This window comes from Thunnus thynnus, chromosome 2 (assembly GCF_963924715.1).
Source record: "Thunnus thynnus chromosome 2, fThuThy2.1, whole genome shotgun sequence".
NCBI lineage: Eukaryota > Metazoa > Chordata > Actinopteri > Scombriformes > Scombridae > Thunnus > Thunnus thynnus.
Genome location: NC_089518.1, coordinates 9147926 through 9292104, shown reverse-complemented (window position 1 = coordinate 9292104; position 144179 = coordinate 9147926). Strand labels below are relative to the sequence as shown.

At 39.7% G+C, this 144179-nt stretch overlaps 3 protein-coding genes across 5 annotated transcripts; 2 read left to right on the top strand and 1 right to left on the bottom strand.

Annotated features, from left to right (window-relative positions):
- The first annotated feature begins 39234 nt into the window (after positions 1-39234).
- Positions 39235-109727, top strand: npr3 (natriuretic peptide receptor 3). The gene is made up of 8 exons (XM_067602067.1): positions 39235-40028; positions 74883-75005; positions 76546-76721; positions 82440-82575; positions 90547-90641; positions 103542-103659; positions 103775-103859; positions 109082-109727. Exons 1-8 carry the CDS (start codon positions 39368-39370, stop codon positions 109191-109193), a joined length of 1506 nt encoding a protein of 501 aa, XP_067458168.1. The 5' UTR covers positions 39235-39367; the 3' UTR covers positions 109194-109727.
- LOC137191731 (bromodomain adjacent to zinc finger domain protein 2B-like) lies at positions 92942-97764 on the bottom strand. The gene is made up of 4 exons (XM_067602079.1): positions 97583-97764; positions 96253-96480; positions 94960-95020; positions 92942-93552 (listed from the first exon to the last, which is right to left on the bottom strand). Exons 1-3 carry the CDS (start codon positions 97610-97612, stop codon positions 95006-95008), a joined length of 273 nt encoding a protein of 90 aa, XP_067458180.1. The 5' UTR covers positions 97613-97764; the 3' UTR covers positions 92942-93552; positions 94960-95005.
- Positions 109728-128872: 19145 nt separating the features above from the next.
- LOC137191712 (activated RNA polymerase II transcriptional coactivator p15-like) lies at positions 128873-135934 on the top strand. Of its 3 annotated transcripts, none has more exons than XM_067602043.1 (5): positions 128873-128988; positions 130594-130663; positions 134340-134459; positions 134911-135019; positions 135423-135934. In XM_067602043.1, exons 2-5 carry the CDS (start codon positions 130595-130597, stop codon positions 135500-135502), a joined length of 378 nt encoding a protein of 125 aa, XP_067458144.1. In that variant the 5' UTR covers positions 128873-128988; position 130594; the 3' UTR covers positions 135503-135934. The 3 variants fall into 3 exon arrangements, with proteins under 3 accessions (XP_067458144.1, XP_067458154.1, XP_067458135.1); XM_067602053.1 differs by having other exon boundaries at positions 128927-128988; positions 130591-130663; XM_067602034.1 differs by lacking the exon at positions 128873-128988 and adding an exon at positions 130316-130480.
- Positions 135935-144179: the final 8245 nt, after the last annotated feature.

Below are 144179 nucleotides of genomic sequence, written 5' to 3'. Positions count from 1 at the left end.
TGTGCGTGCCAAATTTGGTGAGTTTTTGAGCATGTTTAGGGGGTCACATTTAGAGTTAAAGTGGCGTAATAATAAAGAAAGAAACAAACACACGAAAAACAATAGGGTCTTCGCCCTTTGGGCTCAGGCCCTAATTAAAGCTGCAAGCAGCGTTGGACGGGCCTTCGCGCCCTTGCGCACGTCGGGCAGCGGCGCAGTCAGTTGAGCTTGTGGGAACCAAGAAAACGTTTGGAGATGATCAGTGTGAGAGTCTTTTTACACACAATACTAACCAGTGTCTCTCTGTGAGCCCACCCCTCTGTTCACAGACAATTATGAATTATGAAATCAAAATATTGTTATCCTTAATCAATAATTCAGGTACCAACTGTAGGATCTGCGAAGAACACAGTTAATTATTTGCTATAATTATCAATGATCAATAATAATTAATTATAACAATTAACAGAATTATTAATATGAACTAACAGATACGAAGCACCACCCCGAAACCGGGACCAATAACCGAGCAAGGTAGTCTCATAAATGGGAGTTCACCTGAATGTTAATATCTGAGAGATAATCATTCAAGGGTGAACAAAGAAGGGTTGAATTCGAGCTCTGACTCCTTCAATCAGCCACTTTTCACAATATGTTACCAATAATGACTAAAGAACTTCTCTTTAAAGATATAACAGTGTTTATGAAACTTAGCAAAATTAACAAAGTTAACAAATGCTTCACTCAATAAATAGCTATTCTAAAATCTAATTCTACCAAACAAAACACAAACAGCTTTGCACAGGGTTGGACACTTGCAGGTTGGACACTTTTGTCCCACGTTATCTGACCATCAGATGTGCAAAACGATGTCGGTGCGTGTATCTGTGCGCGTGTGAGTATGGTGTTAGTCACAAGAGAGGGAGGAGGGAAAGCGATGGTGAGAGAGAGAGAAGCGGTTCTTTTTCCACAGAGAGCGCACGTATGGACGGCAGTCTGTAACGCACGTTGTCTGGTTTCAGATCGACAAATCAGTTTACTTTCTCACTCACGGCAGCACAAACACAGTAGTCCCGAGCGGGACAAACACAAAATAGTCTAGCGTGGTGAACACAACTAACAGGCAGCAAACAGGCAGCAGCGGAGCGTTAACTGCAGCATGACCGAAAGAAGCACAACCAGTTAGCCTCTGCTAGCCTCTCAGCTAACCCCGGCTCTCTGTTTAGATCCAAACGGAGCACCGAGTCCTGATTTGTTATTTAGGTTAAAGCGGAGAACAGGCAGCAAACAGGCAGCAGCGGAGCGTTAATTGCAGCATGACCGAAAGAAGCACAACCAGTTAGCCTCTGCTAGCCTCTCAGCTAACCCCGGGTCTCTGTTTAGATCCAAACGGAGCACGGAGTCCCGAATTGCTATTTAGGTTAAAGCGGAGAGAATCAGCGGGTCTGTCGGCCAGCTCAGTGAAGTGAAACCTGCGGAAAAAACACCGTGACCATCAAGGTAAAACAGGTCGGCGAAAACACGGCAGCTGGCTCTGAGTGGAGTGGCGGAGAGAACAGCAGAGACGACTCGGCGAAGACGCGCAGGGCAGAGCCGGTCCACGTTATCCCGAAGTAACTTCATTTCCTCTTTCTCGGGGGAATTTGAGGACGCTGGTTGCAGCAGCGGTCTCTCTCGGGTCCAGGAATGTGTTCGGGTGAACACGGGCAAAGTCTCGTCTCGTCCGACGAGGGGAGTCTTCCATGAGGGGAAAACATGTTCGTAGGGTAGTCAAGCTAACTCACAGGGGAACAGGAGTTACCCCTAGCTCAGTGACATAGGAAAGACGTGTAGTTTGGGCGTGCTCGCTTATAAAGGGGTGGTGATGTCATGGCTGCGTCCTCAGGACGCTCCGCTGTGCAGGAGCGTCTCCGCCAATGAGGGACCGATGTTGACTGGTCCCTGCTGAGGTGTGAAAATCGCAAAGCATCCTTGGAAATGGAGTTTGCTCCACCCTCATGACAGGTCCATTACAGTTTTAATACGGAGCTCCGGAACTCCAGCCTTCCTGAGTTTTTCCCTCATATAGGCTATAGTTTTTCTTAATCATTACTACAATATTTGATCACATGTGTAATAGTCTCCTCAGCCAAGTTAGAAAAAATATGTGCATGTATGAACAACAGCAATTGGAGAAGATGACAGTCAAAAAGTAATCATGTTAAATAATCATGATCTCAATATTGAACAAAAATGATTGTGATTATAATTTTTGCCATAATCAAGCACCCCTAAAAACAGCAAATTGTGATTTACATACACACACACACACACACACAGTTTAAATATGTATGTGATAAATTGTAAATATGTATGTAATGAATTGTTTTCTTTAAGAAACTCTTACTTGAACATTTTTCAGTGTGCTCCTAAAGTTATATGTATGCTCCTAATTTCTGTCATTTAGGAGCACATGTACTCCTTGAAAAAAAGTAAGGATTGAACACTGCTGTCAGATATGTAGAAGCATTAAGTAACTGGAGTGTGGTGCAGTCCAAGGGCTTCTGTCACAGGCAGTAGATGTTTACTTTACCCATCCCCCCCCTCCCATTCTCTCTCTCTCCCTCACAGTTGGAAGGAAAGATTTCAAAGTGATCTTCTTGTGAAAAATTCTCATAAATCCCATAACTTTGGCCAAATCCTACATAAAAATATCATTTTTTTGTAGGAATTTTCGTCGCGAATCCATTGATACAGGTTTGAAAGTGGTGGGACTTATAGTTTAGACGCCAGATGCCCCAGTTTGGCACAAAGTCCATGCCCAGAATTTGCCTCCCCATTGGTTTACATTGTAAGGTGTAATGTCGCACTCCAACTTTCAGGGCTTACTAAATCAAAACCGTTCGAGTTATTACAAAGTTTTTAATAACTTTTGCTCAACACAGTGTGATAAGTCATGTATTAAAGTTTGAAGCTGATACCATTAACGCCCTAGGAGGAGATAGCGTTTATTCAAGGTCCAAAATTGGCAAAAAATCGTATATTGAAATTGACATTGCGGATTTCCTGTTGGATTTAGGTCAGGGGTGTCAGCGTATGATTTGAAGGTCTTGATGAGAAGAATAATTAAGTTTTGGTTCGATCTGTCTACGACATTCCTACGGGCCGTGATGGCCATTTTAGATACATAGGTGGCGCTAGAGAGCACATTTTGGCACTTTGGGGTTTAATTTTTACATTTTATCAAATTTTTCACCATTCCTGATGTGCGTGCCAAATTTGGTGAGTTTTTGAGCATGTTTAGGGGGTCAAATTTAGAGTTAAAGTGGCGTAACAAGAAAGAATAATAAAGAAACAAACGCACGAAAAACAATAGGGTCTTCGCCCTTTGGGCTCAGGCCCTAATAATAAAGAAACAAACGCACGAAAAACAATAGGGTCTTCGCCCTTTGGGCTCAGGCCCTAATTAAAGCTGCAAGCAGCGTTGAACGGGCCTTCGCGCCCTTGCGCACGTCGGGCCGCGGCGCAGTCAGTTGAGCTTGTGGGAACCAAGAAAGCGTTTGGAGATGATCAGTGTGAGAGTCTTTTTACACACAATACTAACCAGTGTCTCTCTGTGAGCCCACCCCTCTGTTCACAGACAATTATGGATTATGAAATCAAAATATTGTTAACCTTAATCAATAATTCAGGTACCAACTGTAGGATCTGCGAAGAACACAGTTAATTATTTGCTATAATTATCAATTATCAATAATAATTAATTATAACAATTAACAGAATTATTAATATGAACTAACAGATACGAAGCACCACCCCGAAACCGGGACCAATAACCGAGCAAGGTAGTCTCATAAATGGGAGTTCACCTAGAATGTTCATATCTGAGAGATAATCATTCAAGGGTGAACAAAGAAGGGTTGAATTCGAGCTCTGACTCCTTCAATCAGCCACTTTTCACAATATGTTACACACAATAATGACTAAAGAACTTCTCTTTAAAGATATAACAGTGTTTATTAAACTTAGCAAAATTAACAAAGTTAACAAATGCTTCATTCAATAAATAGGCCTAGTTATTCTAAAATCTAATTCTGCCAAACAAAACACAAACAGCTTTGCACAGGGTTGGACACTTGCAGGGGAATGCGTGTATGTATGTATGTATGTATATATGTATGTGTGTGTATGTGTGTGTGTGTGTGTGTGTTAGTAGCAAGAGAGGAAGGAGGGAAAGCGATCGTGAGAGGGAGAGAAGCGGCTCTTTTTCCACAGAGAGCGCACGTATGGACGGCAGTCTGTAACGCACGTTGTCTGGTTTCAGATCGACAAATCAGTTTACTTTCTCACTCACGGCAGCACAAACACAGTAGTCCCGAGCGGGACAAACACAAAATAGTCTAGCGTGGTGAACACAACTAACAGGCAGCAAACAGGCAGCAGCGGAGCGTTAACTGCAGCATGACCGAAAGAAGCACAACCAGTTAGCCTCTGCTAGCCTCTCAGCTAACCCCGGCTCTCTGTTTAGATCCAAACGGAGCACCGAGTCCCGATTTGTTATTTAGGTTAAAGCGGAGAACAGGCAGCAAACAGGCAGCAGCGGAGCGTTAATTGCAGCATGACCGAAAGAAGCACAACCAGTTAGCCTCTGCTAGCCTCTCAGCTAACCCCGGGTCTCTGTTTAGATCCAAACGGAGCACGGAGTCCCGAATTGCTATTTAGGTTAAAGCGGAGAGAATCAGCGGGTCTGTCGGCCAGCTCAGTGAAGTGAAACCTGCGGAAAAAACACCGTGACCATCAAGGTAAAACAGGTCGGCGAAAACACGGCAGCTGGCTCTGAGTGGAGTGGCGGAGAGAACAGCAGAGACGACTCGGCGAAGACGCGCAGGGCAGAGCCGGTCCACGTTATCCCGAAGTAACTTCATTTCCTCTTTCTCGGGGGAATTTGAGGACGCTGGTTGCAGCAGCGGTCTCTCTCGGGTCCAGGAATGTGTTCGGGTGAACACGGGCAAAGTCTCGTCTCGTCCGACGAGGGGAGTCTTCCATGAGGGGAAAACATGTTCGTAGGGTAGTCAAGCTAACTCACAGGGGAACAGGAGTTACCCTTAGCTCAGTGACATAGGAAAGACGTGTAGTTTGGGCGTGCTCGCTTATAAAGGGGTGGTGATGTCATGGCTGCGTCCTCAGGACGCTCCGCTGTGCAGGAGCGTCTCCGCCAATGAGGGACCGATGTTGACTGGTCCCTGCTGAGGTGTGAAAATCGCAAAGCATCCTTGGAAATGGAGTTTGCTCCACCCTCATGACAGGTCCATTACAGTTTTAATACGGAGCTCCGGAACTCCAGCCTTCCTGAGTTTTTCCCTCATATAGGCTATAGTTTTTCTTAATCATTACTACAATATTTGATCACATGTGTAATAGTCTCCTCAGCCAAGTTAGAAAAAATATGTGCATGTATGAACAACAGCAATTGGAGAAGATGACAGTCAAAAAGTAATCATGTTAAATAATCATGATCTCAATATTGAACAAAAATGATTGTGATTATAATTTTTGCCATAATCAAGCACCCCTAAAAACAGCAAATTGTGATTTACATACACACACACACACACACACAGTTTAAATATGTATGTGATAAATTGTAAATATGTATGTAATGAATTGTTTTCTTTAAGAAACTCTTACTTGAACATTTTTCAGTGTGCTCCTAAAGTTATATGTATGCTCCTAATTTCTGTCATTTAGGAGCACATGTACTCCTTGAAAAAAAGTAAGGATTGAACACTGCTGTCAGATATGTAGAAGCATTAAGTAACTGGAGTGTGGTGCAGTCCAAGGGCTTCTGTCACAGGCAGTAGATGTTTACTTTACCCATCCCCCCCCTCCCATTCTCTCTCTCTCCCTCACAGTTGGAAGGAAAGATTTCAAAGTGATCTTCTTGTGAAAAATTCTCATAAATCCCATAACTTTGGCCAAATCCTACATAAAAATATCATTTTTTTGTAGGAATTTTCGTCGCGAATCCATTGATACAGGTTTGAAAATGGTGGGACTTATAGTTTAGACGCCAGATGCCCCAGTTTGGCACAAAGTCCATGCCCAGAATTTGCCTCCCCATTGGTTTACATTGTAAGGTGTAATGTCGCACTCCAACTTTCAGGGCTTACTAAATCAAAACCGTTCGAGTTATTACAAAGTTTTTAATAACTTTTGCTCAACACAGTGTGATAAGTCATGTATTAAAGTTTGAAGCTGATACCATTAACGCCCTAGGAGGAGATAGCGTTTATTCAAGGTCCAAAATTGGCAAAAAATCGTATATTGAAATTGACATTGCGGATTTCCTGTTGGATTTAGGTCAGGGGTGTCAGCGTATGATTTGAAGGTCTTGATGAGAAGAATAATTAAGTTTTGGTTCGATCTGTCTACGACATTCCTACGGGCCGTGATGGCCATTTTAGATACATAGGTGGCGCTAGAGAGCACATTTTGGCACTTTGGGGTTTAATTTTTACATTTTATCAAATTTTTCACCATTCCTGATGTGCGTGCCAAATTTGGTGAGTTTTTGAGCATGTTTAGGGGGTCAAATTTAGAGTTAAAGTGGCGTAACAAGAAAGAATAATAAAGAAACAAACGCACGAAAAACAATAGGGTCTTCGCCCTTTGGGCTCAGGCCCTAATAATAAAGAAACAAACGCACGAAAAACAATAGGGTCTTCGCCCTTTGGGCTCAGGCCCTAATTAAAGCTGCAAGCAGCGTTGAACGGGCCTTCGCGCCCTTGCGCACGTCGGGCCGCGGCGCAGTCAGTTGAGCTTGTGGGAACCAAGAAAGCGTTTGGAGATGATCAGTGTGAGAGTCTTTTTACACACAATACTAACCAGTGTCTCTCTGTGAGCCCACCCCTCTGTTCACAGACAATTATGGATTATGAAATCAAAATATTGTTAACCTTAATCAATAATTCAGGTACCAACTGTAGGATCTGCGAAGAACACAGTTAATTATTTGCTATAATTATCAATTATCAATAATAATTAATTATAACAATTAACAGAATTATTAATATGAACTAACAGATACGAAGCACCACCCCGAAACCGGGACCAATAACCGAGCAAGGTAGTCTCATAAATGGGAGTTCACCTAGAATGTTCATATCTGAGAGATAATCATTCAAGGGTGAACAAAGAAGGGTTGAATTCGAGCTCTGACTCCTTCAATCAGCCACTTTTCACAATATGTTACACACAATAATGACTAAAGAACTTCTCTTTAAAGATATAACAGTGTTTATTAAACTTAGCAAAATTAACAAAGTTAACAAATGCTTCATTCAATAAATAGGCCTAGTTATTCTAAAATCTAATTCTGCCAAACAAAACACAAACAGCTTTGCACAGGGTTGGACACTTGCAGGGGAATGCGTGTATGTATGTATGTATGTATATATGTATGTGTGTGTATGTGTGTGTGTGTGTGTGTGTTAGTAGCAAGAGAGGAAGGAGGGAAAGCGATCGTGAGAGGGAGAGAAGCGGCTCTTTTTCCACAGAGAGCGCACGTATGGACGGCAGTCTGTAACGCACGTTGTCTGGTTTCAGATCGACAAATCAGTTTACTTTCTCACTCACGGCAGCACAAACACAGTAGTCCCGAGCGGGACAAACACAAAATAGTCTAGCGTGGTGAACACAACTAACAGGCAGCAAACAGGCAGCAGCGGAGCGTTAACTGCAGCATGACCGAAAGAAGCACAACCAGTTAGCCTCTGCTAGCCTCTCAGCTAACCCCGGCTCTCTGTTTAGATCCAAACGGAGCACCGAGTCCCGATTTGTTATTTAGGTTAAAACGGAGAACAGGCAGCAAACAGGCAGCAGCGGAGCGTTAACTGCAGCATGACCGAAAGAAGCACAACCAGTTCGCCTCTGCTAGCCTCTCAGCTAACCCCGGCTCTCTGTTTAGATCCAAACGGAGCACCGAGTCCCGATTTGTTATTTAGGTTAAAGCGGAGAACAGGCAGCAAACAGGCAGCAGCGGAGCGTTAATTGCAGCATGACCGAAAGAAGCACAACCAGTTAGCCTCTGCTAGCCTCTCAGCTAACCCCGGCTCTCTGTTTAGATCCAAACGGAGCACGGAGTCCCGAATTGCTATTTAGGTTAAAGCGGAGAGAATCAGCGGGTCTGTCGGCCAGCTCAGTGAAGTGAAACCTGCGGAAAAAACACCGTGACCATCAAGGTAAAACAGGTCGGCGAAAACACGGCAGCTGGCTCTGAGTGGAGTGGCGGAGAGAACAGCAGAGATGACTCGGCGAAGACGCGCAGGGCAGAGCCGGTCCACATTATCCCGAAGTAACTTCATTTCCTCTTTCTCCGGGGGAATTTGAGGACGCTGGTTGCAGCAGCGGTCTCTCTCGGGTCCAGGAATGTGTTCGGGTGAACACGGGCAAAGTCTCGTCTCGTCCGACGAGGGGAGTCTTCGATGAGGGGAAAACATGTTCGTAGGGTAGTCAAGCTAACTCATAGGGGAACAGGAGTTACCCCTAGCTCAGTGACATGGGAAAGACGTGTATTTCGGGCGTGCTCGCTTATAAAGGGGTGGTGATGTCATGGCTGCGTCCTCAGGACGCTCCGCTGTGCAGGAGCGTCTCCGCCAATGAGGGACCGATGTTGACTGCTCCCTGCTGAGGTGTGAAAATCGCAAAGCATTCTTGGAAATGGAGTTTGCTCCACCCTCATGGCAGGTCCATTACAGTTTTAATACGGAGCTCCGGAGCTCCAGCCTTCCTGAGTTTTTCCCTCATATAGGCTATACTTTTTCTTAATCATTACTACAATATATGATTAGATGTGTAATAGTCTCCTCAGCCAAGTTAGAAAAAATATGTGCATGTATGAACAACAGCAATTGCAGAAGATGACAGGCAAAAAGTAATCATGTTAAATAATCATGATCTCAATATTGAACAAAAATGATTGTGATTATAATTTTTGCCATAAACAAGCACCCCTAAAAACAGCTAATTGTGATTTACATACACACACACACACACACACACACACACACAGAGTTTAAATATGTATGTGATAAATTGTTTTCTGTAAGAAACTCTTACTTGAACATTTTTCAGTGTGCTCCTAAAGTTATATGTATGCTCCTAATTTCTTTCATTTAGGAGCACATGCGCTCCTTGAAAAGAAGTAAGGATTGAACACTGCTGTCACATGTGTGAAAGCACTAAGTAAGTGGAGTGTGGTGCAGTCCAAGGGCTTCTGTCACAGGCAGTAGATGTTTACTTTACCCATCCCCCCCCTCCCATTCTCTCTCTCTCCCTCACAGTTGGAAGGAAAGATTTCAAAGTGATCTTCTTGTGAAAAATCCTCATAAATCCCATAACTTTGGCCAAATCCTACATAAAAATATCATTTTTTTGTAGGAATTTTCGTCGCGAATCCATTGATACAGGTTTGAAAGTGGTGGGACTTATAGTTTAGACGCCAGATGCCCCAGTTTGGCACAAAGTCCATGCCCAGAATTTGCCTCCCCATTGGTTTACATTGTAAGGTGTAATGTCGCACTCCAACTTTCAGGGCTTACTAAATCTAAACCGTTCGAGTTATTACAAAGTTTTTAATAACTTTTGCTCAACACAGTGTGATAAGTCATGTATTAAAGTTTGAAGCCGATACCATTAACGCCCTAGGAGGAGATAGCGTTTATTCAAGGTCCAAAATTGGCAAAAAATCATACTTTGAAATTGACATTGCAGATTTCCTGTTGGATTTAGGTCAGGGGTGTCAGCGTATGATTTGTAGGTCTTGATGAGACGAATAATTGGGTTTTGGTTCGATCTCTCTACGACATTCCTACGGGCCGTGGTGGCCGTTTTAGATACATAGGTGGCGCTAGAGAGCACATTTTGGCACTTTGGGGTTTAATTTTTACATTTTATCAAATTTTTCACCATTCCTGATGTGCGTGCCAAATTTGGTGAGTTTTTGAGCATGTTTAGGGGGTCAAATTTAGAGTTAAAGTGGCGTAACAAGAAAGAAAGAAACAAACACACGAAAAACAATAGGGTCTTCGCCCTTTGGGCTCAGGCCCTAATAATAATAATAAGAAAGAAACAAACACACGAAAAACAAGAGGGTCTTCGCCCTTTGGGCTCAGGCCCTAATAAAGAAACAAACGCACGAAAAACAATAGGGTCTTCGCCCTTTGGGCTCAGGCCCTAATAATTCCTTCAGTTCCAATAGGGCTTCGCACCAGTCGGTGCTCGGGCCCTAATAATTCCTTCAGTTTCAATAGGGCTTCGCACCGGTCGGTGCTCGGGCCCTAATAACTCCTTCAGTTTCAATAGGGCTTCGCACCGGTCGGTGCTCGGGCCCTAATAATAAAGAAACAAACACACGAAAAACAATAGGGTCTTCGCCCTTTGGGCTCAGGCCCTAATAAGAAAGAAACAAACACACGAAAAACAATAGGGTCTTCGCCCTTTGGGCTCAGGCCCTAATAATAAGAAGAAAGAAACAAACACACGAAAAACAATAGGGTCTTCGCCCTTTGGGCTCAGGCCCTAATAATAATAAGAAAGAAACAAACACACGATAAACAATAGGGTCTTCGCCCTTTGGGCTCAGGCCCTAATAAAGAAACAAACACACGAAAAACAATAGGGTCTTCGCCCTTTGGGCTCAATAAGAAAGAAACAAACACACGAAAAACAATAGGGTCTTCGCCCTTTGGGCTCAGGCCCTAATAATTCCTTTGGATACAAGAGGGCTTCGCGCTGGTCAGCGCTCGGGCCCTAATAAGTATAACCATCAATAGCCAGGGAAGGATGCCATCAGGACTGTGAAGGACCGTGAAGGCTCGACCCAGAACCCAGGGTTTCGTGTGAGATGAGAAAGCACAAAAAACTCCGGGGAAGAAGTAAAGTTTTTGACATGCATTGATGTTACATGAATGCATACAGATGGAGAGGAGGAGGAGGAGAGAGGAGTTCAGTGCATCATGGGAAGTCCCCCAGCAGTCTAGGCCTATAGCAGCATAACTAAGGGCTGATCCAAGGCGAGCCTGGTCGGCCCTAACTATAAGTTTTATCAAAAAGGAAAGTTTTAAGCCTACTCTTAAACATAGAGAAGGTGTCTGCACCCCGGACCGAATCTGGTAGATGGTTCCATAGAATAGGAGCCTGATAGCTGAAGGCTCTGCCTCCCATTTTACTTTTAAAGACTGTAGGAACCACCAGTAAGCCTGCATTCTGGGAGCGCAGTGTTCTAGTGGGATAATACAGTATTATGAGCTCTTCAAGATATGATGGTGCCTGACCATTAAGGGCTTTGTAAGATAGGAGAAGGATTTTAAATTCTATTCTAGATTTTACAGGAAGCCAATGTAGCAAAGCTAAAATGGGAGAAATGTGATCTCTTTTTCTAGTTTTAGTCAATACATGTGTAGCTGCATTCTGGACCAGCTGGAGAGTCTTTAGAGACTTATTAGGGCAGCCTGATAATAAGGAATTGCAATAATCCAGCCTAGAGGTAACAATGTGTGAACTAGTTTTTCTGCATCTTTTAGGGACAGGATGTGCCTGTTTTTTACAGTATTACGTAGGTGAAAAAAGGCAGTCCTTGAGGTTTGATTTATGTGGGAGTTAAAGGACATATCCTGATCAAAGATAACTCCCAGATTCCTTACGGTGGTGCTGGAGGCCAGGGTAATGCCATCCAGAGTAGATATATCATTAGATAATGTGTTTCTAAGGTGTTTAGGGCCAAGCACAATAACTTCAGTTTTATCTGAATTTAGTAGTAGAAAATTGCAGGTCATCCAGGTCTTTATGTCCTTAAGGCATGCTTGGAGTTTGTTTAACTGATTGGTTTCATCTGGCTTCATTGATAAATATAATTGGGTGTCATCTGCGTAACAATGAAAATTTATGGAGTGTTTCCTAATAATATTACTTAAAGGAAGCATATACAAGGTGAATAGAATTGGTCCAAGTACAGAACCTTGTGGAACTCCGTGTCTAACCCTTGCCTTCACGGAGGATTCATCATTAATATGTACAAACTGAAATCGGTCTGATAAATAGGACTTAAACCAGCTTAATGCAGTTCCTTTAATGCCAATTAAATGTTCCAGTCTCTGCAAATGGATTTGATGGTTGATTGTGTCGAATGTGGCACTAAGATCTAACAGGATAAGTATAGAGACAAATCCTTTGTCCGAGGCAGTTAGGAGGTCATTTGTGACTTTCACCAGTGCTGTCTCTGTCCTATGATGTGCTCTAAATCCTGACTGAAAATCCTCAAATAAACTATTGTTATGTAGAAAGTCACATAACTGATTAGAGACTGCTTTCTCAAGGATCTTAGATAGAAATGGAAGGTTAGATATAGGTCTATAATTGGCTAAAACACCTGAATCAAGAGTAGGCTTCTTCAGAAGAGGTTTAATTACAGCTACTTTAAAGGACTGTGGTACATAGCCTGTTACTAAAGACAGATTGATCATATCTAGTAAAGAAGTGCTAACTAAGGGTAAGGCTTCCTTAAGCAACCTAGTTGGGATGGGGTCTAAGAGACAGGTTGATGGTTTAGCTGAACAAATCATTGAAGTTAGTTCAGGAAAGTCGACTGGAGAAAAGCAGTCCAAATATATGTCAGGATTTACAGCTGTTTCTAAGGTGCCTGTGTTTGGGGAGAGAGCGGTGCCTGTTGAGGGCAGGAGATGGTTAATTTTGTCTCTAATAGTTAGAATTTTATCATTAAAGAAGCTCATAAAGTCATTACTACTGAGAGCTATAGGAATACATGGATCAATAGAGTTATGACTCTTTTTCAGCCTGGCCAAAGTGCTGAAAAGGAACCTAGGGCTGTTTTTATTCTCTTCTATTAATGCTGAGTAATAGGCGGCTCTGGCATTACAGAGGGCCTTCCTATATGTTTTAAGACTATCTTGCCAGACTAAGCGAGATTCTTCTACTTTGGTGGAACGCCAAATCCTTTCCAATTTTCGCGATGTTTGCTTTAATTTGCGTGTTTGGGAGTTATACCAAGGAGCTAACCTCTTATGTTTTATTATCTTCTTTTTTAAGGGGGCGATGGAGTCGAGTGTTTTTCTTAATGAGCCTGCAGCACTATCAACAAGATTATCAATTTGGGAGGGACTAAAGTTAACATAAGAGTCCTCTATAGTATTGAGACATGGCACTGAATTCAGTACTGATGGAATTGCTTCCTTAAATTTATCTACAACACTATCAGATAAACATCTAGTGAGGACATTTTTGTCTAATGGTGTGTAATCCAGTAATAGGAATTCAAAAGTTATTAAAAAATGATCTGATAGAATAGGATTTTGTGGAAAAATTATTAAATGTTCAATTTCAATCCCATAAGTCAGAACAAGGTCTAGGGTGTTGTTGGGCCTCCACATACAGTCAGACAAAGATGGGCCTACATGCAAACCCTGAAGCCTGGCCACGAGGCTGCCTTTGTTCTCCTGAAACAAAGGATCAGCACCAAAAGGCTGATCACTATCTCCATTCCCCAGCATGCACCATTTCGCACCTAAGTGTTGAGTGGGAAATGGTCCCAACACAGTCTCTGATTGGCAGAGACGCACCAACATTACGGGGAGTCATGGCAACGGAGCGGTGACGTCATTCCCCTTTAAAACACGGACCGAGAGAGAGTCTCGTCCGCTTTCAGGTACTCTTGCTTAGGAGAAGGTTCGCCTTTTCGATCAGCTGGATCACCAACGAAAGTGACTCGTACACGTGTGCTATTCCCCCCTTTTCTTTTGGAGTTTCTCCCCTCGCTGGACGAGACGAGACCTCGACCCGTGTTCATCCGAACACCAGTAACGTTACCGGATCTGCTGTTTGCAACCTAGCACTCTCACCCGATACCTGCAGAAGGGAGAAAGGATTTTCTCCACAGAGACGCAGATAACTTCTACACCCCGCTGTCTACCGACTGAGTCGACCACCCTGTATTCTTCGCTGCCCCGCCGAGGAACCAGCGCCGTCATTCCCGGGAAACAAGGACGGCTCCGCCAGCACCACGCACCGGAGGACCCGCTGCTGGATTTCACTGACGGACTTTTTCACACACATCGGTTCGCTCCGGAGAGCAACACAAGTAAGAGGTTGTCCGGGCAGAGGTAGTATTAGAGTTGTGTGCTTATGAGCTTAGTGCTTCTATTGTTTTTGTGTGTTTTAACGGACCGTCGAGTCCCGTTTGCTGCTGCACTCTGAGGAGTGCGTGTTTTAAGTTACTGCCTGTTTAGTTTGTGTTCACCACGCTAGACTGTTTGTGTTATCCCATTCGGGATTTCTGTGTTTGTGCCACCGCAAGTGGAAAGTAAGTTGCTTTGTCAGTCCACAACCAGACAACATGTGTACCGACTACCGTCAGTACTCCCACTCTCTGTAGACAAAGCAACCGCTACTCTCCCCTCACGGTCGTGGGACCAAGAGTCGATCTCCCTTCCTCTCTTTCCTTCTCTTACTAACACCCACACATACACACACATACGCACATACACTTACACATCCACCTAACCACGCACGTTTTCCACACATCTGATAGTCAGATAACAGAGGGCCATAGCGCCGCCTTGTCCCTTTGTTATCTGCCATCAGACACGTGAGTGCAGAAACGCCACTGACCACCGGTCGGCGCTATCTGCTATTGTTAACTGGAACTCTGCAGCGTCTTTTGCCGGTTGTTCTCACGTGACGCGACTTCCCCCGGAAGCCGCGCCATCTTGAGTCACTTGGATTGTCACGTGATCCACGTCGGCCATCTTGTGGCTCACACACACACACACACTTACGCATACTCTTACATCCTCTCTCTCACACACGCACGCTTCGGTACCTATTTACCTTTACACAGCTGCTGTTTTATATATGTTTTTCACTAGTATTAGTTGGTAGTATAGTATTTATTGATTGAAGCAATTGTTGACCATGTTAATTCTTGTGGAAGTTAATAAATACTATTTATAGCTTTAAAGAGAAGTTTCTTGTCATTATTGTGCATCTGTTATTGTGATAAGTGGGTGATTGAGGGAGTCAGTGCTCGGACTTTCACCTTCACCATTCACTTAGAGGTGCTGATACACCTGGTATTAGCTCCCCTTAAGTGAATAATTTGTTTATGAGACTACCTTTACAGTGTGGTTATTAGTCCCAGTCTCCGGGTGGTGCCCCGCATTATTAACTAAGTTAATAATTTTTAATTTCATAATTCATAATTATCACTGATAATTATAAATTATAGCTAATAACCAAACGCACTCCTTTCAAGCCCAACAGTGTGGTTAAGACAGTGAGTGGGATTATTTACACACTGAGAGAAGCCAATTGAGTCTAATAATGAGATAAATGCAGTACTGAGACTATCATTATCAACGTCCATATGAATATTAAAATCACCTACTATAATTACTTTATCTGTACTAAGGACTAAATACGACAAAAACTCTGCAAATTCAGATAGGAATTCAGAGTACGGGCCAGGAGGACGGTACACTATAACAAATAGAACTGGCTGTAAAGTTTTCCAGGTTGGCTGAGAGAGACCAAGAACAAGGCATTCAAATGAGTTATAATTAAGTTTAGGTCTAGGGTTGATGATTAGGCTTGAGTTGAAAATGGCTGCAACTCCTCCTCCTCGGCCAGTGTCTCGAGGAATATGAGTATTAATATGAGGTTTCAGTAAGACAAAATAAATCAATATGATGATCTGAAATGAAATCGTTTACTAATACAGCTTTAGATGATAGAGATCTAATGTTCAAGAGTCCACATTTAATTATCTTATTTTGTTGTACTATTGCAGTAGTGGTTTTAATTTTTACTAGATTTTTATGAATGACTCTGCTTTTGTTTACTTTGGATTTAATTGATTTAAGTAGTCGGGGGACAGACACAGTCTCTATGTTGGTGGTGAACCGTGGGCTTCTGCTTAGGGCTGTGCTTCCTTCGGACAGTCACCCAGCCACCCTGGCTTCCCGGCTGCTCGGAAACTACCGGGGGAGTGGGAGCTACGCTAGGTCGGCCCGCACCGGCTACTGGGGGCTGGCTACATTAGCTGCTGATTGTTTTTCCATGGTGCGGAGCCGCGCTTCCAATTCACTAAGCCTTGCCTCCAGTACAGCAAATAAACTACACTTATTACACGTACCACTATCACTAAAGGAGGCAGAGGAATAACTTAACATTTGACACACCGAGCAAGAGAGAGCAGGAGAACGAGATGGAGAGAGAGAAGCCATCGCTAACTGCTTAGTTTAAGTTAGCTGCTAATGCTAGCTGCAGAGCTAAAGTAACTAACAATTTGTGCGATTAGCGAGAAAAGTCACTAAGAGAAAAGCACTGAGAGTGCTTGTGTAAAACTAGCAAAAGTTTAAATATACAGCAGGTATTGATCCACAGTAATGTGATATATATAGGAAAATCAACTGAGTTGAGAGCAGCAACTACGCTATCAGTAGACACAGTCGGCAACCGGAAATGATACAATACGCTTACCATAGCAGGTCAGCATGTCAATAGAGGAGTGGAGTGTCATTAAGGTGCTTTATCTAAATTAAATAAATTTAAAATTATGATAAATTACAAAATGGACTAAATTGAGACAGAGTAAGACTGATTTTCCTAACATTTTATGAGAACAATTTTTGCAAAGATTGTGGACAGCTGACACACAAGAGTTGATGTCGGGGTAACTCTGCTGTGACCCAGAGGGAATAGCAACTCTCCTACTTAAGTTTTCTTATTTTAGGGGTGCCGGATGATTTTGCAATAGAGGTTGAAAATAAAACTATAGGTTAATCCTAGATTGGCAGTTTCTATAGTTCCCAGGAAAATCAGATGGGATCTAGGTAAGTGGGAAGATATTGTATATATATATATATATATATATATGGTAAATGGTAAATGGACTGTACTTGTATAGCGCCTTTCTAGTCTTCCGACCACTCAAAGCGCTTTTTACACTACGAATCACATTCACCCATTCACACACATTCATACACTGAATGGGTACAGGGGCTACCATGCAAGGTCCCAACCTGCCCATCAGAGGAAGCTAACCATTCACACACATTCATACACTGATGGCACAGGCATCAGGAGCAATTTGTGGTTAAGTGTCTTGCCCAAGGACACATCGGCATGTGAACTGGAGGAGCCGGGAATCGAACCGCCAATCTTCCGATTAGTGGACGACCCGCTCTACCTCCTGAGCCATATATATATATATATATATATATATATATATTTGTGTGTGTGTGTATGTGTATATATATCGAGACTTTAAAGGAGTTGCAGTTGGAGGTTGATTCATTAAGAAAGTATAAAGAAAGTATAAAGCTGCTATAACTGTTGGCAAACTAATTGCTTTAATTAAGACAGGAGTATAAAACGACACGTTGGAAATTAACAGATCAGCGTAAAGGAGTGTGGGCGAAATGAGAAAGAAAAATGCTGATGAAAAGCCAACCACACCAGTTAAATTGATAATCAAAAGACATCCAGACCCGAAAAGTCTAATCTTAAAATGTATTAAAAAGTGGAATTAAAGGACAGCCACAGGCCAACAGTGGCCAATAGAGGGTACCTTTGACATTTCCTGCTGTGATGAGATAGAAGCTAATATTAAACACCACAAAGCTGCTGATAATAGTGATGCAAGAGTGGGAAAGAGACAGAAAGAGAGAGAGGTATTGAGATGGTTTGTTCAGGAGGGAAACACATATAGGCAGTCGATAAAAGACATAAGGAAGATAGTCAAATCTGAGACAGTGGAAAAAGCAAAAGAGAGTGAGATGATGGGAGTTATGCAGGTAGTAGGGGGTAATGTATCAAAAATTGATCCTCCACTATATCCAGATGATATATACACTCTCAACTCAGATCAAGCAGGGAAGTATGTAGTGGGAGAGACAGCAGACAGTGGGAATGTTAGATATCCGAGGGGAGTTAACAGGACAGATAAAAATACAAGTGACCAACAGAGAGAGGAACATTCATCAAGTTAAGACCAGGCATCGCCAACATCACCACTGAATGAACCAACAGTCTCTAGACAACAAACATCACAGCCAATGTATGCAAATGCTGAGACTGCGTCAGGAGGGTCACAACGTATTTCAGTACCCTATGCAACACTGTTGGAAGAAGCCAGAAGAGTGGGAAGACTGACAGATGAAAAAAGGTGGTGTGACTTAAGGGAGCAGGTGGAAAGAGAAAAGGAAGAAGGAGCACATAGCAAAGGATTAATACGTGCACTTGACCCTGTGCACACACCTACACCTGGAGCAACAGGGATGAAAGAAAAAAAGAGAAATTAGGAAAGCAAAGATCTTATGGCGTTTGATAACACTGGAACGGGCAGCAGTGATGATACTGATGACATTGATGACGCAGATAGAGCAAGCACAGAAATTGATGAAAGATTGGTATCAGGTATGTTGAGGATAGAAACCAAGAAGAAAGCCAGAAAAAGACAACAAGAAAATAGAGAAAGAAATAGAAAGGAACTGGCTGATACACAAAAGATGTTGGATGAAACAGAGGCACGACTGAGAGAGTCTGAGAGGCAAGCTGAAAGAGCTCTGCAGGACTCAATGTTTGAAGAGGAGTTGGAGGAGTCAAGGAAAAAAATGACTGAAACAAAAGGGATAATGTTAAAAACAAAACAAAAGAAAGAATTACTCCAAAAAGAAGTTGACAAAGTGGAAAAAGAAAAGCAGGAAGCACACAAGCAACTGCAAGAGTTGCAAAGGTGCAAAGAAATGATGCCGGAGGGTCATGGCATTTATAAAGGGAGAACAAGAAGCTAGACTACAAGTGAGTGAATAAGATGTCTGAGTCTATGTGAAATGGAAGGAGATCAAGAAGTGGGGGAATTAATGAGACCACAAAGTCTACAAAATCTGCATGAGCACCAAGATGATAGGGTGACCAGAGCACCACAGATGCCCCTGATAACAAGACATGGTATAGATCAATATATGCCATGGACTTTCATTGACACGGTGGGATTAGCTAACAGGTTGCCAGAACTCATTGAAGGAGCTAATAAATGGATTTTAGCATTGGAAGAAAGCACAGCAGGGTACAAGCTAGCCCTTGGAGATATTAAAGTTCTGTTAATGCACGTGGTGGGAAAGCATGTTGCAGAGGACATTTTCAGAGCAGCAGGAATACAGGTAGTGTCTGATGGGAATGCAGCTGATCCTTTGAGTGCCAAGCCAAGTTCCTGCGCAGCTTCCAGCGCAAATGGAGAGAAGAAACAGGAAGTGCATGGGATGCCAATACAACAACAAAAAATTTCTTCAAAATCATGGTAAAGGAGGCCATGCCTCTGGAGGTGCAAAAGCGTCTGGACTCCGTGGTAGGATTGATGAAAATGGATTGGGTGCTAATCTCAGAGTTCATAGTACACTATGTAGAGCAGTACAGAAAAGAGAATAATCAGCAAGAAGAACAAAGCAAACAAGTGTCCCTGAAATTAGTGCAGCTGCAATTAGGAGAATTGACTGACAAGAAAAAGAATAAAAACAAAATCCAAACCCCTGTCATTGCAGCAGCAACAGTTCCACCAGTGGAAGAACCAACTTACAACCAAACGATGCCTTTGCAGGCAGCTGCACCACAAATAACAGCACCTAATTATGGTGGTCAACCACAAACTTACAGTCCAAAGCCTGCTAGCCCGGTAACACAAGTACCACCTATAAATGTGTATCTTAATCATCTGGGTGAAGCTAATCCTGCGCCCCAATGATGTTATTACAGACAACAACGGCAACCATAAGGGCGTAGAGGACTAGCACTAAGAGGAGGCCAAGGTCCCATGAGGGGAGGAAGAGGCAGAGCACAGAATGAGTGATACAGTGGACCACCTTGGGCACCACCTGAGCACCAGAGAAGCTTTGGATGTCATCAGTTGGGACACAGATGCAGGGATTGTCCAGTCAATCCCTGGATTGGACCTGCTGCTGATTTTCAACAATAGGGGTGCCCAGAGGAGCTGAGGGTGGGCGGGATGCTGCCAATCATCTCTCAGCATCCAAATGATGAACCTACCATACCAGTAGTCATCGACAACAAGAAACATGCATTTATGGTAGACACAAGTGCAACCTATTCATGTATAGGAAAGGAAGGCTCTAATCTCCCTCTTTCACAGTCTTCAGTTAAGACTGTTGGCTTCTCTAGGGAGAAACAAGTAATACCCCTAACAGAGCCTGTACCTATGCTAATTGGCGGTAAAAAAGTAATTGCACCATTATTGTTTTCAGCAGACACACCCATTAATCTAATGGGGAGGGATATAGTTTGTTCATTAGGAGCTAGTGTTATGTGTACGTCGAACAGGGTCTGTATTGGATTTTCTGGTCCGTCTGATGGACAGACGGGAGTGACATCAGAAGATTTTTTATATCTGCATGTTCAACAGATGTTGGATTATTGTTACCTTTTACCTACAGTCATTACTCTATATGTTAAACTGCCGTAGTAGCATTGTGACTTTTGAGAGATTTTGATCACACAAAGACATAACTTAAACTGGTAGTTCAGGCTCTTCGCTGTTCCATACTGTAGATAATCCAAATTTGAATGAATGAAGTGGATAAACCTGCAAACAGGTTGCTGTTCACGATTTTGAACAGCAACCCAACACTGAAAAATGTTTTGAAGGATCCAAAACAACACATAGTGGTTTGGGATTCATTATTGAAGCTGATTTATGTCTATTTCTCTTACTTGTTAATTGTTGGAGCTCATTTGTTTGGGTAACACTATGCTATGGCTTCACCTACCAGATGCGTTAACAGCACACAGTGCTGAGGGAGCTGTTTCATAGTAATATGGAAATTAAGTAGGTCCACCAGTTAGCAAACAATAGGCCTAGAAAAGACAAGTAGTGTGGATGTTAAAATTATGATGTTTAGAAGACGTTAGGTTGTGGTCACCATACCTCACGAGTAAATGTAGGTATTCTGCATCAATATGACGTTTGCATGGGGCATGTTGAAGTCGTTGGCTTTGGCTTACTTAACACCACGACTTAAAACCAAGAAAATATCAACATCTAAAGATGTTAGAATTTCACGTTGTGTTGATGGTAATATTTTGACATTTAGCAGACATTGGGTTTTGGTCACCATACCTCACAACTTTATGTCAGTATTCTACATCAAGATGACATTGGCATGAGATGTTTGGAAGACGTTATCAATGTCTAATGATGTTAGAATTTCACGTCATGTGGACGTTAATATTTTGATGTTTAGCAGACATTAAGGGACTGCAGATGAAAATTAGCTTGAAGCTAAATCTGGTACAGTGCATCATTTATGTTAAAAACTGTACACTGTCCCAATAAATAAATACAATACAATACATACATTGCTGTCTCTGTCTGTCTCTATAAATAGCTGCAGGTCTGAGGTTCCGGTGGAGCTGAGATTTTGCTGAGTGGGTTCTCTGCGCATCTTTAATAGAAACGTAGATACCATGTTTGTGATTTGACATGCATCTGCATGGTTGCCATATTGGAATGGTCAAGATCCGCTAGTAAACAAATACAATATGTATTGAAAGATGACTTCACCACAAAATCGACTGTAACACTTAATTCTGAACCAGTTTTCATGAAATTTGGTTTGTAGTAAACATGAGAAATTTAACATGATACTGGTTAGTTGCTGGAGTTAAATTCAGTTACTGGGGGCAGATCCAATCAGCTCTATCCCAGCTCGCCACCAACGTCTTTAGATGCTGGTGTTTGGTTGGGTGTAAGTTGTGACGTCGGGTGACCAAAATCTAATGTTGGGACAACGTCTCTTGCCAACGTCAATTTGACGTGGAATACTGACGACAGTTGATGTTGATATTTTGTTGGTTTTAAGTTGTGGTGTTAACCAAAATCCAACATCTTCCTAATGTCCCATGCCAACATCATATTGAAGTAGAATACTAACATTTACTCGAGCGGTATGATGACCACAACCCAACATCTGCTAAACATCAAAATATTAACATCCACATGATGTGAAATTCTAACATCATTAGACGTTGATATTTTGTTAGTTTTAAGTCATGGTGTGAAGTAACCAAAATCCAACATCTTCCGAACATCTCATGCCAACGTCATCCTGACGTAGAATATTGACATAAAGTTGTGAGATATGGTGACCAAAACCCAATGTCGGCTGAATATCAAAATATTAATGTCCGCATAACGTGAAATTCTAACATCATTTGATGTTGTTATTTTCTTAGTATTAAGTTGTGGTGTTAAGTAACCAAAATCCAACAACTTCCAAACGTCCAATGCCAACGTCGTATTGATGTAGAATTTAGTCGAGAGGTATGGTGACCAAAACCATTAAAACATATAACAGCACAATAACAAACAGTAAAAGCAAAAAACATACAGAACACATTACACATAATACAAAATACAAAGCTACACACAATAGCACATCACATATACCCACAATGTCAACTAGAAAGAATAATGTAAATTTGTCAAATTAAAAGAAAGATTATTTGCGTTAATGAGAAGACCATAGATGAAATTTAGATTCAGTGGTTACAGAGCTGAGTGGTTTTTAGATGTTTTCATTTGGTTTTGAATGTATTGATGGAACTGCAGCTCTTCATATCATCACTCATCATCACCACTGTAACCTTGCTACACTATGAGTCCCAACCATTATTTGACTTTTTTTTCTTCCCGAAAACAAATTATTTTTAAAGCTTAAGTGCAGGTCTCCCCCTTCTGGCAATGAGAGTAATTTAAATACACTGTTGACACATGCTTATGTCATAGGCTGTAGCCTTCTCCATCGCTACTGTTGCAGCTGTAAATCAGTGGATAAATTGTTTTGAGCTTCACACAACCCCCCCAAAATGTTTCACTATCAGAATTTGATTCATTCGGTCTGATAACATTTGGAAAGTTTAGAAGAGGCACATGATTAAATTTTTTTATCCCAATTCAAGTTAGCAGAGAGCTAACCGGAAGTTAGCTTCTTGGCTGGCAGAAGTCTTTAGTGTCAATGCTCTGCCCATAGAGCATGTGCAGTATGCATTCATCCAGCCAGCGCAGGTATATCAAACCCAGATTGAAAACTCCAGTATACTGCAAAATACAAAGATTTACCTGATGGTCATGGGCTTAATCAGCGTTGTGCAAACTCATTTGGCAAGGGCTTGACATTTGCAGGTTTGTCCTACAGCCACTGATGTTGAATGTACTGTGATACCAAACACCCCTCGCTTTATTGTCCAATAAATGTCAATAATTAATATATATCTCACATTGCCAGTCTTTGCACAATGGGTACATTGCAACCATACAGGGTACACCTTGTTTTTTTGCAGGGGACATAATGAAGCTTAGGTCATGGATGAATAAGGTATATCAGGCTTTGGATACACACACAGTACTTGTAAATAGGATGAGTTAATTGTTGGTTTGGCTCTGCACATGAGATTTGTTGACTATAAGAATAATATAGGAAATTGCCAGCCAAATCCTTTAACATGCATCATAAAACCACGTCAAACCAAATACATCACTACATTAGTGACCCCTGCTGGCTGGTCAAGGAGCCTGAACCAGTTAGTAATGACAATGGTTAATCTCTTCATCTGAGTAAATATCACTCTCAATTTACTGGTGTTGTGAGAAATGTAATGCTATTGCATGCGCTATGGAATAACAAGCAACAACTGCACATTAAACTAAAAGCTTTTCTCCTTGTCTTTTGTTTACAGGTCCTTCTTGGGCCCACAGACAGGCAAGCTCAAAGTTAAAGAGCTCCTCTGTCCATCTCTCCTTCAGATGGGGAACTTTAACCATCTTCGATTCCAGAAATGTTACCAGACTCCTCATCCTTGGTGTTGGAACAAAGTTTTTTAAAAATGGACTAAAAGGTTGTTTATGGACTCTTGTTTCAGATTCAGATTACTTTATTGTCTACATTGTATGCAATTTGGCTTTAGAGCAAATCATTCCACCGAAACTGCTACCTTGCACTTAATAGAGCAAATTAAATTGAGACTTGACAAAGGAGGAGTAGTTGGTGTTGTATTTTTAGATCTGCGTAAAGTATTCGATACAGTCAATCATGATGTTTTAATATCGAAACTTTCTAAATTTAACTTCTCATCCAGAGCACTGGCATGGATGTCTTTATATTTATCTAATATGATACAATGTGTTAAAGTTGGTGACACACTGTCCAGTAACATGAAGTGCACAATGGGTGTTCCACAAGAGTCAGTGTTAGGTCCCCTATTATTTAGCCTGTATATTAATGATCTCCCTCAACAGTGTCATGATGTACAACTACAAATGTATGCAGATGACACCATTGTGTACACACATGCAAAAATAGTTAGCTGCTGCTAAGCTAACAATTGCATTGGAAAGGGTCACACATGTAAACAAGACAAAAGGTATGTTTTTCTCTAAAATTATGGTACAACCTCCTAACGCTGACATTTTCATCAAAGGTGAAAAAATTGACTTAGTTACTGATTTTAAACATCTTAGTGTGACACTGGGTCCAAAATGGAACTTTAAGAAACATGTTTAAAAAATGGTTAAAACCACAAAGTACAACTCAAATTTTAGACATATTAGAAACTCTCTCTTTGGATGCAGCCAAGATATTTATGCATGCTATGATTCTTTCCCATATATCTTATTGCATCACATGTTGGGGGCAGGCTGGAGAAACAACCATAAAACCTCTTGAGTCCTTATACAAACAAACTCTAAAAACTCTGGACAAATCACTGTAGGGTACTGGAGAAATACAATACTGAGCTTTGAGAATTTTAGATTATTCTAGAATTTGTGCCTAGTTTATAAAATTTTACATGGTTCGGCCCCTTATGAGACTTTGTGAACACTCACTGAGTAAGTTCTATTAGATCCTCCAGAATATCCTCTATACAAGATTGTACCATACCATTTCGTCACACTGCATTTGGGCAGTCAGCTTTCTCTGTGAAAGCCACAACTCAGTGGAATGCCCTACCTGATAATATGAAGAACTGTAGTTCAATCAATACATTCAAGGCCAAATTAAAAAATCTACTTAAGACCAATCAGCTGTGTGACCACTGAGTCTAAACTCCATCTATGGTTGTCTCATTAGCGCAGGTAGTCTTGCTTTTAATTTGACAAGTTTACATTATTAATTTCTAATTGACATTTTGGGTGTATGTGATGTGCTGTTATATGTAGCTTTGTATTTTGTATGGTGTGTTCTGTGTGTGTTTTTTTTTTTGCTTTGTACTGTTTGTTGTTGTGCTGTTGTATGTTTTTATTGTGGGGGACTACAGATGCAAATTAGCTTCAAGGTAACTCCAGTGCAGTGCATCTTTAATGTTTAAAACTGCACACTGTCCCAATCAACAAATCAAATCTACAAATAATTTCATATAAAATGGAAATTCGTCTTTTGCACTTGTGAGACAATGCATGTTAGACATTGTAAAAATGTCAAGTAGCTAAGAGTACAACTTGCATGTGCTTACTTGTGTGGCAAACTGTCTGAAATATTATTCTAAGAAGCATTTATAATTTCTAAAAAGCCTTAAAATTTAACCTGCTAATGCCTGCAGACATTCTACTTTAATACATGGGGGATCCTAACTAAAATGTAGCTCACCGCTTGAAAAAAGCAAAACTACCCAAAACTGATATGATATTGAAATCACTTGTCTATGGTTATAATTGTCTGAAAAGTCAACAATGCAAGACAATGTATATTTTATTGACAAACAGTTTGGGGTGTTTCAATTTAGTTCTTGTGCACTTCAATCTGTTGATTTGACAGAAATTGTAAAGATGGTAATGCCATAATTTTATCATAAAAATACAAGGGAGGAAGTAGTCATGATATTCTGTCAGTATGCTGTAGTTGATGCTTATGGTGATGAGGAGGTAATGTATATTATACTAGTACTTATTCTTTGGAGGACGTTCTATGGACATTGCACTAGTGCAAGTCACTCTTTTTATGTTGTTTCTGTATCTAGATTTGTATGTTTATGTCTAATCTTCTGTAGTGTTATCATGCTTGCTGAAGCACATATTACCTACCTAGATATGTAACTTGAACCTGATCTCAATAGCATTTGGACTTGATGTGTGTACATTTTTTCACTGCTGCACTGAGTATCTACGAAAATAAAATTTGAGGTCATGCATTACAAAAGCTATGGCATTACATTGGTAGGATAAAATAGAAAAAGATAGTAATTTAAAACAAATTTCCTGCATTTCTACACCACCTAACCTCTTGGATTTAGTCAAGAAACAGCCACCTGCACTAGTCTAGATTATAAATTGATATATGAAATTATATTTATAAAAATATAATGTAATAATATCATGTAACCTAAAATTCTGTTATGTTATCTTTTCAGTTTTGCTCCTTAAATGCAATGTTTCACAATATTTACTGTAGTGACATTACTGCATACACAACAGTTTCCATTAGCTTAAAGGTCCAGTGTGTAGAATTTAGTGGCATCTAGCAGAACAGACTTGGCAGAAATGGAATATAACATTCATAAGTATGTTTTAATTAGTATATAATCACCTGAAAATAAGAATCATGTTTTCACTACCTTAGAATGAGCATATCTACATATGGTGTTGGTCTCCTTCCACGGAGCCGGCCATGTAACACAGCCACCGTTTCAAGTGTTCTTTGTTCCATAGGTACACCTGGACCTCTTTCCAACCAGTCTCTTTCCTGACCATTTAAAGGGCCAGTTCCCCAAAAAACAATTTTCTCTCGTAGGTGTACATCAAGTCGTATCTCTCCATGTAGGTAGTTTTGTTTGTCCAGGTTTGGAGATTGGGGATTACTGTCTCTGGGATTGTTGTTGCCTCTCAATATCTCACTAAAATCTCACTGAAAACTGTGGCTACTTAGCAAACTGTTAGACTGCCGCTCCATTCTCAGTGTATATGCAATGGATGCTTCAATTTTCTACATCACACTTATGTAAATTGCATACTGGACCGTGATCCATACTACTTGTGATGTCACAAATCATGCTTGTAGGTACATGTGTTAAACTCAGATTTAAGGTGAGCACAGAGAAACTTTCCTCCTTCAGCAGATGAATGTGATAACAGTATTCCAGTATCAAACTTTTCACATATATCATTCTGCACAGTGAAGCTCAAACATTCTACTGAAGGTAAAAGAAGACAAGCATATTTTTGAGTGGAGGGGAACTTTAAAGATTCAATAAGTGAGTGAATAAATTAGTGTAACACAGCTCCTGCAGACAAGATGTGCCTGCTAAATAGGAAAAAAAAAGTTATAACAGGGAGGCTGTACAAGTCTATGTGCATGTATGTAGATAAGGGCCTTTACCAAACTGCTAAGTTAGACTTTGGACCTAAGTGAAAGATAACAGCAAAAATCCTTTACTTTTACTCCTACTCACAAATCAAAGCTATGAATAAAAGCTATTTATCAGATCTCTTCTGACTAAAAACTACATTCAAATTCAAGTTATAGCTGTAAGAGCTCTGTGGTTTCACTTTGTTGTTCCATATCTGCTCATGACTTATCTGTGCCAATCATTTATAATCAATATACCTAAGTGACATGGAAATATAAAGAATGTATGGTATTTTATTACCACAGCAATCAAATTCTCCAAAGCCAGAACAGAGAGTGACATTGTTTTTGATTGCTGATTTGCAGCTCTCAGCACTTCTTGAGTACTCTTGAATCATTTGTGCCAAATGAGCAAAGAGAGAACAATATAGGTATGCTTGGGTCAACAGTGGCAAGGAGATGGAGGAGAAGTGCATGTTTTTCAGCTTGGCTTTGTTATGTGTCACTGCTTGTTGGAAATATATGTCCAAACAGCAGCAAGTGCCTGGGAAATGTCAACAAATACTCCCCTCCCCTATCCCTACTTGACAGGTCACCAGTAAACAGTAAATTCTGTTCAAACAGTTACCAGCATGCTTTTCTTCACAGCAGGCATCAAAATGATGTGAACTTTACTTAGGGAGGGGACATCCTAATGTTTCAGGGAAATGGTCTAGCAACTAAGGCAAAGTTTGCTGGCATCCTGCAACTGTTTGTCTGTGAGAGGGGTTGATCTGGTCTTTTTGCCATTCCCGTTCTCTCAAATGAGAGAACGGGACCTATCCATAACAGGATTTAGGGTTTACTTCTTGAATGACATAGACAATGCAACACCCATCTACACCCCTGGTATCTACCTCTGAATAATGTTTCCTTTTTCAAAGTATTATTATTATTATTATTATTATTATTATTATTATTGTTGTTGTTGTTGTTGTTGTTGTTATCATCATCATCATAATAACAAGCCTCCTCTTTAATATACACACTCACACAATCACTCACTCACTCACTCACTAACCCACCCAACACACACACACACACACACACACACACACACACACCACTGTTCTCATCTCTGTCTTTTGTCATTATTATTATTGTTGTTGTTGTTGTTGTTTTTAATAACATTATACTGGCATTTTATCTTTTATTTTTGTATTTTTTGTATTTTCTTCTTTATTATTATTATTATTGGTATTATTATTGTTTTTGTCATTATTGTTCCTGTCTTTATTGTACTACTGTTCACTGCTACCTTTGCTATCATTATTATAATTCTCATATACTACTACTATACTACTTACTTATTAGCAGTGTGACCATTGTCAATTTCACTATTCTAGCTATCATCAACATGTGTATTTGTGCGCTTATTTTTCTTTTCTTTTTCATTCTATATATTAATTTATTTATTTTTGGCTGTGAATTTTGTATTATTGTTGTTACTTGATTTTTTAAAAATTACTACTGTTAATGTCTCTTTATACTGTTTTATAAAAAACAGTAATTGCTGGAAATTTTATCAATTGAGAAGTGGGTCATATATATTAGGACCATACAATAAAAAAGTAACATGTAAAGTGCATTCATATTTGCATACTACTGTAATTTCCAAAGTGCACTGTCAACATCACTTGATGCCCTAGTAAGGACAGTAACTCACGCTTCATCATAGATGCAGTGAACATTGTATGCTGCAAGGCTTCTCTAATGCATTCCAACTTTGAATGTGTTTATATTGTGAGCTGGTTGAGAATCTGGAAAATCAATGGCTAAAAAGGAATGTAATAAATGCAAAATGAAATGCAGTTTGGAATTGTTAAGCAGTATTCAGCAGAGAGCGTCTGACAGAGTATTAAAGATAGATGGACTGCTACAGCAACCAACAGTGAGTCTGTCAGCAAAATACATTTTCTCTCACCACTGAACAGATGCTACTGAGATGGATGCAGAATCATTGTTTTTAAAGTATCAGTAGTGCCTGCATTCCCTAACAGTTTGATAATCATACACTTTTTTTCCCGAACACTTATAAGCAACAGCTATGGGGTTAATGCAGTATAATGAGAATGGGGATCCTGTAAACAGGCCGATCATGCAATCCTTCTTGACCTCTCTAGCAAGGAGTTTGTCTAGGACATCAGGTTCTTTTTGAGCAGAATGAAGATTATTGCATGCAAGGGTTTTTGAGGGAAGGTTGGATAAACTATGAAAAACATGAATTAAACCAGTAAATAAAAGACAAAAAGTCATCTGGCTCTGGATGCTTCTCCTGAGCCTTGGAGAGCTGCTGGACGTTGACAGGAGTAGTAGTAGTTTTGTTTTTTAGATTTGGATAACAAATCTTTAGATTTGTTAGATTTGGATGACAAAAGTGTGAGTTGTCCAAATATTTATTTATTAGTTTTGTTATTCAAATCTTTATTGTGTGATTGCTGAAAGCAATCACACTTTGTTCTCACTCTTTATTCTTATTACGTCTTCCATACATTTTTTGGCCCACATACTCTACTTTTATGTACTATAAAAACCATTCAACTGTCAATCTGTGCAGCTCATTCAGCAGATGTGCGCTTGTATTTTTCTGAAATGTAACATGTTTCAGTGATTTTATAAATTTTTTTAAAACATTAAAACAGTCTGCAGGATGTGTGTCTCCTCTCACTCCAGTTTCTTAAACTTACAGATTCTCTCTTCCTTCAAACACTTTTTACACATCATTGATTCTCATGTTAAACTAGTCTTACTTTCACTAATGAGGTACAAATCTCTGGGCTTCAAGCTGTTGGGATGGGCAGTAGTGCGTTTGGTTATTAGCAATAATTCATAATTATCATAGATAATTATCATAGGTAATTATGAATTATGAAAATAAGCAAACGCACTACTGCCTGTCCCAACATTAATGGTGCCCCGTGTGAGGCTCCTGAGATATCAGCCTTTTTGCAATATTTATGCACAATAATCCATAATTAATCATTTTTGAATTATTAATAATTTTTTCCAAAATTTCAATTTTTGAAATTTTGACTTCTCTTGTGCTCTGCCAAGCATATCCAGTGTGGTTGTGTATTGTATACAGTGTGCATTAGTGGTTGTGTTAGCAGAGAGTTGTTAGCATTTTACATGCTAATTGTTTACTCCCCTAACACAGTAACCAGCTTTCACTCACCAGAGGTGCTGAAGCCACCTCACTAACACCTTCATAGGATAGGTTGTAGAGTAATTAGCATAGACACTAACTGGTTGTTACTCACCTAGGTGCTAGAGTCACCATTAGGGTCCTGTCAGGACAAGATAGGTTGCAGTTTTGAGTAATCAACCGTGTAAGTCACAGGTCTGCCTCTCACCTGTGCATTTGTGCAGCATAAGCAGTTTTACCACAACAATTGTTAGAGCCACCATGTACTGTGCATTTACTACAAGTAAAATGAGTCACCAGGTACCCCATGTGGCCGGAGCCGTAGCTCCCCAGAGGCCAGATGACCAAGACATGCAAGATGTCGTTACTGCCCTCCTCCGCTTCTCCAGAGAGGAGCGAGAGAATCTCAACTGTTATAGTGTTAGCGACTGTGATTATTACAGGAATTAGTTGAGTACGCCTACAACCCGGCTTGGAAGCCCAAGCGCACCATTCCGGACCTGTTTGGTGAGATGTTTCTCTTCCATCAGTGCAGAGCCCAGCTGCTAGCCTCAGAGAGCCAAGCACAACAGAGCCAGCTGCAACACAGCTACCAGGCTGTACTGGAGGAGAACCGCAGGCTGCGTCAAGACCGCCTACACTCAGGTACTGAGATACTCTGGCTACAGGACGCCAACAGAACCCTGCGCACGCAGATCCAGTCTCTTCAGACGAGACCAGAGGACAGACGCGAAGAAGGCCAGACCAGACAGACCAGCACCGCTGTCGACATGGCCACCCAGGAACCAAGTGATGTTCCTGACCTCGAAGAGGTCCCTTCTCCCGGTGCAACCAGCCAAAGCCTGCCCCAAGAAGCCCTACAGGAAAAGGAGCAGATGACCCCAGTCCACCAGGAGATGCAAGCTAGTAGCCTAGCGACCCCTGGTGATGCAGTCCCCGACCTCAACAGTCCAGATGACTGCCAAGTGCCTCCATCAGCCCACCCGATGGATGCAGGTGCCCCTCACTCCGATGGTGCACCCCTCTCAGTCCTTAGCCACACCCCTTCGTGTTCAGATCGAAGGGGGGAGGATCACTCCAGAGATGAGAGTGGCGTGAATGCCTCCAGGCCCCCCTTGACCAGTGAGCTGACCACATCACAAAGCTCACACCCCTGTCTCAGCAGAACTCCATCCCCACCAGAAGGAGGAAGAAGTCGTCCTCATCGCCTTGGTGACCTGAGCGACTCTGGAGTCTGATGTTGCAGACAATCCACTGCCACATCGATGCCAACGCTTGTGCACTCGACAGCTAGAGTCCCTCACAAGCGTCGTCGAATGCTTCGACTCTGATACTCAAGATTCAGACATCGACATCTCCAGGAGGTCGAACGCTACCAGGGTGAGTCACCTCACCTCACGCACCCTGCTAGGGGGCAAGAAGACGACACCAGAGTCCTGTGGATCCACACCTCAGGACATGCCAGCCTAGCGTTGGAGGGCAACAAGATGCCTCTCGCCAAGACGGATGGCAGAACAGGACCTCACAGGCGCCAACCACCTCGCCGGTGGGGTGGGAACCGAAACCACAGGGGTGATGAGCAGACCTTCCCCCTGACTGAGCTTTTTCAGCCATTTCCACTCCCTCGATGCATGGAGCAGCATCGAAGGGGGGTGGAGCCATTGTGGTAGTGTCCCCTCTAGTGTAGCGTAGTGTACTGTACCCACAACCCAGCATGCATTAACGCTTACTACCACTCCCTCCGTTACCATGGTTACCACCAGCTTGCAATTTGTTTCCCCATAACCTTTGCATGCCTTAGATATTATGTCAGGTTTGAGGTCAGGTGTAATACAGGTGAGTATGTAAGTTAGACTAAGTTCTTAGATCTGCTACTACTACTGCTATGCAACCTTCACAAACACATCTGATGTAGTCTTGGCATTGCACTTCAAATACCGTTACAACTAGGATTCACACATCTTGTACAGGTACATTCAACACACACAGGCCAGACTGGACTCCCTCCTTCCATCCAGTACGCCTGTCTGTGCCAGTCCACTGGCTAACTCCGGCCTCCTTCAGGAGTAAGCCTATTCATTTAACCACCTTTCCCTTTTCCTTTTCTTTTCTTTCATGACCTTTGTGTTGTGTTTAGTGGTGATAACCAAAGAGCAGCAAAAGGATTGTGTTGGTTACTACTGAATGTACATAGGTTTGTTAGAACACTAGCCAGACTCTGCCTCTGTCACTAGCCTGACTTTGCCTCAGACTTTGCCTCAGACTTTGCCTCAGTAGCTGCCCAGACAAGCCTCTGAACTCTGAACTTTGTGAACTGTATGGACTGTTTCAATCCTTTCTTGTTCTCAGGAAATACGGACTGTCCCAGCCTTCCAACTGTCTCTGGAGCACATGGACTGTGTGACCACCAGGTTACTTCTGACCCACAGGGACTGCTCGGCCCTTGGGTTGCTCTGAAGATTGTGGCCAGCACCCCACTCTTCAGACCAAAGGGGGGATGTTGGGCCTAAAACTATGAGGTCACACAGAGAGGGCCTACATGTAACCTGTGAGGCCTGACCACGAGGTGCTTTTTTTCCTTTGTTTCCCCCGAGACAAAGGTATAGCGCCAAAATGCTGCTTACAGACAATGGGAGTCCATTGCAAACTCCATTTCCAAGGATGCTTTGCGATTTTCACACCTTAGCAGGGAACAGTCAACATACAGTCCCTCATTGGTGGAGACGCTCCTGCACAGCGCAGAGTCCTGATGATGCAGCCATGACATCACCGCCCCTTTAAAACTGAACATGCCCTGAAGCACAAGCCTTTCCCATGTCACTGAGCTAGGGGTAACTTCTGTTCCTCTGTGAGTCAGCTTGACTAAAGGGGGTACCCCACGCACGTGTTTTCCCCTCATCGAAGACTCCCCTTGCCAGACGAGAAGAGACTTCGCCATTCCCGGATCCGAGAGAGACCGCTGCTGCAACCAGCGTCCTCAAATTCCCTCACCAAGTCGACTCTGCTGTTCTCTCCGCCACACCGCTGAGAGCCAGCTGCCATGCTTTTTGCCAACCATGCGAGAATGGCCACCGTCTGCATCCGAGCCCAGGACAAAGCCGGACATAAAGACGGACTACACACACACCCTGCTCTCTTTCTGAAGCGACCAAGTAAGAGGCATAAGTCTGGGCAGAGGCAGTGTTAGTTGTGTGTTCCTATCAGCATCAGTTGCTGTTGCTTAGCATTTAGCTTTTTAGCTTTATTGCTATCGTTTTGTTGTGTTGTTGACGGACTGCCGAGTCCATTTTTCCTGCTTTACTCTTAGGAGTATTTTAAGTTTGCTGCCTGTTTAGTTGTGTTCACCACGCTAGACTGTTTTGTGTTTGTCCCGCTCGGGACTGCTGCTGTCTTTGTGCCATCGTGAGTGAGAAAGTAAGTTGCTTTGTCGGTCAGAAACCAGACAACGTGCGTTACAGACTGCCGTCCGTACACACACTGTCTGTGGACAAAGGAACCGCTTCTCTTCCTCTTACGATCGCTTTCTCTCCTTCTTCCCTCTCTCTTCTGACTAACACATACACGCACGTGCACACACACATACATGCACCGGCATCTTTTGCACATCTGATGGTCGGATAACGTCGGACAAATCTTTGCTCTGTCTTTCCTTATCCGCCACCAGACATGTGTTTTTCACAGAATTGGGTAAGTGCAAGACGCCGACCACTAGGCGGCGCCATCTTGCTTCTATCTAACCTAGACACCGCCATACTACTGCCTTCCGGTTCTCGCGCGACATGACTTCCTCCCATAGTCACGTCCGTGTTGCAGACCGACGACGTTGTCACGTCAGGCCCCATCGCCATCTTGTATCACGCACACACACGCACACACACACACACACACATGCATTCCCCTGCATGTGTCCAACCCTGTACATAGCTGTTTGTGTTTTGTTTGGTAGGATTAGATTTTAAGATAGTTGTTTATTGAATGAAGCATTTGTTAACTTTGTTAATTTTGCTAAGTTTAATAAACACTGTTATATCTTTAAAGAGAAGTTCTTTTGTCATTATTGTGTAACATATTGTGAAAAGTGGCTGATTGAAGGAGTCAGAGCTCGATTTCAACCCTTCTTTGTTCACCCTGGAATGTTGATATCTCTCAGATATTAACATTCTAGGTGAACTCCTTTTTATGAGACTACCTTGTTTGGTTATTGGTCCCGGTTTCCGGATGGTGCCCCGTATTTGTTAATTCATATTAATAATTCTATTAATTGTCATAATTAGGTAATTATCCTTGATAATTGATAATTATGGCAAATAATCAACTGTGTTCCTCACAGATCAAACAGTTGGTGCCCGAATTATTGATTAAGGTTAACAATATCTTATTTTCATAATTCATAATTGTCTATGATAATTATGAATTATTGCTAATAACCAAACACACTACTGCCCGTCCCAACAAAGCTCTAGTTTGAGACAAATACATTTTCCTAATCAAAATGGAGATTTTTTTTGTGAATGCTCAGTGATTTAGAACACTGTTCTCCTGATCAGCTTCACCTTAGATGACAAGGTTGTGTGTTCGATACCCGCTCACTGCAGTGCTCCTCATGTACAAAGTTGCTTCACATCTTTATCCTGTACGATAATTCAATTCCACTCTCGCTTACTTGAACATTATTACCTAAAATGTGGATTGATATGCTTGTTAAACACATCTTTTCCTATCCTACAAAGCATGTCTGAGTAGTCCGGTGGTTTAAGTTAATGTCACTTCTGAACTCCTTTTAGATCCAGCTTGTGAGTTCAAGCCCAGCTTAGGGCAGAACTCAGTAGAGTTGAAGGATGCAGGAGTCAACAGGTGATGTCAATCTCCTTAATGAGACTGCTACTGATAAATTTCATGCAATTGACAGAGTACTCACCAGAATCTGGCCTGGCATTGTGGTGTGACATGTAAGCTTAGTGCATAGCATAGCGTCTTACAAACATGAGGGTGTAGGTTCAATTCTGCCCATTGTTTAATCTTGGTAGATTTTGTCAATAGTGTTCAGTGTCCAGTAATGCAATCTAAATCAGCTTTCAGCAATCACACGCAATTTCTACAGAAATTGCATTTTCTAGTTCTTTTTCCATCTTCCGTACATTTTTTGCTGCGTTTCAACTGCTGCATACTTTGTGCTATAAAAACCATTCAAACATCAATCCATGCAGCTAATTCAGCAGATGTGTGCTTGTATTTTTCTGGAATGTAACATGTTTCAGCGATTTTATATAATTTTTTAAAACATTAAAATCTATAATGGCAGTCTACGGGATGAACCATCCAACTGAGTTGGAACCTTTGTCACTTTGACACTCAACTGCTCAGACATCCCCTATCCTACAGACGCTATTCAAACTTTAAAATGTTCACAAAACTTTGAATTTTCAAAGTTATCAGATTGTTTAGTGATATCTTTTGTAGTTTTTCAGCAATTTAAGTCAAAAGTCAGGGGTTTTACAGATATTGTCATGTCTCACCAGTGTGTCATGTGATCAAGCACAGTGGAGAGCACAGATATTTTTAGAATTTCAACTCCTCAAGCACATATCTTGCCTCAGTATGTTGCCACAAGCCTCCTCTCTCTCGAAATGTAAATACATTTCACATAGGTCTTATAGTTTTTGAGATCTGAACCTTAATTGATAGAGAGTCCCTGTCATGTTCTCATTGACTGCAATACAGTCTGCAGGATGTGTGTCTCCTCTCACTCTAGTTTCTTAAACTTACAGATTCTCTCTTCCTTCAAACACTTTTTACACATATCATTCATTCTCATGTTAAACTGGTCTTGCTTTCATTAATGATGTCGTAATCTCTGGGCTCCAAGCTGTAGTTTGAGACAAATAAATTTTCCTCATCAAAATAGAGATTTTTTCCTATCATTTTTGTGAATGTCTGTTGGCTCAGTGGTTTGGAACACTATTGTCATGATCAGCTTCCCCTTAGATGACAAGGTTGTGTGTTCAATACCTGCTCACTGCAATCCTCCTCATAATACTCTCATGTACAAAGTTGCTTTACATCTTTATCATGTACCATAATTCAATTCGTCTCTAGCTTTCTTTAACATTATTACCTGAAATTTGGATTGATATGTATGTTAAAGAAATGTTTTCCTATGTTATGTAGCATGTCTCAGTAGTCCAGTGGTTTAAAATCATGTCACTTCTGAACTCCTTGGATCTAAAAAGAATGTGTGTTCGAACCCTGCTTAGGCCAGAGCTCAGTAGAGTTGAAGGTGAAAAAATGCAGATCCACACTGTTGCTGTCAATCTGCTGATTAAAACTGCAAAACACAGTCCTTGTGATAAAACCTCTCTGTTTTAAACTGTTAGTCACCTTGAACCTTCAGGTTTCATTTACAATTCAAAATTACCTTCATCTCACAAACACACACAAAAAATACATACAAAAACAACATCAGATACTGGCATGCACACATAATAGTCATGAATGAAAAATTACAACCCATATATTTCATATGATTGAAAGTCTAAGCAGAAAAATCTGACCAGGCAAGCTGTGTGACAAATTAGCTTGGTAGATTTTTCAATAGTGCTAAGCTTTCAGTAATGCAATCTAAATCGCATTTACTATTATTTTGCCGTTTTTTGGCAGCTAACTGATCTTATATGATATGTCCTATTAACTTTGTTTCAATGTCAAAATGTACATCTCCATAAGGAAATGTATGCTATTACTTTCCTCATCTCTAACGTACTACAGTGACTATATATATTTTTTTAAATTAATGAAATTTATAATGGAAAGTCTGAGGGAGTGTTCATATCTGAAAAACTAAACATGCTAAAGCATTCAAACTTTATGGAAAGGTGTCTCATGTCAACATGGGACCAACAGCACTACCATATGGTCTGTTATTACATGTTTTACATTTTGGCTCATAACTCATAAACCGTGAGGCCTATCCAACAACAACATTTTCATAGTTTGTTCCTTGGATGATGCCAAGGAACTGATACAGGCCACACCCATTTGCACCTAAAAAAAAATTCTGCCATTTTGAATTTTTACTTAAATGCATTTTTTGTTCCTTTTGGCACATTTTTTTAAAATCCAATCTTAACCAACCTTGTTACATACCATATTTAGAGGACCCTGAACAAAACGTATTAATCCGTTTTTGGATATCACTTACCGTTTGTCTGTAATTTATTGCCAAACTTTTGAAGACATGGCCTGATGCACTTAGTAGGTCATAACTCTCAATGCTGAATTGGATTGCAACAAAATTTGGAATGTTGTACATAACGCCACACTGCACACGTCACATCTCGTCCAATTCTGCCCACAGGGGAAATATATTCCTCCCACTGAGCACTAATCACTGAATTATGTGTGATTCAAATATGGTGCTGGTACTAGTGCTGGTCAATAACTCTGGACCAAAATAAAACAAATGTATATTTATTTAGGTATTTTATGCAAGTGCAAGGATAAGCAATGTTTCACATCTTCACGAAGATCCATCCTCTAATCACAGGCTCCTGATACATTATTGTGCAGTGAAACAGAAGTATAATCACATTACTCACATGGTCTCACATCTAACACATCATAATAAATATAAAGTTACATGCAGAAATTTCTAGAATATATTAAATACATGTGTAGATAAAATACATATATACACATTTTTTTTATATTTAATTCAAATAAGCATGTAGTCCAAAGTAGACTTCAGTCACACTCAGGATTTGTTTTTCTTATTGACTAGTAAGTCTGATGAAACAGATAAAAAATAGGTTGCTCACTCTTCTTCTTGCAGAAATTGCTTAAATAAATGAGTTTTAAGCTGGTTCAGATGTGAGTTTTAGGTGTGCAGCAAGCCTCTTCTTAATCTTCTTATTATAGCATCACTTGAACAGTAATATTGTGTGTTATATACTTTTCCCTTTTTGCTTTGAAATCATAAAGAAATTAATGAATTTTATTTAATTGTCTTTGCTTCATTGAAGGGATGGGGGGGTAGGGGGCAACAGAACAGGTGTTCCTAATGAAGTGCTTGGTGAATGTATATATTTGTGCATAACTTTCTTTATGTACTTTCATACTTGTCATTAGTTGTTTTCAGTTTACTGAGCCATAATTCCCATTAATTGCATTAACTCATGCTGTGTTGAAGTGGCTCATGGGTGCAGCAGTCTGTTGCTGCCTGTAGCTTTAAGAAGGAGGTGGGCAGCGCTCTGATGACGCAGGAACATGCCTGAAAAGATGCTTCACAACTCTAGGCCAGAGCCAGCGTGTGTGGTGGCTGCTGGCCGAGCTGAAAGAATCTCCGAGCCAGGCAGGACCAACAGTTGAGATCAGAATCTGAGCAGGTTCAGGAGCTCTCGAAGGAACTCTCAATGCAGAATAAATCACACACATTTGGGCAGAATCGCTTCTTTAAAAGACAAATACAGTTAATTACCATTAAGCCATTTACTCACGGCGGAGGGCTTTCAGTTTGCAGCTAAATGTGCACTGCCAAGTGGAGCCAACTTGGGGAAAGAAACCTTTGAAGAAAATCTCTCCACACTGTTTATTAGTTCATATCTCTATCTGTCTATCTATCTATCTATCTATCTATCTATCTCTCTCTCTCTCTCTCTCTCTCTCTCTCTCTCTCTCTCTCTCTCTCTCTCTCTCTCTCTATATATATATATATATATATATATATACATATATACATATATATATAGATATAGATATAGATAGATAGATATACTCCTTTCTGAAGCGGGACTTTGAGAATCGCATCATGCCATATTTCATCACAATGTGTGCGTACTTTTTGATTGTCTTTAACCCAGTTAGGACAAACACCATCACCGAAGACATAGAGGTCTTGGTATTTTTGCCAAAAAATAACTCCTTCCCTTTTTCATATGCAAGAGTTGCACCGGCGATCCTTTACGCACAGCGGAGACTGGAGACAAATGGAGGGCGGTACTCCGGGTTCCACTTTAACATCCAGTTTGAGAACTCCGACTGTGTGAATGATGCAGCTTTTAAGTTGGTGGACAGGTCGTGTGGGAAGAAGCCGGATTTGATTTTGGGTCCAGTGTGCGAGTACGAGGCGGCGGCAGTGGTGAGGTTCGCGTCCCACTGGAACATCCCAGTGATCTCAGCAGGTGCCCTGGCCGCCGGCTTCGGCAACAAGAACACCGAATATTCCCACTTGACCCGCATCGCTCCATCCTACGTGAAAATGGCAGAGACCTTCACCGCAATGTTCGAGCACTTCACCTGGAAAACAGCACTGCTGGTATACGAAGACGACAAGGAGGAGCGGAACTGTTACTTTACTTTAGAGGGAGTGTATCATCTGATGACTGACTTTAACATTAAAACATATTCTTTTTCCCAAGAAGATCGCCTGGATACTGACGACATCATCCAGAATATGTATGACACTGAAGGTAAGTGAGTTTCAATATCGCTTTTGTGGACTAAATACATAAGTTGGTTTATATAAACTACTTAAATAAACGTATAAGTCACTTTCAAAGTCTACCAAGTTACACATCGTGACATTGTAATTTGGCATCACATGTCAGTGTCACTTAATCATTTAAAGGCGACTCATCAAAGGGGAAAACGTTTTTCTTTTTTGTAGGCTCATTACATCATGTAGCCCACGCCGTTGTGACGTTCTCAAATCTAAAGACTTCTTGCTTTTAAAGGTGAACCATTTGCCATTGAATTAAGGCTGCAAATAATTGTTTTCAGTTATCAATTACTCCATTCAAATTGTATTAAACAGACAAACTGTTTAATATTCAGTTCCCCAAATTGATATCCACTTGATTTGTTTAACTGAAAATGTTGAAACCTCATTTTAGCAAAAGCTGAACTCCCGAATGTGTTGTTAACCAAAACAAGGTGTGTGAATTGGTCCCCATCATTTAGCTACAATGGAAAAAAGCAATAGGAAAGGATCTCTACAGGATTTGAATGATTAGAGGGACCAAGATAGACTTGAACAAATATGAACATATACTTTAAGAAGATGGAAGTAGGAAATGCTCTGAAATTTTTCTTTAAAATGACCTAAATAATTGTTCAGCTATTACAATAGTTGCTCAGTAGTCCCTCAGCTGACAAATTGGTTAATCAGTTGTTTCAGCCCTACAACTGAATATTGTTTTAGTTACTGTACTGTTGTTCAGACAATAAAAGCAATGGATAATGAAAATAATGGGACATTTGTCATCAATTTAGATCAAATTAATGGTTAGAAAAATATTTGATAGGTCAATAACAATCATTAGCTGCAGCCAGACTGCCCACCTGCTCAGCCCCTGGTCCTGCTTAGAGCCAAATAAATACATGTTCGGTAAAGGAGAGCCACTTCATCCAGCACCTCATGTAAAAGGAGCTAACACTGAGGAGAAAACTGGTGATGGGCATCTGTGTTTTTATTCATCCCCAGCCCTCATCACTCAAACAGACTTACATAACATTGTGCATGTTGTTGTCTACAGACTAAAGATAGGCCACATGGGTTGGTTGCTTGAAATTGTTTAGATGGCTTTGCAATTGACAGACAGAAAGCAAGTGAGCATAATGGGTTGCTCTCTCTCAATATGTGCCCAATCCGTGAGTGAATAGAGGTCTCATAGTCATGCAATACCTTAAAAACTGTCATTGTCTTATTCTGCACTGTTTTTCAGGCCAAATGGCACTTGATTATGGGCTAGTGAGATATTTATGTGATATGATATGATATGATATGATATGATATGATATGATAAGATAATTTATGACTAAGTGTGATAATTACAATAATATAATAAATTGTTATTGGATAGAAAATAAGCCAAATCTTTCCAATGAAAGTACCTTACATATGAAAGCTATGATGTAGCCTCATGACCTTCAGAATCAATTGGTATATAATCTTTTGGGGGAAAAAATGAGACCTAGCCTAACAAATTTACTTTTACCATGAACATAAAACTAAGTTTGAACCTTACATCAAGCAACATTAACTAGCAGCATTAGTATGAATATTATCTTTTTCTACATGAGGCATGCAGTAAAAAAATAGGTTACTAAGCTAGCATAGTCTAATGTAAATATACATATACTTGCTGTTTGAAAGCTGAATTACTAAACCAGTGTTGTTCCTGTTGATTTGGAAGCACTTTTTTCCCTTTTTAAAGTCAAATCAAATGAGCATTGATGTATATCTGTTACTAGGCTGGTTCTTTAGTACTGATAAGCAGCTTTTTGGCTGCAATCCTCTGGACACAACAGTTCCTGATAACATGACTTCATATCACAGAAGTGGCTGTTGTATAAATTTGCATATATTATACATGGTAAACGCTGCAGTGCCACAAAGTGCACCTGATGGTAAGAAATTAGTATTCCAGGCAGGTTAGGTGCCTTACTGAGGGATTTGAAAGGTTTCAGGAAAGGTTGTGCAGCTTCTCAGCACAACTGAGCAGTGCTAGAGAGGAGAGGCAGGACATTATTGGTTTGCTTAGGCACATGTTATAATGGGGCATGATTTGCTTGTGTATATATGATAAATATTATATCTAAAGATAATATAATTTCCTTTTATCTCAATGTTTTAATGACCATATTTGGGAAGCTTAAATGAAAGATTTAGTATTGTATGATGTTGCATTTGTAAGCTTTACCAACAGTAATCATACTGCACATAGCAGTCATTGTCACATCTCCAGTACACAATCTACAGACACAGAAAACATGGGGCTTGATTCAAGACCAGGAGCCTCATTTCTAAAACTATGCGTACAGAAAAAACACAGAAAGTGTTTACGCACTGAAATATTCTGATTTATAACACAGTGTGCATGCACCTCCCATGTCTGTTTCCCTTTATAAGTCACAGTCATCTTGAAATTTTGAACACGTGAGAGAGCGTCTTGTCCCACCCTTGTAACGCCCATAGTTTGCCATAAATACTCAGTGAAACGCTGCAAATTAATATTCAGTCATACAGACTTTATGACGACAAACATGGAAAACGCCAACAGAAAGGCCAAAAGAAGAAATTTCACTCAGTGTCAATCGAGATTCTTGTTTGGGAGGTTGAGGCAAGAAAAAAGGTGTTGTTTGGTAGACACAGTGCAGGCATTACAAATGCCAAAAAGGCGATGGAGTGGCAGCACAGAGGATGCTGAAAATGCTGCTGGCGCAGAAGGTCGGACCCTCTCTGAAAAAAAAAGGTCCAACATAAAGCCAAGAGGCTTTACACAGGCAGAGTGTTTGTGCCATGGGCAAGGGAAAGGGAACACCGGAGCTCACCCCCCTTGATGAGAAACTGGCAGGAATCATCGGGGAATCCCTCCTGAGTGGAGTAGTGATGGAGGTGGAGGGGGACACAGATGTGCATGCACCGGATGACCCAGGTTATGTAATTTGTATTTGTTTTTTGAAATGAGTGAACTAAATGAATTCAGGTTGTGTTTACACATATACAAAAACAATTGAAATGTTATTCACAAAAACAAATGATATTATTCACAATAATCGAAACATTTCCTATTTCTTTTAGTTGCTGTGTGTTCCAGTGGGGCCAGTGCTGCTGCAGCTGAGGAGCTGTGTGTGCCCAGCCTCTCCACTGCACCTCGTGTGTTTCAACCCTCCAGCAGTGGTTGTGTCCTCACATATGCAGTCCTGCAGATGCAGAGGGACACAATTGACTCCGTCAACGAGGTTGCCAAGGAGTTAAAGAAAATAAAACGTGTTAAGTGACATAATCTGTACATTGAAAGAATTACTCAATAAATAAGTGTTTGTGGCACACATTGTAGTTCCTCTCCTCTGCACTCTGTGGGTTGGGGAAAGGGGTCAGCAGCTACTGTTTGAGAGGACATCTTCTGTCACCTGCAAAGTCAGTGAATGGGTTAGGCACTGCATTAGAGGAAAATTGCAGTTTAGGAGTTTAATACATTAATCATCTTTACCTAGAAGCCAGCCATCACTCATAGCTCTGACCTCAAGTCTGTGGTCAACACTGCTGTGTCTGAATATGAATGAGTCATGGGTTGACTCAGGCCACCAAGCCACTGCATTTGTTAGAAACATGCATCACAGTTAAAACACATCACACATGATTTGGACATTGAGGAAATGAAAATACTTGATATAAATGAAAGCAAATTCATTCACACTCACTGCCCTTATAGCATGAGTGCAGCTTATAGCACTGATTACATTAGGGAAACTAGACATAGCTGCACATTTGCATTTTTTTAATTTGGCTGTTCACCCACCATGCAAGGAGACTTTATGTACAGATATGACAAACCAGTTACCTCCTAACACGTCTGGCATAACACAGCTAAAGGTTGGCTGAGATATCCCTGACCTATCAGCCAATTACCTCTGGAAAGTGCCGGTTGCCAGAAATTCCAGTGTTTTCAGGACCTGTAGTGGGACTGGCACGGTATGGTTCCTGCAGGTGCTTCTCTGCAAAGCTGGGCCCAATATAGCACAGAGATCCAAGAGAAGAGCTTGTGGAAGTCAGAATCCGGTTCATAAGCCACTCATCCTCATTGGCCAGCAAATTTTGCTGGTCTCTGAAAATTCGTCTCTCCAAAGTCTTCCATTCGCCACATCCTCCAAGAGTGCCAAATCAGCCATTGTGCATTGCAAAATGCATATCTTGCACACCTTTTTATACCCACCCATTTGATCGTATCTGAAAAGCTATTCAATTGTATAGCAGCTTCAGGTGTGGGATTTACCCTGATTGTAAATGACAATGAAAAGGAATGAATAAGTATTATAGTACACTTTATTTGTATAGCACCTTTCAAAACAGTTACAAAATGCTTTACAATAAAAACAGAGATAAAATGAACTAAAAGCCATAAAAAATTAGCACATTGTAAAAAACAATATATGATATATGATAACAATATATGAACCTATGCAATTATATCTGCCTGACTGAGGCATAGAAAATGGCATCAGTGTAAACGTACTTTGTCCTACTGTTCACCTTGGGGCAGATGTGGCTCAGGAGGTAGGGTGGGTCATCTACTAATTGGAAGATCGGCAGTTCGATTCCTGGCTCCTCCAGGCTGCATGTCGATGTGTCCTTGGGCAAGATACTAAACACCAAATTGCTCCTGATGGCTCTGCCATCAGTGTGTTAATGTGTGTGAATGATTAGATTTCCTCTGATGGGCAGGTTGGGACCTTGCATGGTAGCCCCTGTACCCATTCAGCGTATGAATGTGTGTGAGTAGGTGAGTGTGATTTGTAGTGTAAAAAGCACTTTGAGTGGTCGGAAGACTAGAAAGGCGCTATACAAGTACAGTCCATTTACCTTATTATTTATGAGTCATGTTTTTATTTTTGAGCCCACTCCAGGGAGTATCATTCAAACAGATTTGTCTATTCAGGTTTGTTTATTCAATTTAAGAATTTTCTCCGTTTTTGCAAATGAACGCTTCATATATGATACGTGAGGGGTAATATTTCGATTCATTTTACACCATGGTACCAATCACACCATTTCTGGTGTTTCATCCTTCTGCCATTGGAATCGCAATTTCTCATTTCTTCAGTTGATGTGCAAATGCATGGATCAGAGTTTCTGTGAAGAACTGAACATTCTTCCATCAAGTTTATTTTTTATAAACCCCAAAGTTTGCTTAGAAAGTGATGTACGCCACCTTTTTCAGTTATAAATGAGGCCCCAGAAGTCTGAGTTTCCATTAACACAGCAGTACTCTAAATATAGATTATAAAACGCTGTATGGATTGTTTTGTATTATACATGTCTGTCACTGGAAAATTGTACACATGTGCATGAGCCTAATTAGGACTGCCTACCACTGGCAGTAAGCTTTAACAGGGCAGTCTTAATACACAAAGCCTGTGACTGCAGAGCTACTCTGTAATCTGCACGTTTCACAGTGTTGTTTTTTTAAAATGATCATTTATTTATTTCCCCTGTGGTTGTGCATCCCGACAGCACACTGGTGTCTCAAGTTGTCCCCCACAATGCCCAGCTGCAGCTCTGAGCCCATCTGATAACAGGTACAGTTTGGGTCATGGGTCTTAGCATGCGTATACTAAGGGGTTGGGTAAGGATCAAGAATTGATTTCAAGATAATTCAGGGTAACGGTCAGTTCTGCAGCTTTTTCAGGTACAGGTACTGGTTTGAAACAGGATTCTTGTTGGAGTCTGATTTGTTCCCACATTTTAAAACTGATTTTACAAATTTAGCATGGATAATTGTGTAGTGCTATTTACTTGGACTGTGTGGCTGATATAGTTGTGTTTTGGAGGTGTACTAAATGGTACAGGACCACCTTGTTTGTCTAACATAATTTATATGGGACATGTAGAGACCTACTGGAAATACGAACACTCAACATTGCTATATCACCCTCAGTTCATTCATAAACTTGTATGTACACATGGTGTAAAGCATCCATGGAGGTTATCATGTTATTATTATGTTATTATTATGTTAAGGAATGTTATTGTTATTATCATGCCAACAACTTTTTGGTGACAAAATATTGCAGTCTTCTCTTGTTGTTGTGGCTTTGTTTATTTGTGTTTGTGTTCATGCGTCATTGATAGATTGGCCTCCTAGTTTTGCTGCCAAGCACAGTTTATTTGTGTACAAAAGAACAGTTATATCCTTCCTGGCTTGTTTTGGATAAGCAAGGTTTCTCAAATTCATATCATAACTTAAAGATCATGACATGTTTTACGCTTTATATAAAATACCCCCTTTCCACAAAAAATGTTCAATTATCTTGTTAAAATCCTTAAAATTACATCTACCCCTTCTCACTCATTGAAAATGCAAATATATTTCATTTCAGAATTTTAACTGTTGGACACAAGATGCCTCCTACTTCACTGTTAAGTCCACTCTCAGTGTGTGTGCACTGGAGTCTTCAGGTTTCCCAGTCACACTTGTGTAAATTGAATATTGGACCAGGATTGGCTTCTAAACTATTTTTGATGTCAAAATTCCTGCTCATAGGCCCACCCCTTCAAATCTTTGTTCATTGCTTGTGGCATTGCATATTTTGGTTCAGTACAGGCTGTGTTGTTTGGCAATGCCACTTAACTATGCGGCTGCATTGTTGTTGGCATGTTCTCTGTTTAGTTTCGCTGCCATGCTGTTCAGATTCAATATGTGAGGAGCATGAATCATTGGCATTTATGACTTCCACATGCTTACAGTTGATGCTGTGCTGCTGGCTTCTCAGTTTGCTATTATGCAGCTGAAATTCGGTGTATTCTTTTGCAATAATATGCAATGTATGCGTAGTCATGTGCATGCTGCGTAGGCCCTGCAATGTGAATTAATTTGTATAGGTATTAAATCAAATCACAGTAGTTGAGCTAATTTCTAGGAGTGCTATCTCTATATTATCTTGCTAACGTACAGGGGATACATTTATGAATACTGTATAGGCTGAATTGGTTTAAAGCACATTTTCCCTGGGCAGTTGGAGTTATTCTGTTGGTTTTTTATTAGCTCATGTATATTATTTTGCTGATCACTGAAGGATACTTTGCTTGGTCTAATTTGGGGTTGTTCATTATCACGAAATGTATAGGCGTAGCTGAACTCCTCCTCATTGCTAAATTGGTTAGCTTAGAGATGAGGCCTGGCTTGCATAAGCACAACATGTGTTTCTCTTTATTGTCCAGGTACATTTCAGTTGTAGAATATATCCCTTGTACCTGGAACAAGACACAAGATGAAGTTTCAGCCATCTGAGGCTCATTAAGAGCTACTTGTGTTTGTGCATAAATGAGACCAGACTACCCAAACTCACTTTGCTATATGTTGAGTTGGAAGTAGACAAAGGGGTTGTTAGGTTTGCCACCATGAAGGAGAGGAAGATGAAGTTTTAAAAAGGGACCGTGATATATACAAAGTTCAGATTGATTTGTTCTATGGAGGATGGTGAAATACACAAATGGACTGCACTAGACTGCAGCCAGCTGAGCAGAGACAACAACTCTTGACTGAAACATTCATAATTAGTTTTTATTTATTTTATTTATTTTGGTAATGAAGAAATAAGTCAGACTGTCAAATTAATCTGTTGTTTAACTCTATGCTTACCACATCTCGACACTTGTCTGTGTCACTGACAGAGAGAGAGAGAGAGATTGTAGTTGGCAGTTACACGTTTTGTGCATCTAGTGCAGCTAAATGACTTAGCAAGATGGACAGTGGAAATAGAGGAAGGGTGGAGCAGAGAGGGAAAGAGAAAAAGAAAAGAAAGGTGCTTGCAAGAGATGCCACTAAATGCCGTCAGGTTAGTGAGTAAATGAACATGCTACCTAGCTGACGTAGCGCATGTTACTGATGTGTCATCATCGTGCCCTGTCAATGTTCAAGCTGCCAAGAAACTGGACAGTCAATAATAAAAGTGGTTGTTCCCTTTCTACTTTCCTTAAAAACAGTTATGGTATAATTGGCTTATCTAGTTTAGTTAATGTGGTCAATATTATTTGAAAATTCATGCGTTTTGTTGAAAATTTCAGTAAGTGAGATCATACTTTGAGCTATAATAATAACAATAATAATATAATTTAAATTATTGAGACAACACAGCATCCTCTGTCACACTATTCAGGCTACTGTAATTTGTTGAAACTTAAGGTCAGTGTTGTTTAATGTTTGTGTTGGTTAAAGGGCTATTTTAACCTTTGAACAGCTGGAGAGAGTTGTTAATTGTATTATACTGGTGTATTGATTTTTTTTTTTTGATTTGATTTATTGATTGGGACAGTGTGCAGTTTTAAACATTAAAGATGCACTGCACTGGAGTTAGCTCGAAGCTGATTTGCATCCGCAGTCCCCCACAATCAAAACATACAGCAGCACAACAACAAACAGTACAAAGCAAAAAAAAACAACCATACAAATCCCAAAGCTACACACTACAGCACATCACATACACCCACAATGTCAATTAAAAATTAATAATGTAAACTAGACTCAGTGGTCATACAGCTGATTCGTCCTCAGTTGATTTTTTAGTTTGGCCTTGAATGTATTGATAGTACAGTTCTTCATATCATCAGGTTGGGCATTCCACTGAGTTGTGGCTGTCACAGAGAAAGCTGACTGCCCAAATGCAGTGCGACGAAATGGTATGGTACAATTTTGTATAGAGGATATTCTGGAGGATCTAACAGAACTTACTGAGCAAGTGTTCACAAAGTCACATAGTGGAGGAGGGGCCAAACCATTTAAAATTTTATAAACTAGGCACAAATTTGAGAATTATCTAAAATTGTCAAAGCTCAGTAAATTGTATTTCTCCAGTACCCTACAGTGATGGAAATGCATTGGCTTTTTGTCAAGAGTTTTTAGAGTTTGTTTGTATGAGGACTCAAGAGGTTTTATGGCTGTTTTTCCAGCCTGCCCCCAACATGTCACGCAATAAGACATATGGGAAAGAATCATAGCATGCATAAATATTTTGGCTGCGTCCAAAGAGAGACAGTTTCTAATATGTCCAAAATTTAGATTTAAATTTGTACTTTATGGTTTTAATCATTTAACATGTTTCTTAAAGTTGAAATTTGGATCCAGTGTCACACCAAGATATTTAAAATCAGCAACTATGTCAATCTTTTCACCTTTGATGAGAATATCAGAGTTAGGAGGTTGTACCATGGTTTTAGAGAAAAACATACCTTTTGTTTTGTTTACATTTAGACTTAGACATGATTGATCAAGCCAATGTGTGATCCTTTCTAATGCAATTGCTAGCTGAGCAGCAGCTCACTCAGCTGTTTTTGCATGCGTGTACACAACGGTGTCATCTGCATATATTTGTAGTTCTATATCATGACACTGTTGAGGGAGATCATTAATATATAGGCTAAATAATAGACCTTACACTGACCCTTATGGAACACCCATTGTGCACTCCATGTTACTGGACAGTGTGTCACCAACTTAAACACATTGTATCCTAATGGATAAATATGAAGACATACATGCCAGTGCTCTAGATGAGAAGTTAAATTTAGAGAGTTTCAATATTAAAACATCATGATTGACTATATCGAATGCTTTACACAGATCTAAAAATACAGCACCAACTCCTCCTCCTTTGTCTAGTCTTGATTTAATTTGCTCTATTAAGTGCAAGGTAGCAGTTTCGGTGGAATAATTTGCTCAAAGCCAAATTGCATACAATGTAGACCAAATTTGCTTGTATTAAGAAATGCTGTCTGTTGTTTAATGACAACTTTCTCAGCAACCTTTGAGAGTACTGGTAGTATACTTATTGGTCTGTAGTTACTGGCTTCAAGATGGTCTCCAGATTTAAAAATAGGCGTGACAATGGCACATTTCGAGTCATCAGGAAAGGAGCTGTATTTAAAAGACAAGTTAATTAAATGAGCAGTAGGGGGAGTTAAAATATCTTTGTGTGATTTGACAAAAATAGTGTCAAATTGGGAAGCATCTCTACTTTTGGAGCTTTTTAAGGAGCTGATGATTTTGTGTACTTGTAACTCATTAGTCTCTACCAGCTCAAAAACTTGGCCTGTAGCATCTATAGCAACAATATCCAGTTTCCTTTTCATATTTTTTTTTTCCAAACTCATACACAGACTCAAGAAAAACAACAAGCAACAGTAAGATGATCTTCAATTTACTTTCTTTGTACTCTGAGTTTAAAAATCCCTCCTTGTGAGATTATCAATGTTTTTCCAGATCAATTTGCTGTTGCCTTTTGCCTCACTCAAAATATTGAGATAAAAACAAGATTTAGCTTCTCTTAGCTCTTGGATAACTTTGTTCCTTAAACCTTTATAAATCAACATGTCAGTGTCTCTTCTAGTTTTTATTGCCTTCCTTAGTGCAGCATCTCTAGATTTCATTAGTTTCCACAAATTTTCATTAAACCATGGTAAATTGTTTTTATTTTTAGATTTTACCTGTATCCTCACATTAAATCTTTCCCTTACAGAGTTGTTTCTGTGAGTAAAAGTATCACAGCCTTAGTCCAGATCATCAGAGGACAGTACATCATCACAGTTCAAACTGTTAATTTCATGGATAAATTCTCCGTGCTTAGCTCTGGGTATGTATCCTCTCAGTTTTATCCTCCCAGTTCACATTAAAATCACCCATAAGTCATAATTCTTTGTTGAGATTGCACTCTTTCAAGACTTCTGTGAGTTGATCATAGAAAGTGTCATCTGCAGAAGGGATACCTATAATGTCAAAAGACATTCGCTGGGATAACATTATTTTTATCCCAACATATTCTAACATGTTACCCGCATTATAAACCACACGTCACATTTGATGTTGCCCCCTCGAATAGCCCCCTCGGTTTTAGCTTCAGGTCCCATAAGACTTTTTGCATGATTGACAGTTTGGAAGGTTTTGAATAACTTCTGCCTCCTCACTGCAGGGTTTTGACACACAGTGGTGTCAGCAGCAGGTTTTGTGAGAGAGACACTGGACCTATTAAGGTTTCCACAGCCCGGTGGCGAAAAGTTATTCAGTGAGACATCATGCCTCGTGTTAACAAAGTTAAGTCTGATAAGGGAGAAGCCTGGCTCAGAAAGTTGCTGCTCATTCATCACTGGCACCAGAGGAATCCCAGACACACTCGGACACAAATCAGCATTGAAGTTCTGCAGCAGTCCAGGGGTCACTGGTCCAGGATTTAGCTGAACATCTCTGGAGATCTGCATGAAGAGGAGACCTGCTATTCTCCGAAATGGGGTGGCAGATGACCGGTCCACTGGATTGGTGATTCGCTCTGGTACCTGGGCTCGTCTGTGCCGCAGGACAGAGGAATAGATTGCAAAATATCCCAGTAAATTCTGATGAAAACTCACTGTAGGAGCATCAACTCGCCATGAGCCAGCATTTGTCCCAAGCTCAATCACTTGGTGTCCCAGTTGTTTTCCATCAGTGTTGATTGCTCTGGCCAGGCAGACACATACAGGCAATACCAGCAATGATTACCAACAGTAGTCCAAAAAGCACTCCATGAAACACAGCCCAGGTGTTTTTGCTGATGAAACACTGCTTTGAACTTGACGCAGTTTTTGACAGACATGCTCTGTGGTACGATAAATGGCTTCAGATGACAGTCTTATGTTGCAGTCCCATCCAGGATCCCGGTGACTAGAGGGTAGAAGCTCCTCTTAAGCCCCTCAGCATGGGCCCGGTGCAGCCAGAAGCTTCTCTCGACCTCAGTGGGGAGAAAAGGCCGCCATCCAGGCGGTTAGGAACCCCAGAAGATCTATGTGGCCAGGACCATTTCCTGCGATGTTGAGATGGATGTACAGATGATCTTACAGATGTTTGATCTGATGTTTACATTTGAAAACCTGGACTGGCCTGGTAGCAGAGTCAGCAGGGGGCTGAGCTGACCATTTCCCTATCCCAATGAGTCATATGCCATCATTTCTTGAGTTCAGGATGCATAGAGAGGCTCCAGCATGCATGGATTACATTGCCAGCAAGGATCCTTTACATTTTCTTCTTGTTTTCAAAAAAAATTCTGTTAGCTTCTTTAGTGCTGTATCTCCTTTGGAATATTGGTAACAGCAGGTAGCAGTTAGCAGTTGACAGCCAGCTAGTTGTTTTGATTTGAAAAATATATCCAAAGATGATGTTTTCTCTTCTATTCTTGCTGATCAATGCCATTACTTCTTCTATGGAGAAGAAGATTTTTGAGGGTTATTTTGCAAAATGTTCCACTTTCTTGGGTCCAAGTTTGAGATGTAATCAGGAGCTCACTCCCAGTGTAGCCACTCTTGTTCTTCCTTTCATTAAAAGATATGGTGTGCTGTGCTATGCCCAACACTGATAAAGTGATGCCCACACCTCATTTTCTATTTTGTTAGTATATTAGTTGTTTATTTAGTGATTTATTATTTAATAAATATTGGTTAAAAGTTAGTCCTTGTGTTGTCTCCCTCCTTAATGATATGTACCTTTGGTTTTATTTGAGGTTCATAACAGTACGTTGTACTGGGCAGTTGTTGGCTCATTAGTTTGTTATTCACACGCACTAAAATTCACCAGAATGCAGGAAATCAAGTCTTTCTAACTAAAATTTTCCTTGTGGGGGACCCACAGAGCCCTAGCTTAAAAAGTGGCCTGGGGTCTATATGTTGCGCTATATTTCTCAGCCTGAATGATTTTACCAGTCCAGCCTTGGCCATAGCATATGATTCACATAATTTTCATACTCATCAAACCATTCAGTGACCCCTCGTCCCCTATGGATGGGGGCATTGTCATCCTGGAAGAGACCAGTCCCATCAGGATAGAAATGTCTCATCATGGGATAAAGGTGATGACTCAGAACAATTTTGTATTGATTTGCAGTGACCCTTCCCTCTAAGGGCACAAGTGGACCCAAACCATGCCAGCAAAATGCCCCCCACAGCATAAAAAAGCCACCAGATCCCCTTGCTGTAGGGGTCAAGCATTCAGGCCTGTACCATTCTCTGGGTGTACACCACACATGCCCTCATCCACTTTGTCAAGAATAAGGTGAAGGATGACTCATCTGACCACATTATTTTATTCCACATCTCTGAAGACCAGTGCCTATTGTTTTTGCACCACTGAACTCTCAAATGTGCAACCCTACTATAATATCCCTCTCTATGTAATTGTGGATGCACTGTTCTTGCTGACACAGTCTGATCACGTCCTGCATTGACATTCTCAGTCACCTGAGGAAGAGTTGCTCCTCTGTTTTTCCTTACATATCACACTAATGCACAAGCATCATGGTCATCAAATGTGCATTGTCGACCACAATTTCCGACCCTATTTACTGGTGTCTTTCCCATAGATCTGAATGCAGATGTCACTTTAGTCACTGTTCCTGTTGAAACACTAGCCAGTTGAGCAGTCTTTGCGACTGACGCTCCTGCCATCTGTGCCCCAACAATCAACCCTCTTTCAAAGTCACTTAGATCTTTTCCACTTGCCATCTTGATACAAAATCAAAATCAACTTGGCCTGATCAGCATTTTTATACATGCCACAGGGCATGATTGGATGTTAATTTCTTGATTGTACCATGCAGTGCGCCTGTGTGGAAGCATCTGCAGTCGTTATGTTTCTACACACATTGATTCAGGATTTTCCTTTAATTTGTCCCCCATCTGTATGTTTGTTATTCCCATGTAAGAAAGACATGGTACTGAACTGTTTATCATTTGATGCATGTAGAGCACCACATGGGGTCCTCAGTGCTGAAATATTTGAACTTGACGAGCAACCTGTTTTCTTTTTTTGTTCTTCAGAACAAGCTTGTCTGACAAAGTGGCTCCATTGTGTCATTCATCGTGTTTTCTTAGACATAGGCTTACCTGGCTAAATAAGTGACAATTTGTGTCCATGGATAGGATTGGATATATCAGCTATTTCACAGCTGTTAATTTTAAAATGACTTTATCAGAAGGGCCCCTTGAGAATGCTCCACCCCCTCTGTGCTGAGAGTCTAGCTCCACCCCTGACTATTGGTATCTTGCTGTATGTTGTTCTGAGCGTACTGAATAATGAGTTACATCTCAGACAAGAGGAGCTTTGCTAGCATTCAAGGAGAATTGCAATTAGGGCTGGGTGATATGGACAAAATCAAATATCACAATATTTTTGACCAAATACCTCGATATTGATATTGCAACAATATTGTAGGGATGACTATTGGTGCTTTCACAAAATATTTACACAAAGATACTTTTGATAAATAATCATCAGTAGGGCTGTGCAATATGATGATATATATCGTGTGATGATAAACGTAATTTCATATTATACTTATATAGTATAATATATTAGTATATATTAGTATAATATATACTAATATATTATTATATATACTAATAGTATATATTAGTATATATTATACTAATATATACTAATATATTATACTATATTATACTATTATACTCACACTCTTTACGGCAATATTTTTCGTCATTTGGAGTCTGTCCATCTTTTGCGGCGCAGATTACATTGATAAATTACTCTTCTTGGCTTTTTACTCGCAAAGCTTTTATTGCATTTACATTGACGTAATGAGTTTAATTGTCGTCAACTCTCAAACTCTCACCCGCTGTCTGTCTCTACCCTGCTGCACTACACAAACGATGGACTCAGCCCCACCCACGCTGAGAAAGAGCAGAGAAGAGGAGAGAGGCTGTGAGCTTCCAGCGACCATAAATGACAGCAAAATGGAGTAGAGACTGTCTTTATTTATGTTATTTACCAAATTTATGTGCACTTGTTTCATTTCAGCACAGTGTGAGAGTCTCTGCTACGTTTTGCTGTCATTAATGGTTGCGCTATTCTCCTCTGCCCTCTGTGTGTGCTGCACACACAGGAGAGACAGTGAACCAGGTGAAGTACTCGAGTTGATTTAAAGTAAGAGATTAAGAGATTCTGGTCGTATTGCCCAGCCCTAATCATCAATAATGTGGATATAATGACTAAGTCGCAGGGTTGAGCGGAGGTGTGTGGGTTTTTGGGCGTGTTTATTTGTGCTCTACAATATAACCACTGTGAAACAATCAGAAAATAATGTTTTATTGATCTGATTCACTGGCTTTCTCGCTACCAGTGCTACCTCCCTTCATTCACTCTCTAGCTCACTCGACCACAGCTGCTCTCTCTCTTTCTCGCTCTCTCTTTTTTTCTCTTGTCTTTTTTTAAATGAGTGGGGAAGCCAACAGCAAAGTCTAACTTTACTAACGTTATCAAATGAAGAGAAATGTCCTCCCCTTATCCTAGTAACATCTTTGTCCTCCCTCATGGCAGAGTTTACAACTCTTGTCAGTCTGATCTCCTGCTGTGATTGGCCACTGCAGCCTTCAGCCGCAGTGACGTCGGGTTGCATTTCTCCAAAAGTTGACTCTAGCTCAACCTTCCGGCCGCAGTCCGGTGTGGCGCTGCAGCGGCCAAAATGGCCGCAGCCGAGCCACACTACCCCCATTCAAATAAATGGGATGACTGGCGTTTTTGCCGCACTGCCTGATTCGGTGTGAATGCAGCCTAAGTGGGTAAAGGCAAATAATAAAACAGCTAGAACAGTCTGATAAGTTCAGAAAATTATGTCACTTTACTGTAATGCATACTTTAAAACCAGGAAAAGACAACACTTTTGCCATATCACAACATTACAATATCCAAAATCTAAGATGATATCAAGTCTCATATCACAGTATCGACATATTATCGATATATTGCCCAGCCCTAATTGCAATATACTGTTACCTCACATAGGTTAGGTAAATTTGGCTTAGAATAGTTCCCTCGTATCAAGGTACTTTAGTGCCTTGCTGAATGTTCATCCAAGATTAGTCAAATCATACTGTTAGCATTCAAGGGAAATCTCAACATGGTTCTGTTGTTTTATTAGGTTTTTTTATATGCTCCCTGCTTAGGTGTTCCTAATAAAGTGCTTGGTGAGTGTATACTTGCATGCATTTGTAGGGGTGACTTTCCTGGACCAGTATGGTGGCTGTGTTGACACACTGATATAATGACTAGTGGTGCCCAATGTGGTATGTAGGTGTATATGTCCATGGAAGGGCCTCCTTGATCTTTCTCCAGCTGGCCATTGACCCCTTTCCAATCTGGTGGTACATAGACAGCTGATGTTGGTTTTCAGTGTGCACTCAGTCTCTTTGTTTTACGGATGTTGAGCCCACAGCTGTCACATGTGATGTCATAATGATGTCACCATCACCACTGCAGTCTTTCTCTCCAGGGGGGCCTGTCTTAAGGGTGCAGCAGCAGAGATCTTATGGTGTTGAATGGCTTGTGGTAAGTGCTGTCCTTGTCACTTGAAGACTCTGGCTAGATGTTCTGACGGTCCAGCCATGTAAGAGAGTCCCACAGTGATGCTTCTGGTGGTCCCTGTGGATTTAGCACTGTCCCAGGCCCCAGTATTTGTATATGGATAACCGGTTTATCCAGATTAGAATGTTGATGATATGAGTAACTGTTGTAGCTGCTACAAAGAGGACAGTCCCACATTTACGCACATTTGGATTTGGTACTAATATGACTGTAACTCTGGAAGATAGCCATTTAGTTTGTCAAACTCAGACAACTGAAGCCTCATATTCGCTTTGATTGAACTTTACATATTTTTACACAGAACAAGGACTGTGGACTTTGTCCCCATCACTTACACTGAAAGTGCTTTTAGGAATGGATTGTGAAATGTGAACCTATACTTAAAGGGACACAATAACTGTACTTCAAACAAATAGTGGACATGGAGTTGGGAATATTATTTGAAGCACTGACCGGGCACAGTAGAGGATGCTGTTCTGTGCCCCACCAGTGACTCATGACTCACAAAAAATGACCCATTCTTCTGTGGCCTGTAGGCACAATCATCCTGCGGCTGAATTGCGCCGATGAGCTGGAATTTGCTGGGATTTGTCCCAATGGGCCAGGCATGTGTTCCTTCACTTTCTTGCTGAGAGTTAGATGAGAAGATAGTCTGTCACATAACCACACAGTAAAACAATGAATAAGTGTTTTTACATTTCAGTTGTATAGTCTAAACAAAAGAGATCTAACATGTTAATTAGTGAGCTTTAGAAGTGCTGCTAGACAGATTTCATTACCTTAGAACAGAGCCAGGCAAGCTGTTTCCCCTTGATTCCAGTGTTTTTGCTAACTTACAGTAACTGGCTCCTGGCGGCTGAAGCCTCATATTTAACTGACTGATATAAGAGTGGTATCAATCTCCTCATCAAACTCTCCGCCAGAAAGACAAACGGTGCATTTCCCAAAATCCAAAGAGGGTTGAATCGAAGACTTATTTGTAGATACCTGAGAATGTTTCACTTCTCATCCAAGGGACTTCTTCAGTTTCAACTGACTGGCGGGGGGTCCCAGGTATTTAAACTCTGTAGGCTAGATATGATTTATTGATTGGGACAGTGTGCAGTTTTAAACGTTAAAGATGCACTGCACCACAGTTAGCTTGAAGCTAATTTCATCTGTAGTCCCCCACAATCAAAACATACAACACAACAACAACAGCACAACAACAAACAGTACAAAGCAAAAAAAACCACACAGAACACACCATACAAAATACAAAGCAACACACAACAGCCCATCACATACACCCACAATGTCAATTAGAAATTAATATGTAAACTTGTCAAATTAAAAGCAAGACTACGTGCGCCAATGAGAAGACCATAGATGGAGTTTAGACTAAGTGGTCACACAGCTGATTGGTCTTCAGTAACTTTTTTAATTTGGCCATGAACGTATTGATTGAATTACAGTTCTTCATATCATCATGTAGGGTACTCCACTGAGTTGTGGCTTTCACAGAGAAAGCAGACTTCCCAAATGCAGTGAAATGAAATGGTATGGTACAATCTTGTATAGAGGATATTCTGGAGGATCTAATAGAACTTACTGGGCGAGTATTCACAAAGTCACATAGTGGAGGAGGGGCCATACCATTTAAAATTTTATAAACTAGGCACAAATTCTAGAATAATCCAAAATTCTCAAAGCTCAGTAAATTGTATTTCTCCAGTACCCTACTAGTCCAGGTGATATGTACCAAATTTGAGGTGATATGTTCACTTTTTCATAAAAGCATGAAACTTGGCACACTTGTACAATTTGGGGCCCTGAAAATTTTCAGAAATGGAGCCGTCGCAAAAACACCTCGTGGTGGCCATGGCAACCAATTTACTTTCCGCCATAACCTAATTATGTATATTGCATCATATCTCCTGAACCAAACATAACACAGAAAAAGTGATGTCTACGGCTACAACCTAACACATGGGACACAAAGCCTGTGTTAACCTCAGCAGCGCATGTGCTTCGCTGAACTGCTCCGTCTCACACGCTTGCAGCGTCCACACAGACAACGTTGTTGCTGCGGTGCTTCTGCTGCCAGCTCTATCTTTCTACATAGAGTTTGGCTTTGATAATGGCCATCAATGATAGCATGTTTCATATCATTTAATTATAAATTTCATTTATATCTAGTTTAGTCAGGAAAAAGATTAAGAAGTGTGTGCTTAATTGTTAAAAATAAATAAATAATATGTGACGTGAAAGCGGCTTTCTTTCTGACGGGCATGGTGGAGTCTGGTCGGGCATACTTCAGTGTCAGCCACATACACTCCTCACAAAGGACGGGGTTTTTTTATTCATAATATTAATCATTCCATCAGTTAAACCCCGGTGTCATTGCTCCAAGTGAAGAAAATCACTCAAGAATATATCAAGTTGGACTCACCTGAGGCCAAGCATAAATGACAGTCATTGGATTTGTCACATGAGGCCAAATGTGAATGGTTGTTAAGTCTCCTAGGAAGGGATGGTGTTGTAGACCTCCCCCTCTGATGAGGGAATGATTTCTGTACTTTGATGTAGACTCCTTCACTCATCTTTCAAACCATCTGTCGTCCCTATCCAAAATATGTGTTTTTGTACTCGAAAGAATGTCCCTTATCTTTCTCTACTTTGACATAGATGCGTTAGTTTGACAAATGCATGGCGCAACACAGGAGGGCCAACTCCTCAGGTCAAGATTCAGCAGTTTACCTACACCTGAAAGATAAGGGACACTCTTTTGAAGACAACAATGTACATATTTTCATTGAATGAATATCTGTACTGACAAAACCCAAGCAGCTGACTTCCTCTTACTTCTGTTCTCATTTGACCTCAAACAGGTCTCCACCCCTCCCACACACAAAGGGGCAATACTCTTGGTCTAATTTTGACTTGGAAATGGTCCACAGCAAATCTGACTGTCACCCCCCTACATCTGTCTGACCACTTCTTTATTCAATTCACAATCAAATCATCAGAACATGCTCAATGAAGTCTTTCCAATGAAGTCTTGGCTACCTTACCCCCTCTTAATGAATTCTCCCCACCTCACTGACAATTCCTCAGGGAATTAGGCTACAGATACACTCTGTTCCCCATTAGCCTCCTCTCTTTATAATATGTGCCCTCTAACATCCAAACCTGCTTTCTGAGAACAACCTGTACGACCTGAATCAGTCTGGTTTTAAGCGGGGGCACTCTACTGAGACTGCACTCCTGTCGGTAATGGAATCATTGCATTCAGCTATAGCTGCTGGTCAGTCCTCAGCTCTCTTGCTGCTATGTCTGTCAGCTGCCTTTGACATGGTTAACCACCAAATCCTCCTCTCTGCACTCACTGAGCGTGGTATGTCAGGATCTACCCTCTGCTGCTTCATGTCCTAGCTCTCAGGGAGATCTTTTAGAGTATCTTGTAGGGGAGAAGTGTCCAAACCACATGGCTTATCCACAGGGGTTCCTCAAGGGTCAATGCTTGGTCCCCTTCTCTTCTCAATATACACCACCTCACTTGGTGCAATCTGCTCCCATGGTTTCTCATACCATTGCTATGCTGACGATACCCAGCTCTTCCTGTCGTTCCCACTGAAAGACCACACAGTCTCCATGCCGATATATCGGCATGGATCAAAGAACACAGCCTTTAAATTAACCTCTGTAGACCAAGCTCCTTTCCATTCCAGCCAGGCCCTCTATACAATAACAGATCAGTATTTAGCTCGTATCAACCCAATTCACGTCCACAAAGTCTGCCCGATGATTGATGACCAACTAACCTTAAGGTTCATGTGGCCTCAATTGCTTGGTCATGTCGATTTGCCCTGTACAGCATCAGGAAGCTCAGACCCTACCTGACTGAGCATGCAGCACAACTCCTTGTACAGGCTCTTGTAATATCACGCATTGACTACTGCAATTCCTTACTGGCAGGCCTCCCTGCATGTATGTTCAAACCTCTGCAGATGATACAGATGATATTCCCATTTGGTGGTGGAACAAGGTACCAAACTCTGTTCAATTTGCCAAACTCTGTTCAATCTTTAAGAAAAGACTAAAGACCTGGCTCTTTCATGAATACCTCTGCTCTTGACGGACTGAAGGGAAAAAAATCTACTTCTGTGCATCCTATGTACTCTATGCATTGCCTCTGTGCACTACCAGTTGGCACCTATGTCCAGTAGGACCTGAACTTAGCTTTATTGTGCTTATTCGTGTTGTTCTCTCCAGACTAGATCCTTGCTTGTGTTCTATCTTCTCAGATGTACATCGCTTTGAATAAAAGCATCTGCTACATTAAACTGTAAATTGTAAAATAGGTGTGACATATCTAGATCTTCTAGATCTAGAACTTCTGTATGACAGGATAGATTCAATAATTAGAACTTGTTAAACATTATAATGTTAGCGTTAAGTTGCTTGCAACAATACAGCTGATGCATTCATCACATAATTTTATGTTAGGTTTTATTTACCATGTGGCATAAATTGGAACAGCCTGTACAGTTAACTGTGTCCAGATCTGAATTCATATCAAAGAGATGCAGGTGGGCCATTGCAGGCTTAAATAAATAGTGTTGCATTATATTTGAATCAGTAACATTTAAGGAATGTGGAATGTGACAGTTAATTCTCAGGGAGTGGGTTTTAGTAAAGGTCTGCCAGGGACTATAGTTTTTAAACTGCAGTGCCAGTGCCAGGAGATTGATTATTCATCCGTCTGCACACAAACAGGCTTCATGACTGTCAGACTAGGATTACTCAAGTCATGATCTTAATATCACTTTGGCCTACATTGGTTGTTTGATTGTAGCGTACTGTATTAACCACATGCTCCGACGATATAAAAATCCGATTTTAACCAAAAGATCCTTTCACATATTGGCTACTGTGGGCCAGTGCAGCTGGCAATGGCCTTCTGATAAACAATGAAAAGGAAGGCATAAAGAGCCTATATTTCCAGCTTCAGCAAAAAGTATTGAAGACTGGGCGGGAGGAAGAGAGACAGAGACAGAGAAGGAGAGCAGAGTGAGAAACTGGAGGGACAGATGGAGGATGACAAACTCACATGGGGAAGAAATCAGGAAATGAGAGCAAGAGAGGAAGAAGCGAGTGAGAAAGATGTGACAGAAGAATGAGAGAGAGGGACAGAAACATAAATGGATGGAAAGAAATAAAGACTTGAGAGACATATGACCACATTCACCATGTTCTCAGATGTCATTAATTAACTTGGAGAATACAAGGTTATCATAAACTCTAAGAATGATGGCCAAAACTACAAATATAGGATCAATGTTGTAATAAAGCCAAATTATTATTTATGGTTGAAGAGCTTTCTACTCATGAATTCTCTTTACATCAGTAAACATCCTCAGCACCGCTGGTTCCTCTCTGTTTTTCATCCACTGAAAACGCAGGTTATTGAGAGCGGCTGTTGGTACGTCATCAGCCTCTGTCCAACAGGTTTGGAAATTGTGCCGGTGGCTGTGCATTTGTAATTGCGTTACAGGTGGACCTGTGCTTAGATTAACGACATAATGTGATAGATGAGAATCATGACTGTAACTGTTTCAGTTAAACTGGACAGTGGTGGGACAGGGCACAATAATTTGTTGGTTTGTTTAAATTTTATATATCAATTTTTTGCTTGTAAAAATGCCCTCATCATTTCGCTGCAGATTATTGTACCATTAACCGCACAATATTACAGCATGTAATGTAACCACTTGGGAGGGAAAATGGAGCACCTCTCTCATGATTGGTCCAATTCTGATGTTAATCCTCCTGAGACATGCACTCCCATCCGGAGTCTGTATGAAGTCTTTGTGTTTGGAGAGAACTCCCCTTCGGCTCCTGCATAGTTGTAAGGCAATGACTCACTTTTACTGTACAACCACAAATGTCTTACAGTTTAGCCTGGAAGGGCAAAGACAGCACTATAATACTGTAAGTAACAACAAACATAAAAAAAATCATCAGTCATTTTATCCAGTAGTCATTCTGTCAGTTTGGTAATAAACTGTATGTATGTCAAGGTTTGGCTCCTGAGACAATCATTTTAAAAGAAGCTTGCACCACCTTATGTACTCTCCTTTCTTTATCTTATTCAACATAAATCCTTGTTTTTAGGAGTAATGACATTACAAATTGGTACAACAGCCCTCTATTTGCATATGATCTTGCTTTACAAGTTTGGAGCCAACACAGGGCACTTGCAATTTACTGTGAGCACTAAATAAGCGCACAATATGCTGCCCCATTCCTGAGTTAATTTGTAACTAGTATCAGTGCCCTAGCAAAAAGGAAAATCCAGAAGTTTTGAGATATTGCTGGCTGCTAGCGCTGCCCCATGGAATGACTTGCAGAGCATACACAGGGCCAGTAGTGTGTGTACAGCCCAGTGTAATTAAAGGGTGCTATAGTGCTGGCAGGACTGAGGTGAAGTTGTCCCACTGACTCAAGGGGTATTTCAGGAGGTGTGTTTAAGTGACAGAGTTGTGAGGAATGTTCCAGCAAGACTCTAAATCTTACTGTGTTTTCAATTGCAACCCTTGTTTGTGTGGCTACTTATTTGTTGGCTTATTTATTTTTAAAAAAGAAAGGTTTACCCAGTGACAGAGATTTTTACATTTGATATTTTGTGGCAAACACTTTGCTTATTACATTACTTTCAGTGAGTACATGTTTAGTTAACAACAAATAGAGCTCCAAATGAGATTAGGTTCTGCACTGGAATAACATCACTGGTAATACAATTGCCAGTGTATCACTGTACTACTCACTCTGTCTCAGACCTTTTTGGAAGCACATGCTGCTAATTAAAGGAAGAATTCTAACTGTGCTGTAACTCTTTTTTCCCTCACTTTCACTGATTTGCCTCATTGTTCTTGTCTGCTTTAGGTAGATACTTAAGTTGATTCATTTTAACCCTCTTGTCTTGTTTTCTGGACTGTGTACTCAAAAATCAGCTTTCTGACAACATGCTATTTAACCATTGTATTTGTACTCAGCAGCGGAGTAATGTCTGCATGGTAAGAAGGCTAACTTCAACAACACCACATAAGCACCTGCATATATTGACGTACTAACTGAGTAGCCAACATATTCATTGTTACACATGTGAATATTACACTTCTGTATGTAAATGAGTAGGATTTTTGATTAATTCATCTTGCAGACAGAGGTTCTTGCATTAGAGTGAAATGGAACTCTGTGAGAGTTATACACATGGACCCTCTACATAGTTAAGCTTTAACAGTCCAAGTAGATGGTGGCCAATAATCATAAGTCTGTCATGGATCATGTTTGGGGGTGTGGTTGGGTGTAAATGTGTCTCCATAATAATTAGCTGTCATCAACTAATCTTGATTGGTATTGGTCAGCAAAATTTGACATTGTTGGCTCTATATTCATGCAGGTGCTCGGCGCAAAGCACAGCTCTGTGCTGGCAAACCGGCATTTGTGTCTACACAGGCTGTGCAGTATGTAAGCAACACCAGCTTCAGTTCTTAATTAAAAAGATGCAACTAGGTCGCAGGGTGAAACGGGAGCCATTACTACCTTTGTAGATGGCTGTAACAATTAAGTTAGAAGGGTATCTGTTCTGTTTAAAACGTCTGTCTCAGGTTTACTCATCACCTGTGCCAGTTTGGCATCTTGGTGACATCTGGTGATATGTAATTCTTCCAAACATCTGTATACACAGCAGCAGCATGCTGTTTGAAGTCTCTCTCTTTCAGCTAATTAACTTCTCTTACAGCCATCTGAAGGCAGCAGGTATCTATTCTGTCTTCAAGTTTTAATCAGAGTGACATGCTCCTCAAAGCCAGGATTAAACACTAGATATGTGCTGGTTAGATTTTATACCACCAGGACCAGAATATTGCAGAACCTGCTGTGCTCTTAGCACGAAGGAATTGTTTGTTTGTTTGTTTCTTAATGTGAGAGACAACATCAAATGTGAATGTATGGTTTACAGTGCAGGTAACACATTAGAATATGTTGGGATAAAAATAATTTTATCCCAACAAATATCTTTTAACATCATAGGTGCCCCCTTCTGCAGATGACACTTTCTATGATCAACGCACTGAAGCCTTGAAAAAGTGCAATCTCAACAAAGAATTATTACTCATGGGTGTTTTTAATGTGAACTGGGAGGGTAAATCTAAGAGGAAAAAACTAAAAATTATCACAGAGAAATTCCAACTAGAACAACTAGCAAAAGGCCCAACTAGGATTGCAAAATGCTCCAGTACACAAATTGATCTGATATTTACTAATAAACCAGAAAGAATAACTAAAAGTTATAATTTAATCACTGGCTTATTAGATCATAACCCAACCCTATGTGTGAGAAAACTGAATAAAAATAGATTTGGGACCACAGCAACTAAGCCAATGATCCTTCAGTGCATACCCAGAGCTAAGCAAGAAGAATTTATCAATGAAATTAACAGCTTGGACTAGGATGATGTACTGTCCTCTGATGATTTGAACAATGGCTGTGATACTTTTACTCACAGAATCAATTCTGTGAGGGAAAGATTTAATGTGAGGATACAGATAAAATCTAAAAATAAAAACAATTTACCATGGTTTAATGAACATTTGTGGAAACTAATGAAATCTGGAGATTCTGCACTAAGGAAGGCAATTAAAACTAGAAGATACATTGACATGTTGATTTATAAACGTGTAAGGAACTAAGTTATCCAAGAGCTAAGAGAAGCTAAATCTTGTTTTTTATCTCAATATATTGAATAAGGCAAAAGGCAACAGTAAATTGATCTGGAAAAACATCGATAATCTCATAAGGAGGGACCCAAAAGTTCTAGAAAATTTCAAAATCAAAGTACAGGGAAAGTTAACTGAAGATCATCTTACTGTTGTTTCTGTCTTGATTTTTTCTTGAGTTTGTATATGAGTTAGGAAAAAAAATATTAAGAGGAAACTGGATATTGTTGCTATAGATGCTACAGGCCAAGTTTTTGAGCTGGTAGAGACTAATGAGTTACAAGTACACAAAATCATCAGCTCCTTAAAAAGCTCCAAAAGTAGAGATGCTTTCCAATTGGTCACCATGTTTGTTAAATCACACAAAGATATTTTAACTTCCCCTATTGCTCATTTAATTAACTTGTCTTTTAAACACAGTTCCTTTCCTGATAACTGGATATGTGCCATTGTCACACCTATTTTTTAAATTTGGAGACTGCCTTGAAGCCAGTAACTACAGACCAATAAGTATACTACCAGTACTCTCAAAGGTTGCTGAGAAAGTTATCATTAGACAACTGACAACATTACTTAATACAAGCAATTTTGGTCTACATTGTATGCAATTTGGCTTTAGAGCAAATCATTCCACCGAAACTGCTACCTTGCACTTAATAGAGCAAATTAAATCAGGACTTAAAGGAGGAGTAGTTGGTGCTGTATTTTTAGATCTGCGTAAAGCATTCAATACAGTCAGTCATGATGTTTTAATATCGAAACTCTCTAAATTTAACTTCTCATCTAGAGCACTGGCATGGATGTCTTCATATTTATTTAATAGGATACAATGTGTTAAATTTGGTGACACACTGTCCAGTAACATGGAGTGCACAATGGGTGTTCCACAGGGGTCAGTGTTAGGTACCCTATTATTTAGCCTATATATTAATGATCTCCCTCAACAGTGTCATGATGTAGAACTACAAATGTATGCAGATGACACCATTGTGTACACACATGCAAAAACAGCTGAGTTAGCTGCTGCTAAGCTAACAATTGCATTGGAAAGGATCACACATTGGCTTGATCAATCATGTCTAAGTCTAAATGTGAACAAGACAAAAGGTATGTTTTTCTCTAAAACCATGGTACAACCTCCTAACACTGATATTCTCATCAAAGGTGAAAAGATTGACATAGTTGCTGATTTTAAATATCTTGAACTTTGAAAGAAACATGTTAAAAAATGGTTAAAACCATAAAGACATTTTTAGACATATTAGAAACTGTCTCTCTTTGGACACATTTCATATATTCTTTCCCATATGTCTTATTGCATCACATGTTGGGGGCAGGCTGGAGAAACAGCCATAAAACCTCTTGAGTCCTCATACAAACAAACTCTAAAAACTCTTGACAAAAAGCCAATGCATTTCCATCACTGTAGGGTACTGGAGAAATACAATTTACTGAGCTTTGAGAATTTTAGATTGTTCTCAAATTTGTGCCTAGTTTATAAAATTTTTAATGGTTTGGCCTCTCCTCCACTATGTGACTTTGTGAACACTCACTCAATAAGTTCTGTAAGGTCATCCAGAATATCCTCCATACATGATTGTACCATACCATGTTGTCGCACTGTATATGGACAGTCAGCTTTCTCTGTGAAAGCCCAACTCAGTGGAATGTCCTGCCTGATGACATGAAGAGCTACAGTTCAATCAGTACATTCAGAACCAGGTTGAAGAATCTGCTGAAGGCTGCTCAGCTCTGTGGCCAGTGAGTCTGGATTTGATGTCATGGTCTTCTCAAATAATCTTGTTTTTGGTTTTACATGATTGCATTGTTGATTTCTGGTTGACATTGTGGGTGTATGTGATATGCTGTTGTGTGTGGCTTTGTATTTCATGTAGTGTGACCTGTGTTTTGTTTTGCTTTGTACTCTTTGTTATTGTGCTGTTATATGTTTTAATTGTGAGAGACTGCAGATGAAAATTAGCTTGAAGCTAAATCTGGTACAGTGCATCATTTATGTTGAAAACTGTTTTCTATAGTGCCAAATTTAAGCAGTTTGAGATTACTAAAATAATGTGAGAGTAAAATCATTCTTCTTCTTCCTCTGTTCTTGTAATATTGTTGCTTACATTTCATTGTGGTGTTCCTGGAAACAAGAAATTGTTCATAAAAAAATGCATTTTTATTTGTGGATTTAGAACATTATGGTCTAATTGCCTGGCTAATGCAGCAAATACTGGTGATTGTTTCATTTCCAATTTGTCAGTAGTTAGCCTACTTCTGTTTGTAAAATAGCCAACTCTAACTGAATGACACCCAATAAGATTTAAAACTAAAAACATTTTTAAAAAGTCAATTCAACATGAAAAACAGTAACTTTTAAGGTGGACAAGCTATGCAGTGACAAGCATGCAATTCTTTCAATGCAAGAATAGCATTAGCATCTGGGGGATGTATGCTGCAGTCACAATGTAAACTCTCTGGACAGATGGAAAGGTCTACAGTTAACTATTAGATATTCTAGGTTAGCAGAGCAGTGACTCTCAATAATGGCACTGTCCGTGCACCAAGCTTTGTTAACATGAATGTAACAGTCCCCCATTCTCCTCTGGTCTTACCAAAGTCATCAGCTGTTTTATCTACCTTGAGGATGTAGTGCCCTGGTACTTAATGGCACTATTGGGGGCGCCGTTATTAAGCCATGTTTCCATAAAAGTCATGACATCGCAGTCCATAATCCTTTTATGAGTGGTGATCCACAGTCACCAGAGACCGTACATTGGCAAGGAAGATGCTGGGTAGAGATAGCCAATGAGGAGTTAGCCTTAGCTCAGCCCTTAGCCCTCCTCTCTTCCCCCATTTGTTTACACTCTCTCCTGGCTGGCAGAGCCAGTTGGATAGCCACCGCTGTCATGGTATTAGCTCTTACTGGTCAATGGGGCAGTTTTTGGCCCATTTTCAGTCCAGTCGGTGTTAAAGCTTAGGTCCACTCAGATGATATATCCATGTCCCACTGCTGGTGCAGCACTACTGGGGGAGCTGTGCCTGTGTGGCTGCCTGCACTGTGGCTGAGGCTACTCCGGTGCCTTTGTCATTATTACAGATGTACTCCTGCAGCTGCTACATCCAGCCCCTCGCTGGCGCTTTTCAGCAGAGAAGTGAATAACATTAACACTGAAAATACAACAATTTAACATAACGATGATTGGTAATGGATCGCCTGTTAACTAGTCATTTAAGTTACATTTTTACTGAAATAAGTCCACATTTGCCTACAAAATAGGTACCTAAATAAACATTGGCTCCAAGCGTTACTTTATTTTTAAAATATCATCTATGCTGCTTGTCTTACACCGACAAACAAGGCCTATTTTAAATTGTGTATTTTTTAAGGGTGTTTGGCATGAGCATTGTTTAGTTCAGAGGCTCAGAGGCTGTTCCATTAGGGTGTGGTTTCAGCTCCTTCAGCAGACATGCCACCAGTGTTTCAAAAATCAGAATAGTACTTGTTTTTCCACAATTTTGAAACCTAATTTCATATACTTTTTTTTATTCATTCAAATTTTGCTGGGTGGTTAGTAACACGTTTTTCTCTGGTGTTACTTCCTGATTAACAGTTAAGTCTTTCTCAAACAGAGAATTAGGGTGTGTTAATAGTAGGGGTGTGACCCAATACAAATACATTATTTGGCAAAGCACAAATAGTGGGTTTTTTTATGAATATTTGTTTCATACAAATATTTTTAAAATTATATGTTTTTGGGAAGAAAAAAAAACAGGGCACAGGTCGGTCACATCGCTATCTCAGTCCCTCTCTTCTGCTCCATTGTTACGACTATCAGCAAGTCTCAATGAGGGGAGTCACATCCACCTGCTACATGACGCACATTTCCTAATTTGAAAATCAATCCCGGAGTTGGTGGTGTCCCCCAGAGATAAAGCTGATTTACTGACACAAGCGAAGTGCTCCCAAGGGACTCTCCATAACCTGTTGTTCCCCTTTTCTTTTCCACAAAGTTAGGTTGTAAAAAATTGGCAATAAATGAAAAGTGCAAAGCAAGAATCGTATTTGAAGTTCTTTACATGTTACACGCTGTGCTGTCTCTGTGTTATGGGTGTATGAATAGGTAGAGGTCTGTCTGCAATGAGGTGATGAGTAAAGTTTTAGCTCAGTAGTCAGCGTAATCGTCTATGATCTGAGAGACTCCTGTTCAAGACCCAGTGTGGGGACCTCCTTCATAAGGTAGTTTATTCATGAACACTTATTGTAACACTTTAATTTTCTAAAATTTAAAGCGCAATAAAAACAAACACAGGATTTTTAAGCTTCTTTCCACTTTTATTCAAATACAAATATGAATAAAAATAATTTTGGTGCCTCAACAAATACAGATACAAATACAAATACTGGGCCCTCTGCACATCCCTAGTTAATAGTCAGACGTTATCCATCACTGTGGCAACCAGATTGCCATTCTGCAATGTGTTGGATGTGTTATAGAGTTATTATAGCCTAACCTATCCACTTACTACAGCATTAGCCATATAGACTAGGTCACATATCAGTAACAGAGATATGTGAAATCCATAGGTGAAATCAAATGATAGCCTCTTTATTAATGGATCATCTATCCTAATCTTATCCTCTTCAGGCGCATGCGCTGTGTGGGCGTATCTATGCACACCTGCTATTTTGGTTCATGTGTGTAGCAGTGCAACATGCAAAAGGGCTGAGTAAAGGTGAATGTAGATCAGCAGGTGTGGTGATTATTAAATACTCTCTCAGCCGTTCACATCACTGTTCTCATAGCTCTGAAACAGTTATGCCAATCACAGTTAGATGTGATAACAACAGCTCAACAAACAGAAAGCCTTTCTTCAAGAAATGCCTGGACTGTTCATAGCATCACGACATGAACACACATCACCACAAATCTGCAGGCAAAGATAGATGGAGTACTTTTTTTCATCAGTTACTATAATAACATGGCAATACAAAATAAAGAAATTGCTATTTCACCAATAATTCTAATGTATCTCACCTCGTACATGATCATGTAGTTTAGTAATCAATGTTACACCCTGCACCACTATGTGTTTCAAGAATAAAACATGAGATGCGGCTTTTGCTGAAAAGAAAGTTGGAAAAGAGGCTGATGAGCCTTGCCAACCCATCGTCTCGGCGGAATATCAAGTAATAATTGACCAGACTGTGATGAGAAGTGTGAATGTGGTTACACTGTAGCAATCTGGTATCATCAGGTGATTTAATTAAGGTAAACATGGTGAAGATCATGCGTAATGGCACTGCGCTCTAGTGCAGCACTTCTCAGAGGCTGAAGATTTATCAACATATCAGTCCTGCTGCCTTCAGATGCTGCTGGTATTTAATGTACTGAAGGAGAAGCTTTCCATACAGTATAAAGCAACTGTAGAAAACAGATACTGTAAGAATCACCCACATTCATTTATAGATCAATGCAGACTGATTTACTGCCTTTCCTGCTTTAACCACATTAAACATTATTTTCGTTTAATTGAAATAAATTATTTATATTTTAAGCATGAATTCATTGTTGCAGCACGTCTGCAGCAAGTATTTAGTTTGAAACGCAGGTGCCTTATACTGTATCAGTAGCCTATGTGTGGATCACAAAAACAATGGGATTTTATAAGGACAACGTATGACTGCAGTGTTCTACTAAAGTCATTGTTCTGTACTAGCAACAGCTTAAATTTTTGAATTTGAGCGCAAAATTAAGTTGTTTATCAAAATATATTTAGCAAACAGTGTGGCTAATTAAGATTGTCAGGAAATGACTCACAAAAATACAAAATATCTTAAAAAGGCCAAAATACACTGGAGTCACCATGTTTCCTGTACTTAAGGCCCCTTAAGTACAGGAAACATGGTGACTGTGGGATTTTCAACATGTCCATAAATGTGAATTCAGCTTCACTGAGACTTCACTTGCCAGTGTTTCTGAGCTTATACTTAGCTTTATTCATGTGAAAGCTAGGTTTTGAGAAAATAAGTAAACTGAAGAAAATAAAGAATAAATATAACGTTTATCATAAAATCACAAAACTCTGAAAACAGCGTACAGTGAACACTGAGTCAAAGATGAAAAATTATAGTACACAATGCTAATACACAAAATAGTTTGTGTATTAGGTCCCTTCAAATAATCTACAATGTTTATTGTATTGCTTATTGTCTTACGTTCCGATTGTTCATCAGATGGTTCATTTATACATGTTCAGTCACAGAATTGCCCACTGTTCTATCTCACACAGGCTCCACCCTCTACTTGACTCTATAGATAATACTCTCCTCCAATCACATGTATGCAATCACTCACTGAAATTTTCATGTAGGTGGCCAGTAGGGGTGTGCCCGAATACAAATGTTATTTGGCAAAGCAAAAATTGTTTTTTTTGTTTAGTGTTTTTAATATTTGTTTCATACAAATATTTGAAAAATTATTTGTATTCGGGAGGAAAAAACCCAATCACTTCTTCTGGCCCTCTGCCACTGCCATTGGACACCTCAGCTGAAACTCTTCGAGCAGCTTCTCTCATGGACGATGACGAGAACCTCTCATCTGTCTCTGCAATTTCGCTGACCTTTGGAAATCCGCTGCCAACTTCAGTTTGTCACGATTTCCCAAAGGTTATGGTCGTGGCAGTGGAACATGTTGGGCTCCATCTTCCCCCACCCCCATCCTGTCAAAACCAGGTCATCTGGCTCTGTGAAGGATTTTCTGGCCCAGCTCATCGGGCTTAACCCGCTTTTGTTTCACCTCTTCTCCCAGACATCTGGCAGTACCTCGAAGTGTCAAGGAAGGAGCTGGTGAAAATGAAGTCACCATTGGCAGGACTGGTTTCTTTCCTGAGAGTGCAGGGCTACACAGAGACAGGCTGTCCTGGTGTGCCCCCCTTGGGAGAGGCCCTCACAGCCCTGCTGATTCCTCACTCGGCTTGCTGTGTGGCAAACAGAAAGCCACAACCTCAATTGATGCAGGACAGAGACATGCTGGAATATTTTGAGAAAATATTCCAATGCATGCTACAGTCTGGGTGCCGAGGTGGCAAATACACCACTGCACACCCCCTCAACAGCAGAACAGGCTGATTTTCTGGGCTGCACCATCGGTTTGATTAACAATCAAGTTCTGGGTGTTGCTTCTGCCACAGGGCGAATGATGTCACTTGACACAGGAGACTCAAATCACGTGTGGCTGGGACTCACTGCCCGACAGAGGAAGGACAGAGAGGACCTCCTGGGAGCTCCCATAGCTCCAGACAGGCTCTTTGGGTCCATCTCCGCTGTGACTCTTTCCTCCTTGAAGAGTAATGCCCTGGGCCCACTCACAGACTGAGGAGAGGAGACACTGAGTCTGCTTTGCTCCCCTCCAGTTATTTCTGTGGGAAATACAGAGGGTGATAGACGCACTGACACAAAATCTAGCACTGTGTTGAGGCAGCTGCTGGTGATGCATTTATGGACCTTTTGGTACTGGCCCCCCATGAGCCAATCTTCCGTTTATGGAAGGTTTGGAAGTGGAGAGGGCCAAATTGGAATATCACAGCTTCCTGGCTGGCTAAATCCATCCTCCCAAGAGGAAATAGACTTTCTCTCCGAGGAGATCCAGGACCTATTATTGAAACAGGCTGTCTTGATTGTTCCCACTCATGACAGACAGAAGGGATTTTACTCCATGTACTTCCTGTTCATGGAGGTCCATGGGAGGTTTCAGACCCATTTTGGATCTCTTCATTCTTAACCAATGCATCGCCAGAAAGATGTTTTGCATGCTAACCATCAGGAGAATGCTGGAACTGGTTCAACCAGCCAACTGGTTCACCACCATGAACCTGAAAGATGCTTATTTTTTGTGCCAAGGTGGCGCCAAAACACTGGAAGTCCCTGTCATGGCCAGGTCCATTTTCCGCACAGCCAGATTGGTGCTGCACCTAACCTGGTTAGATTTTGCCATCATCTGGAAGAAGAGCCCCCCAAGGGGACCAAGGAGGCTGCTTTACGCCTTTCCCCCTCTTCGTCTCATTCCCTCGCTGCTAGAGAGAGAGTGAGACAAGAGCGGCTGTCAGTCATCCTGATAGTCCCAGACCGCCGTTTGGCACTGTGGTACACAGATATGATCCAGATGTTGGCGGTCCAGCCCTGGTCCATCCCCTTAGTCTCAGGGGCCCTCTCCTAGGAGGCTGGCTCAATAGGCGCACTGTCCACATTGGGCCAACCTCTCCAGGCTTGGTTCCTGAGAGGGACAGCTTGATGTGGGTGGGCTGGACTCTCTGCACACATGATGCAGACCATCCAGGTGGCAAGAGTAGGATCCACCATTGCTTGCTACAAAGCTAAGTGGTTGGGATTCCAACACTGGTGCGAGGAAAGGAGATCAGACCCCTTGACATGTGCAGTGGGGGAGGTTTATTCCTTTCTACAGTATCTGAAAAGGGGCTGTCTCATCACCTCTTTTGCTCAGTACGTGCGTTGGCATGTTATGTTGAATGCTGTGGAGAGAGAGTGGCCAGTAAAGCCTTATCCAAGAAGTGCCTAGCTAGTTGGCCAAAATTTTTGGTACCCTTGCATTTTATTAAAATAATACCCTCTTGCTCTGTTTTGCTTACCACTCTCTCCATGTGCTTGAGTCCAAGATGGATTGAGTAATGTGAACTATACTTTCTTATTTTGTGGTCACATGATTACTTTTGTTTATGTTTATGTTTTTGTTTATGGTTACCTAGATAAAGGGGGTGGCTCATTTTACCCACTGGCTCTATTTACCCTGTTCTGTTAAGTTGTAAATGAAAAGCAATGTTCAAGGCATATTCAGTGTGAAATAATGAATGATGGATAACATAGTCTTCTGTCAGTTTTAACTTAATACAGAGAAAATTTAATTTTTTTAAAAAAAGGTGGAAGGGTACCAATATTTTCGGCCACATCTTTACAACTGTATTCTGTCATGATCCAAGATGACTCGGAATGAGGTGTGCAGGGTGTCTGATGTATGACCTATGACCCCTGCGAGGTTAGGCCATGTCTTCACCCAGTTCAGGCAGTCTGATGACATGTTGCGGCAGGGCGAACATTACTCGGGCTCCAACTACTGTACCCATAGAGTTCAGTAGATTGCGGTGCTTGTGTGAAATAAAACAAAGGTTACAATATTGTAACTCTAGTTCTATAAGCACAGGCAGAGCCCTCTACCTATGGACCCCTCTCCCACACCATTCGCTGAAGTGGTTCTGGATAGTGAACAGTAATGAGACGCTGCTTATATAGTGTACGAGACACACATAATTGGTAGGCACATCCTGTTTGGCTGTCCATGTACTTGCAAATTTCAGTGAGCGATTGCATACATGTGATTGGAGGAGAGTATTACCTATAGAGTCCAGTAGAGGGCTCCACCTGTGCTTATAGAACTAGGGTTACAATATTGTAACCTTCGTTTCTTCCCATTATCTGACACCAATCTGATGGGTGTTTTTTCAAAAGTGGCGTTACTTCCCTACATGTCAGCAATGAACTGATGGGAAACTATGAAAAAATTCCCTCAATGATCTAATGAACCTTGTAGTTTGTAAGATTTGTAAGGTATCTAATGACTAACTGAATTTGTGTCTGTCATTTTCCTGCAGTGGTGATCATGTGTATGGGAGCAGACAAAATACGTGAAATCATGCTGGATGCACACAGGCAACGGTTGACCAACGGCAATTATATATTCTTTAATGTTGACCTCTTCAATGTCTCTTCTTATGGTAAAGTTTACATCAAATTACTTAAAATCACATTTTCTGTTGTTTTGGCTTTGTACTCTGGAATGTTGGCTTTCAAATAAAATGTAAAAGTGGAATTACTGTAAAATCCACATTTTCAGCTATAATTTGAGGGTCTGTGTACTTAGATGTGGGGTAAAAAATGTTGGAATTTTAGCCCTGTTGTTGTCCCATTGCACTGCTAAAAAATCTTTCTCTCAAGAGTTGGTGGAGACTTAAACAGCTAAAGTAAAGTGAATATTGGACTTCATTCATTAGGTGGACACAAACAAAACTCTGAATGAAAGTTAATCTTTCTCTTTGTCTACTAGATGTGGAAGTAGGCAACTGCTTGCTAACAAGGGTTGGGCTGATGGGTGATGACTGTCAGCCATCGTCCAATATTGATGGCTGACGGTCATCGACCACTGAGCCTCTACCATTGTAACACTGTGATTTGAACCTCCCCCTCGCCGTCCCCTCATCATCAGTCTGTCATTTACACTTACTGCAATTAATATTATTGTCTTTTTACTCATGAAGCTTTAATTGCACTTACAGTAATGTAATGCATGTAGTTGTCGTCAACTCGAATACTTCACCTGGTTCGTTGTCTCTCCTCCGCTCTGCTGCGTGTGCAGCACACAAGGAGGGATCAGCCCTGTTGTCACTGAAACACAGAGCAGAGGAGTGGAGAGAAACTAGCATAACCATAAACCATAAATTCAATTCAATTCAATTTTTATTTATATAGCGCCAAATCACAACAAAAAGTCATCTCAGGGCACTTTTCACATAGAGCAGGTCTAGACCGTACTCTTTAATGGGTCAATATATGACAGGAAAATGCAGTAGAGACTTTGTTCTTTATGTTATAATTATTTTTGTGTAATAATTAACAATCATAGTTATAATTTATGTGCACTTGTTTCATTTCAGCTCAGTGTGATAGTCTCTACTGCATTTTGCTGTCATTTATGGTTGTGCTACTGTCCTCTGCTCTCTGTGGTTCATCACGGGTGGGCCTGAACCCTCTATGTATGCACTGCACACAGAGCCCCCCCCCCCCCCCCCCCCCCCCCATGTAGTCATGGTGTTGTGAATGCTTAACATTAACATTAACATTATTTTGTCTGCGTTGGGACTCAAACTCCGGCCTCTTTACATAAAGGGCATGCTACTTCCTGCAAAGGCAATGAACACAGCACTGAATGTAATTTGTACATTGCAGAATCATAACATATGAATGTAATTCAGAGGGAAGTAGGCAGGGTTTATTGGAGTTTGCTTTGTTAAAATAGGTGCTTCTGGTTTTGTGTTTTGTCACTGTGTTTGTTACTTTTTCACCTAAATTGTTTTTTTTTTTTTCTACTAAAGGCTTCTGTTCATTAAGGACTGCCCTGTACCTGGCTCATGCCTTAGATCCACCCAGTTTACCTTTAGGAACCAGTATTTGTAAAATAAAATTTTGGTTAAACAATTACATTTAAGAATAATGTATGAAAAATGTACCTTTTTCTGTCCCTCTTGCATGAAATTCTAGGCAATGGCTCATGGAAGAGAGGAGACAAATATGACAGCGAAGCAAAGCAAGCCTATGCTTTTCTGAACACTGTGACGCTGCTCAAGACAGTCAAGCCTGAGTTTGAAAACTTCTCCATGGAAATGAAAAAGTCCAGTGAAAAGGAGGGGTTTCATGACTGCAAAGACTGTGGAAGTGTATGTATGCCTGTCTGTCTCACACCAAAACAAAATATTATCTCAGCCTTAAACACATTTTTGGAATCCTGAAATATTACTGACTGCTGTATGATGTGTATATATATATATATATATATATATATATATATATATATGTGTGTGTGTGTGTGTGTGTGTGTGTGTGTGTGTGTGTATATATATATATATATATATATATATATATATATATATATATATATATATATATATATATATATATATATATATATATATATACCATAATACTGGGAACATTCTTGCTACTGTACCCTCTCCTGCATTCCATTCCCCACTGTTAAGGCTCCACAATCAACCAGTAGGAGAGAGTGTTAATTTAGTCATAGTCTTTTAAATAAAATGCCATTTAGTTTTAGTCGTATTATATTCATCTGAATTGTTTTAGTTTTAGTCCTATTTTAGCTTACTAAATATCATAAAAGCTTTAGTCAAGTAAATCTACAGTAGATTTAGTTGACTAAAATCTAATGGGTTTACACAAAGTGTAATGCATTACTTAAGCGTTTATGTAGAATTTCCAAACTTATTATATACCACTGGAGGAAAACTCTGTTAAACTATTATTATGGAATGGTATTAAGATTTGAACATGGAATACAGACACAGATTTAACTGTTGTAATATGATACACGTCTTTATTATGTCTTATTTATTTATCTTAAAATCAAATACATATAAAACCAAGTCTCATAAAAGGAACAAGAATATGACCTTGCTTTTTCACAAATAACTAGATATGCTTTGTTTATAACAACTTGCATGTGATTTTCTTCATTCTTTCAAGCAGAAGTGCAACTTTAAAATATTAAAAAGAAAAACTTGGCTGTAATGCCATTGCACATAGTACCTGAATATAGAAAATTCAACAGTCCTTTGTTAATAATAAAAAGAATATCAAGTAACTCAAGACAAATGAAATAGATTTGGAATGTGCTCTTTTCTATAGGTAGCACAGGCAATGGAAGTGGATCTAACATTTCTACTTCTCAGACTGATTAAATTAAATACTGTAAAGGCAGTAACCATTAGTGCATAAAAACATGAATCAACATCATACCAAAACACTCTTGGGTTGTGCTTATTTCAATATGAACTATCAATAATTCACTGCTCACTGTTAATTATTTCAACAGTTGTAATTCTCAAATTCATTCAAGGCAAAAGTGCATAGGCTATAATGACATCAGTGATTGAAACCTAAATCATAAATCATCATCATAAATCAATAAGATAAATACCATGTCTCCAAACATTGAAAACATACAGTGCTGCATGAAAGTTTGTGAACCCTTTAGAAGTTGCTCTATATCTGTATAAATATGACCTAAAACATGATTAGATTTCCATGCAAGTCCTAACACTAGATAGAGACATCAATTAAACAAATGAGACAAAAACCTTACACTTGTTGGTTTATTTATTGAGCAAAACTATCCAGTGTTACTTATTTGTAAAAGTATGTGAACCTCTAAGATTATCATTTCATTTGAAGGGGAAATTAGAGTCGGGTGTTTCAATCAATGGGATGACAATCAAGTGTGAGTCTGGGAGGCCCTATCTTATTTAAAGAAGAGAAATCTGGATCTTCACTATCAAAATCTGAGATTCACAACACAATTTTGTGGAAGTGTGTCATGGCTTGAACAAAGGAGATATCTGAGGTCCTTAAAAGAAGAGTTGCTGATACTCACCAGGCTGAAAAGGGTTACAAAACCATTTCTAAAGAGTTTGGACTCCACCAGTTCACTGTCAGGCAGATAGTGTACAAATTGAATACATCCAACACCATTGTTACCCTCCCCAGGAGTGATCAAACAACAGAGATCACACCAAGGGCAAGGCCTGTAGTCTGGGAGGTTATTAGGGACCCTAGGGTAACGTCTCGGAAACTAAAGGCCTGTCTTGCAGTGGCTACAGTCAATGCTCATGAGTCCACCATCAGGAGAACATTGAAAAGTAATGGTGTGCATGGCAGATTTGCAAGGAGGAAGCCACTTCTCTCCAAAAAGAACATTGCTGCCATCTATGGTTTGCTCTTGACCACTTGGATAAGCCATAAAGCGACTGGAAAAATGTTTTGTGGATGGAGACACCATAAATTAAATTTTCAGCTTAAATGAGAAGTGTTATGTTTGGTGGGTGTTATGTTATATTGTATGTATGATGAGCAAACACTGCTTTCCAGCATAAGACCTTTATCCCATCTGTGAAACATAATGATGGCATTATCATGGTTTGGGCCAGCTTTGCTGCCTCTGGACCAGGACGGCTTGCAATCATTGCTGGAGTTCTGAGTTGTACCAGCAAATTCTACAGGAAAATGTCAAGGTATCCATCTGTGAACTGAAGCTCAACAGAAAGCAGGTCATGCAGTAAGACAACAACATGAAGCACACAAGTGTTCTACCAAAGAATGCTTAAAGCAGAAGAAAGTTAATGATCTGGAATGGCTGAGTCAAAGTCCTGAACTTAATCCTATAGAAATGCGTGTGTAAAAATCTGATCACATTTTAGGTCATATTTATGCAGAAATAGAGAAAATTCTTAAGCGTTCACAAACTTTCAAGCAGCACTGTATGTCTCAAAGACTATCAATAGTAGGAAATGAAACCATTCCAATTCACCATTCTCAACATTAAAATAATTACTAGGCTACAATGCCTGAATATCACATTAAACTAACAGATCAGTAACTTAGAATGAGATTGTGCATATTGATACTATAGGAAGTACTGTCAGTGGCAGTGAATGAATACAACAGTTCTATTTGGTTTGATTAATTTTAAGGAAAGCACTTCACGCTAATGTGACCCTTGTTCTATTGCACTGACCTCTAGTTCACCTGTGACACTGAATACTCTCTCTGCAAAGGCTTGATAAGCTGGCATTGCCAACAGGTCTAGAGCAAAAGGTTTTAACCCGTGATAAAAAGTGTCACTCTTTGTCAGTAAGAAGTCTATTCCTGTGTCATCAGTGGTAGGTTGTGAAAGCTCTTCCCAATACTGTCTGATCTGCTGCCTCATGCTGGTTTTTGCCTTCCTCTACATAGGCCTTGTGTGGCATTGTCAAAGAAACTTAACGATTGGCTGCTTTGATGAGGATGGCGCCACTTTTGGTTCCTCAAGTGTCTTCTTTTGCATCCTCTTCAGACTGATCCTCATGTTGTGTGTGTGGCAAATTTGACCACATACTCCTCTGCCTGTTTCAGCAATTCCTGAATATTTCATCGGTTGGCCAAGAGCAAAATGCCAGTTCGCACTTCCTTTCATTTTCTGCGCAAGAGTGGCAAGGTCTCAGTAGCTAGTGTTCAATATGGCTGAGCAGATCAAAGAGGACAGGGACCACGAGGGACATGGACATAGTGTCACTCTGGAGGATTTTAGTATGTTCTTGCAAAAGGCAGCTGTAAGCCTTTGCCACTCATTGGGGAACAAGCTGTCCCATCCCATGTCATTTGCGATTTAGCAGACTGAGTCTTTTCACTTTGAGGAGTGCCTGAATTTTTACAAACATTTATTTCGTAGAAATATTTTTAAAATTACATTTTCGGGAAGAAAAAAAAACATGTCAAATACCAGCGCTGATATATCTATCAGCAGGTCTCAACAAGGGGAGTCACATCCACCTGCTATGTGATGCACATTTCCTTATTTGGACATCACTCTGGGACATGGGGGTGTTCCCCAGAGATGAAGCTGAGGTACTGACATGCGCAAAATGCTCCCAAGTGACTCTCCATAATCTGTTCTTCCCCTTCTCTTTTCCACAAAGTTAGGCTGTAAAATATAGACAGTAAATGAAAAGTGAAGTTCTCTGCGCATTACATGCTGTGCTGTCTCTGTGTTATGGGTGTATAAACAAGTAGAGGTCTGTCTGTGCAATGGTGATGCACTTGGTTTTAGCTCAGTAGTCAGCACAGTCTTCTGACAGTTTATTCATACACACTTATTTTAACACTTTAATATCCTAACATTAAAAGCATAATAAAAACAAAAACTGGATTTTTACGCCTATTTCCACTTTTATTTAAATACAAATATAAATAATTTTTCTGCCTCATCAAATATCGATACAAATACAAAAACTGGGCCCTCTGCACACCCCTAGTTAATAGTCGGACATAATCCATCACTGTGGCAACCAGATTGCCATTCTAGCACACTGGCAATGTGTTGGATGTGTTATAGAGTTATTATAGCCTAACCTATCCACTTACTACAGCATTAGCCATATAGACTAGGTCACATATCAGTAACAGAGATATGTGAAATCCATAGGTGAAATCAAATGATAGCCTCTCTATTAATGGATCATCTATCCTAATCTTATCCTCTTCAGGCACATGGACTGTGTGGGCGTCTCTATGCACTCCTGCTATTTTGGTTCATGTGTGTAGCAGTGCAACATACAAAAGGGCTGAGTGAAGGTGAATGTAGATCAGCAGGTGTGGTGATTATTAAATACTCTCTCAGCCATTCACATCACTGTTCTCATAGCTCTGAAACAGTTATGCCAATCACAGTTAAACGTGATAACAACAGCTCAACAAACAGAAAGCCTTTCTTCAAGAAAGCCTGGACTGTTCATAGCATCACGACATGAACACACATCACCACAAATCTGCAGGCAAAGATAGATGGAGTAGTTTTTTTTCATCAGTTACTATAATAACATAGCAATACAAAATAAAGAAATTGCTATTTCACCAATAATTCTAATGTATCTCACCTCAAAAAAGAGCATAAAATTGTTTATTGGGAGTTAAACAGTGTGCAGACCTCACGCCTTGTACCTAACCTGAAGTATAGTCAACATTACTACATTTCTGCTCCTTTCTCCCATCATATGTCTAACATTAAAGATACTACATTTCTTCAAACTTGCATTCTTCTGTTTGTTACATATTTGTTTCAATTAAAGTACAGTGAAACCTTACACTGATTATCTTTAGCATGTCAATTTTTAACTTAAGATTTAAGATTAGCAACTCTGGGTCATTCACTTCTCCAATCAGTACAGGACAGTGGTGGTTTCTTTTAGCTTGTACTGTATTTCAAGTTTGGCAAAAACATTCCAGCTCAGGTTAACTGATAAAATAATGTTAGCTTGAAAAAAAAAAAACATTTAAGTGTGCTTACCTTTGCACGAATTTCGGGATGACTCGTCTACAAATGTCAAGTTCATTGTGTTTTCACCGTTGATTGTCGCTCCACATGGTTTACAAATGGTCTTCCTTGAGATCAAATGTGAAATCTATCCATATGTCTCTTCTTCTCTTTCTCCCAAACTTATACATTTCTGTACAGTTTATGAGACCTGCAGCAAGTGTGCATGCTAGTTGACTTCCCGTTAGTTAGATCAGTACTATTTAGTTGGGTGCATCTAATGTCCTGCTCCCTAACACACAAAGAGATTAGTTGATCTGACATGCCAATAAAGCTTACTTGAATTTGATTAGTTCTGATTGGATCTCTTCCCAACACTTCCCTCCCTAACATTTGCATCTCATTTTTATTTGTTGACGAAAGTGTCAATAGAATCCGTCATAGTTTTTGACACCATAAATTGGTTTTCAGTTATTGTCTCACACACTTACACACTATATACAGTATATGAAATACACAATTTCTTAACAATTCCTCTTCCAAAGCTACTATCTGACTCTATGTTCCATTTCAGGTCAACATGTTTGTTGAGGGATTCCATGATGCCATGCTGCTGTATGCCATTGCCTTGCATGAAGCCATGAAAAATGGATACAGTAAGAAGAACGGAAGGGAGATCACCTCACACATGTGGAACAGAACTTTTGAAGGTAAAACACACTGCTCACAGTAAATTAATGATGACTGCCATACCACTATAATCAATAACACAAATCTTTTGTTCAATCTGGTGATTAAACCCCTGGCCATGGCTATAAGATCAGAGGGAGGTTATAGGGCATTGCTAAAGATGATCAAATTCACAAATTGTAGCTATATGCAGATGACCTCTTAGTGTAAATACCATATTACACAAACTTATACTTAATTCCCTCTTTTTGTTTCTCTGGAACATTCCTTGCCAAGCTGTGGCAGATGCACACATTCAAGTAGTCATATGTAGATTTGTTACCAGAACTGGCTTTTTGCTCACATGTTGCAGAGTGAATCATACTACGCATTTATTTACACTTACCCCTCGTCAACTGTTCTCAGGGTTGGTTTAGGTTGTTACCAAAATATTAGTGTCCAAAAACAGACTGCAAAAACCTCCAGCTATCAAATCTGCAAAGAAAAAAAATCATTTGGAAGTTTTCTCAGAGCACATCTTAAGTAATAGGAGAGGAGCCTGATAGCTGAAGGTTCTCCCTCTCATTCTACTTTTGGAGACTCTAGGAACCACAAATAAGCCTGCATTCTGGGAATGCTGTGTTCTAGTGGAATAATAGGGTACTTGACTCTATGATGGTGCCTGGCCATTAAGGGCTTTGTTGGTGAGGAGAAGGATTTTAAATCCTATACTGGATTTTATAGGAAGCCAATGCAATGAAGCTAAAATGGGAGAAATATGACCACTCTTCCTAGTGTTTGTCAGTACATGTGCAACTGCATTCTGGACCAGCTGGAGAGTCTTTAGAGACTTGTTAGGACAGTCTGATAATAAGGAATTGCAATAATCCAACCTAGAGGTAACAAATGCATGGACTAGTTTTTCTGCATCTTTTTGAGACAGGATGTGCAAGCAGTCCTTGAAATTTGTTTTATGTGGGAGTTGACGGACATATCCTGATGAAAGAAAACTCCCAGATTCCTTATGGTGGTGCTGGAGGCCAGGGCAATGCCACCCAGAGTAGCTATATCATTAGATAATGTGTTTTTAAGGTGTTTAGGGCCAAGCTTGATAACTTAAAGACAAACGATAACTAAAGACAGATTGATAAGGGTAAGACTTCCTTAAGCAGCCTAGTTGGGATGGGGTCTAAGAGAAAAGTTGATAGTTTAGATGAAGAAATCATTGAAGTTAGTTCAGGAAGGTCAATTGGAGAAAATAGTCTAAATATATATCAGGATTTACAGCTGTTTCTAAGGTCCCTGTGTTTGACAGTAAATTGGTGTTGTTTGAGGGCTGGAGGTGATGAATTTTGTCTCTAATAGTTAGAATTTTATCATTAAAGAAGCTCATGAAGTCATTACTACTGAGAGCTATAGGAATACATGAATCAATAGATTTATGATTGTCTGGGCAAAGTAATATAGGGCTGTTTTTATTCTCCTCTCTTAATGATGAGTAATAGATGGCTCTGGCTTTACAGAGGGCCTTCAATATGTTTAAAGATTTAAAATAAGTTTAATCTTGCCAGACTAAGTGAGATTCTTCCAGTTTGGTGGAACACCATATTCTTTCAAATTACTACTTAATGCTAATAATACCAACTAATAATATACTGTATTTCTGCCAGAGAAAGTATGGTAACACATTCTGGACCCCAGGAAGGCTAGCTGTGCTTTAGGGCACAGCTAATGGGGACCCTAACAAATAAACAGTCTGGACCACATTCCTCATCTTTATAATGCATGGACTTAATGCAGTTTAACACATTGCATAGTTTAGACTACTGGAATGATGAACTTGGTAAAATTCATCATTTGAATTAAGACTAGTTAAGAATGACTGAGATGCCATATATGCACATAAATGGGAAAAAATAGAAGCTCCTCTGAGCATTGCTGTTTTTGGAGTGTGTCCCCCAAAAGATAAAATCACAGCTGTCCCCAAGGTAAACTGTGACAAAATAATTATCCTGTACCCCTTTTTGTTTTGTGATGCATGCATGTGCATTTTCTTTATTTACATGTACTCATATATGTACTTGAGATACTTGTATGTGCCTGCTTTTTCCTGGATTTATGTCTTTTTTTCCTGTTCATCTTAAACTCTTGTGTCAGACAGTATCATACCGACCCTATGGAGGCTTAGAGGGTTGAGTAGGAAGGGACTTGAGATGGGAAGGAAGGGAGTGCTTAAAATGATTCTGATCTTAAACAGGATACTTTGAGGATACTCTGCTCCTCTGGGGGCTTTATTTTCATGGTCATGCTATGACCAGTGTACACAGTGTATTTTCTTGTAATTCACCAGTTTGCTAATTTTGTGCAGTTACATCCATCTGTAGAGAGCAGGACAGATGTGTGACAAATCTGCAGCCCATACTGTAAGAAATGCTGTGCTGTAGAGCAGTACATTCACACACAGCTGCCCACTCAGTTTACCTTGATTAAATCCCATACAAACTGCTACATTATAACCACACAACCTTCTACACACGTCAAACCAGTCAGCTGGAACTCGGTATTTGTTCAGATTATGCAGCAGGCACTGGCTAATCAGGGTTTATTAATCTCCTTCCTTTCCAACCTATCTGGAGATATGATTTTACAATTTACATAGCTTACATAGGTTACATAGATTACCTTGATTTATTGTTTAGATCACCTTGTTATCAGTGACCTGTTCTTGACTATTTGTCAGCTACAGAGCTGTACATATAAATTCTTCTATGGAATAAAAGTCTTAGAATACTGAATGACACATTATCCTTGTAGGTATATAACTACGAATTATATTTTGTTTTAAAATTCCAATGACCTCAAATGTAGTTGTATAAATACAAGTAAAAACTTTCTCCCATACAATACAGATATAGAGAAAATATCATCTTTGGGTATATTTTTCAAATCAAAACAACTAGCTAGCTGTCAACTGCTAACTGCTGCCTGCTGTTACCAATATTCCAAAGGAGAAACAGCACTAAAGAAACTAACAGAAGAGTTATTTTATGAAAACAAAAAGAAAACTTAAAGGATCCTTGCTGCTAATGTAACCCAAGCATGCAGGAGCCTCTCTATGCACCCTGGACTCAAGAAGTTGTGGACCTATCCAGTTGCCTCTCTGTCAGCTTCGCTAAATTTGTGCACTTCCGTAAATTTTTTGTGAATAATACTGGGCATCATTGGACAGTGATGACATATGACTGTGAGTCACTCATTGGGATGGGGAGGTGGTTGGCTCACCCCCCTGCTGACTCTTTTACCAGGCTGGTCCAGGTTTTCAAATGTAAACATCAGATTAAACATCTAGGAAAAGGTGGAGAGGATAAACACTAGCTGAGATCCCAACTACACGGACAAGCAAAACCATCTGTACATCCATCTCAACATCGAAGGAAACGGTCTTGGCCACATGTATCTTCTGGGTATCCTAACTGCCTGGATGGCGGCTTTTTCGCCCTGCTGAGGTTGAGAGGAGGTTCCGGGTGCACCGGGCCGTGCTGAGGGGCTCAAGAGGAGCTTCTTCCCTCTGTCCAATGGGATCCTGGATGGGATTGCGGCATAGGACTGTCCTCCAAGGCCATTTATCGTACTGTCAAAAACCGTGTCAAGTTCAAAGCAGTGTTTCATCAGCAAAAAGACCTGTGTTTCATGGAGTGCTTTTTGGACTACTGTTGGAATTCACTGCTGTATTGTGAATTTTCATCATAACTTACTGGGATATTTTGCAAGCAATTCCTCTGTCCTGTGGCATGGACTAAACTTTGTTAACATCAGGCATGACTTTTCGCTACTGGGCTGTGGAGACCTTGATAGGTCCAGTGTCTCTCTCATAAAACCTGCTGCTGACACCACTGTGTATCGAAACCCTGCAGTGAGGAGGCAGAGGTTATTCAAAACCCTCCAAACTGTCAATCATGCAAAAGTCTTTTGGGACCAGAAGCTGAAACTGAGGGGGCTATTTGGTTGGGCATTTTAACATCAGAAGTATTACTGCAAAGGGCAATCAGCTCATCTTCTATCTAACACAAATCTGAACTTTCTTTTTCTGACTGAAACATGTTTCAAACAAACAACTCGTCCCAATGTTTCAGAAGAGACCTGATGGAAGAGGAGGAGGGGTGCTTTTTTATGTGAGAGACAACATCAAATGTGTACAAGTGGTTTACAATGCAGGTAACATGTTAGAATATGTTGGGATAAAAATAATGTTATCCCAACAAATATCTTTTAACATCATAGGTGCCCCCTTCTGCATATGACACTTTCTATGATCAACTCACTGAAGTCTTGAAAAAGTGCAATCTCAACAAAGAATGATTACTTATTGGTGATTTTAATGTGAGCTGGGAGGTTAAATCTAAGAGGTAAAACTAAAAATGATCAGAGAAATTCCAACTAGAACAACTAGTAAAAGGCCCAACCAAGATTGCAAAATGCTCCAGTACACAAATTGATCTGATATTTACTAACAAACCAGAAAGAATAACTAAAAGTTATAATTTAATCACTGGCTTATCAGATCATAACCTGACCCTATGTGCAAGAAAACTGACTAAAAATAGATTTGGGACCACAGCAACTAAGCCAATGATCCTTCAATGCATACCCAGAGCTAAGCAAGAAGAATTTGTCAGTGAAATTAACAGCTTGAACTGGGATGATGTACTGTCTTCTGATGATCTGAACTATGGTTGTGATACTTTTGCCCAAAGAATCAACTCTGTGAGGGGAAGATTTAATGTGAGGATACAGATAAAATCTAAAAATAACAATTTACTGTGGTTTAATGAAAATTTGTGGAAACTAATGAAATAGGGATGCTGCACTAAGGAAGGCAATTAAAACTAGAAGAGACACTGACATGCTGATTTATAAAGGTTTAAAGGGGAGGTATTATGCTTTTCCTTATTTTCAGACATATATAATGTCACAGTGTCGGATGTTCATGTTAAAAGTGGCCGACGTGTCAAATAACGAGGTAAACGTATGTAGCAGTAATCCCTGTGAGCAGAAAGCAGCAGCTTCAGACTGCTCTGAACGCTAAGTTTTCAGTAGTTTTTTCTATTTTCAGCCCGAGCTCACGTCAGTTCATGACAGATTTCTTTATATGGACATCTGCTACTTGCACAGTGAACGAGTTCGCTGCTCGCCCCAGGGAGTAGTTACACCAAGCCATGGCGCCATTACACAGCACAGCAAAGTAAAATAAGTAGTTTACCTGTTGGAAGTGTGCTGGTTGTCTGCAGCTCTTCATCATCATCATCATCACTGTGGCTGTTTCTGCTTGTACTATTCCTCCCTGCATTATTTCTAATTGATCCACTGAAGAAATAGTTCCAAATAGCTCCATATGTTGTTGTTTCGACCAGTTTTAGCGCCATTAACGAAGCTCCACTAATTCAGCGAGGAACACATTTTTACTTCCTGTAAATTCTTCACAAAGTTAGTCATTTGAAAGCTTTTAATTTGAAGCAGTAAAGCAGGAAATGTTTGGTTTGCATTGATGGTAAAGTTACACAAGTCTGATACGTAAAGCTGGCCAATCAGAGCAGAGTGGACTCATCAGGAGGGGGGCCTTAAAGAGACAGGAGCTAAAATGGAGTGTAAGAGAAACTGTGTTTATTGAGGGGCTGCATAAAGGGATTTTGAACTGTAAATCATGCAGAGCTACTCTAGTGGAGTATCCAAGAGCTAAGAGAAGCTAAATCTTGTTTTTATCTTAATATACTGAATGAGGCAAAAGGTAACAGTAAATTGATCTGGAAAAACATTGATAATCTCACAAGGAAGGACCTAAACTTTTTAGGCGATTTTAAACTCAAAGTACAGGGAAAGTTAACTGAAGATCATCTTACTATTGCTTCTGTCTTTAATATTTTTTTCTTGAGTTTGTATATGAGTTAGGAAAAAAATTACAAAAAGGAAACTGGGTATTGTTCCTATAGATGCTACAGGCCAGGTTTTCGAGCTGGTAGAGACTAATGAGTTACAAGTAAACAAAATCATCAGCTCCTTAAAAAGCTCCAAAAATAGAGATGCTTTCCAATTTGACACCATGTTTGTAAAATCACACAGATATTTTAACTTCCCCTATTGCTCATTTAATTAACTTGTCTTTTAAAGCCAGTAACTACAGACCAATAAGTACACTGACAGTACTCTTAAAGGTTGCTGAGAAAGTTGTCATTAGACAACTGACAACATTTCTTAATACAAGCAAATTTGGTCTACATTGAATGCTATTTGGCTTTAGAGCAAATTATTCCACCGAAACTGCTATCTTGCACTTAATAGAGCAAATTAAATCAAGACTTGACAAAGGAGGAGTAGTTGGTGCTGTATTTTTAGATCTGCATAAAGCATTCGACACAGTCAATCATGATGTTTTAATATCGAAACTCTCTAAATTTAACTTCTCATCTAGAACACTGACATGGATGTCTTCATATTTATCTAATGGGATACAATGTGTTAAAGTTGGTGACACACTGTCCAGTACTATGAAGTGCACAATGGGTGTTCCACAAGGGTCAGTGTTAGGTCCCCTATTATTTAGCCTATATATTAATGATCTCCCTCAACAGTGTCATGATGTAGAACTACAAATGTATGCAGATGACACCGTTGTGTACACACATGCAAAAACAGCTGACTTAGCTGCTGCTAAGCTAACAATTGCATTGTTGTCAAATGTAAACAAGACAAAAGGTATGTTTTTCTCTAAAACCGTGGTACAATCTCCTAACACTAATATACTCATCAAAAGTGAAAGGATTGACATAGTCACTGATTTTAAATATCTCGGTGTGACATTGGATCCAAATTTGAACTTAAAGAAACATGTTAAATGGTTAAAACCATAAAGTACAAATTTAAGTCTAAATTTTAGACATATTAGAAACTGTCTCTCTTTTGATGCAGCCAAGATATTTATGCATGCTATAATTCTTTCCCATATGTCTTATTGCATCACATGTCGGGGACAGGCTGGAGAAACAGCCATAAAACCTCTTGAGTCCTTATACAAACAAACTCTAAAAACTCTTGCCAATGCATTTCCATCACTGTAGGATACTGGAGAAATACAATTTACTGATCTTTGAGAATTTTAGATTGTTCTCAAATTTGTGCTTAGCTTATAAAATTTTAAATGGTTTGGCCCCTCCTCCACTATGTGACTTTGTGAACACTCGCTCGGTAAGTTCTATTATATCCTCCATATTATCCTCTACACAAGATTGTACCATACCATTTCATTGCACTGCATTTGGGCAGTCAGCTTTCTCTGTGAAAGTCACATCTCATTTGAATGTTGTACCTGATGAACTGAAGAGCTGCAGTTCCATCAGTATGTGCAAAACCAAATTAAAAAATCTGCTAAAAACTACTCAGCTCTGTAACCAGTGAATCTAATTTCATCTCATGGTCTTCACATGAATGCAAATAATCTTGCTTTTAATTTGACAAGCTTACATTATTAATTTGTATTTGACATTATGTGTGTATGTGATGTGCTATTGTGTGTAGCTTTGTATTTTATATAATGTTATTGAAAATGACTGAAAATTAGCTTTAAGCTAAATCTGGTGCAGTACATCAAATGTTAACATTTATGTTTAACACTGTACATGGTCGCAATAAATACAATACAAACAAATATTTGTGTAACAAATCTCATTTCAACTGAATAGGTGTTGGTGAAGATGCCATGCTTTATCTTTAACTCTCTCTAATTTTGTATAAATTATGGTATGTTTGTGTGTGTAGATTTTAAAATATGTAATATGTATTTATGTATGATTGCCGGATTTCAGGTCCTGTAATGAAATTACATTACTTGTTTGTGAACTTGGATTGTGATGTGATGGATATACAGTGGATTATGGATAGATATTTTTTCCCTTCTACCTTCTTGGGAGTGTAGCTGTGAAGCTAAAGGATTATCTTATTGTTTCTATGATGGTGGACAGGAATTGCTGGTCAGGTGTCCATCGATGTCAATGGTGACAGAAATGGAGATTTCTCTTTGATGGCCATGACGAATGTTGAGGCAGGAACTTATGAGGTAAGAAGCAAAATACAAAAAAAGGTAAATAGTGTGTACATCTAACCTTTGTTGGTACAGGTGAATAGTGTGCACATCTAACCCTTGTTGGTACAGTTGCAGGACAAAAGGAAGCAACAAAAGAAAAGAAGAATTTGCACTGAAATTTGCAAGCTCCTAAGTATAAATGAAATGAGCAGCATGAACTCTGGCTTTAAATAGGCTCTGCCATTCTGTGGTCTTATTGTATTTCTGGTCATTTTAAATGCTTTTAAAAATCATACAAAATTGTTTTATTTTTTTAATCAAATATTCAAGTCCTATACGGAGAAGATTTAATGAAGTGTGGATGGACAATGCTTAAGGAGATTTTTGATCGATTGAAAATCCAGGCCTACTCATTTAAAGCCTTGATGGAGGAGGTTTCATGGGAGGAGGTGCTCAATCATCAGGAGGCTGAATTGGCTTATCTCACATTCATGAATATATTCACATCTATATTTGACAAATGCTTTCCACTTGTTCAAATTAACAAAAAATGTAAGTCTAAAAAGCCCTGGATCACTCCAGGTCTAAAAAGATCCTCTATTATAAAAAATAAATGATATAAAAAATGTGTTGTAAGTCCCACTCTATTTATATTGAATTTTCTAAAAAATATAAGAATCATTTCACAAAATTACTGCAAAGAATCTGCAAAAAAACAAACAAACTACATATACAAAAACCACATCGAACCTTATCAATGAAATGTTAAACAAGAAAAGGGCCTCCACATCTATTTCCTAATCCCTCCTTGTGAATATCAAGGAGCAGTATCCTTGCATGTTTGACCCTCCTACCTCTAAAGAAGTGCATGACATTATACTGGAATTAAAAGACTGTTCTGCAGGGCATGATGAAATAAGATCTAGTCTTGTAAAGAAAGTAGTTTTCTCTATTGTTGAGCCCTTTACCCATGTTTTAACTTTATCCCTCAAAACAGATGTTGGACCAAATGACCTTAAAGTACACTGTAAAAAAAAAAAATTGTAAAAAAATGGTAAAAAGTCTGGCAGCAAAAGTTGCCAAACACTTACCGTTAAATAACAGTAAAAATTTTTTAGTTATTCAACAGAGATTTATTTTAAAAATATGGATAATTACTTTGGACATTGTCTGCATTTTTACAGTCCAACCATTGTAAAATAAAAATAAAATCTCATTTTAAAGCATCGCTAGAATGTTAAACGAATGGATAAATCTGCATAAAAAAATGAAAAAGACTGCAGAAGTACCTTAAAATGACCTGATTTAAATGAAGACTCCTGTTTTCATACAGTAATCTTTGGTAAATTCATAGGATTATTCAATCCATCCATAAGAACTCCCCCTCAAAATACAGATTTCTGGATGGAAAACACAGAAAAACTATGTAAAATTACATTCAAATTACTCTCCTTTAACACCCATTAATGGTATCTTGAGAGCTTTAGGCTTTTATTTTATGTGATTATCCAATCTATTTACAGTAAATCCCTGGTAAATGTTGGTTTTACACTGTGCAAAAAATAAGATCATGTGATAATAGTTTCAAAAAACATAATTTTAATAATCATTACTATATAAACATTATTTGACAGTAATTAAAATCAACTCTCCAGTATATTTACAGGTTTTCCCATAAATGTATGGGGTATACATTATATAAACACTTTTTCAGTTATTAAAATCAACTCTCCAATATATTTATAGGCTTTTCCCATTAATGTATTAGGTTTAGTTTCTATAAACATTATTTGATAGTATTTAAAAGCAACTATCCAATATATCTACACACATTTCCCATTAATGTATGAGGTTAACTTTATATAAATATTATTTGACAGTAATTACAAGCAGCTCTCCAATATATTTACAGGCTTTTCCCATAAATGTATGGGGTTTACTTCATATGAACATTATTTTACAGTAATTGCATTTCACATTAATGTATGGGGTTCTGAATGTACAAAAACCAGGTGTGTATGTAAAAGTACCATTATATCAACTTCTTTTACACTGAATCATTATATACATTTTTCTACTGCCATTTTACAATCCATTCAATGCAGATCCCCATCTGAGGTGTATGAGGTTTCAAGATGTTTAATAATGTATCATAAAATTACCTTTCACTACTTGCTTTACAAAGTAATACGCTATTTTTTACAGTGTTATCCTTAAAGTTTCAGATTTAATGAACCAATAAACAGCCATATTGAATTATAATGTGGGTCTGAAGGTTATCAACCCAATAAGAGCTCAAACAGAATACTTTATTAGAATTTTTTTTTTTCTCATTCAGATTATTTCAACAGACATCAATGGAAGCAAAAACAGTTTTGTACATTTTATCAGTACAATGTCTTACATGTTGCATTATGGCAAAAGGGAAACTACGGCCAGTTTAGAAATTCATACGTATTATTCCCATGCTCTAAGATGGTTCAAAATGTTAGTGAACATGAACAAATCTCTCCCAAATCCAAAAATTATTTTGCTAAAATTATTATTGTGATGTCATCTCATAATGTCTGGAGCTTTTCCAAAAACAATGAATTGAGAAAGATGTTATAGATAACACTGAGAACACCCAGGGGGATGTTCTGAGTATACGGTAGGGTTGGGCTGATGGGCAATGCCATCGTTCATCGCCAATGGCTGACGGTCATAAACCACTGAGCCTCTACCATCATGACATCGCGTTTTAAAAGCCCTCCCATTGTCTGTCCATCTTTTGTGTGGATTAAATTACTCATATTGGCTTTTTACTCACAGAGCTTTTATTGCACTTACAGTAACGCAACGACTGTAGTTGTCGTCAACTCAAGTACTTCACGTGGTTCACTGTCTCTCCTCTGCTCCACTCAGAGGACACACACTCACACATGCAAGGATCGCTCAGCGCCAACTGTGCTGAAACAGACGAGAGGAGAGAAACTTAGCACAACCATAAATGACAGCAAAATGCAGTAATTTATCCCACCCGATATCATTGTCCATTACGATGTTTCACTGTGGACATTGTCATATGCCAATTCTGTAGACATGTAGTATACAGGTACATTTTCTTTTTCAGATATGAAAGGTCACTATAGAATAAAGCTTACTTGCGTATTTAAATATTATTACAAAATTAGTTTCACATTCATTGTCTATGAAGCAGCCCCAGACTTTATTGCAGGTGGCATCAGAAATTTGAGTCTCACGTCTCTGGTTTGTGGCTTTGGGAGGAAGTAGATCACGTTCACAAATATCAGAAATGGAGGTTACACATGTGCAAGTCTCAAGTCTTAACCTTAAAGGCTCAAGGAAGGCCTAAGTCACTGTGTTTAGACTCAAGTAAGCCAAGTCAAGTCACTGCTAAACGTCAAGCAAGACAAGTCAATTAAGTCACAAATCAAGTCACCATGAAAGAAGCACTTAAAACACAAAAGAACGGGGTACAATGGCAATCCATGTCATGAGAAAATGGCAACACGAAACAGTATTCTATCTGATGATTACTTTTTTCTGCTGTGGATTGTGTAGACTAATACATCCATTCATTTAGATCACTGAAATTGTTCAAACGTCAAGCATCATCAAGGAAAAATACCATCTTGTTTGCCTGATCTTGAAGGATTGCATTCGTTACACAGTTGACTAGAGAGAAGGAGAGACCATTCTGCTGTGGTTGAGTTACATTGACTTTGAACTAGTGAGGGACCTCGAACAGAATAATGAAGCTCTGTCATGAAAATCTGTCATTCATAAGATTTCTTGTCTAAATCAGAAATGGTCTGGTAATATTAAGCTCAACTCAAGCTCAGCGCAGGTATGGGCAAATGCTTTCAACAAGCTTTCAGCTCAATCCTGTCTTGCATCGTTTTCTAGGTCCTGGTAGACACTGTCTTTAAAGCCTGGGTTGCACACACTACACTAGAAGTTACCCTATCATGTCTCAAAACGTTAACTGTCCGTGCTCAATAGCTACAATAATGCAAATAGGCAATTCGGCTAAATAAAAACTGTCAAGTCTTTTCGAGTCATCTGCCTTAAGTCAAAGTCAAGTCGAGTCTTACTAGTGTTAGTAAAGCAAGTCGTAAGTCCTCAAATTTGCGACTTGTGTCCAGTCATGCGACTTGAGTCCCCCACCCCTGACAAATATTGACTGAACTTTCCTTGGCCATGGAAATAGGGGCTAAATTCAAAAACAGGAGCTAAATTTCTTCCACAAACAAACAAATAAGCTAATACATGATCAGTATTAACATACAAATGTGAATCTGCGTGCTAAAAAAGTCAAGTTCATATGTGCAGATTGAAAGTCACCCACTTCCTTTCAGAATTCCAACGATGGCTGTGATCCTCTGCGATGAGCCTCAGCAAGCCTTGTCCTGAGAATACAAAAACAGAAAATATGTATCACACTCTTAGAAAAGCCTGCACACCAACAGGTGGCAACGTTGTTGCCTGTATTTGTTTCAGTATACACACAATGTCAACTTTGCCTCCTACCCTCACAGCAGTGGCAGAGGGGAGCCATGAGGATGCAGCTCTAAAGGAGTGCTGTTTGCCGCTTAAACAGAAATTGAGCATGATCAAACCTAGTCTCTTTTAGTGCAGGGACATTAAGGGTTTAAAAAGGTCTGAAATTAAGGTTGGAGCCAGATCAAGCTGTTCTTTAAATGTGATCAACAAAATCTTAAAACCATTTGTAAAACTGACTGGTATCCTGTGTTCGGATGCTTAATTTACAGTGATGTAGTAGTCTCTACATTTGGAACCAGTTAAAACTCTGGTGCAGTGTTGCACAAGCTTTAGGCAAGAGAGTGATTTTCAGTTTTTGACTTGCAATACAGTGATTGAATTATGTAGAATATATAGTTTAAAATTTAAAAAAACAACAAATAACACATTATATATAAAATAACATGATTAATCCCTATCATCAATACAGTGAAAATTCTCAAAATTACTGATCATCTAGCCTATCAGTGGAAACTGAAATCTTGGTGCAGATGGCCAACATTAGTTTAACATAATTATGTATGGATTTCTTTATTGTGAATATGTAGTTAATTTACATAGCAGTCAAAGTATGCATATCCATGCTTCACTGACACACAGGGTTGGGAGAAAACAGACTTGAAGCTTAAAAAGAAGAGAGCAGCAGAATAGCAGGTTTATCTCCCATGCAGCATACGCACTAGGGCTGGCACTTTTTCCCAAAATAAAGTTCAAATGAATTCACAGTGCTATGGAATTCATTCAAATTATACAGAACATTAGCATTATGTCATTTATAGGCAAAAAATAGGAAGTTAGGCGAGGTTGTGTAGCTGCTGGTGCTCTGATTCTTTAGCCTCGCTTGGATGAGAAGCTAACAGGTGACTCCATTCGTTGTGTCAGCAAACAGCATTATCTTTATCGATAATTTTGCCATTGATAGAGTAAAATCCAAAATGCTTACACACAGCGCTTCTTAGGTGCGTTAGTGTTGACATAATCTGAGTTTCCTCCAATTTTCATCGCACTCTCTCTACCTAGCACTATGTCATGCAATAGTTCCAGCGTGACAGTGCGGTTTAGCCACTGATCTATATAATGAGTGAGCTAGTGCACACACCTGGTAAACAGATAGTAGGCCTCGGTCATGCAGTGTAGCACCCAGAAGCAGTTCCTTAAGCTCCACTTGGCTTTCCCCTGGCTGAGAACCGCCATCCCGCAAGGTTGTGACGCTGGGTATGACCATGGGGATGTTGAGGCCCGGAACCTTCCAATAACCATGCAGGTCGTATGTGAAGGCTGTGCCTGGGAAAACCATGCCAGCGATGCAAAACAACTCAGGAATAGGCTGGAGGATGCAAAGTTCAAATAGTAATTATCATGATTAAAATACTTATTTTATCAATAAATTTGTGACACATTGATATACAAACATTACATTAAAACATACATATTTTGAGGTGTTCTGTTATTTTCCAAGTGTATTACAACTGTATTTCTAACCCCAACTACGGATTGTCTCAGCTTCTGCCATCTGGTAAACGGTACCACAGCCTCAAAGCCCTGATCAGCAGGCTCCGAGACAGTTTTTTCCACCAGACAACCAGGCTTATAAAAAATGAACACTAATTGCCTATCTGCTCATTACACACACACTCACACACTCACACAGCAGTTTACATACACTAACGTCACACTATACATATCACTACCACACTGTAAGTCTTACTGCATTGTGTTTCTTTTTTAAATGCTATATTGCTGTTACTGTGCCGCTATATTGCTATTTGATTGTTATTATTGCTAGTTGTTGCTGCTGCAAAGTCGAGGAACACACACACTAATACTAACTTAGCTGGTAGGCAGCAGGTTACTGGTAATGTATTTACTAGCAGTGAATAGGAGCAGCTGGGCGGTCTAATGTTTCTTTAATTAATGATATTAGTAACTTATCAAGCTAACTGACTAAACTTATTAACACTAGCATACTAGCTTACACGCAAAGTCTGTCTCAGGTCACAACTTCCCACAGTCTTTTATTTAATGTTTACAGGACAGAATATGAGCTTAAATATGTAAATGGTCAACTGACAAATCTAACTTATTTAACGTTACTATGACTGATGTAAGATTCTGATTCAAGGCTAACCTTAATAGCTTCATTAGGACTGGCATAACGTTATGTTATCTGACACCACACAGACTTGCTTAGTGCATGCAAAAAGCAAATGCTAACGTTAGCACTGCTGACTCCACATACATTTTAAAATTCTGACAATTATGCAACGTCCACGCTTTAGTTATATCAAGTTGTAATTAACTTAGCATTGCTATCTTACTTTCCTTTACTGTTGCCCTTGGGGTTAGCTCAACTCATGACAAGTTCAGTTCATATCTCTCTTTGTATGAAACTTCACATGAGGAATAACAAAATGATTAAGTTACTTTACCTTTAGTGAAAGCTGAATGTGAATCATCATCCTCAAATCAACAGGCTTGGCAAATGACTTGCGTGACTTTATCTAGAGAAATTGTATCTCTGTAGTCTCTGCGCCTCAGACAGAGGTCAACAAAGTGAGCGTAGATTCAAACAATTGAATGTTGCGCAGTCATTGGATGAATCACGCCGGGAGGACCCGCCCCCAGAACTCAACAATATCATTGGTTGAGATAATCTCCCTGCTGCGTGATTCATCCAATGATTGTACAACATTCATTTGAATATGTGCATACTTTCTTGATCTGTCTGAAGCACAGAGACTATAGAGACATTTTCTATGTTTAAATTTATGGGGTTTTTTTCAACTATTTTAAGGTCTTACATCCATGTCTTACATCACTTCACCCCCATATTACCCACATTATCAAAACTCAAGCCTTGCTTGAACTGTTGAGTCCTAGCATCAAATCCGAGGCTTTCATACATCTATCACCTATTGCTAAAGAAACACAAAAAACATTTGTAAACCATTGTAAAGCTTTACTCATATTGAGGTCCCTCTTTATTCACCTTATATTGTCTCTGCTTTTTGCTCTTTGTTCCCTTCGACCTGTAGAAATGCTGGAGTGACCTAAAGATTTTAGGGAGCAGTAGGACTGCAATGACAGCTTTGAATTTTGTAGAACATAGACTGACTGTTTGGGTCTTAAAATTTAGAGAAGAAAAATTAGATCTACAAATTATTGCACCTTCACAAGGAAAAAACTCATGGATGGTACATATGCAATTTCAAGTTGTGGTCCAACATAATGTATTGGGAGACAGCTTCCAACATTTTTGAAGTGGATTTACAGCCTTTATTATAGCTATTATAGATAAGAGACCAATAGGTTTATACAAAAATGTATGTATGCGAATATGTAGACCAATCATGTGCAAAACCTCCATAGAACATACAAATGCATATACATCAATAATACACATATTCATAAAAAACACCAGAGTTCACACAATGCTGATTAAGCCTATAACTGCCAGATAAATCTCTCATTTGCCATTATACAGATTTTTTAATCTGATGTCGGTGGCAACATTCTTGTGCCGGTGAAACGACTCATTTTGCAGGGGTTGCGTGATGCTCAAAAAAATGTATCCACTGTTTTACAGCCACAACAGTAGAGTAGCAACAGAGTATTCTGCGGCGGAGCCTGTGATGTAAGCAAGTGTTGATAGTGTTTTTGTAATTACTCTCATTGCCGGGGGGAGACAAAAGTCCCACAGTTGGGCTTTAACTGTATGAATACATGATATTTTTGAAGGTATATCAACTGTATACAATCTGTAACAATTATTGCATTGATTGATCCAACTATACTTAGAAGAGCCCTTGCTTGTGGGTTGCCTCACTGAACTGCGGAGTGGCTGAGGCCATGCAGTGAGGGTTCATGTTCAGGCTAGGTGAAAGGCTCCTACAGTGCTTAAAAAGGCATGGTTGGTCCTACCTGTCTCAGTACTGCTGTTAACCCCTCTTCATATAACTACTAAGCTAAATACAAGTCCTACTCTACCGCTAGGAGTTGGCAGACCACTATACCAACATCTGTGATTTATTCATGTCTATGTAATTACAAACAGGCAAGGGACATAATTGTCAATGTCAATCATTAAGAGATTTTCAGTCTCAACAACCAGGATGGAACATAGGAGACAACAAACACACATTTTATGACCATGTGATTTTGATATGTAGCCCCAACACCAATATGCTGTGCATCAAGACCTAAATACAATAGCTCTCTTTAGCTTCAAATAGCCTATAAGTGGCAGGTTCTGAAGAATGATGGCAGTGTACACACAATATATAAAATATTTCCCTCTGAAGAAGAGCGTCAGATGGATATATTGGATAGTTAATTGTAATTACTGTCAAATACTGTTTATATACAGTAAATCTCATACATTAATTGGAAAAGTCCGTAGATATATTGGATAGTTGCTTGTAATTACTTTCAAATAATGTTTATATAAAGTAATTATTAAAATTATGTTTTTGTAAGCCATTTTCACATGATCCTATTTTTTTGTACAGTATAAAATCAATATTTACTAGAAATTTACTGTAAATAGATGAAATAATAACATACAATTAAAGCCTAAAACACTCAAGACACCATTAATTGGTGTTAAAGTAGGGTAATTTGAATATAATTTTACATAACTTTTTTGTGTTTTCCATCCAGAAACCTGTGCTTTGATGTGACATTCTGAAGGATAAATTGGGTAATTCTATGTATTTACAAAAGAATACTGTCTAAAACAAGCCTTCATTTAAATTAAGTAATTTTAAGGTATTTCTTCAATGTTTTTCTTTTTTTTTTTGTGGAGATTTATACATTTGTTTAACATTCTAGCAATATTTTATAATGAATTTTTATTTTACAATAGTTGGACTGTAAAAATGCAGATAATGTCTACAATAAATATCTGTATTTTTAAAAAAAGACTTTCTACTGTTTTTTTACTATTTATTTTTTTTTACATTTTTCTTACATTAAATTTAAAGTTTTGCTGTAAAAAAACAGAAAGTTGCCTTAATTTTACATTCAGTAATAGGATATGTATTTTTTGTATTTTTTACATAGGATTCAATGTAATTTAACATTCAAGACCATTAAGTAATTGAATAATCCTGTTAAAAAACTATAATATTCCATTATTTTAATTTACAGATTAAAGCCATTATTTTATGGTGAATATTTTTATAAAAATAATTTTGTGTTTTTATGGCATTTACACTTAATGTAGAAAAAACAAAAAACAAAACAAAACTGTAAAATAATACAGTAAATTTCTTTGAAATAACTTTTTTTTACAGTGTAGCTAAAGTCATACTGCTGTTCAAATCAGGTGATTATCTAACAACTAACTATCATCCAATATCTGTTTTACCTTTCTTTTCTTAAGTTCTTGAGTAACTAGTATATTCAAGAGTAAAAAAAAACTTATTGATGAGAGCAACTGTACTGTACAGCCATCAATATAGTTTTCAGAAAAAAATGTCAACAGAAATGGCTCTTTTGCAGATTGTTCATAAAATCTTCACAGATTTAGATAATAAAAAATCCCTCAGTATATTTTTAGACCTTTCAAAGGCATTTGATACTGTCAATCACAACATCTTTTATGGTAAAATGACCAAAATATGACTTTCATGATGTTGCTCTAAAATGGTTGCTTGGTTATATAAGGGGCAGAGAACAGTATGTATCCATTAATGGGCATAATTCAAATAGAGCTAGGCTACTTTGTGGAGTACCTCAGGGTTCTATCCTTGGACCTCTCTTGTTTTTGATTAACATGAATGACCTACCTAGGGTCTGCAAAAATGTACTGCCTATTTTATTTGCTGATGAAACAGGTCTTTGGTTTCATGTGAAAACTTTAGCACACTGATTCAAGAAGCAAATGAAGAGCTGTCATCTATTTCCAAATGGTTTAAGATGTACAAACTCTGTCTCAATACAAAAAATCTAATTTTATGATATTTTGTAACTAAAATACAAACAAATACAAATACAAAAGCAAAAGCCAAAATTTTCATAGACAACATTGAAATAATTCAGGTCCCTCACATTAAATTCCTAAGAGTCATAGTAGATGAAAAATTTACACGGAAATACGATATTGAACTCGTCTGTAAAAAGACTGTTGGGCTTTGACTATCAGTAATAATTAATGATTATCAAAGATAATTATTAATTATTAAGATCAATAGAAATTATTAGTAATAATTAATAATAACAGGGCACCACCCTGCGGTCAGGGAAAAAGATAGCAAAATTCAGTCTCAACTTTGATTAATAATTAACTTAATAACTATAAGCAAAATCACTGTATCAATAGCTAGTTAAGGCTAAGGGATTTTGGAGTTCTTTGCAGAGCAGAGGTTGGCAAAACTCATTCTTGTGCAACATTAAATAGACAGCATGTGTATCCAAAAGCATTTATTTACAAAGATAAAAGAGCAAAACACACAATATGTAATCTAATTTAATGTACCTATATACAGGTGTATGTGTGTGTGTGGGGAAAACAATGGCTAAAAGATGGCTAAAAAGTCACTGAGCTTATAGCATGCAGACAATATGGCCGACAAGGAGAACCACAAAAGTCCAGACCATGTGGTTTCTTGAAAGTATGGGTTGCCAGAAGCAAAGTGTAGGTTTCTGTTCAAGCCCAATTGGTGTAGGATATAGGTGGCAGGTTAGGAAGAGGTTAGTTGCATGCAATGCCTAGTTATTGGATGTAACATGTGTTAAGTGTGCTAACATTAACTTAGCAGTGTGACTGCAATAACCAGACTATGAATAGGACATCACAACAATAGCTCAATGAATAACATTAGCCAAATCAATACATGTACAGTACATTGAGTTAAACAGTCTTGCTAAGCCATGCTATGCTACACTATATGTTACTAGGCTAGTTGTGCGGGTCAGAGGGCCCAGGTCACTCCTTTGTGCAGTCCTTACAGTGTTAGCGACAAGCTAATTCTGCTTTGTGGCTCCTGTGCTTGTTGAATCAGCCAGCAGACTTGTGTGGTAGCTGCTGGTATTAGATAACTTAGTTACTAAGTCTTAGGCAGGTTCTTGTGTCTTCTGCCGTAAAGAAGAGAGTTCTGTGTGTGTCTGCTGTAAGCATGCCACATGAGAGAGCAGAGAGTTGAGCAGCAGAGCTGCTTCCACAGCAGGGGAAAGGGAGAGAGAAGAGGGGAATTTTTAATTTTGTTAACCTGGGTCACACACTTCGGTGTGAACAACCACAGACTCTGGGGAAATTGACTTTCTTGAGGACTCCCTTTGTGTCTTGAAACAAGTCAATTGGTATATTGAGTAGAGTTTGTTCATTGATAATTAATTCCTGTATTTTTACTTTTTATTACAGCTTAATTTATACTTATATTATGTATTGTAATACCGTTTGGACCACTTCATGTCCCTCTCATCTCAATAAGATTTTCCTAATCCAAAAGAAATTTTGGAGAATGATTAGTTCTGCAAAAAGATGCAACTCGTCTGCTCTTCTCTTCAGAAAATACAAACTTCAATCGATTTTCATTGCGAACATACACCACACTTGTGTATGCATGTATAAATATGTACACTTAACTCATGACTTGCCAAGCGCTTTCCAGAATTTTTTTAAGTCTTCCTCAGTCATTCACTCATGTTCCACCAGACACTCTAAGGACTTTTATCTTCGGTATTGTCACACTTCCATTAATCAATATACACTGAAATACAGAGGACCATCTCTTTGGAGATGGATCTACTTCCATCATTACAGTCAACATCTACATTATCATTATTCAAAAAACATCTGAAAAGGACTCTGATTCGCAAAGATTTATAACACTTCATGGATTTCGTTGTAATGTATTGCAACTTGTAAACAAACTTCTAGGCAAATTGAACATTTCTATCAATTTTGTATTATTGCTTATTGTTGGAACTTCGATGTTGATGCAATCTTTGTTTTTATCTTTTCTCTTTTTTAAGTATGACTATTGATATTCAAATAGGGGATGTATTAACACAAGCAATTTTTGGCTTCTAACCTTTCCTCCACGATGTTCAACCTTTTTTTAATGCTTATTGTCTTTTATATATTTATATGTGCAAATAAAATAAACTAAATGCAACATTTCAACCTGCCTGATAATTATTTGAAATGATGGTCTTCATTAGGCTAACATCATATGTTAAATACTTGGGAGCTTGCAAATTTCAATGTGCAAAACAGCCTCTCCTTTTATTTTAAGAAGCAAAATACAAATATTGTTGTGTGCCATCCCCATGTTTTACCACCATGGGGATGTGCCATCCCCATGGTGGTAAAACATGGTAAATGTGCTTGTGGATTGATTGATTGAATTTAACTGGATTATAATATGTTACACTAACTTTCAGGTGGTGGCCAACTACTTTGGTGTAAATGAAACTTTTCAGCTGCTGCCTGCCTTCAACACTGACCATTTCACTCTGAGAGGAAGACATAAAGTGCAGACAAAGATACAAGACAAATCATGTAAATGAAAACTACTGTTCCCTGAAACCTGTGAAATTTGACTTGGATTTTGTGCATTATTTTCAGTATGTATGATGGAATATGTGTCTTTACCAATAACTGCACTTCTAAACAGGTGGACTAGGAGTATCAGCTTTGACTGGACTCATAGTCGGAGCTGTTCTGGGAACTGCCATGCTTATAGCATTCTACTTTTTAAGGTAACAACAGATTAACTTGTAGTGATGTTTAATTTCTAATGTTTTCTAATTTTATAGGGTGTTCTGTCGGTTATATATGGTTTTGTTGATGTATATTGGCAAACATGCATCCACCAGGGAAAGGGTAACTGCTAATATCAGTTTGTAAACTAGATAGCTAACTATCAATCAATCAATCAATCAATTTTTATTTATATAGCGCCATATCACAACAGAAGTCATCTCAAGGCACTTTTCACATAGAGCAGGTCAAGACCGTACTCTTTAATATACAGAGACTAGTGAGCTGCAGCACATTGAAACCCCTGAAAACTTACCTGCAAATGTCATCATCAGACAGTTTAAATGCTAGGTGGTGTGGTTCTTATATTTCAATACCAATACTAACAAGACACTAGTGGTTTGTCAGCTACAGTAACCAGCTGAGGTTTGGTTACATTCTGTCTGGGGCTACTGGCTCAGCCTTAAAGGTACAGTGTGTAGTATGTGTGGTATTTAGTGGCCTCTAATGGTGAGGTTCTAGTTTGAAACACTCTGCCGCTCACCCCTCCTCTTCCTAAGACTTTGGAGAAGTTCCAGGAGCTACGGTGGCCTTCAAGGTCAAGAAGCTATTTGCTGAAGATTTCATCGTCCACGACAGCTTCGAGTACTTCTAACAAGTCAAGCGATGAGGTGAAGATGTATTTAGTTATTTAGTCTATAATACTGTAGGTTATAGCTCACAAATAAGATAGCAATTATGAGTGTTTTATTGTTTTGGTAATACAAGCTAACATTAGCAACGTAATGCTAAACAAAACTAACGATTTTTTTTTTCTAGCGTTAGGTGTTATTGATAGCGAGAAAGCGTTGGCAGGATAACGTTACATATTTTATAATCCATTTGCAGAGTCAATTACGAGAGGTTAGAGGGAGAGGGCGAGGTAGAGGTGCTGCTGCATACACGGCCAGGTGAGGGAGGAGAGCAAAAACCGGCACCGCAGAAGCAAGAGAAGGAGAGGAGAGGCTGGAAACCCTCTAAAGGGATTGAAGGGAAGCGACTGAGGTTTGTAACGTCATTTATAAAATTGTTTTATTATATTCCTATCTGTTCTGCACGATATTAAAAATACCAATACAACACAACGTGGTATTTACATAGCAGCTCTGTGCTTTACATTACTGTAGTCTGTATAGTTTGATGTGATATTGCAGTGTAATGTGAGTCAGTAGCCCCTTTTAAACAGCCCGTTCAAGGCGGGAATACTGCGCCTGTAATCCACCTAGCTGTTCTGTGTAGCCCGTATTCAGACCAAATCAGGCGGTGTGGCGTACAGCTGCAGGGTTGAGGAGGTGTGTGGGGGTGTGGGTGTGTTTGTGCTTTAGAACCTAACCGCTGTAAAACAATCAGAAAATAAAGTTTATTGATCTGATTCACCGGCTTCCTATCTACCAGCGCTCTCTCTCTTCATTCACTCTCTAGCTCCCTCGACAGTTGCTCTCTCTCTCTCCCTCTCTTTTTTTTTAATGTGTTGAGAAGTTGACAGAAAAGTCTAACTTTACTTTTAACATTATCACATGAAGAGAAATGTCCTCCCCTTGTCCTAGTAATGTCTTTGTTCTCTCTCAGAGTTTACAGCTGTGATCAGTCTAATCTTCATCAATGCCAGCATGCCATGTAAAACCACATGGAGGCGGCTTTATGCTGGCTTTGTGTGGTTCAGTGTAACAAAGCAAAGGCCAATCCTCTTTATGGCTATAATGCGGGTTTTCTGTACAAAAGAGGCTACTGAAAACATCAGCAACACTACTGAGTGATTATATAAATACTATATAGGAACAATATCATGCAGCAATATTTTGACTTTTTCAAAAATCATGTTATTGTTGTAGACATGTTTTGGAACACTGGACAGCCTACAATCCATATTCTGCACTACCATTACCATATTTCCAACATATCATGAAACTTATAACTTATAAAGCCTTATCTGTGTTTTTCCTGTATTTTATTTTTTCAGAGACTTCTTGAAGAGATGACCTTGGAGGAGCACAGGTAGCTCACCAGCGAGCTCTTTCAGAGGCAGCAAGGGTTAATTTTTGATGTCTTGATGATGCATCAGTGCAGGCATGGTGTCCCACCGTTTGCTGGAGTTCCAGGGGTACGATCGTGTACTTGTGGTAACTGTAAGGACATGCCTATGGACCATGAGAGGAAATGCTGTGGCCAGGACCCTGCAAATTGTGTGAGCCTAATACCACACTTCTCCCAGTACTGCCTTGAAGAAGACTTTTTACGCATTCACAGGCAGTACCGGGAGGATATTACAGTATAAGGCCAAACCAGGAAGCCTGGGGATGACAACCAGGAGTACGATTATGCTACCTATAGACATTTCATCTATTTACAGCATGGCTCTTTAGGCCAGGGAACTTGACTTGTCATCCCCAGTTGCTGTGTTTGGAGGGTCCCTGATCCTCCAAAGACAGTACACTGGTTTCACACCTGGCCTCTGAGTTTCCTTCCAGGCCCTCTGGAACATCCACACAGTATCTCAGGTACTCACTCACCTGCCTGTTCATCATCAAGGCTCATATTTATTTGTTACATTTTTGATATTTTTTTATTTTTATACTTGTTTTATACATTTTCTATATTTATATATTTTCTGTATAATTATTACATTTTTTGTTTATATATTCACATTTGTTCAATTTAAATTTCCAAATTTACCAAATAAAAGATATTCATCAGATGTACATGCTGTAATTATTGCAATGATATACATATTAATATATACTGCAGTCAGTATATTGTCATTACCACTTCCACCATTAATTTATATTTTCATTATTTATATTTTATAAAGCAACATAAAACAGTGGTGAAATTGGAATACCAATGATCCTCAGAACAGGGCATTGTAGTACATGTTACGGACAAATTTTCATTACCACGTCAGGTTATGTAAACTGTAATTTACTAGTTTGAACCACAAAAATAAAATGTAAAAAACAACACTAAGAATAATGACATTTGTAATATAAATATCCTTTATTTAACAGAAACATTTTTGGACATCCTTTTCAATCTGGACAATAAAAGGATAACATAAACATGCAGCTTTTACTGTTCAAACACACAAACATTTTGACAGCTTATTCTGTGTTCTTCAGAGTTGACTCTGATAAGGACAGAATAAGCTACCGAATCATTAGTCTGTTTGAACACTAAAAGCAGTGTGATTAAACGTATCTGATCACCGTCCAGCAGCCTAATTGCTGCGCATCTAATAGCTGACCCAAGGGTCAGACCAATACCACACCAAAGGTATTCAATTTCTGTGGAAGACAGTATCATTACACATAAAGTAAATTTACTTCATAAGTTTTATACAGTTATACATGTGAAAATAATGCTGTTTAACCAAGAGTAAGACTTACAGAGTAAGTGAATATGCTACATACAAACAAATGTGTATCACTCACCTAGACCTCTCCTGACTTGTGTCTGCAATACTTGTGATATGGCAGGTGCAAATGTCACAGACATGGTAAATAATGCCAACCCATAGTGCCTGAGAAAAATAAAACAGCACAATGAAAAGTCCCATCACATAGAAATGAATGAACTTACTATTAAAAATCATCTATCTATCTATATATATATATATAGATGTATGTATGTTATGTGATCACCAGAAACTGCTCGGTTATGTTCACTGTCTTACAACACCACCAAAAATAGTTAACAATGTCTTTCAGCCAGTTGAGGAGAATGGACTGTCCTTTTATGTTTACTGCCTTGAGGGGAGAAACAAAACATACATAATTTCAGACAAGGGTCTTCAACCGTATTCCACGGAGGGCTGACATTATGCAGATTTTCATCCCAACAACAGACTAGATCAGATTATTTCATTGATTAACACACTTTCAGCCAGAGATGAATAGCTATTCAGTGAAATCAACTTTTGTTGTCTTTGATTGTAATGAAAACCTATGTACTCCCAGCCATCAATGACACATGGTGAAATACCCCTGACCTATTACACAGTCACTTTTGGATGAAGATATGAGCAATACCATGCATCAATGCTGCAGGACCTCTCTCATAGCTGGAGAAACAACAGCAACATCAAAAAAATAAGTGCTACATGACATAGTCACATACCCCTGTAATACATTATGTTACGTCCTAAGATGCTAGCAGCCTTGGCTGGCCTGGATAAACATACCAAAATAAATAACAGAAAAATTAGACATTTAACTGATAAATGTAAAATTAAAACCCTGGTAGCAATTACATATTTTTCAACATTGAAATGGGGAAAAGGTTACTTGTGTTGGACTATAAGCTAAAAACGTTGTACATCATCTAGGTTTTGAACCGTTACCATCGGGGCGAAATAAATATACATTACACTCTTACTTGTCCAGCAGAAAACAGGCAACTTCGGCGTCAGTCTGCAAATATTTCTTTCTCATCAGGGATTTCCATCTGGGAAAGGCAACACCAATGTTTATCCTCGTCTTATGCTGTCGCTTGTCCCGATTTCATTTAGCTTCTTTGTGTTTTCGTTTCTTTGATGACGACAATTCACGCTCCTGTGATTTTCCTAAATAATAAGTATGATCCTCAATTTATCAGATTTTGGGGAGTGGGCCTCTGTGGAGGGAGACCCACTCCCTATGTGGGTATAAAGGGCTTATTCTAAGGTAACGAAAACACAACAATTATTATTTTCAGCTGATTAGACACTAATTTAAACATACTTATAAATATTCTATTCAATTTTTACCAAGTCTGTTCTGTTAGATGCCACTAAATACTACACACTGGACCTTTAAATGTTTTCTTTCATTTATTTAAACATTATTTTTGGCTGCAAAAATGGAACTGAAAAAATATGATTTTGCAATTTAGGTCTTGTTTTCATTGTTGTGACTACCAATTATAAAATGTCTGTTACATATAATTGTGTGTTGTATAGAAGAAAAACTGCATAGTTACAGCTATAGTTCTGTACATGTACATGCAGGTCACTTAGCAAAATGTAATGGACATTTACAACACAGTGTAGATCATCATTTTCAAGTTTATCGTGCCAAATAAGTAAGACTGTTTTCTAGCCATTGCATCCCTAACTCCCTCTGATTTTGATGAGTAATGTTTTACGATAACTGAAAGGACCAGGTTCAAGAACAAAATTTCTCCTTTAATGTAATTCATTCCTCTGCAGAAAAAACTACAGGATCACCATTGAGCGTCGCACACACAGTGAAGAGTGCGACACAAGGAAGCACCACCAGTTACGAGAGGACTCCATTAGATCGAACTTCTCAGCAGCATAATCGATGGCAGTCCTTTCACACATCTGAATGTGACCAAAGACTTTGCAATTGTTGCCAGTGGAGCCATGCTGTTAAAAATGAGACATTTCATGTTTGTATCCTTAAATGTTTTCACTTATTATAACTCAAGACAATTGTAGTCACAGTCGCAAAGCACTACTTACTTGGATTTCCACCTGTACAAAGTTAAAGGATTGTATGGATGTATACATTGGCATTCACTTGTAGGGTGGGGTTTATTCTTGCCTTTTAAGGTTGGCAGGACAAATAGAGGTCTTGTGTTTAGGGGTGTACAAAGTTAAAGGATTGTAGGGATGTATACATTGGCATGCAATTGTGGGGTGGGGTTTATTCTTGCCTTTTAAGGTTGGCAGGACAAATAGAGGTCTTGTGTTTAGGGGTGTACAAAGTTAAAGGATTGTAGGGATGTATACATTGGCATGCAATTGTAGGGTGGGGTTTATTCTTGCCTTTTAAGGTCGACAGGATAAATAGAGGTCTTGCGTTTAGGAGAAACTTTGAGAAATTAAGCTGGAGCTAACTGTACATATATATATATATATATATATATATATATATATATATATATATATATATATATATATATATATGTGTGTATATATATATATATATATATATATATATATATATATATATATATATATATATATATATATATATATATATATATGTATGATATATATAGGCTATAACCTACTGATTTTAAGCTACTGATATTGGGTTTTCTGTTCAACATAACCTTGCTGAGATCCAGCTGTCTCCATACAAATCAAATTGCCTGCATAAGAAATTGTGGTACTTCTATCTAATAAAGGCATACCTTACAAACAATGCTTTATTAATGGTTAATAAATTATTCACTAATGCTTTATACATAAGTAGTAAGCCAGAAATAAGAACAACGGGATGAGAATTATTTTTAGCAAAACTGTTATGTTTCCAGATCTTAGCATTTACTTTGGTGAGTAGAGTGTTTTCATAATGAGTGGAACTGATGGCCAGGGATACATAAATAGTAGTAGGAAAAATAATTTAGAAATTGTTTTCCGTAAAAGAGCTAACTAAAAAGATAGAGCAAATTTCCTGCTTGATGAGAGTGATCATCTATAGGTAGTTTTTACAACCTGGTGATAGGGCTGTGCAATATGACAATATATATCATGTGACAATAGACGTTTTTCTTATTGTCTTTATTGCTTATTTTCTTGTGTTGCAAATCATACTCTTTATGGCAGTATTTTTCATTTGGAGTCTGTCCATGTTTTGCGTGGATTACATTAATAAATTACTTTTCTTGGCTTTTTACACACAAAGCTTTTATTGCACTTAGTCACGTGCATGAATGTGTACACAACACACACCCTCTCCAAAACCACCCTCTTCCTCTCCTGTCTCATCTCAGGACACCGTCTCCTGCACCAGCCCCCCCATCATCCTCCCCCAGCACTAACTCTTTCACCAACCCATCTCCACATTTCAGATCCTGGCTCACTGATTCCCGTTATCACAAACTTCAGGCCAAAGAAATGTATCTCCGTTCCTAAATCTACAGTAAATGGTAGCAACCTTATCCAGATTACCTGCAATCATAAATCTTCACCGCAATCCACTCTGATCAAGATGGCATTAATCAATGCTAGGCCAGTGTGTAATAAAACTTTTATCCTAAGGGACACTTTTGTTTCTCATGATCTGGGCTTTTTGTTTATTATTGAGACCTGGATGAAATGTGGTGACAACATGGCCTTGACTGAACTGACTGTGACTGTCCATGGACTGTGACTTTGTCAGTGCACCCAGGATGTCCGGTTGAGGAGGAGGCCTAGCTGCTGCAAACAGTTTATCTGCTGCTCCGTGGACATAGGCAAGTTTAACACTTTTGAGGCAGACATGATAAGGATTGGTCTTACTCATCCTTTTTACTGTATGTTGATTTACCGCCCACCTGGCTCAAATAATGGCTTCCTAATTGAATTTGCTGAGTTTTTATTTTCTGTGGTTGTTAAACTTGCCAAAGTTATGATAGTTGGTGACTTCAATATTCATGTTGATGAAGCATTAGATAAATTTGCCGATGAATTTTTAAGCACCACTCAATCTTTAAATTTAATGCAACATGTATTAGGGCCAACCCACAATCATGGTCACACTCTTGATTTGGTTTTAAACTTGGGTCTGAATCTTAATACCCTATGCATCGATGGCTTTTTTGTGTCCGACCACAAATGTATTATTTTTGACATTGCCTTCAATGCTGACACCCAGTCCATCAAATGCATTCTCAAAAGCCACTCTGCAGACAAATTTGCCTCTGTCTTTGCAGATCTCAGTAAGGATATTACTTTACCTATTCAGACCAATGACTTCATCTGCTCCTTTAATAAGCTGTCTGTCAACCCTAGATGTTGTTGCTCCACTGAAAAACAAAACTATCCATACAATTAACTCATCCCCTTGGATGAACGATGACATACGCTGTCTTAAAATAGAGTGCAGAATGGTTGAGTGTAGGTGGAAAAGCACTAAACTTGAGGCTCATTTTATTCATATGAAAGAACTACTCTCATCTTTTAATAAGAAAGTGAAAGTGGCAAGAACTGTTTATTTTTCTAATCCAATTGATTGCTACAAAAATAAAACCATGCTTTATTTAGCACTAGTGAACCCTGCCCTTCCACCTGTACCAGTCTTTTCAAATAATGACTGTGAGATGTTTTTATCATTTTTTGTAGAAAAGGTCACTGATATAACGTCAAAAATATTGCCTTCTCGTACCCCTGGAGCAGACTGTCGAGCTTATGCTTCTCTACTGAGCCATTTTAGCCCAATATCATTGGAAGATCTTGCAGCCATTGTCTCCCAAATGCGCACCTCTTCTAGCTCTCTTAATATTGTTCCAACCTCTGTTTTTAAAGATGTTTTTAGTTCATTAGGATCATGCTTACTTTATATTAGCTGATTATTTTAAGCATGCAATTACTCAGCTACTTTTTAAGCCAAGCCTCGACCTATTGCTTCCCAATAACTACAGACTGTTATCCAAACTTCCTTTTTTTCCCAAGGTCTTGGAAAAAGTAGTGTATAAACAAATTATACAGGTCCTGGACAGCAATGAAATCTTTGATAAGTTTCAGTCTGGTTTTCATGTAGGGCACAGTACTGAAACTACTCTGCTTAGGGTTTCAAATGATGTTTTAATGCACGCCAATGCTGGGGAATGTTCAGTTTTTATTCTGCTTGACCTAAGTGCAGCTTTTGACACTGCTGACCGGGACTGCCCTTGACTGGTTATCCTCCTATCAAGGACTGGATGTCAGATAACTTCCTCTACCTTGACCCTGACAAAACAGAAGTCCTTATTATAGGCCCTGAGTGCATTTCTGAAAAAGTACAGTAGTGTATTGGTCCATTAGAGGTAAAATGTTAAGCAAGCCTCAAAAAACTTAGGAGTCTTCTTTGGCCAATGCATTAACTTTGAGTGTGAATCTTGTGAGTTTTCATGGGACACTGTTTCCATGGCAATGCAGCGAATTTGGATTTTTCGACATGAAAATACAAACTGTTATAACTCGACAAACACATCATCAGATTCCAAAATACCACATGCTTGATAAGAGTCCTGGTCTGAAGACATGTAATGAATCATAGTCACAGCGCCACCTAACTACTCATATCAGCTTAACCCGATCCACTTCAATTTGGTCAGCTAAGATATAACCCATATACCCTGATGATGCTTAATACTGAAGCTTTGGAGTTTTCATCAAATGTTGTTGCAGGAAGGTGTTTTTGAGGGGCTAGAGATGCTTGAAAACTCATGAAACTTGGCACACCCGTCAGAAGTCCCAAAACATGATATCTGATATGGGTCTGGGGCTTGAGTGTAGCAAAATGGCTCGAAAACGCCCCCTAGAAAATTTCAAAGTCAAAGCCCCCTCCTTTAAATTTGAACGCAATTTGGCAGTCACATGTATCCTGTCCAAATGCACAAAAAAGCCTCTTTGATCCATACACTAAGTCCAACAGTTAGTCAGCCATTTTGAATTAACTTTGCAGTTTTTGCTCCGTTTTTGCAATTTGCAAGCATTTTATTTTAACAAAGTCTTCAAATTTGATGGGTGTCATCTTAAAACATGTGCATTGAAAAGTTATCAAAATCCTGACTTTTCATGGAATGCCCTTGGCGTTGTGTGCCAATAAATTTTCATGTTTCACAATGGAATACAAGACTGGAGTCCAGGGCTGAACACATCTACATGTCAATTTTGAGACATAGTCATAGTGCCACCTGCAGAAAACAGGAAGTCAGAATTATGTGACAAAATCCAATCTAAATGGAATTTACAAAGTGTGGTCGACACAACACATGGCAAATTGACATATAATTAGTGTCTGCTCTTTAGCTCCACATAGTGGACACAGGAAGTGGTATATAACCCCTTTGTGTAACATCAGATATTCATCACACTGCATATGCATGTCAGGCAACCTTCATTAATTGTACTGCTGAATGAATGACACACTGCTGGCAACAGGAAGTAAGCCTTATGTGACAAAGTTCCTTTGATTTACATGAAATTTAAAGTGTGTGGTGTACATTTGATATACATCAAAATATAAGGTTTTTCCATTGGCCCTTTTGGCTACACTGACTCAAACCATGCCACACTGATTTGCGTTTCTGAAATGAAATTTGTCTATCCACCGTTTTACAGCTGAGACTTTGACCATTAGTCACAGCCATGATGTATACAATCTGCTTACCTTTAATGCCTTAAAGAGGGTAGCCCTGTTGTAATGGGCTGAAACATCTGCTGTGCTGCGCTGATGTGCCAAGTCAAACCAAGAGAAGCCAAGCCAACACATATTGGAAAAGGCCTAAAAATATACATTTTGTGTTTTCTAGCACCACATTGTGGACATAGGGAATGATAGTTATCTCCTACATACAATGTCCAACATTCAGGAAAATGCATAAACCCCGAAGTACATGACAGTGTGAGAGCCCGATCATCGCTGCTTGCAGCTTTGATTAGAGCCCGAGCACTGACAGTGTGAAGGCCTTATTGTAATTCAAGGAATTATTAGGGCCCAAGCACCTAGTGGTGCAAAGGCCCTCTTGTATCAGCAGGAATTATTAGGGCGAAGGCACTATTGTATTCCATGTCTTTGTTTGTTTCTTTCTTTCTTTATTATTACAGGACATCAGACCTAAATTTGACCCCCTAAACATGCTCAAAAACTGGTGAAAAATTTGATAAAATGTAAAAATTAAGCCCCAAAGTGCCATAACGTGCTCTCTAGCATCACCTATGTAACTAAAATGGCCACCACAGCCCATAGGAATGTTGTAGAGAGATCAAACCAAAACTCAATTATTTGTCTCATCGAGATCTATAAATCATACCCTGACACCCCTGACCTAAATACAACAGGAAGTCCTCAATTAACCTTTGCAAGTAAGACTTTGCCCCAATTTTGGCCCCCGAACAAATGCTTTCTCCTCCGAGGGTGTTTATGGCATCGGCTTCAAACTTTAATAGATGACTTATGACACTATACTGAAAAAAAGTTATTAAAACCTTTGTAATAACTCGAACGGTTTGGATTTAATAACCCCTGAAAGTTGCAGTCCCACATCACCCTTACAATGTAAAACAATGGGGAGGCATGAACTTTGTGTCAAACAGAGGCTTCTGACATCTAACCTATTAGTCTGACCACTTTCAAACCTGTATCAATGGATTCGCCACGAAATTTACTACTAAAATATGATTTTTAATGTTAGATTTGGCCAAAGTCATGGGATTTATGAGATTTCACAAGAGGCGTACTCTAAAATCCTCCTCTCCAACTGCTCCTGGTGATGTCACTCCCTCAGTGCTGTGAAACATTCCACAATAAACACTCATTATAAAATCACAAGAGGACCAAGCAAACACTTTAAAAGTCAAAGTCTTAATATCTCAAAAACAGTAAAAGATAGAAATTAAAGCTGCAAACAGCAATGAATGGGCCCTCGCGCCTCCATGCACTCCGGGCCACGACACAGTTGAAGGGCTTCTGTCACGGGCATGTAGATGTCTTCAGACCTGGGCTGTTTTCAGACAATGCAAGAAGGAGATAAACATCACTTCCTTTGTCCACTGTTTTGCCTGCTGCTGGGGCTGCTTTGCTGAAATTTCGTAGGGGACGCTATTCAGCCAGTTTTCATCACTGATGGAATATTGTCATGTAGATGCGTTCAGGCTGTGACTCTTATCAGACATGTAAAGTTTGATGCAGACTGGAGCATTTACAATAAAGTTATAGCAACTTCTTCTGTCATGGTGAAGCATCAAATCTCAACGGTGCGAGGATGAGAATTTTCTGCAGGGTGAGACATGTCTGTCTTGCTCACACCTGTGGCATCAAAATTATGCAAGTTTTAGGCCCGTTCACTTGAATTTCAATTAGTAAACAAAACTCTTTGTGTGTAAAATGAATTAATTTCCTAATTTTCATCATGTTTATTTTTAGAAAAGTAAAGACTTTTAACCCACATGACCTGGTCAAAGTTTGATTGAAATGTATACTGTCAGGTGTGGAGAGACAATAAGTAACTGCAGCTGGACAAATACTCATATATTTGAATTGTCTCTCTTTTCCTCTCAGTTGGAGAGGAGAATGTCACTCTTCTTGTGAAATCTCCTCATAAATCCCATGACTGGCCAAATCTTACATTAAAAATCATAGTTTTTGTAGGAAAATTTGTCGCGAATCCATTGATACAGCTTTCAAAGTGGTCAGACATAGTTTAGACATCAGAGCTATTTGTTTGACACAAAGTCCATGCCTAGAGATTGCCTCCCTATTGGTTTACATTGTATGGTGTGATGTGGCACTACAACTTTCAGGGCTTATAATATCTAAATCGTTCGAGTTATTACAAAGTTTTTAACAACTTTTGTTCAGTACAGCCCTCGGAGGAGATAGCGTTTGTCCAAAATTGGGGAAAAGTCTTCCTGTTGGATTTAGGTCAGGGGTGTCAGCATATGATTTGTAGGTCTTGATGAGCCCTTAGGGCTCAGGCACTAATAACAAACTTTCAAAATAAAAGCACACCACACTTGCAAGAAATATCCCTCATTTTTAAAAAGCAAAATGATCTGATCCCGATGGGCCAGAGTGCGAGGTCCTGACCTACGCTGCTTGCAGCTTTAATTAGGGCCTGAGCCCCAAAGGGGCGAAGACCCTATTGTATTTCATGTGTTTGTTTCTTTCTTCCTCTTCTTGTTAGGGCCCGAGCGCTGACCAGCGCAAAACCCTCTTGTATCCTAAGGAATTATCATTATTAGGGCCCGAGCGCTGACCAGCACGAAGCCCTCTTGCATACTAAGGATTATTATTATTATTATGAGGGCCCGAGCGCTAACCAACACGAAGCCCTCTTGTATCCAAAGAAATTATTATTAGGGCCCTAGTGCTGACCAGCGCGAAGCCCTCTTGTATCCAAAGGAATTATTATTATTAGGGCCCGAGCGCTGACCAGCACGAAGCCCTCTTGTATCCAAAGGAATTATTATTAGGGCCCTAGTGCTGACCAGTGTGAAGCCCTCTTCTATCCAAAGGAATTATTATTAGGGCCCGAGAGCTGACCAGCGCGGAACCCTCTTGTAACCTAAGGAATTATTATTATTATTATGAGGGCCCGAGCTCTGACCAGCACGAAGCCCTGTTGTATCCAAAGGAATTATTATTAGGGCCCTACTGCTGACCAGCGCGAAGCCCTCTTGCATGCTAAGGATTATTATTATTATTATGAGGGCCCGAGCTCTGACCAGCACGAAGCCCTCTTGTATCCAAAGGAATTATTATTAGGGCCCTTGTGCTGACCAGCGCGAAGCCCTCTTGTATCCAAAGGAATTATTATTATTAGGGCCTGAGCGCTGACCAGCGCGAAGCCCTCTTGTATCCAAAGGAATTATTATTAGGGCCCGAGCGCTGACCAGCGCGAAGCCCTCTTGTATCCAAAGGAATTATTATTATTATTATTATTATTATTATTCTTATTAGGACCCGAGCGCTGACCAGCGTGAAGCCCTCTTGTTTCCAAAAGGATTATTAGGGCCCGAGCGCTGACCAGCGCGAAGCCCTCTTGTATCCAAAGGAATTATTATTATTATTATCATTATTATTATCATTTTTATTATTATTATTATTATTATTATTGTTAGGGCACGAACGCTGACCAGCGCGAAGCCCTCTTGTTTCCAATGGGGTTATTAGGGCCCGAGCGCTGACCAGCGCGAAGCCCTCTTGTATCCAAAGGAATTATTAGGGCCTGAGCCCAAAGGGCAAAGACCCTATTGTTTTTCGTGCGTTTGTTTCTTTATTATTATTAGGGCCTGAGCCCAAAGGGCGAAGACCCTATTGTTTTTCATGCGTTTGTTTCTTTATTATTAGGGCCTGAGCCCAAAGAGCGAAGACCCTATTGTTTTTCGTGCGTTTGTTTCTTTATTATTATTAGGGCCTGAGCCCAAAGGGCGAAGACCCTATTGTTTTTCGTGCGTTTGTTTCTTTATTATTAGGGCCTGAGCCCAAAGGGCGAAGACCCTATTGTTTTTCGTGCGTTTGTTTCTTTATTAGGGCCTGAGCCCAAAGGGCGAAGACCCTATTGTTTTTCGTGTGTTTGTTTCTTTCTTATTATTAGGGCCTGAGCCCAAAGGGCGAAGACCCTATTGTTTTTTGTGTGTTTGTTTCTTTATTATTAGGGCCTGAGCCCAAAGGGCGAAGACCCTATTGTTTTTCGTGTGTTTGTTTCTTTCTTATTATTAGGGCCTGAGCCCAAAGGGCGAAGACCCTATTGTTTTTTGTGTGTTTGTTTCTTTATTATTAGGGCCTGAGCCCAAAGGCCGAAGACCCTATTGTTTTTCGTGTGTTTGTTTCTTTCTTCTTTCTTGTTACGCCACTTTAACTCTAAATTTGACCCCCTAAACATGCTCAAAAACTCACCAAATTTGGCACGCACATCAGGAATGGTGAAAAATTTGATAAAATGTAAAAATTAAACCCCAAAGTGCCCTATTGTATTTCATGTGTTTGTTTCTTTCTTCCTCTTCTTGTTAGGGCCCGAGCGCTGACCAGCGCAAAACCCTCTTGTATCCTAAGGAATTATCATTATTAGGGCCCGAGCGCTGACCAGCACGAAGCCCTCTTGCATCCTAAGGATTATTATTATTATTATGAGGGCCCGAGCGCTAACCAACACGAAGCCCTCTTGTATCCAAAGAAATTATTATTAGGGCCCTAGTGCTGACCAGCGCGAAGCCCTCTTGTATCCAAAGGAATAGACCCTATTGTTTTTCGTGTGTTTGTTTCTTTCTTATTATTAGGGCCTGAGCCCAAAGGGCGAAGACCCTATTGTTTTTTGTGTGTTTGTTTCTTTATTATTAGGGCCTGAGCCCAAAGGGCGAAGACCCTATTGTTTTTCGTGTGTTTGTTTCTTTCTTCTTTCTTGTTACACCACTTTAACTCTAAATTTGACCCCCTAAACATGCTCAAAAACTCACCAAATTTGGCACGCACATCAGGAATGGTGAAAAATTTGATAAAATGTAAAAATTAAACCCCAAAGTGCCAAAATGTGCTCTCTAGCGCCACCTATGTATCTAAAACGGCCGCCACGGCCCGTAGGAATGTCGTAGAGAGATCGAACCAAAACTCAATTATTCGTCTCATCAAGACCTACAAATCATACGCTGACACCCCTGACCTAAATCCAACAGGAAATCTGCAATGTCAATTTCAAAATACGATTTTTTGCCAATTTTGGACCTTGAATAAACGCTATCTCCTCCTAGGGCATTAATGGTATCGGCTTCAAACTTTAATACATGACTTATCACACTGTGTTGAGCAAAAGTTATTAAAAACTTTGTAATAACTCGAACGGTTTAGATTTAGTAAGCCCTGAAAGTTGGAGTGCGACATTACACCTTACAATGTAAACCAATGGGGAGGCAAATTCTGGGCATGGACTTTGTGCCAAACTGGGGCATCTGGCGTCTAAACTATAAGTCCCACCACTTCCAAACCTGTATCAATGGATTCGCGACGAAAATTCCTACAAAAAAATGTAATTTTTATGTAGGATTTGGCCAAACTTATGGGATTTATGAGGATATTTCACAAGAAGATCACTTTGAAATCTTTCCTTCCAACTGTGAGGGAGAGAGAGAGAATGGGAGGGGGGGATGGGTAAAGTAAACATCTACTGCCTGTGACAGAAGCCCTTGGACTGCACCACACTCCACTTACTTAGTGCTTTTACACATGTGACAGCAGTGTTCAATCCTTACTTCTTTTCAAGGAGCGCATGTGCTCCTAAATGAAAGAAATTAGGAGCATACATATAACTTCAGGAGCACACTGAAAAATGTTCAAGTAAGAGTTTCTTACAGAAAACAATTCATTTCATACATATTTACAATTTATCACATACATATTTAAACTCTCTCTCTCTCTCTGTGTGTGTGTGTGTGTGTGTGTGTGTGTGTATGTAAATCACAATTTGCTGTTTTTAGGGGTGCTTGATTATGGCAAAAATTATAATCACAATCATTTTTGTTCAATATTGAGATCATGATTATTTAACATGATTACTTTTTGCCTGTCATCTTCTCCAATTGCTGTTGTTCATACATGCACATATTTTTTCTAACTTGGCTGAGGAGACTATTACACATCTAATCATATATTGTAGTAATGATTAAGAAAAACTATAGCCTATATGAGGGAAAAACTCAGGAAGGCTGGAGTTCCGGAGCTCCGTATTAAAACTGTAATGGACCTGCCATGAGGGTGGAGCAAACTCCATTTCCAAGAATGCTTTGCGATTTTCACACCTCAGCAGGGAGCAGTCAACATCGGTCCCTCATTGGCGGAGACGCTCCTGCACAGCGGAGCGTCCTGAGGACGCAGCCATGACATCACCACCCCTTTATAAGCGAGCACGCCCAAACTACACGTCTTTCCCATGTCACTGAGCTAGGGGTAACTCCTGTTCCCCTGTGAGTTAGCTTGACTACCCCACGAACATGTTTTCCCCTCATCCAAGACTCCCCTCGTCGGACGAGACGAGACTTTGCCCGTGTTCACCCGAACACATTCCTGGACCCGAGAGAGACCGCTGCTGCAACCAGCGTCCTCAAATTCCCCCGAGAAAGAGGAAATGAAGTTACTTCGGGATAACGTGGACCGGCTCTGCCCTGCGCGTCTTCGCCGAGTCGTCTCTGCTGTTCTCTCCGCCACTCCACTCAGAGCCAGCTGCCGTGTTTTCGCCGACCTGTTTTACCTTGATGGTCACGGTGTTTTTTCCGCAGGTTTCACTTCACTCAGCTGGCCGACAGACCCGCTGATTCTCTCCGCTTTAACCTAAATAGCAATTCGGGACTCGGTGCTCCGTTTGGATCCAAACAGAGAGCCGGGGTTAGCTGAGAGGCTAGCAGAGGCGAACTGGTTGTGCTTCTTTCGGTCATGCTGCAATTAACGCTCCGCTGCTGCATGTTCTCCGCTTTAACCTAAATAACAAATCGGGACTCGGTGCTCCGTTTGGATCTAAACAGAGAGCCGGGGTTAGCTGAGAGGCTAGCAGAGGCGAACTGGTTGTGCTTCTTTCGGTCATGCTGCAGTTAACGCTCCGCTGCTGCCTGTTTGCTGCCTGTTAGTTGTGTTCACCACGCTAGACTATTTTGTGTTTGTCCCGCTCGGGACTACTGTGTTTGTGCTGCCGTGAGTGAGAAAGTAAACTGATTTGTCGATCTTAAACCAGACAACGTGCGTTACAGACTGCCGTCCATACGTGCGCTCTCTGTGGAAAAAGAACCGCTTCTCTCTCTCTCACGATCGCTTTCCCTCCTCCCTCTCTTGTGACTAACACCATACTCACGCGCGCACAGATACACGCACCGACATCGTTTTGCACATCTGATGGTCAGATAACGTCGGACAAAAGTGTCCAACCTGCAAGTGTCCAACCCTGTGCAAAGCTGTTTGTGTTTTGTTTGGTAGAATTAGATTTTAGAATAGCTATTTATTGAATGAAGCATTTGTTAACTTTGTTAATTTTGCTAAGTTTAATAAACACTGTTATATCTTTAAAGAGAAGTTCTTTAGTCATTATTGGTAACATATTGTGAAAAGTGGCTGATTGAAGGAGTCAGAGCTCGAATTCAACCCTTCTTTGTTCACCCTTGAATGATTATCTCTCAGATATGAACATTCTAGGTGAACTCCCATTTATGAGACTACCTTGCTTGGTTATTGGTCCCGGTTTCGGGGTGGTGCTTCGTATCTGTTAGTTCATATTAATAATTCTGTTAATTGTTATAATTAATTATTATTGATAATTGATAATTATAGCAAATAATTAACTGTGTTCTTCGCAGATCCTACAGTTGGTACCTGAATTATTGATTAAGGTTAACAATATTTTGATTTCATAATTCATAATTGTCTGTGAACAGAGGGGTGGGCTCACAGAGAGACACTGGTTAGTATTGTGTGTAAAAAGACTCTCACACTAATCATCTCCAAACGTTTTCTTGGTTCCCAGAAGCTCAACTGACTGCGCCGCGGCCCGACGTGCGCAAGGGCGCGAAGGCCCGTTCAACGCTGCTTGCAGCTTTAATTAGGGCCTGAGCCCAAAGGGCGAAGACCCTATTGTTTTTCGTGTGTTTCTTTCTTTCTTATTCTTTCTTTATTAATACGCCACTCTAAATTTGACCCCCTAAACATGCTCAAAAACTCACCAAATTTGGCACGCACATCAGGAATGGTGAAAAATTTGATAAAATGTAAAAATTAAACCCCAAAGTGCCAAAATGTGCTCTCTAGCGCCACCTATGTATCTAAAACGGCCGCCACGGCCCGTAGGAATGTCGTAGAGAGATCGAACCAAAACTCAATTATTCGTCTCATCAAGACCTACAAATCATACGCTGACACCCCTGACCTAAATCCAACAGGAAATCTGCAATGTCAATTTCAAAATACGATTTTTTGCCAATTTTGGACCTTGAATAAACGCTATCTCCTCCTACGGCATTAATGGTATCGGCTTCAAACTTTAATACATGACTTATCACACTGTGTTGAGCAAAAGTTATTAAAAACTTTGTAATAACTCGAACGGTTTAGATTTAGTAAGCCCTGAAAGTTGGAGTGCGACATTACACCTTACAATGTAAACCAATGGGGAGGCAAATTCTGGGCATGGACTTTGTGCCAAACTGGGGCATCTGGCGTCTAAACTATAAGTCCCACCACTTTCAAACCTGTATCAATGGATTCGCGACGAAAATTCCTACAAAAAAATGTGATTTTTATGTAGGATTTGGCCAAAGTTATGGGATTTATGAGGATATTTCACAAGAAGATCACTTTGAAATCTTTCCTTCCAACTGTGAGGGAGAGAGAGAGAATGGGAGGGGGGGATGGGTAAAGTAAACATCTACTGCCTGTGACAGAAGCCCTTGGACTGCACCACACTCCAGTTACTTAATGCTTCTACATATCTGACAGCAGTGTTCAATCCTTACTTTTTTTCAAGGAGTACATGTGCTCGTAAATGACAGAAATTAGGAGCATACATATAACTTTAGGAGCACACTGAAAAATGTTCAAGTAAGAGTTTCTTAAAGAAAACAATTCATTACATACATATTTACAATTTATCACATACATATTCAAACTGTGTGTGTGTGTGTGTGTGTGTGTGTATGTAAATCACAATTTGCTGTTTTTAGGGGTGCTTGTTTATGGCAAAAATTATAATCACAATCATTTTTGTTCAATATTGAGATCATGATTATTTAACATGATTACTTTTTGACTGTCATCTTCTCCAATTGCTGTTGTTCATACATGCACATATTTTTTCTAACTTGGCGGAGGAGACTATTACATATGTAATCATATATTGTAGTAATGATTAAGAAAAACTATAGCCTATATGAGGGAAAAACTCAGGAAGGCTGGAGTTCCGGAGCTCCGTATTAAAACTGTAATGGACCTGCCATGAGGGTGGAGCAAACTCCATTTCCAAGGATGCTTTGCGATTTTCACACCTCAGCAGGGAGCAGTCAACATCGGTCCCTCATTGGCGGAGACGCTCCTGCACAGCGGAGCGTCCTGAGGACGCAGCCATGACATCACCACCCCTTTATAAGCGAGCACGCCCAAACTACACGTCTTTCCCATGTCACTGAGCTAGGGGTAACTCCTGTTCCCCTGTGAGTTAGCTTGACTACCCCACGAACATGTTTTCCCCTCATCCAAGACTCCCCTCGTCGGACGAGACGAGACTTTGCCCGTGTTCACCCGAACACATTCCTGGACCCGAGAGAGACCGCTGCTGCAACCAGCGTCCTCAAATTCCCCCGAGAAAGAGGAAATGAAGTTACTTCGGGATAACGTGGACCGGCTCTGCCCTGCGCGTCTTCGCCGAGTCGTCTCTGCTGTTCTCTCCGCCACTCCACTCAGAGCCAGCTGCCGTGTTTTCGCCGACCTGTTTTACCTTGATGGTCACGGTGTTTTTTCCATAGGTTTCACTTCACTCAGCTGGCCGACAGACCCGCTGATTCTCTCCGCTTTAACCTAAATAGCAATTCGGGACTCGGTGCTCCGTTTGGATCTAAACAGAGAGCCAGGGTTAGCTGAGAGGCTAGCAGAGGCTAACTGGTTGTGCTTCTTTCGGTCATGCTGCAGTTAACGCTCCGCTGCTGCCTGTTTGCTGCCTGTTCTCCGCTTTAACCTAAATAACAAATCGGGACTCGGTGCTCCGTTTGGATCTAAACAGAGAGCCGGGGTTAGCTGAGAGGCTAGCAGAGGCGAACTGGTTGTGCTTCTTTCGGTCATGCTGCAATTAACGCTCCGCTGCTGCCTGTTCTCCGCTTTAACCTAAATAACAAATCGGGACTCGGTGCTGCGTTTGGATCTAAACAGAGAGCCGGGGTTAGCTGAGAGGGTAGCAGAGGCGAACTGGTTGTGCTTCTTTCGGTCATGCTGCAATTAACGCTCCGCTGCTGCCTGTTCTCCGCTTTAACCTAAATAACAAATCAAGACTCGGTGCTCCGTTTGGATCTAAACAGAGAGCCGGGGTTAGCTGAGAGGCTAGCAGAGGCGAACTGGTTGTGCTTCTTTCGGTCATGCTGCAGTTAACGCTCCGCTGCTGCCTGTTTGCTGCCTGTTAGTTGTGTTCACCACGCTAGACTATTTTGTGTTTGTCCCGCTCGGGACTACTGTGTTTGTGCTGCCGTGAGTGAGAAAGTAAACTGATTTGTCGATCTTAAACCAGACAACGTGCGTTACAGACTGCCGTCCATACGAGCGCTCTCTGTGGAAAAAGAACCGCTTCTCTCTCTCTCACGATCGCTTTCCCTCCTCCCTCTCTTGTGACTAACACCATACTCACGCGCGCACAGATACACGCACCGACATCGTTTTGCACATCTGATGGTCAGATAACGTGGGACAAAAGTGTCCAACCTGCAAGTGTCCAACCCTGTGCAAAGCTGTTTGTGTTTTGTTTGGTAGAATTAGATTTTAGAATAGCTATTTATTGAATGAAGCATTTGTTAACTTTGTTAATTTTGCTAAGTTTAATAAACACTGTTATATCTTTAAAGAGAAGTTCTTTAGTCATTATTGGTAACATATTGTGAAAAGTGGCTGATTGAAGGAGTCAGAGCTCGAATTCAACCCTTCTTTGTTCACCCTTGAATGATTATCTCTCAGATATGAACATTCTAGGTGAACTCCCATTTATGAGACTACCTTGCTTGGTTATTGGTCCCGGTTTCGGGGTGGTGCTTCGTATCTGTTAGTTCATATTAATAATTCTGTTAATTGTTATAATTAATTATTATTGATAATTGATAATTATAGCAAATAATTAACTGTGTTCTTCGCAGATCCTACAGTTGGTACCTGAATTATTGATTAAGGTTAACAATATTTTGATTTCATAATTCATAATTGTCTGTGAACAGAGGGGTGGGCTCACAGAGAGACACTGGTTAGTATTGTGTGTAAAAAGACTCTCACACTAATCATCTCCAAACGTTTTCTTGGTTCCCACAAGCTCAACTGACTGCGCCGCGGCCCGACGTGCGCAAGGGCGCGAAGGCCCGTTCAACGCTGCTTGCAGCTTTAATTATTATTACAACTCTTTGACCTCAAATAACTTCTACAAACGTGTACCAAAACTCACGAAAATTGGCGTGCGCGTCAGTTCTGGCCCGATCATCACTGCTTGCAGCTTTAATTAGGGCCTGAGCCCAAAAGGCGAAGACCCTATTGTTTTTCGTGTGTTTGTTTCGTTCTTATTATTATTCTTTATTATTACGCCACTTTAACTCTAAATTTGACCCTCTAAACATGCTCAAAAACTCACCAAATTTGGCACGCACATCAGGTCTGGTGAAAAATTTGATAAAATGTAAAAATTAACCCCCAAAGTGCCAAAATGTGCTCGAGAGCGCCACCTATGTATCTTAAACAGCTGCCACAGCCTGTAGGAATGTCGTAGAGAGATTGAACCAAAGCTCAATTATCGTCTCATCAAGCCCTACAAATCATACACTGACACCCCTGACCTAAATCCAACAGGAAGTCCGCAATCTCAAATTGAAAGTACGATTTTGTGCCAATTTTGGACCTTGAATAAACGCTATCTCCTCCTAGGGCGTTAATGGTATCGGCTTCAAACTTTAATACATGACTTATCACACTGTGCTGAACAAAAGTTATTAAAAACTTTGTAATAACTCGAACGGTTTAGATTTAGTAAGCCCTGAAAGTTTGAGTGCGACATCACACCTTACAATGTAAACCAATGGGGAGGCAATCTCTGGGCATGGACTTTGTGCCAAACTGGGTCGTCTTACGTCTAAACTAGAAGTCTGACCACTTTCAAACCTGTATCAATGGATTTGCCATGAAAATTCCTACAAAAAAATGTGATTTTTATGTAGGATTTGGCCAAAGTCATGGGATTTATGAGGATATTTCACAAGAAGAGTACACTGAAATCCTTCTCTCCAGCTGAGAGGGAGAGAGAGAGAATGGGAGGGGGGGTGGGTGGGTAAAGTAAACATCTACTGCCTGTGACAGAAGCCCTTGGACTGCTCCACACTCCACTTACTTATTGTTTCTACACATCTGACAGCAGTGTTCGATCCTTTATTTTTTTTTAAAGGAGTACATGTGCTCCTAAATGAAAAAAAAATTAGGAGCACACATATAACTTTAGGAGCACACTGAAAAATGTTCAAGTAACAGTTTCTTAAAGAAAACAATTCATTACATACATATTTACAATTTATCACATACATATTTTAACTCTTTGTGTGTGTGTGTGTGTGTGTGTGTGTGTAAATCACAATTTATGTTGTTTTTAGGGTTGCTCAGTTATGGCAAAAATCATAATCACAATTATTTTTGTTCAATATTGAGATCTTGATTATTTAACATGATCACTTTTTGACTGTCGTTTTTGCCAGTTGCCGATGTTGACATATGCACATATTTTTTCCACTTGGCTGAGGAGACTATTACACATGCAATCATATATTGTACTAATGATCAAGAAAGACTATAGCCAATATGAGGGAAGAACTTTAATGCTGAGCTACTGAACTCCAGTCTTCCTAAGTTCTTCCTTCATATATTGTCTTTCTTGATCATAGTATAATCTATGCTTGCATGCATAATAGCCTCCTCAGCCAGCTGGTAAAAATATGTGCATATATCGGCATCGGCAATCGGCCACAATGAGTTGGAAATATCAGCATATCGGATATCAGCAAAAATCTAATGTTGTGCATCCCAAGTTAAAAGTCTTTATATTCCTAAAAATAGACTTGATGAAAATTAGGAAATTAATTTGTTTTACACACAAACTCATCAAGGGTTTTCAATTTACTAATTGAAATTCAAGTGAATGGGCACAAAGCTTGCATGATTTTTATGACACAGGTGTGAGCAAGGCAGCCATGTCTCACGCTGCAGAAAATACTCATCCTCACACTGTTGAGAATTGATGTTTCGCCATGACAGAGGAAGTTGCTATAACTTTATTGTAAATGCTCCAATCTGCACCAAACTTTACATGGTTGTTAAGACTCCCGGCCTTAACGCGTGTACATGACAATATTCCATCAGTGATGCAAACTGGCTGAATAGCGCCCCCTACGAAATTTCAGTAAAGCAGCCCCAACAGCGGGCAAAATAGTGGACAAAGGAAGTGATATTTATCTCCTTCTTGCACTGTCTGAAAACAGCCCGGGTCTAAAGACATCTACATGCCCGTCACAGAATTGCACCATGGCCCAACGTGCGCAAGGGCACGAAGGCCCATTCAACGCTGCTTGCAGCTTTAATTGAATAATGAATTCACTATCAGGATTATCAAAAAATACAGATACAAATAATTAATAAATAGTATAAACGCATTCGACGAGTAGAAATGGTTTCTGTGCCTCTGAGCAGGACACAGTATAAATGCACAATGCAGGTTTTTATTTAGGTGTCTGTTAAACAGGTAACAGGCTGCAGAAAGAAAACAGCTGCTCTAGCGGTGATAACTGTGCACCTTTATTAGTATTAGCACAGTGCGCATGTGTGCAGACACAAACTCCATCAGAAGTTTCTACAGCTGTTAAAGCCGACTGACAGCTGATCCAGCTGTGATCAGCTGGATCAGAAATGGACGTCGCTTCACATGACACTTCAGAGGAGAGGACGTTTCATGTCTCTTAAAACAAATTTCCTCATTTCCTCTCTCCTCGCTTGGTTTCCTTGCGTCTCTCCTTGCATCCGCGGTGGGAGGGACTAAGACGCCAGTGAGGGAAACGTGGACGCAATTTAAGAGACTTGGGATGCACCCTAAGAGACTTGTGATGTACCCCTTGTGTCTTCCCCTCGCCTCCTCCGTTCGCATCTCAGGTGGGAGGGACGTATGGGGGGAGGTAAGAAATTGAGGCTGTACAAACTGAAAAATGAGAAGAGGGGGACGTCTCATGTCTCTTAAAACAAATTTCCTTGTTTCCTCTCTCCTCGCTTGGTTTCCTTGCGTCTCTCCATGCATCCACGGTAGGCGGTACTAAGACGCAAGGAAAGACGCTAGTGAGGGAAACGTGGATGCAATTTAAGAGATTTGGGATGTACCCATTGTCTCATTCTTTAACCTAATAAATTCTTCAACGTCCATCCAAAATGTTTTCATTTAAATATCTTTTAAAGTATGATAAAAGAATAGACAACTTTATATTTTTCTAATCCATATAAATTACAAGAATACTTAATCTCAACGTTTTCCTGGATATAACCAGTTAAAAAAAGTATTACTTGACTACTAACACATCACGTATGTAATACCAGTCAGCCAGATTTTATAGGCCCTGACAGTTAAATTCTTCATAAGGGATGCTCAAAAACATCCCCGGGGAAGAGTTACATTTTCAGTGGTAGTTCTGGTTGAGTATTTGCCACAATAATAGGCCTACTAATACCTTTGTTCTAAGATTAGAATACTACTATCAAATGTATCTAGCTGAACTGCCACTCGTAAAGAACTATAGAAATTGGTAGAGGATCAAATACCACTGCGTATCACAATATAAACAAATCGATTTAAAAAATAGTCTGACCGTACTTTTTTTTTTACTCCGACCGGAAATTCAGTCAGCTTTCCGTTTCCCGTCAAGAGATCCGCTCTACTACGTCGCATCATGTAAGCATTAAGAGTTTGCAAAGCACGCACTAAGATGTTTGCAAAGATGTTTGGCTTAATATAAGAACTAGTAGATGTTTATACTGTACAGATATTAAATTAGAGTACACTGGCTGAAAAATGTTCATGTCTGCAACGCGGCGTCATTTCTGCTGGCTACCGTGGCTAAGCTATCCAGATAGCTTTTAGCTTGCTAGCGAATGCCCATGCTTGTGTACGTTACAAGCACAGTCTTATTACAGTGCAATCAATCAAAATGCTCACAAACGTCCTCACTGTCGTGCATCACCTTGTATCATAATGTTAGTGAGGTGGGCGTGATGTTATGTCCCGTGTTAACTGTCTGCATTCAAACGTAGAAACGTCCGTGAATTGCAGTACTAACCGCTACCAACAAATTGGCAGTTATCAATCAAAAGGGGGAATGGCAAATGCAAAAATGCTTAACGTTATCGCCCAATTCTAAACGGAAGTAACCTGCGCAGCCCACCCCGTCCAGGTACGGACTCTGCGATACATAAAACTATCCACAGTTTGTGCATCACGAGCGAGGAGGATTGTAGAACATGTGGGTGGGCACAGAGAAAATCAGATGGGTGTACTTTAGGTTCTGTTATTTACAGTATTTTTACAGAAATGTCAACAATTTGTTAAATCACCAGTGTTTAACTGAGCAACATTAAAGACACAAAAATCTTGGCAAATAAATCTTAACACACCATAGAGGGTAAGACATCACAGCCTGGCACTCAATTGCGCAGGCATGCAGACAGACAGACAGACAACTGTCATACACAGTGGCAGCAGCATTGACATTACAGTTCCATATGTAGCAAAATAACACAAGCAGAAAAAAAAAAATCTACAAGCTGACTGGAACAACAGTGTAACAGCCTGACACAGCGACCGGATAATCCCACAGTCACACACTTGCAGAAGCAGCAACATCCTCTCATTACAAGTTAACAGAAACAACAGCATCAAGTATGCAAGCAGTATGTTACTGGTATTTAACTGTAAGTCCAGTATCTCATCAATGGAGAGTCCACGGCTAGTAAAAAATATACTGACAGTTGTTTTGGGCTGAATTTATATCCAAGTTTGTCTACTTACTGGCTGACAAGGAAACTAGTGTACAGACCGCGGGACCAGGTATCTTTGAGAATGATGGGTGCATTTTAACTTATAAAAGTAAAGTTTCAGTTTCCCCTCTTTTTGTTACACGTTGTATAAGGTTGTATAAGTAAATCAATTTCCATTCTTGGTAGTAATGCCATTTCCCCACATGTGATTCTGTTTCCTGTCCAGGTAACCAGTTGGCTGCCGAGTTTGTTTGGATTCGGAAATACCTTCAGTCCATTACTGTGACTGCACTATAGGCAGACTGTCTGTAATAAAGATACACAGACTGAAGAATGTCATTACCTATAGGACCTAATTTGAAAGAGAGGGATCATGTGCAGTGCCAAAGACTGTCAAGTCTCCAAAGAGAGTGTGGATTAAACCTGCCCCTCCTCATGTTACTATAAATGTTCTTTTGAATGAACACTTGAGGCTGGTTTTGCATTGAAACAGATGTCTGATATATAATCCCTGTCTCAGCAGAATGCCAAAATCAAAGGAAGTGCTGTCCTCCACATCTGGAAGTGACTCCGACAGTGAAGTAGAGACCAAGGTTTGTGCTTAAATACTAGCTTCTGATTTGTTTACTTGATCCATGTATTTTGAATATGTCTTGGCATCAAAAATGAAACACTGAAAGCTGATCTTATTTTGAGATAGACAATGTAAGGTGACCGACAGTCTTGTGGTTAAGTCAACAGAAAATATCTTGTTTCTTTGATGTAAAATATTTATATATATAGTCAAACATTCAAGCTTGTGGGCATGAACACTGTAGGGCAGAAGTCAACTACGTGTAGGTATGGGTTATTGTATGTTAGTGTATATTTTAGGGCTGTAGTCTCCTGGTTGACTGCTTGATTAGTTGGTCCATAAGCTCTCGTCCGACCAAATTCTCATTGGGCAAATAATTGCCGTGGTGCTTTTATAAATAGAACATCAATAGCCCTCCAGGATTTATCCATTATTTCCAGCAGTGGGAGGGACAGACTAACAAATTACCTGTGAAAACGGGGGTGTATTCAAAACACCCCGTTGTTTTCACAACTTTGAACTCGCCCAAGCTGGAGACTGCTAGGTCTAACTGTACTCAACGTTTAGTGAGCGTTTACTGAACGTTTACTGAATCAGTGTTTCTCCTATAATTATAAAAACAATTAAAGCTGCAAGCAAGCGATGATCGGGTCCTCATGCCCTTGTGTACGTCAAGTTGGGGGCAGTTGAAGGGCTTCTGTCACGGACATGTAGATGTCTCCAGACCCGGGCTGGTTTCAGACAGTGCAAGAGGAGATTAACATCACTTTCTTAGTCCACTATTTTGCCTTCTTCTGGGGCTGCATCAGTGATTGAATATTATCATGTAGACGTGTTCAGGCCTGGTCTGTTATCAAACATCTTAAGTTTGGTGCCGACTGGAGCATTTACACTAAAGTTATAGCAATCTCCTCTGTCATGGCGAAACATCAAAACTCAACACCAGGCCACAGCCACACGCTTCAACGATTACTAAATCTTTTGATAACTTTTGATCATAAACTAGTCTAGATGACACACGCTGATTTTCGTTGTTGTTCGTTAAAATACAAACCCTGGAAATGGCCAAAAAAACGCGAAAATTGACCAGTTTTTCCAAGATGGCCAACTTCCTGTTGGACTTACAGTGTGACTCCAAGAGGCTTTTTTTTTGCGTCTGGACATGATACATATGCCCTGTGAATTTCATTTTGCTATGTTAATCTGGAAGGCAGGGCTTCAATTTTGAAATTTTCAAGGGACGCTGTTGAGCCATTTTGCCACGCCCATGCAAATGACCTATACAGGATTTTAACTGGTGTCACTACAGACATATATGTCAGGTTTCGTGACTGTAGACCCATCCATTGTCCCTAAAAAACAGCATTGTATTTCATGGCGGGGGATGTGTCATCATGGCAATGGCGTTTGATTATGGGTCATGAGCTACCGAATGTAGCATCACCAAGGTCTTACATCTTAGCCGAGTCAATGTCAGGTACAACAGAGGCTAGCGGAGAATTAGCTGCAGCATGACTGGAGGGAAGCCCAGCCATCTAGCCTCCCAGCTAATGTTAGCCCCGGCTCTCCATGTGGATCCAACCGGAGCACCGAGCACCGGTTTGTTATTCAGGTCAAAGTGGGAAGAAGCAGCAGGTCTGATGGGCAGCTCAGTGAAGTGGAGCCTGCGGAGGAAGCACCAGGACCGTCAGGGTGATACAGTCCATTGAGGGAAGCACAGTCAGGTGGCGGAGGGGAATGTGACATATCGGCCTCTCATAATTGGCAGAATTCACTGATGATATTTCATTTTAGAGCTTTTATCGGCCGATACGGATGACGTGCCAATAATATCGTGCATCCCTACTTTTAACCCACATGACCTGGTCAAAGTTTGATTGAAATGTGTACTGTAATGTGTGGAGAGACAATAAGTAACTGCAGCTGGACACAGAAAAATACTCATTTGAATGGAGAGTGTGAGCAAACCCACACTTCTTTGATCATTTACTGCTTCCACATAGTTTTGGACACAAACTTCATTTGAACTTTAAATGAGTCAAGACTTTGACCTACAAATCTTAATTTACATGTGTTTTCTATCTTTTACTGTTTTGGACATATTAGAGTGTGAGTTTAAAGTCTTTTCTTGCTCCTCCTGTGATTTGATCATGAGTGTGTATTGCATCATGTGTCACTGTGCTGAGGGAGTGACATCACCAGGAGCAGTTGGAGAGCAGGATTTCAGAGTACTCCTCTTGTGAAATATCCTCATAAATCCCATGACTTTGGCCAAATCTTACATAAAAAATCAAAATTTTTTGTAGGAAATTTCGTCACGAATCCATTGATACAGATTTCAAAGTGGTCAGACTTATAATTTAGACGTCAGAAGCCTCAGTTTGACACAAAGTCCATGCCCATAGATTGCCTCCCCATTGGTTTACACTGTAAGGTGTGATGTGGCACAGCAACTTTCAGGGCTTATAAAATCTAAACCGTTCGAGTTATTACAAAGTTTTTAACAACTTTTGTTCAGCACAGTGTCATAAGTAATGGATCAAAGTTTGAAGCCGATACCATTAACGCCCTCAGAGGAGATGGCGTTTGTTCGGGGTCCAAAAAGTCATACTTTGATGGGCATATTGCGGACTTCCTGTTGGATTTAGGTCAGGGGTGTTAGCATATGATTTGTAGGTCTTGATCAGATGAATAATTGAGTTTTGGTTCGATCTCTCTACGACATTCCTACAGGCCGTGGCGGCCATATTAGTGCCATAGGTGGCGCTCTCAAGCACATTTTGGCACTTTGGGGGTTAATTTTTACAATTTCTCAAATTTTTCACCAGACCTGATGTGCGTGCCAAATTTTTTAGCATGTTTAGAGGGCCAAATTTAGGTCTGAAGTGGCGAGATAATAAGACAGAAGAAAGAAAGAAACAGAACAGATACATGAGGGTCTTCGTCCCTTTGGGGCTCAGGCCCTAATAATTCCTTTAGATCCAATAGGACCTTCACACCGTTCGGTGCTCGGGCCCTAATAATTCCTTTAGATCCAATAGGACCTTCACACCGTTCGGTGCTCGGGCCCTAATAATAATTGCTTCAATTACAAGAGGGCCTTCACACCGTTTGGTGATCGGGCCCTAATAGTTCCTTTGGATACAATAGGGCTTCGCACTGGTCAGCACGCGGGCCTTAATAATTTGGCTCCACCAGGCCAAAATATATTTTTGAATGCCAAAAATAATGCTAAATATTCCTTCATTCGGAAATCAATTGCACTTGGGAGCCTCCGTGCAGCGCTGTTGCGATACGTGTCAACCCCTGTGTCGTTGTTTAGGAAACTCTTGGTAGCATAGCTCCGTTTAGGAATAGGGCATTGTGTAATATGATTGCATAGCGAGTGGGAAAGCGCAAGCAGCAGAAGAAGCGGAGCAGAGGAAGAGGCTAGCGATAAGTTGTCAGTCAGGAACTAAATGTACAGTACAGACTACTGTTTCCCCAACTGCTGGAAAAGTAAAGGGGGTTAGCTCCAAAGTTAGCATCAATGGGTTAGCATAATCTGAAGAACCCCCCGACTAATCGATTAGTTGAAGATTAGGTATGATTTCAGTTGACCAAGATTTTCTTTGGTTAACTACAGCCCTAGTATATTTACCATCTATGGTAAGGACATAGTGAGGAGGGAGAACTTGAAATTATCTGTTTTTTAGGCAAAGAGAAAGAAGTCAAGTGCACCAGAGAAACCGGCCAAGAAACCAAAAAGTGGAGAGAGTTCCAAGCCAGGTGGCTCATCCAAAGGCAGCAGTAACAGTGATGACAACATGTTCCAGGTGGGTGACATCAGAGTTATACTGTAGGTTCTGGTATTTCGATTAAAAAAAAAAAATCTAAACACTCCAGAAATTGTATTCATTTTCAAGCCATTGCATTTATTGTGTACTTTTAAAAATGAACTTTTATCAGACAGTTCAGTTTTTAAATTTGGGTATTAGATATCATTTAGACTAAAGTTTAATTACTTAAATAGACTACTAATAATAGAATAACTTAAATAGATTTGAAGATCAATTAATGTTTTAATTAGGTTGTAATTTATTATTACACAAACACCTCACACTTGCTCAACGCAGTGGTAAGACTACTGTGCTATACAATCGCAAATATTTTAGGTTGACAGCTCATTTTTTTGTGCAGATGGAGTTATTGTTAAGATCATAAGATGTATTTATTCTCAAAACCTGAAAAGTCAAGTCCAGTTGAAAGTTAGTTTGATTTTTGCAGATTGGAAAGATGAGATATGTCAGCGTCAGGGACTTCAAAGGTAAAGTTCTGATTGACATCAGAGAGTACTGGATGAACCAAGATGGGGAGATGAAGCCGGGGAAAAAAGGTAATCACATCAGTGAGTCTTGTATACAGTATAAAATGTATGTATAATATAAGCCCATTTCAGACACGTACCCCTTTACATTAATCTGATTTATGTCAGCCTCATGTCTGAATAAGCACCCTGGTCTCTCTCCATCTCTCTCTCTGCTCTGTCCATCTCTATCTGCTTACTCTCTTAACATTAATATAAAATATATCCATCTGAATGATAAAAAGCCATCACTTTAACAGACAGGTGAAGACAGCAATTTTGCATATTCCATGTCTGAAAAGGGCCATAAATATATTTTAGTCAGTTTCAATGATCTATGTAAAATGTGAATGGTACATTAAAATAAGTTTCATTTGTTAGTGGTTTGCAGTTGTGTGAGACACTGTTTGAAACTCTTTTAAAATTCTTGTAGGTATCTCCCTGAATCCTGAACAATGGAACCAACTGAAGGACCAGATTTCAGAAATTGATGATGCCATTAAGAGAATATAAGCATTCCTTTCAATGTTATCTGTTGGCTAATCAGTTTTGTAAAAAGCCTGGGATTGTTTTCTAATGGACTTGTTTAATTTGTAGTTGTATGGAGCTAGTGCCATCTGCATACTTGTTTTTGAGCTGTTGTAGTAAAGGTATGGGTGGATAAGTAGGTGGTTGATCATTTCAGTGGGTGGGTAGGGTGGATTATTACAGTGATAAATAAAAACGAGGTACTAGCTTAACATTGTTTTTCAGTAAATGTGTAAGTTCATGTTCACAGTTTGACTGTCTACTACTAGATATAAATCATAAGACTTAATTTCATCTGACCTTTGAAATATATAGCACCCAATATCAGAGCTCTTAATTTCTGAAAGCCAAGCCCAGTCTGTCTATCCATGGTGAATATGGCTAAGGTTTTGAAAATAAATGACATTATCCAACAAACTGGCATATTCAGTTATTGAAAGCATTGTGAGACTTGCATTACTTCACAAGTTTGTGGTGGCTATAAACAGTTTTTTATGTATTTATATAATATTTATAGTTATATTTAAACATGTATATGTATTATCATAACCTGGCCCTTAGGCCATGACAAAGAATGAGAATGGACATGCGAAAAAATGCCAGCAAACTAAGATTTAAAATAAAGAAAATGAATACAAGTAAACTGGAATGTGAGGTGTGTTAGTCAGTGGCATCAGTAGTGTAAAAATGGCTGTGTGCATAAAGTGGGGTATGATATTTTTAGGGGCACTATGGAGCCCACAGGCCACGCCAGAGCCCAATCACTGCAGAACTTAGAAATTTTCACCAGTACTGACGTGTGCCAGTTCTTGAGTTTTTGAGCAACACAGGGCCTTCAAAAATGCAATAGAATAATTGGGGCTTGAACACCAAAGTACTGGGGGCCCAACATTCCCTGGCACTGAAAGTGCAAGGAACCTATTGTTTTTGAAGTTATTATTAGGACCCAACAGGGCCTTTGCACCACAGACTGCCGGAGGAATGGCTGCACTAGGAGTGAGCTCCCGATAACATCTCAAACTTGGACCCAAAAAAGTAGAACATTTTGCAAATTAACACAGAAATCTTCAGAAAGGACTCACAAGAAGAAGTAATAGCATTGATCAGCATAAACAGAAGAGAAAACATCATCTTTGGATATATTTTTCATATCAAAACAACTAGCTACCTGTCAACTTCTAGCTGCTGTTAGCAATACTCCAAAGGAGATACAGCACTAAAGAAGCTAACAGAAGAGGTTTTTTTTTTTTTTTTGGAAAACAAGAAGAGAACTTAAAGGATCCTTGCTGGTAATGTAATCCACGAATGCTGGAGCCTCTCTATGCACCCTAGACTCAAGAAGTGATGGCATATGATTATGGGTCACTCATTGAGATGGTCAGCTCACCCCCCCCTGCCGACTCTGCTACCAGGCCAGTCTAGGTTTTCAAATGTAAACATGAGATTAAACATCAAGTAAGACCATCTGTACATTGATCCCAACATCGAACAAAATGGTTCTGGCCATATGGATCTTCTGGGGTTCCTAACCACCTGGATGGCAGCCTTTTCTCCCCGCTGAGGTCGAGAGGAGATTCCGAGTGCACCGGGCCGGTGCTGAGGGGAGGAGCTTCTACCCTCTGGCCACTGGGATCCTGGATGGGATTGCTACATAGGATTGTCATCCCAGGCCGTTTATTGTACCACAGGGCATGCTTGTCCAAATCTGGTTCAAAGTTCAAAGCAGTGTTTCATCAGCAAAAACACCTGGGCTGTGTTTCATGGAGTGCTTTTTGGACGACTGTTGGTACTCATTGCTGTATTGCCAGTACGTGTCTGTCTGGCCAGACCAATCAACACTGATGGAAAACAACTGGGACACTGCGTGATTGAGCTTGGGACAAATACTGGCTCATGGCCAGTTGACACTTCTAAAGTGAGTTTTCATCATAACTTACTGGGATATTTTGCAATCTATTCCTCTTTCCTGTTGCACGGACGAGCCCAGGTACCAGAGCAAATCACCGATGCAGTGGACCGGTCATCTGCCACCCCATTTCAGAGAATAGCAGGTCTCCTCTTTATGCTGATCCTGCTCTCTGGAGATGTTCAGCTAAATCCTGGACCAGTGACCCCTGGAGTGCTGCAGAACTTCGATGCTGATTTGTGCCTGATGTCTGGGACTCCTCTGGTGCCAGTGATGAATGAGCAGCAAATTTCTGAGCTGAGCTTCTCCCTTAACAGACTAAACTTTGTTAACATGAGGCATGATGTCTCAATGAATAACCTTTCACTAGTGGGCTGTGGAAACCTTGATAGGTCCAGTGTCTCTCTCACAAAACCTGCTGCTGACACTACTGTGTGTCAAAACCCTGCAGTGAGGAGGCAGAGGTTATTCAAAACCTTCCTAACTCATGCAAAAGTCTTATGGGACCCAAAGCTGAAACGAAAGGGGCTATTCTGTGGATATTTTAACATCAGAAGCATTACTGCAAAGAACAATCAGTTCACTCATCTTGTGTCTGACTCAAATTTGGACTTTCTCTGTCTGACTGAAACATGGTTGAAACAAACAACTCCTGCGAGTGTGTTCATGGTGCCTGGATACCAATGTTTCAGAAGAGACAGACCTGATGGAAGAGGACGAGGGGTGCTTTGTTATGTGAGAGTCAACATCAAATGTGAACGTGTGGTTTATAATACAGGTAACACTTTAGAATATGTTGGGATAAAAATACCGTTATCCTAGCAAATGTCTTTTAACATCATAGGTATCTATAGGCCCACTTCTGCAGATGACACTTTGTATGATTAACTCACAAAAGTCTTGAAAGAGTGCAATCTCAACAAAGAATTATTACTTATGGGTGATTTTAATGTGAACTGGGAGGATAAAATTAAGAGGAAAAAACTAAAAATGATCACAGAGGAATTCCAACTAGAACAACTAGTAAAAGGCCCATCTAGGATTGCAAAATGCTCCGGTACACAAATTGATCTGATATTTACTAACAAACCAGAAAGAATAACTAAAAGTTATAATTTAATCACTAGCTCATCAGATCATAACCTAACCCTATGTGCGAGAAAACTCACTAAAATTAGATTTAAGACCACGGCAACTAAGACAATGATCCTTCAGTGCATACCCAGAGCTAAGCAAAAGGAATTTAACAGTGAAATTAACAGCTTGAACTGGGATGATGTACTGTCCTCTGATGATCTGGACTATGGCTGTGATACTTTTATTCACAGATTCAAATCTGTGAGGGAAAGATTTAATGTGAAGACACAGATAAAATCTAAAGATAAAAACAATTTACCGTGGTTTAATGAAAACGCATTAATGGAAACTAATGAAATCTAGGGATGCTGCACTAAGGACGGCGATTAAAACTAGAAGAGACACTGACATGCTGATTTAGAAAGGTTCAAGGAACAAAGTTATCCAAGAGCTAAGAGAAGCTAAATCTTGTTTGTATCTCAATATTAAGAATGAGACGAAAGGCAACAATAAATTGATCTGGAAAAACATTGATAATCTCACAAGGAGGGACCCAAAATTTTTAGGAGATTTTAAATTTAAAGTACAGGAAATGTTAATTGAAGATCATTTTACTGTTGCTTCTGTTTTTAATATTTTTTTTCTTGAGTCTGTATATGAGTTAGGAAAAAAATTTACGAAAAAGAAACTGGATATTGTTCCTATAGATGCTACAGGTCAGGTTTTCGAGCTGGTAGAGACTAATGAGTCACAAGTAAACAAAATCATCAGCTCCTTAAAAAGCTCCAAAAGTAGAGATGCTTTCCAATTTGAAACTATGTTTGTCAAATCACACAAAGATATTTTAACTCCCCCTATTGCTCATTTAATTAACTTGTCTTTAAAACACAGCTCCTTTCCTCGACTCGAAATGTGCCATTGTCACGCCTGTTTTTAAATCTGGAGACCGCCTTGAAGCCAGTAACTACAGACCAAGAAGTATACTGCCAGTACTCTAAAAGGTTGCTGAGAAAGTTGTCATTAAACAACTGACAACATTTCTTATTACAAACAATTTTGGTCTACATTGTATGCAATTTGGCTTTAGAGGAAATCATTCCACCAAAACTGCTACCTTGTACTTGATAGAGCAAATTAAATAAAGACCTTACATAGGAGGAGTCGTTGATGTTGTATTTTTAGATCTGCGTAAAGCATTCGATACAGTCAATCATGATGTTTTAATATAGAAACTCTCTAAATTTAACTTCTCATCTAGAGCACTGGTATGGATGTCTTCATATTTATCCAATAGGATACAATGTGTTAAAGTTGGTGACACACTGTCCAGTAACATGAAGTGCACAATGGGTGTTCCACAAGGGTCAGTGTTAGATCTCCTATTATTTATTTATTTATATATATTAATGATCTCCTACAACAGTGTCGTGATGTAGAACTACAAATGTATGCAGATGATACCGTTGTGTACACACATGCACAATCAGATGAGTTAGCTGCTGCTAAGCTAACAATTGCATTGGAAAGGATCACACATTGGCTTGATCAATCATGTCTGGGTTTAAATGTAAGCAAGACAAAAGGTATGTTTTTTCTCTAAAATTATGGTACAACCTCCTAATGCTGATATTTTCATCAAAGGTGACATAGTTACTGTTTTTTAACATCTTGGTTTGACACTGGATCCAAATTTGAACTTTAAGAAACATGTTTAAAAAATGGTTAAAAACATGAAGTACAACTTAGCAAATTTTAGACATATTAGAAACTGTCTCTCTTTGGACGCAGCCAAGATATTTATGCATGCTGTGATTCCTTCCCATGTCTTATTGCATCATATGTTGGGGGCAGGCTGGAGAAACAGCCATAAAACCTCGAGTCCTTATACAAACAAACTCTTAAAAACTCTGGACAAAAAGCCAATGCGTTTCCATCACTGTAGGGTACTGGAGAAATACAATTTACGGAGCTTTGACAATTTCAGATTATTCTCAAATTTGTGCCTAGTTTATAAAATTTTATATGTTTTGGCCCCTCCTCCACTATGTGACTTTGCGTATACTCGCTCAGTAAGTTCTATTAGATCCTCCAGAATATCCTCTATAAAAGATTGTACCATACCATTTCGTCGCACTGCATTTGGGCAGTCAGCTTCTCTGTGCAAGCCACAACTCAGTGGAATGCCCTACCTGATGATATGAAGAACTGTAGTTCTATCAATACATTCAAGGCCAAACTAAAACATGTACTAAAGACCAATCAGCTGTATGACCACATTATCAATCTCTAATTGACATTGTGTGTGTATGTGATGTGCTGTTGTGTGTAGCTTTGTATTTTGCATTTTGTATGGTGTGTTCTGTGTGGGGTTTTTTTGTTTTGTTTTGGGTTTTTTTTTCTTTTTTTGTTTTTTTTTTGCTTTGTACTGTTTGTTGTGCTGTTGTGGGGGACTATGGATGCAAATTATCATCAAGCTAACTCCACTGCAGTGCATCTTTAATGTTTAAAACTGCACACTGTCCCAATCAATAAATCAAATCAAACTATCTGAATGAATTATAATTATTATTACTATTATTACTACATTATTATTATTTTCCACAATGAAATGCATTTTTGAGGGGCTAAACATGCTCGAAAGTGGGGCAAAATTGTATGTTTTATATTTTTTGGACTTTGGCGTTGCCAGCGGACTCCATAGCACCCCCCACACGCAGGAACATTTCTGAAAAAGTTTCTTTGATGTTCATGAAATTTGGTGTGATCATTGCCCTCATCATTATACCTTGAAAGTTTTTGGGGGGAGGGTTGTCCAACAGGAAGTTGGCCATTTTTGGTTTTGTGCATCAATTAGAAACTCACAAAACTTTGCATATTCATCAGGAATAGCGAACTTGATATCGGATATGGGTTTTTGCCCTGGGTGTTCCAAAATGGTTCAAGGGTCCACCCCCCCCCCGAAATTTCAAATTAAAAAGATCCCATCCTTAAATTTGACATATATGAACAAAATTTGGTATACACACGTATCATCTCCAGATGCACAAAAAAGCCTCTTGGAACCATACCCTAAATCCAACAGGATGTCAGTCATTTTGAATTTAATTTGCAATTTATGCACAGATTTTGTAATTTGCTGCCATTGTATTTTAACAAACTCCTCCTAGAGGTTTGACCCAGCCGACTTCAGATTTGTTTAGTGTCACCTGAAGACCTTTGTGATGAATAGTTATATATATATATATATATATATATATATATATAATGTTATATTGTGAATATTGTTAGTGTATAGTAGTGTTTTAGTGTTAAAATGTTTTCATTGAACACTGTTACCATCGCGATGCATTAGAGTTTCCATTGCAAAATAATTTGTTATAACTCGACTCCACATGGTCTGATCTTTCCTAAATTTTACATGTTTGATAAGAGTCCTGGTCTGAAGACATGTACAGGGCAATATTGAATAACAGTAATGGCGCCACCTACTGGCAACGGGAAGTAACAGGCCCTATGCTTTTAATAAAAATACTCCTAGCAGGTTAACCACATCCACCTAAATTTTGGTCAGCTATGTTGTAAGATGATAATGATGCTAAATAGTGAAGCTTTTGAGTTTTCATCAAGAGCTGTTGCCATGGCGACACAGTATTCGCATTATCGGTGTGGTCTACACATGATATATGGCAAATTGACATAATTAGTGGGTGCTCTCTAGCACCATGTAGTGGACACAGGAAATGGTATTTAACTCCTTTTCAGCAACATCAGATATTCATCACACTGCATATGCATGTTAAGCGACCTTCGCTAATTGTATTGCTGTATGAAAGGTGTGGCAAAATGGCTCAACAGCACCCCCTAAACTGTATCACCTGCGGCATGTTTCACCAGCATGCACAGAAATCGGTACACATGTATCATGCCCAGACGCACTAAAAAGTGTTAACCTAACAGGAAGTTGGCCATTTTGAATCAAGCGACCATTTTTGGCAATTTGCATGCTTTGTATTTTAACAAACTCTTCCTACAGATTTCATCAGATTGTCTTCAAAATTTGTGTGTCTCATCTAGACTAGTTTCTGATTAAAAGTTATTAAAATCAAGAGTTGTCACTGAACGCCATTGCGTTGCCATAAAACAGGAAGTCCTTATAACTCCATAGTACATTGTCCAATTTGCCCCAAATTTCTCATGCTTGATAAGAATCCGGGCCTGAACACATCTCGTGGCATTGAGTTTTGATGTTTCGCCAGAGGAAATTGCTATAACTTAAGTGTACATGGTCAGATCTGCCTGAAACTTCAAATGTTTGATTACAGTTCAAGCCTGATCACTTCTACATGCCAATATTCAGTCAGTGATGCAAACTGGCTCCTTCTACGAAATTTCAAGGCAGCAGCCCCAGCAGCAGGTAAAATAGTGGACAAAGGAAGTGATGTTTATCTCCTTCTTGCACTGTCTGAAAAACAGCCCGGGTCTGAAAACATTTACATGCTTGTGACAGAGGCCCTTCAACTGCACTGCGTCCTGAAATGCGCAAGGGTGCGCGGGCCCGATCATTGCTGCTTGCAGCTTTAATTATTATTATTAGGGCCCGAGCGCTGACCAGCGCGAAGCCCTCTTGTATCCAAAGGAATTATTAGGGCCCAAGTGCTGACCAGCAGGAAGCCCTCTTGTATCCAAAGGAATTGTTATTATTAGGGCCCGAGTGCTGACCAGCGTGAAGCCCTCTTATATCCAAAGAAATTATCATTAGGGCCTGAGCGCTGACCAGCGCGAAGCCCTCTTGTATCCAAAGGAATTATTATTATTATTATTATTATTAGGGCCCGAGCGCTGACCAGCGCGAAGCCCTTTTGTATGCAAAGGAATTATTATTATTATTATTATTATTATTATTATTATTATTATTAGGGCCTGAGCCCAAAGGGCGAAGACCCTGTTGTTTTTCGTGTGTTTGTTTCTTTCTTATTATTATTATTAGGGCCTGAGCCCAAAGGGCGAAGACCTTATTGTTTTCCGTGTGTTTGTTTCTTTCTTATTATTATTATTAGGGCCTGAGCCCAAAGGGTGAAGACCCTATTGTTTTTCGTGTGTTTGTTTCTTTATGAAGTTTATAGACTTATAAACAAAGTTCGGGAACCAAAGACCACGCCTTGTACGCAACTCATTTCCGCACCACAGGGTATTTAAACACACCATATCCGCTCCTCTTCCCTTCGTCTCAGCTTGCAAGCACCCTGTGACACACCAGCATAAACTTAAAAAAAACTTCTTACTCACATCATGGACCTCGAACTGCTCCTCAACGCCTTGGACGAGGACTTGTTCGAAGTCCCGGAGTCCCCCGGCGTCCGATCTTTCCGGCAGCCTCGCCTGCGCTCCTCGGTTTCCCTCATCCCGGCCTCTCGGCCCTCATCATCCGTCGACGACGTTATCGTCGAGCCCTTGATCCCCAGCGGCTCCAGGGGAAGGTCCCGTACTCGGCGTCCGAAGGAAGCTACTCATTCCCGACGCTCACTCCAGCCTCGCTCGAGATCCCGGAGCCCGCCCAAGAGGAGCAGCCACCGCGCGCAGCGCTCTCCTCGCCACCAGCGTACCGACCGCTCCTCGGCCCCAAACATGTCCGAGTGGACCGTCGCTCACTTAAAGCATTTCCTCAGCCAAAATAACATT

Coding starts and splice junctions, on each gene's coding strand:
- npr3 (XM_067602067.1), top strand. CDS start 39,368: ATGCCATATTTCATCACAATGTGTGCGTACTTTTTGATTGTCTTTAAC. Junction 82,576..90,546: donor GTGGAACAGAACTTTTGAAG/GTAAAACACACT, acceptor GATGGTGGACAG/GAATTGCTGGTCAGGTGTCC. Junction 103,860..109,081: donor ATAGCATTCTACTTTTTAAG/GTAACAACAGAT, acceptor ATTCCTCTGCAG/AAAAAACTACAGGATCACCA.
- LOC137191731 (XM_067602079.1), bottom strand. CDS start 97,612: ATGATGATTCACATTCAGCTTTCACTAAAG. Junction 96,481..97,582: donor ACATTCAGCTTTCACTAAAG/GTAAAGTAACTT, acceptor TGCATCCTCCAG/CCTATTCCTGAGTTGTTTTG.
- LOC137191712 (XM_067602034.1), top strand. CDS start 130,404: ATGTCATTACCTATAGGACCTAATTTGAAAGAGAGGGATCATGTGCAG. Junction 130,664..134,339: donor ACAGTGAAGTAGAGACCAAG/GTTTGTGCTTAA, acceptor TCTGTTTTTTAG/GCAAAGAGAAAGAAGTCAAG. Junction 135,020..135,422: donor GATGAAGCCGGGGAAAAAAG/GTAATCACATCA, acceptor AAATTCTTGTAG/GTATCTCCCTGAATCCTGAA.